Source organism: Diceros bicornis, chromosome 5 (assembly GCF_020826845.1).
Source record: "Diceros bicornis minor isolate mBicDic1 chromosome 5, mDicBic1.mat.cur, whole genome shotgun sequence".
Lineage (NCBI taxonomy): Eukaryota > Metazoa > Chordata > Mammalia > Perissodactyla > Rhinocerotidae > Diceros > Diceros bicornis.
The window spans coordinates 79904040-80048218 of NC_080744.1; the positions used below are offsets into that span (position 1 = coordinate 79904040).

At 40.9% G+C, this 144179-nt stretch overlaps 2 protein-coding genes and 1 long non-coding RNA gene across 7 annotated transcripts in view; all 3 read left to right on the forward strand.

Moving 5' to 3' along the window:
• The window catches only part of LOC131406386 (uncharacterized), a 3222-nt gene extending 1822 nt beyond the window's left edge, over positions 1–1400 (forward strand). Inside the window, exon 3 of the long non-coding RNA XR_009220126.1 lies at positions 952–1400. This is a non-coding gene — a long non-coding RNA (uncharacterized LOC131406386). The remainder of the gene's footprint in view (positions 1–951) is intronic.
• Positions 1401–20477: 19077 nt separating this feature from the next.
• Positions 20478–83389, forward strand: TARS3 (threonyl-tRNA synthetase 3). 2 transcript variants are annotated; one of them, XM_058542297.1, is made up of 19 exons: positions 20478–20810; positions 21843–21908; positions 22622–22818; positions 29330–29453; positions 33875–33996; positions 35658–35775; positions 38569–38633; positions 41020–41098; positions 41949–42095; positions 42995–43093; positions 53291–53457; positions 55492–55654; positions 65468–65605; positions 67621–67698; positions 67783–67883; positions 76156–76260; positions 79535–79607; positions 80357–80471; positions 82301–83389. In XM_058542297.1, the coding sequence occupies exons 1-19, from the start codon at positions 20493–20495 to the stop codon at positions 82447–82449; spliced, it is 2424 nt and encodes an 807-aa protein (XP_058398280.1). In that variant the 5' UTR covers positions 20478–20492; the 3' UTR covers positions 82450–83389. The 2 variants fall into 2 exon arrangements, with proteins under 2 accessions (XP_058398280.1, XP_058398281.1); XM_058542298.1 differs by having other exon boundaries at positions 79535–79559.
• Positions 83390–84484: 1095 nt separating this feature from the next.
• On the forward strand, positions 84485–96288 carry TM2D3 (TM2 domain containing 3). Of its 4 annotated transcripts, none has more exons than XM_058542300.1 (6): positions 84485–84580; positions 85021–85113; positions 86724–86881; positions 91543–91717; positions 93337–93412; positions 95941–96288. In XM_058542300.1, the coding sequence occupies exons 1-6, from the start codon at positions 84490–84492 to the stop codon at positions 96122–96124; spliced, it is 777 nt and encodes a 258-aa protein (XP_058398283.1). In that variant the 5' UTR covers positions 84485–84489; the 3' UTR covers positions 96125–96288. The 4 variants fall into 4 exon arrangements, with proteins under 4 accessions (XP_058398283.1, XP_058398284.1, XP_058398285.1 ...); XM_058542301.1 differs by having other exon boundaries at positions 95959–96288; XM_058542302.1 differs by lacking the exon at positions 85021–85113.
• Positions 96289–144179: the final 47891 nt, after the last annotated feature.

Genomic DNA, 144179 nt, shown 5'->3' on the forward strand with positions numbered 1-144179 from the left:
CATAGGTCATGGCTATGAAGAGGAGGGCCAACCTAGGGATGCAGGTGGGGTTGGCTATACCTTTTCCTTTGGAAATGGAACTACAGGAGTATCATTAGCCTAGTTTTAAACTCAGAAGGGCCTGAGGCTGGCAGCAGGGGGCAGGAGGGAGACAGATCTCTACTCCTAGACCACTCCAGAGCCAAGCAGAAAAATGCAGCGTGCAGGCTGCTGAGTCAACAGCCACTTAGCATGCGTTGAGTGCCAACTATATGCCAGGCAAACAGTAGTTTGGGGCACAAAAAGGGAAAAATGAATCAGAGGAGGCTGCTTTACACGTTTTTATGCATTTAATGCCCCCAACGACTTTATGAGCCAGGTACTATTCATTATCCTCATTTTCCACAAGAGAAACTCAGGTTTAGAAAGGTTAAACAGCTTGTCCGAGGCTACACAATACTTGATGTATTGTATCTTATTTTTGTGTATGAACTTGTCTCAGTCATGGTGTCCAGTTGTTTGGTCAAACACCAGTCTAGATGTTGCTGTGCTAGTATTTTTTGGATGTGATTAACATCTAAACCAGTAGACTTTGAGAAAAGCAGATTACCCTCCATTATGTGGGTGGGCCTCATCCAATCAGTTGAAGGCCTTAAGAGCAAAGATTGAAGTTCCCTGAAATAGAAAAAAACTCTCCTCAAGACTGCAACAGAGAAACCTGCCAGTTTCCAGCCTGCTGCCCTGTGGAATTTGGACTCAAGACTGCAACATCAACACTTACCTGAATTTCCATCCTAATGGGGCTTGTCCTATGGATTTTGGACTTGCCAGCCCCAACAGTTGCATGAGCCAATTCCTTAAAATAAATTTCTCTCTCTCTCCGTATATGTATATGTGTGTATGTATATGTGTGTGTATGTATATAGATATATATCATATAAATATATATCTATTTTTTTGTTTATTTGTTAGTGCCGTCAAGTGGATTCTGACTCCTAGCAACCCTGTGTACAGCAGAGTGGAACTCTGCCCAGTCTTTTTGTGCCATCCTCTCACCTTCCAGTGTTATGTCAGACAATGCTCTGCTGCTATTCAAAGGGTTTTCATGGCCAATTTTTTCAGAGGTGGGTGGCCAATTCCTTCTTCCTAGTCTGGAAGCTCCACTGAAACCTGTCCACCATTGGTGACCCTGCTGATATTTGAAATACTGGTGGCATAGCTTTCAGCACCACAGCAACACGCAGCAGCCACAGTATGACAACTGCCAAGTGGGTGGCGTGGTTCCCTGATCAGGAAACAAAGTTGGACTGAGGGGATGAGAGCGCCAAATCTTAACTGCTAGACCACCTATATCTCTATCTCTATCTCTACCTCTCTCTATCTCTATCTCTATCTCTGTCTATCTCTATCTCTATCTCTATCTATCTCTATCTCTATCTCTATCTCTATCTCTATCTCTATCTCTATCTCTATATCTCTATATCTATATCTATATCTATATCTATGTATCCCGTATCTGTATCTATCCGTCCCTTTCTCCTTACTGAAAACAAGAAGTAGAAGAGACAAGAAACAGAAATCATCTCTTTGACAAACCCCAGAGGCAACTATAGTCCAGGATCCTGTGCCAGGAAGGACTGTGATCAGTGGGGGCCAACCTCAGCCTGCTGGAGAGGGCTGGCAGGATGTCATGGTCTCCACCCCTGAACCACCGACCCAGCCTCAGCCAGAGAGAGCCTCCTGGCCCTGCCAGAGGAGCTGCCATCGCAGGGAACCCAGCCCTCCCAGGTCAGGCTCGGGGACCTCTGAGAGCTTTGCCCCGAGACTACATGGTTCTCCACGCAGCCATTAAAAGGACAGAAAGCAGGATGTGTACTGTCTAAGTGAATAGACTGTGAAAATGGGGCCCCAAATACATATTTACATTAATATGCCTGATGAATGGTAAAATCCATTAGATATGCTAATTAAACACAGTAAATGTTGGCTTGTGCACTTTTCTACAATACTTACTAATTATCATAACTTAGTTCTTTATAAGCAAAACATAAGTAAATCGAAGAAAACTAGTGGTTTGCACCATGCCTTTTGGAGGGGGGAAGTACATTGAACGGAGTAGGAAGCATTTCAATGGTTGCTTTGAGTGCTCGGTTTATTCAAATCCTTCCTATTAGAGAGTCTGTATCTGCAAGAAATGACCACGAAGGCTTACCGCAGTTCAAGTTTTATTCTAGCCCATAACACACGTAATTTGTGAGCCAAAAAAGCAGATGAAGGCCACTCATATTTGAGCAACTCCAGAATGTCCGATAAGGAGTTGAGTATTGAAGGGTATTTTGGGGGGGGGGCATTAGAACACATTTGAGGGCATCACCGCACAATTCTTGACCCCCTATTCAGATTTTAGGATTTTACTGCTGAAGCGCATAGTTATCTGGGATGCGCTGAATGAGCAGCATCAGCCTGTTTGGGGCTCCAACAAAGAACGAAAACTAAGGACAGTCTGGTGCACACTTCAATAGCATCAACAGCCTGCAATAAAATGGTGCTCTCCAAGTACCATTCCTTTCATACTGTGGAACAAGCCAAGGAGTCACACAGGGGCCTGGGCACGTCCTGGAAAACGTGGACATCAGGAAAATGATCTGTAAATGGCCAGAGGACACACTGGAACGAGAACTACATGAGGAGGAAGAAAATGAAAAGTAGAAAATAGGACTTTTTAAAGGTTGCAAAAACACTGAGAATGTTAACATACTTGTGAAATAATCGAAGGCTTTGTTCCTGATCCTCAGTCTCCAGGGCATCGCTAGCTTCAGGCGGAGTTCCAGTCCTTCCTTCTTCTTCTGCTGCAGGTGCATCTTGTAAGATCCTATGGGTTTGCTCTGTATTTTAATATAAACAGGTATCACCGTTCTGGCAAGAAGCTCACCATTTGTTGCAACTCTTCTCTAAAGTTGTATGTTGCTGGAGATTTGGCTATTCCAAATTGTGTATAAAAGGATGAAAATTATTCACTTCACATTTTTTCTAAAGAAACATCCATTAATTCATTGAAAAATGGGTCATTACAAGTCATGCAAAATAAATAATTGCTCGTTTTGGCTAGGAATAGAGTGGCAGTTTTTCAAAAGTGCATGTTGGTATTTTTCTTGTTATGGGGTTGGAGAGAAATATATGTATTTCTTTGCAATATAGAAAAATGGGTTTCATGGTAATAGGGGAAGAAGGAAAAGGAGGAACCGGAATCCCTTTCAAAAGTGACTTCTTTCTGAACTGCTGACCAATGATGTGCATGACCTTCCCGACCTTGGGTTTGGGTTTGAGTTTGGTCTCGCTTGGGTTTGGGAGCCAGAGTCACAGGGAGGTTCTGCCGGCTTTTAACACTCACCAGTAAAACTCATTTTCTTCCTCCCCAAGACCTGACCATGATTTCTGTCTTGTTTGGGCCAGCACCTTCCCCACACTCGATCAAAACCTCTGAGACTTTGTTCCCCATGAGCCTCTTCTCCCCACCTCCCACCAGGCACAAAAGACAATCTTCCCTAGCAAAGAGCTGATGGCACCCCAATTAAAACCTTCTGTGGGGCCCCTTCAGCATCCAAAGTCCACGCCACCAACCTCTTGGCCCACCCCCTGCCCCGCACTGCCCCTTGCCCTCATGTACACCTCCTGTCATGTCCCTCTCCTCCTCGAGCTCCTGGAGGGCAGTCCCCATCCTATCCATCCGTGTGTGCCCAGGGCTGGGTCCTGAACCTGTGAGGTGCAGACATATTGTGACCTGTGCAGTCACATCAAATTGCATCGTTGTGGAAAGACTCACCTCAAGAGACGGGCTGTGGGAGAGGATGGCTTTGGCTCCTCTCTCCCTGAGCTCTCTTTGTAGGCTCACACTGAAATTCTCCTTCCAGCTAGATCTTGCCTCCTCCCAATGGGTCAGGGGCAGGAACAAGAGAAATGCAGTGGCCACCGTAAGGAGTGGGCACTGCCATAGGGATGAGCCTCTTGCCCCGATGTCGTGGTTTTTCCCTTATAATTAGGGATGTTGGGCACTCTTTGCATCCTTGTTGGCACAAGTGACCTTCTGTAACAACCCGTGTTGTCCACAAACAACATTAAAATGTGGGCATAAAACTTGAGACACTATAGTGCTCCTGGGCTCTGTGATCTCACTAGCTGGTGATACTGAATGAAATGCAATGACTCTTGCCCCTACCTTTATACAGATTAGATCATTTGCCTTCCGCAGAGAGCTCCAAGTATAACTGTTCACCTAGAGCCTTTCTAGTTCTGTCGTTCTGGGATGTGTTTATTAGCATGTATTTCTAATGATGGCAGCCGGCCCTTTTTGTGTTGTCAGAACTGCAAAGCCTCCCCCACATTTACACGAGTTGATTCTCTGCCAACAGTGAGAGGAAATGGATTTCCTCCTGAAGGTGGTTGTCATTACAGTTTATCATAAAGCAGCCCCTTCTGGGGCGTCCAAAAAGGACGAGGCCCATGGAGCACAGGGGGGTCACCCCATGCTGGAGGAAAGCGAGCCTTTGCAAAGAACTCGCTTAGCAGCCCAGAATTCTACCTAGGGAATCACCTACAAAAGTTAGTTTAAAACTCTAAATTCTCACCATTGATATGACATTCGGGTAGCAAAAGAACTGGAACATTTTAGAATGTTATTTTTCAAAAATAATGTCTCCAGTTAAATTTTTATAATGTTATTGCTATATAGATTTTTTACAACTTTTAATTTTGAAGCAGTTTTAGGCTCACACAGAAGTTGTAAAAATAGTACAGAGAGTTCCCACGTACCCTTCAGTGATGACATTTTACATAACCCCAGTACAATCATCAAAACCAGGAAATTGATTTTGGCACAATACTAAATTACAGACGTTATTCAGATTGTACTAGTTTTTATATGCACTCATTTTTTTTTGTGGTTGTTGTATAGTTCTATAAAATTTTATCATTGGTATAGATTTGTGTAACCACCACCACAGTAAGATTATTTCTTTTTCAAATCAAATATTTCTAATTTTATTTTTACTTAAGAACATTTTAAAATATGCAGAAAAGTAAAGAAAATAATATAATAGATATCCATGTTTCCAACTCTAGATTTAACAAGTGTTAACATTTTGACACATACACTTGAGAATGTTTTAAAGAGTAAATATTGAAGATATAGCTAAAACCTCACCTGATCCCTTTCCCTCTCCCTCTTCCTTCTCAGCCAAGGTTATTTCTTTACAAGCAAAATTAAGCAGCAAATAAATACACAAACAAAACTCAGTCTGTAGAGTGTGAGCTTTTCTTACCTAAAAAGTTAAATGATTACTATAATAGATGTTCAGGCTATTTTTGACTTATCAGCATTTTAAATTACATTGTAAAAAATATTTATCAAAGTTTTTTTTATGTATAATAGATATTTAATAGCAATAAAAGACTTGAGAATAAAAAAATAAAGCAATGCCTTTGTCTTGTTTACTGTAGTACTCTATAAAATTGTATTGAATTAATAAATGAATGGATGAACAAACACTTCCATGATAAATTTATATTACATTACAGGCTATAAGAATATATTATATGACAGCCTAAAATAGTGTATAAATAAGAAATCATTTATAAATATTCATTTTTACCAACTTGACTTTTTCAATTGATGGACCATTTTACTGAACGTTATGGGGGCTGTGGTATGGGAGTTTACTGTAAGACTATAATTCACAACAGCTGTCCTAAAAACCAAGGATAATTTTTCCATTCAGTCAAATCTTAAAATATATGTGACCGTTGTAAAGTTGGGACCCCTATGGTTCAGCCTTGGAGAAGTGCTACAGGCAAATGAAGACCAACAAGAAAACACTGCTTCAAAATAGCTCAAATTCTTTTGTGCAGTTCTCAAAGACCTGAATGGTTATCCATGTACACAGGCCACAGCATCACAAATAAGAATCTCCTTTGGCCTCTGCCTTCCTCACTCCTACAACTGCCCTAGAACATCTGCTGCCATCACTTTCCCCAAACTCTCCTCCTCTCTCCAGCTCTACGCTGCTTTTCTCTCCCATGCTCACCTTCCCCTCCTCTACTCGTCACTCCTTTTTTATATTGACCGACCCAAACCCTCTCTTAGCAGGAGAGAATCTTTTCTCTGTAGAAGGAAGGAGGTAGGGAACTTGGGAGAAGCAATCATAGGAAAGCTAGGAAAGGAAAACAGCTAAAAAGACTTCTGTGCTAATTTTTAAAAATAATAGCTTTATTGACATATAACACATATATCATAAAATTCATCCTTTTAAAGTGTTACAGTTCAGGGGTTTTTTGTTTTGTTTTGTTTTTTTGGTGAGGAACATTCACCCTGAGCTAATATCTGTGCCAATCTTCCTCTATTTTGCATGTGGGTCACTGCCACAGCACAGCTGATGAGTGGTATAGGTCTGCACCCGGTATCTGAACCCATGAACCTGGGCTGCCAAAGTGGAGCGTGCTGAACTTAACCACTATGCCATAGGGCCAGCCCCAGTTCAGTGGTTTTTAGTATATTCACAGATGTGCTCAATCATCACCAGTATCTAATTTCAGAACATTTTTATCACTCCCAAAAGAAACGCTGTATCCACTGGCAGTCACTCTCTATTCTCCTTACTTCCACCCTCTGGCAACCACTAACCGACTTTGTGTCTCTATGGATTTATCTTCTGGACATTTCATCTGAATGGAATCATACAATACAAGGCATTTTGTGACTGGCTTCTCTCTTTTAGCATGAGGTTTTCAAGGTTCATCCATGTTGTAGCGTGTATCAGGTCTTCATTCGTTTTTATGGCAGAATAATATTCCATCGTATGGATATACCACATTTTCTTTATCCATTCATCAGTTGATGGATATGTGAGTTGTTTCTACTTTTTGGCTACTATAAGTAATGCTGTTGTGGGCATTCTTACATAGGTTTTTTTGTGTGCACACACATTTTCATTTCACTTGGTTGTACACCTAGGAGTGGAATTGCTGGGTCATATGGTAACTCTAACATTTTAAGGAACTATGATTGTTTTTGTGCCTTCACCTGTAGAATGAAAGCTCAGTCCAGCTTCCTTAACCTATTAATATTTTATGCCTTGCACTTGAAAGTTCTCAGTAAAACAAGAAAGGTGCAAATCTTTCTATTAAACCACTGAAATCATCGCCCGGGTTGTATCAGGGGTTATGTAAGGTTTTATTTGGCATCACAGATATTTACTTCTCTATCTTGAGATTTTAGAAAGAAGCATAAGATATTTTTATTAAAATAAAAATTAATGCTACATTGAAGCTTATTATTACGTAGTGTGGCTGGGGTGCCAGATATTTTGCTTAGACCATCATTAAGCTTACCGCTTTTCAGAGCAAACTATATTCTTACCTTGGTAATAAAGGAAAAAGCAGGTGAGCAGGTAAGGACAGAATTCCTCCAGATGAGAGCAGAAAGCACAGAAAGCCTTTGGACCTTTGGAGCAAAGCTTCAGAAAAAAGGACTCCACTCTCTTCCGATAGCAATCTCGAGAGAGGATCTCTTTGTACTCCTTCAAGGAGAACACGCCGTCGTACACCAAGTGTGGGAGCATCCAGCTCACGTTTAATTCCTTCAGTATCTTCTCTTTATAACGCAGCAGTATTTCCGAGAGCTGCTTGCTCCTCTTCTCCTTTTCTCTCTGTGTTGTCGACTCGCAGTGATAGAACCAAGACCTGGCCCCTCTCTCAACCATCTTGGCAGATGTAGAGCCAGTGAAATGCCTCCCTCCTGGGCCTTGCTGCTCTGCGGCCTCCGTGGGCAGTCTCCACACCACACAGGCATCTGGAGGCAGACTCATCCTGCTGTTTGGAGTTCTTATAGATCTGCAGGGAGAAGGGAGGCCTCGGATTAGACCAGCAGTGCTGACCGTCATGGCCTAAGAGGATTGTGCAGCGCTAATTAGCCCCTTGTAGCAGTTAACTTCGAAAGATTAACAAGGGATGCAGGCTGGCTAACTCCTGTTCAATTTAAATTCTTCTTCGCTATTTGCAAACCATACATCTGATAAGGGCTTAATCTCCAAAATATATAAAGAACTCATGCATCTCAACAACAAAAAAACTACCAACCCAATTAAAAAATGGGCAAAAGACCTGAACAGACATTTCTCCAAAGAAGATATACAGATGGCCAACAGACACATGAAAAGATGTTCAAAATCACTAACTATCAGGGAAATGCAAATCAAAACTACAATGAGATATCACCTCACGCCCGTCAGAATGGCTATAATTAACAAGACAGGAAACAACATGTGTTGGAGAGGATGTGGAGAAAAGGGAACTCTCATACACTGCTGGTGGGAGTGCAAACTGGTGCAGCCACTATGGAAAACAGTATGGAGATTCCTCAAAAAATCAAGGATAGAACTACCATATGATCCAGCTATTCCACTGTTGGGTATTTATCCAAAGAACTTGAAAACACCAATTTGCAAAGGTACATGCACCCCTGTGTTCATTGCAGCGTTATTCACAATAGCCAAGACTTGGAAGCAACCTAAGTGCCCGTCAAGGGATGAATGGATAAAGAAGATGTGGTATATATACACAATGGAATACTACTCAGCCATAAGAAACGATGAAATCCAGGCATTTGTGACAACATGGATGGACATTGAGGGTATAATGCAAAGTGAAATAAGTTAGAGGGAGAAGGTCAAATACTGTATGATTTCCTTCATTAAGTAGTAGATAATAACAACAATAAACAAACACATAGGGACAGAGATTGGATTGGTGGTTACCAGGGGGGAAGGGGGGAGGGAGGAGGGCGAAAGGGATAACTCGGCACATGTGTGTGGTGATGGGTTGTAATTAGTATTTGGGTGGTGAACATGATGTAGTCCATGCAGAAATAGAAGTACAATGATGTACACCTGAAATTTTTACAATGTTATAAACCAATGTTACTGCAATAAACAAAAATTAAAAAAAAATAAAATAAATTCTTCTTCACATCCCCAAAAGATCATTTCCCCAGGTGGTCCCCTACATTCCCTCAAATGATTATTTTCAACACTACAGACGTACATGCTCACCATCTGTACCGAATGGTCTCATCATGACGTTGGAAGCTGTATCAGGACCTGTGCTGCTCATCTCCCCCTGGACTTCTCACCACCGCAAATGTGGAGTTAGACACGGTCTTACAGCAAAGCCATGGACAGCAGAGGGGCGTAGCCAAAGCCAGCTGTTGCATGATGGCATTTTGGTTTTAAACTGTCTACTGAGTGCTGTTTCTTAGTAGCATAGTCCCTTTTCTTTTAGAAATTGGAACACTTCTATGTGATTGCTTGGTTAAATGATCCAATCCTGTAAATGACCCCTTTCCCTGGTGTTCACTTAATGAGGCCAGATTAGAAAAAGGGATTATTGTTGGCTCAGGGGAGGCCTCTGCCACAAGTGATGCCTCACTGCGGATTGTGGGATATAATACAATTGCTCCAAGCCAGGCTTCATGTGTCCACCTGCCCGGAACCTCCCAGGTCCTGGAGTCACCTCAGGACACTCCTGTCTGGGTCTGCAGGTGACCACTTCTTCTCTCGCCCATGTCCTGTCTGTCCCAGTCTTCTCCATCTGCCCACAAGTGAATTATGGCATCTGGGTCCTTCTCCCACTCACATCATCCATGTCTTCTCTCTAAGAGTCACCCTAAGTCATTTGCAGGTCACGAGGAATGATTTAAAGCAGCCCAAATGTTTCTTACTTTTTTCCACTTAGGAAACTGATGAAAAGATCTGTTATTGTAATGTTCTTGCCAGTTTGGTTTAGAAGCAATTGGATATTTTTCTACAACATCCAGGTGGAAGATTTATTTTTCAGAAACCAAAACTCCCTGTGGTGGTAACCGCAATACAAGACTTTTCCTGCTTTTGCTTCTGACCTCATGTGTGACCGTGAGAAAATCACTTTATGTCACCATACTCCATTGTGTTAACCATGCATTTCTGATGTTTTGACATCTTGGGGTCTTGCTGACCCTGGAGAGACTCACCCTCCCAGAGCTAGCTAATTCCTCGAGGTAGCAAACCACTCACCTGCAAGCGTGACTTTCATATGCAAGCCAACCAATCCAGAGACCACAGCCCAACCACCTCATTTATGGGGGTCTCACACTTGGGCCCACTATCCTTCTGCCCTAATCACCCCAGGGCCAGGTACAGACAACTAGGCACAGCGCCTAAGCCCCAGAGCCCACTCAAGTTATTCAAACTAGCCAAACCTAAGCCCGCTTACCCAGCCTCAGCTGTTCCTTCTTGTGGAACCACAGTAAAGGCTCTTGCCCACATTTCCCCCTCACTCCCTCTGCCTCCTGACTGACCCCGGTGCTTCCCTGTGTGGCCCCTAGTGGTGTGACCTGCCCCCTCCTCTTGAGAACTATGAGTAACAAACTACCTCTTCAACGGCAGTCGTGCCCTGACCTGATGGCCTCACCATACCTGAAAAGCAATAAACCCTACATTTTAAAACGTCCATTGAAAGTACAAACCTGGGGCTGGGCTGGGACAACATTGTGAAGCCCTTTGAGCCTCGTGAAGAACTGGGACAGGAAGTCACAGAATCCCCACTGCTTTCTTCAGTGCCAGCAATTAGGGTAAATGTACTGGACCTTCTGAGGGAAATAGTGCCATCTCGTGATATTTTGTAGTCTCTCTGGCCATATTTTTTTCTTTTTCTTTTTAAATAAGCTTTATTTTTTTAGAGCAGTTTTAGGTTCACAGCAAGGTTGAACAGAAAATACAGAGAGTTCCCATATACCCCCTGCCCCTACAAACTCACAGCCTCCCCTATTATCAACATTCCCCACCAGAGTAGTACATTTGTTACAATTATGAACCTAATTGACACATCTTTATCGTCCAGTCCATAGCTTACCTTAGGGTTCACTCTTGGTGTTGTGCATTCTATGGGTTTGGACAAATGTGTAAGGACATGTATCTCCCATGATGGTATCATACAGAGTGTTTTCACTGCCCTGAAAATCTCCTGTGCTCCACCTATTCATCAGGGCCCCTGCGACTCCAACAACTGGCACCCTCTGATCTTTTTACTGTCTCCAAATTTTTGTCTCAGGCCATTTTTACTCTAAGATTTTCTTTATTTGGATGCCCGCTTTGTGCTGGTGCATGATATAGAATCATGGTGAGTAAGGCAGATAGCCCCCCTACCCTGGAGATGAGGTGCGGGTAGGGATAGACGGTAGGGATAGAAAAAAGTCAGGTGGGCAAACAAATAAAATAATTACAATACAGCTGAAAAACATGCTGAGAGGAAATGGAGGGTAAGGCTACCTTAAATAGAGTGGCGAGGTGGTACATAAGCCCAAACTGCCAGGATGAAAAGAAATCAGATATTAAGAGTGGACGGAAGATGTCACCAAGCAGAGGCTCAGAAGGTGTGAAATCCCAGAGGCAGGAAGGAGTGGGATGTATTTGGGCATCTGAGGGCTCCACAAACCAGCACATGGTGTCGGAGGGTGTGTGGTCGTGGGATAATGTTGGAGAGGCCATCAGGAGCTCCATCTTGCTGGCCTGGTAGGTCCTGATAAGGAATTTGGATTTTGCTCTGCAGTAGAAAGCTCCTGAAGGCTTTACTGGGGCGGGGGAGCGATATAAACTGACAGATGTTTTGAGAACTGATATTAATTGTCAGAAGCCTCATGTTTGAGGCTGTTAACATTTTACCCTTTGCTTTATCATTTATTCTCTTTCTCTCTATAATTTTTTTCTGAACTATTTTGACATAAATTATGTACAAGATGACCTCCTACCCCTAGATACTTCATCTTGTTTTTACTAAGAATGGAGATATTCTCTTATACAGCTTTAGAACAATTATCAACTCCATGAAGTCACATTAACATAATATGATATTAGATATTTTTTCTAATATACCATTCCATTTCCAATTTTGTCTGGTTGATCTAATAGTGTCCTTTATGGCTTTTTTAAATTTGAAGTCAGATATTGGATTTAGTTGTCATGACTCTTGAGCCTCCTTTAATCTAGAATATTTCTACAGACTTTATAGTTTATGATATCAACATTTTTGAAGAAAACAATTCCTCCCTCTTCCATCTTTTAAAAAAATCGTATTCCTCATTTTATGCTTGCCTAATGTTTCCTTGTGATTAGATTGGGGTTATGCATTGGGGGTATGAATCTGCATGGGTGATATTCTGCCTTCTGCAGAATATTACGTCTGTAGGTACACAATGCCCACCTGTTCCTCAGAGGTGATGTTAATTTTGATTGCCCGATCAAGGTATTGCCTGATGTCTCGAAGGTACAAGTACTTTTTTTTCTCTCTTGCAGCTAATCAATAGTCTGTAGGGAGACACTTTATGACCATGTAAATATTCTGCTGCTTCTCAAAACTGGTCCCTAGATGGTTCTTGCCTGATCCAATCTTTACTGTGATGGTGGCAAACTGACAATTTTCTAGTTCCACCTTTACCTCTGCATTTACCATTTAGCCCTATTTTCTGTATGGATTCATGAATTCCTATATTTTTCAGTGGTTTGTCGTTCATTACTGTACTTAACTGTTTTTTGTGTTCAATTGGTCCCAGATTAGGCTAGTGGGAGCCCCTCCAAGCTGTTTCCCATGTCCTTGTGACATATTCCCATCATTTTAGGGCGGTGGTGAGCACTTGCTTACTTTCCAGCAAAACAAGGTGCTCCAGGCTTTTCTTGAACCTCCATGCCCCAGCCCTGGAATCAGCCCTTTCTTCCAGGAACCTTGGTTCCTTTAGTGAGGAACGGTATCAGAGCTCAAGACCTTGATGCTAGGGGTGCTCATTGCTACCGGGTATATTTGCTTTTTGACTCTTTCAGCATACAGAATAGGAAATATATGCATGGATATACACATGCACATACATGTGTATGTATACATACATGTGCACACAGACAAACATATTCACATATATTTTAATGAGTTCATACTGATCCCTCCAATTCCAATCTATTCCCATAGGGCTGTTTCCTGCCTTCCCCCACTCCCTATTCATCTCTCTCTTCTACAATGAGAACCCTAGTTCCCAATAACATCAACACATTTACTCATTGCTCCATCTTATTGTCTTGACATGATTGCAGCCATGTTTGGCCGTTCCATTAACCTACAGCCACCAGCACACAAAGAAATATAAAGCTGCTTTCTGTGTGGTGGGAACTGGCATTTTTCCTGGGAACTGGCCTTTCTCCCACGGAGATAGTTGCAATTTGTAACATCTCAAGGTCCTTTGGGCGTCGTAGCCTGGGACAGACTGGCCATCTGTGCTGGGCTGGGATGATAACCAGGGAAAACAATGCACGTACACAGCTCCTGGGCTGGGACAATAGCCAGGAGGCTCGGTGTATGTATGCCACTGATAACCATTTGTGCATGGGAACACTGAAAGCTTGCTCTGTAAACTCTGTAACTGTTTACTCTGGAAACTACCGATGCTATATAAACTGCTGGAGATTGAGGACTGGTGAGAGTTCCACCTGTGGAAGGGACGCTTTGCTCCGGATGTGTGATTCCCGCCCAGCCATATCAATTGAAAGGACTCTCCCGGCAGTGGCGTGTGTATGTTTTGAGTACCTGATCTGATGTGTTCTCTTTTTGGTCAATATGGTATTTCTCTTTCCACTTGTCATTGATTTGTGTCATTTCCCTTCAGTCGATGTGGATGTTTCCCTTTCCAATCCATCTGATGTTTTTCCCTCTTATTATATGATCTATTCAAGTCTGCTGTTATCTCAGCCACTGTGGATGTTTTCCCTTTCCAGTCGAGCTGATGTTTTTCCCTCTTAATATTTGACCTATTTGGATCTGTTTGTGGACTATCGCCTTTACTCTCCTCTATATAATAAAATATACCTTCAGTCCATTTGTTTGGAGTGGAAAGTTTCTTTTACGTCTCCGATCGAATCCCCTGAACCTCTCATAACACCTATAACACAAAAGGTTATAAAAGTTCAAAAGTTGTTTCAGAATTCCTTCGCCCATACCACTACAAGAAACAAACCTTAAGAGTTCAGTATTTGTTCAAAATTCTTCCCCCACCTTACTCTACCCTGGCCAAGACTGAGGATATGTAGTTATTCATTCTTTCTTTTTTAACCCTCTTCAGTTTGGTTATGGAATTCATTTAAATTATATCCAGTTTATTTGTTTCAAATTGCTTCCAATTTAAGCTTCCTCCTTCCCATTTCTATTGATTTAATTTTCGTTTTTGAATACGTACAATATTTTTATACCTTCAAAAGTCAAAACTATACAAAAAGATACACCCAGAGAAGCAGCATTTCCTCCCATCTCCCTCCTACTCCATCTCCCAACCCCTTAGATACCCAATTTCATAGTTTTCTAGTTTATCCTTCTTCTGTTTCTTTTTGTGATGATATGCAGATATATGCATGTTTTCTTATTTTCTCTTCTTTCTTACACAAAATGTAGCATACTATACATGCTCTTTTGAATTTTGTTGTTTTTTTTTTCATTTCATAATATCTACTGGGAATCGCTCCATGTCAGTTATTAGAGCTCCTCCTAATTCTTTTTTAACAACTGTATATTACTTCATTGTGTTTATGTGCCATAGTTTATTGAAACAATCTCCTATGCAGTATGCTACAATTACAAATATTTTTTGTGCATATGCATTTTGTATCCTTGGCAACGTATCCTCAGAATAAATTTCTAGAAGTGGCATTTCTGGGGTGAAGGATAGATGTACATGTAGTTTTATTAGAAATTGTCATAATCCCTTCCATGGTGGTTCTATGAGTCTGTACTCCTGCCAGCAATGTATGAGTGCCTGTGTCTCCATAGCCTCACCAGCAGTGAACTGTCAAACTTTTGAAGTTTTTTAATTTAATGGGTGAGAAATAGTATCCTAACATAGTTTGAATTTACATTTTTCTTATCAGTAGTAAAATTAAATATCTTTAATGTTTAAGGTCCATTTTTCTATTTCTTTTTGTAAGTTATGTCTTTAGCCCATTTTCTATGGGATTTTTGGTCTTTTTTTCCTACCAATTTTTAAAGTCTTCATAAATTTTGGAGATGAGTCTTTTATCTGTGATGTACATTGAGAATATTTTCTCCCAGTTTGTCATGTTTTTTGACTGACTTACAGTGATTTTTGTAAATTTTTAAGTAGTCAATTGTATCCATCCTTTTTCTTTGCGTTGTCTCTGGATCTTGAGGCACAGTTAGAAAGTCTTTGCCTACACCAAGCTTAAAGAGGAATTCACCTCTGTTTTCTTCCAGTACTTGTATAGTTCTAATTTTTACACTTAGATCTCTCATTCATTGCAAGTTTATTCTTGTGTATGATGTAAGGAATGGGTCCCACTTCATCTTTTTCCTAATGGTCATTGAGCTGTCCTTATATCACTCATTAAAATCCCTAAATCATTTTTTAAAAAGACTATAATTGCCCCAGTTACTTAAGATACTACCTTGATCATCTACTAGATTTTTATAGGAGGTTGGGTCTATTTTTGGACTATCTGTTCTATCCTGTAGATATGTCTGTCTGTTCATGCACCAGGTCCATATTCTTAATTATATAGCCTTTGTAGTATGTTTTAATATCTAGTAGGGCTAGTCTCTCCTTATGGCTCTTTCTTTTCAGCGTTTCCCTAACTATTATTATGTGTTTATTTTTCTATGTGAAATTTAGTATCAGCCTTTCTAGTTTCATAAAAAAGCTCATTGGAATTTTTATTGGGATCACATTAAATTTCTAAATACACTTAGGGAAGGCTGACGTCCAAAGGACGTTGAGATATCCTAACCAAGAACAAGGATGTTTTTCATTAGTTCAAGTCTACCTCTGTGACTTTTAGAAGCATTTTAAGGTTTTCTTTTTTTTTTTTTGGTGAGGAGATCAGCCCTGTGCTAACATCTGCCGATCCTCCTCTTTTTTTGCTGAGGAAGACTGGCCCTGGGCTAACATCTGTGCCCATCTTCCTCCACTTTATATGGGACGCCGCCACAGCATGGCCTGCCAAGCAGTGCGTCGGTGTGCGCCCGGAATCCGAACTGGCGAACCCCAGGCCACCGCAGTAGAGCACCCGCACTTAACTCCTTGCGCCACTGGGCCCGCCCCTAAGGTTTTCTTCACATAACTTTTGAATATTTCTTGCTGGCTTATTTCTAGTATTTTATCTTAATTGTTCTTACTGTAAATGGGCTTCTCATATTCATTATATCTACTAACTGGTTATTACTTATGCATTATTGATTTGTGCATATTAGTTTTATACACTGCTGTCTTGATGAATTCTTTTATTTTTTGTGTTAGTTTTATCATTGATAAAATTATTATGCTTAGTGAAAGAAGCCAAGCAAAAGGAGTACATATTGTATGATTCCATTTACAGGCATACCTCATTTTATTGTACTTCACAGATATTGCCTTTTTTACAAATTGTAGTTGGTGGCAACCCTGTGCTGAGTAAGTCTATTGGCGCCATTTTTCCAACAGCATATGCTCACTTTGTGTCTCTGTGTCACATTTTGGTAATTCCACAATATTTCAAACTTTTTCATTGTTGTTATATTTGTTACGGTGATCTGTGTTCAGTGATCTTTGACGCTACTATTCTAATTGTTTTGGGGCTCCATGAGCCATGCCCATATAAGACAGTGAACTGAATTCATAAATGTTGTGTGTGTTCAGACTGCTCCACTGACTGGCTGTTTCCCTAGCTTTCTCCCTCTCTTTGGGCCTCCGTGTTCCCTGAGAAACAACAATATTGAAATTAGGCCAATAATAACCCTACAATGGCCTCTAAGCGTTCAAGTGAAAGGAAGAGTCGCATGTCTCTCACTTTAAATCAAAAGCTAGAAATGATGAAGCTTAGTGAGGAAGGCATGTGGAAAGCTGAGACAGGCTGAAAGCTAGGCCTCTTGTGCCAAACAGTTAGCCAAGTCGTGAATGCAAAGAAAAAGTTCTTGAAGGAAATTAAAAGTGCTTCTTCAGTGAACACACAAATGATAAGAAAGTGAAACAGCCTTATTGCTGATGTAGAGAAAGTTTTAGTGGTCTGGGTAGAAGATCAAACCAGCCACAACATTCCCTTAAGCCAAAGCCTGATCCAGAGCAAGGCCCTCACTCTTCAGTTCTGTGAAGGCTGAGAGAGGCGAGGAAGCTGCAGAAGAAAAGCTTGAAGACAGCAGAGGTTGGTTCCCGAGGTTTAAGGAAAGAAGCCATCTCCATAACATAAAAGTGCAGAGTGAAGCAGCAAGTGCTGATGTAGAAGCTGCAGCAAGTTATCCAGAAGATCTAGCTAGGATAATTAATGAAGGTGGCTACACTAAAGAACAGATTTTCAGTGTAGATGAAACAGCCTTCTGTTGGAAGATGATGCCACCTAGGACTTTCATAGGTAGAGAAGAGAAGTCAATGCCTGGCTTCAAAGCTTCAAAGGGCAGACTGACTCTCTTGTTAGGGGCTAATGCAGCTGGTGACTTTAAGCTGAAGCCAATGCTCATCTATCATTCTGAAAATCCTAGGGCCCTTCAGAATTATGCTAAATCTACTCTGCCTGTGCACTGTAAATGGAACAACAAAGCCTGGATGACAGCACATCTGTTTACAATGTGGTTCACTGAATATTTTAAGCCCACTGTTGAGACCTACTGCTCAGAAAAAAAGATTCCTTTCAAAATATTATCGCTCATTGACAATGCACCTGGTCACCCAAGAGCTCTGATGGAGAAGCACAATGAGATTAATGTTGTTTTCATGCCTGTTTTCACCATATCTATTCTGCAGCCCATGGATCAAGGAGAACTTTCGACTTTCAAGTCTTATTACGTATTTAAGAAACATTTCTTAAGGCTATAGCTGCCTTAGATAGAGATTCCTCTGTTGGATCTGGGCAAAGTAAATCCAATATCTTCTGGAAAGGATTCACCATCTAGATGCCATTAAGAACATTTGTGATTCATGGGAAGAGGTCAAAATATCAACATTAACAGGAGTTTGGAATAAGTTGATTCCAAACCTCATGGATGACTTCGAGGGGTTCAAGACTTGCTATGTGGTGGAAATAGCAAGAGAACTAGAATTTCAAGTGGATCCTGAAGATGTGACTGGATTGCTGCCATCTCATGACAAAACTTTAACAGATGAGGAGTTGTTTCTTATGGATGAGCAAAGAAAGTGGTTTCTTTGAGATGGAATCTACTCCTAGTGAAGACGCTATGAAGATTGTTGAAATGACAACAAAGGATTTAGAATATTATATAAACTTAGTCGATAAAACAGCAGCAGGGTTTGAGAGAACTGACTCTAATTGTGAAAGAAGTTGTACTGTGGGTAAAATGGTATCAAACAGCATTGCATGTACGGAGAAATTGTTCGTGAAAGGAAGTCCATTGATGTGGTAAACTTCATTGTTGTCTTATTTTAAGAAATTGTCACAGCCACCCTGACCTTCAGCAACCACTACCCCAGTTGTGGTTGAGCAGCCATCAACATCAAGGCAACACCCTCCACGAGCAAAAAGATTATGACTCACTGAAGCCTCAGATGATGGTTAGCATATTTTAGCAATAATTTATTTTTTAATTAAGGTATGTACATTGTTTTTTAGACATAATGTTATTGCATACTTAATAGACTACAGTATAGTATAAACATAACTTATACGCACTGGGAAACCAAAAAATTTGTGTGATTCACTTTATTGCGATATGTGCTTTACTGTGGTGGTGTGGAATGGAACCTGCAATATCTTCGACGTATGCCTGTATGGAAAACTCTGGAAAATGCAAACAAACCTATAGTGACAGAAAGCAGATCACTGGTTGCCTGGGGATTGGGGGTGGGTGGCCAAGAGAGATAAATTACAAAGGAGCCCAAGGAAACTTCTAGGGGGCCTAAGTGGGGCCACAGCATTTGACAATACATAGGTCATGGCAGAACAGGAGGAGCAGAAACCAACTGGCAGCAGATTGAGAAGGCTGGGGCTGGCCCCGAGCTGTAGTGGTTGAGTTGGGCAAGCTCTGCTTTGGCAGCCTGAGGCTGAGGGTTGCAGGCCAGGTCCCAGGGGCGGACCTATACCTCTCGGCAGCCATGCTGCGGGGTGGTGACCCACAAAAAATAGAGGAGGGTTGGCACAGATGTTAGCTCAGGGTGAATCTTCCTCAACAACAACAGCAACAACAAAAAAGAATGTGGAGCCAGTGAGTCTCTATGACTCTGTCCAGAAGCTCATCAGGGAAGGGAATAACAAAAATACAGTGGTATCAATGTCATACTTTATGGAACCTCCTCCTGGGAGCTGTTTGTGATTCCAGTTAGCTTAAGCCAATTAGCTTGTCCCCCCTCAGCTCCTTCTGGCATGCTGATTCTGCTCCTCAAGTGGCCTTCATCCACCTCTCCACCTTTCTAAAGTCTGCTAACCTTTATTTTCCAGAGTAACTGCTCCATTTCTCAACTGCATCAGTCCAAATCAAGCTGTCCTATTTTGGAACTCTGATAGCATCTATTATTTGTACCTTGTCATATGACATGTTCAGTTAAATTTTACCAAAGTTGAAAGGCACCATAGCGTTAAGCGCCTGGACACTGGCATCAGATTATCTCTTTGAATTTCAGCTCTGTCCTGCAGTAACTATGTGACCTCTGTCAAGTCACTTAGCCTCTCTGAGCTTCAGTTTCTCCATCTATAAGCGGGTATAATAATAGCATTTCTTGCAATAAGTATTAAAGGAGTTAATATTTGTAAAGAGCTTAAACAGTGTGTGCTACATCCAAGCCCCAAGAATGTTAATTAAAATCGATTTGTGTTCCTACTACAGGAAGGTTGTGCTCCCGGTTATGAAGGCTACAGAGAAGGTTGTGGCATTTGTTCTACCCTCAAGGAGCTAGCAATCTCATGCCAATTAGATTTAAATTTTTGTAGAGATCTGTGCGCCCTGGCCCAGCGACCTCTGCACTTGGGCAGCCTTGGTATGAAGGCCAAAAAAGGTCGATTCGCAATGGCCACTTTTCGGAATCTGGTTGCAAGGTGAAGAAATGTTGACTGGCAGAAATCGCGACGGGAAACACAGGAGCCAATGTGGACGGGAGATGTCAGCCTGCTCAAGGTTTTGGACGATTTGCGTTTGAACCGACGAACGGCGACATGCTGGTAGCCTTGGAGGCACTGTGAGCCTTTTCAGGCCCCATGCCAATCTCCAAGCCTGGGCCACCCAGCGTCCCCGCACCCAGGCACCCCCCACCGCCTCCGTGCTCCCCACCTCGGCCCCGCCTCTCGCACTGCGCAGACAGCGGCCCCGCCCCACTTCTCCCGGGGGCCCCGCCACCATTAGTTTGCATAGCTGCGCCCCGCCCCGCCCCCTGCAGTGTGCCTGGCAGCTGCCTGGCCGTCCCCGCTGTCGCCGCCGCCGCTCCCACCCTGGTGCGCGGCGTCGGGGCCCCGAGCCAGGCGAGCGCCATGGCGGCCGAGGCCCTGGCGGCCGAGGCCGTGGCTTCGCGCCTGGAGCGGCAGGAGGAGGACATCCGCTGGCTGTGGGCGGAGGTCCAGCGCCTGAGGGACGAGCTGCTGAACGCGCCCGACCGGTGCCAGGCCGAGGGGCCGTGCCTCACGCGGGAGGTGGCGCAGCTCCGGGCCGAGAACCGCGACCTGCGCCACCGCCTGTACCGCCTGCGGCTGTGCCTGGCCGAGGAGCTGAGCCACCAGGCGAAGCTGGAGAGCGCGGCGCGGGCCGCGGCGGCGCGGGAGGAGGCCGGGCGCGCGGCTGCCGGCGCGCAGGTAACGGGGCGGCGGCCTCCCTGCGGGGGACGCGGGCGGCGCCTCGCGGAGCCCCGGGCTCGGTGAGCGGCCGTGCCCACGGAGCGGTTTTCCGCTCTGCAAGGCCGGGTGCGGCTGCGGGCGGTGCCCCGCGGGGTGTGCCCGCCCTGCCCCCCAGTGGCCTGCAGGGCGTGCGGCTCCCGGAGCCCTGCCCTGTGCTCTTGCTGGGGCCCGGGAGCCAGGGAGGAGCCTGCACACCCCGGGACCCTGCGTTTCCAGCGATCGCCAGATGGACCGGATGGTGGAAGTGCTCAGCGCTTCCAGTGAATTGCCTGCCACACAATTTCTTCAGTACCAGAAATAATATTTTCCTTTGTTTGAAAAAAATGCTGGAGTGTTTAGGACCCACTCTTCTTTCCTTGGGCGGGATGACCAACAGCTGTGTGTATGAACCCTTCCATTTCCGTTAATGAATCCCTGGTTCTGAGCCGTTTATGACAGGTGGTTTTTGTTTTTGTTTTGTTGGCTTCTTTTGATGGCCTGTCTTGAGATCTGTGTCTTTAACATTATTATTTAGTAGAGTTTTAATGTTTTGGTTCGTTTAATGACACACTGTCTTCCTGTCACATAATACAGTTTCTACGTTCTGAAGGCTTTCTCAGACTGGGGTGTTCTTCGTTCTTTACCCAGGGTAACTGTGGTGCCCTAGCAACAGTCATGAAATAGTGCGTTTAAAGTCTCTGGCAGCAGCTACACAACCATTTTCTAGTGACATTATTTGTTTAAAAGTTTAGGGGGAAAAAACTTTAAAGAGCAAAATATATTATGTGCTTAGCAAGAATGTGTGAAAATGCACAGACAGGAAGGACTGAACCCCAGAGAACGACTTGCCAGTTCAGGGTTGTAGGCGGTGGGCAGGAGAGCGCAGCTATGAGCCTCTAGACATGGGACACTTGCTGCCAGCTGGCATGCCCCCTCCTTCCTCAGGTTTCAGATGTGTTGCTCTTTCCTGTCTTTAGTATAAGTCGTTTATAATTTACCTTTATTTCTCAGCCTCCTTCTAGTCAAAGCCAAGAAAAGGACATTAAAAAGAAGAAGGAAATCGGGCCTGACAGTGAGGTAAGTCGTTGCTATGGAAATAATATAAAATATTACCTGGAATTTAAATATGCTTATTTCGTTAACTGCCCAGAGTTTGTAATTAAAACATAATTACTAATAGATTACGACCTAAGCCACAGTAGGACATTGAAAACTTTGTAAGCCTTTGATACAAGATGTCTTAACTTAGAGATGAGCTATAAAGTGCTCCTTAGTCTATTTAAGGTGAGAGAGCAGAGCTCTTTTGTGTTAAGGAAACTGGCTACTTTCCTTTTTTTGTAAATCATTAAAACAACCTGAGAGTATTTATCAGGCTTCAGCATTTGGTAGGAGGAAAGGAGGAATACTTGGCCTCAAAGGGATTAGTCTGATTGAGGAGTTCAGACAAACGCAAAGTGGTTTAGAAACCACTAGAGAACAAAGTTGGATGGTATGTAAGGGCTGAATTGTGTGACTCTGCGTACATGTGTGCTAAACACGTGGAGAAAGGAGAGGCCAGTGGCTGTGGTAGTTAGAAGAGGTGGGCTTTGAGCTGGACCCTGAGAGCTAGGAAGGAGTCAGATCACTGGAGAGGAGTTTTCCAGGGGTGAGAGTGAAAAGTCGAGTGATGGAGACTAGTGCTGGAAAGAACCCTGGGCATCCTGAGAAGGGGCTGAAACTAACTGAGGGCTGAGCAATTAGGAAAAAGTGGGCTGTGTATGTTAACCTTATGGTATTCTAATGATTTTCAGGTGAAAAATCAACCAAACTTCATAAAGGAAAGATTGAAGCTTTTTGAAATACTGAAGAAGGATCATCAGCTCTTACTTGCCATTTATGAAAAAAAGGGGAATACAAGCAAAGTGATCACAGTCCGAGTGGCTGATGGGAAAACAGTGGAAGGGGAAGCTTGGAAAACAACACCTTATCAAGTGGCTGCTGAAATTAGGTAAACCGTAGTTTGGAGAAAGTGTTCAGTATTAAGTATTGCGCCAGAGCTTAGTGAAATGTGTTCTTAGGGACTGCTGAAATATTTTTTTCTTACTCGGTTGAATAAATTACATGTAATTCGTTAATTGTTTCCGTCTGGCTTCTAAAGAGGCCATTTAATAAGTAATGGACTATCAGAACACAATGTCTTCCTCTTTAAAAGGTCCAAATGTTAAAGTTTTAATAAAAATATATAGTAGAGAAAAATGTATAGTCCTTGACAGGCCGCATTATATTGACTTAGTTCATTGTTAAGATATTTCCATGAGATTTTACAGGTCTTTTGCTGGACTTGATTCCAAGCCGTTGTTCCACCAGTAAGTAACCGTAGGTGGTTCTTTGAACCAACTCGGGCAGATCTCTAAAGCTTTCCAACCCTGTTTTCTTACATCTTCAGTGGAAATAATACTTTTCTCGTTTACTTTATGAGGTTGTAAAGATTAAATGAAATACTGTATATGAAAGGTACTCTGAAAATTAAAGTGTCTCTAGAAATGTACAAAAAGGTTATTAATTGTAGATTTAAGATGTATGTGTTAGAGCTATTATCAGCCCTGGAATAAGTACTTTGACCGCCCTAGAAATTAGATACATCAGTGAAGTTACGTTGTTTTGACTAATGTTAATTCCAACGTTAAATACTATTCTATGGAAGCTATAGCTCAAAACTGCCATGTAAATAAACTTTTAATATTTAAGAAGTGAACTTTTGCAACAATTGAAACTCTCAGATTGCCTTTGAAAACTATGGTTAAGTTCGTATTTCTTTTTCTTCCTATCATATCATGCACCCTAAGGCCTCTCCAACCCATTCCCATGTTCTTCATTGTACACTTAGCAATATGCGTTTGCACAGGGTATCAGTTTAAAAACTCTCCCCTCAATTTTAATGACAGAGGGGTTGCAGGAGTGTCTAAAAAGTAAAACTGTCCAAAACTGAAAGATGGGCAAAGCTGTATCAGGCAAACCTGATGAGAAGAAAGCAGTGGCCATAATATTACTGTCAGACAGCAGAATTCAGGGCTGAAATCATCCAGTGGGATACTGAGACTTACTGTAAAAATAGGTGAACAGTATAATCCACAGTGATTATTTGTCATGAGCCTTTATGAGTTAAATAACATAGCATCAAATTAGAAATAGAAAATTACAGAAACTCAGGAGTGGTAGACTTTAACATGGCTTTCTCAGGTTTTGACAGATCTCATAGGCAAAATTAAGATCGTTTGTGTCTGAGTAATGACACTCTAAGGTAGACTTTGTGGCTACTCACCCTCTCTGTGCTCTACAGGCAGAGACACTGCCTTCTCTCTTGGCACCTGTGGTCATGCTTTCGGCTCCCCAGAATCTTCATAAAATGCAGAAACATAGAGTTCACATTCTGTGAGTAAAATGAAATCAGTTTTGAAGTCAGTAAACAGATTAAATGACAACAAGAAAAAATAAAACTTGAAAATAAAAAACAACTCTTTAAAATCACTTGGGTGAAAGGAAATAAAAACAAGCACAGAATTCTTAGAAAATACTTCTAATGAGGAGAATACATTTCAAAATCTATGGCCTGCATCCAGAATGGTGATCAGAAACAGATTTGTAGTGTTGAAGGCTTTTATTATTGAATAAGAAAGAATAAAAAGAATAAGAATTCAACTCAGGCACTTAGAAAGAGAACAATTAAACAATTTAAAAAGTGTGTTAGAGAACAGTATTAACTGAAAAACTATTAGAATAAGAGTCCGGTGAGGTGGCGGGATATAAAATAAAGTTATAAAAAAATAATAGCTTTATTCAGTTATACTGCCTGTTCCCTTGGTTAACTGAGAGCAGATTGCATAGATGATTATTCCTGCTCTGGGGGAGTGTAGGCCTTTCTAAGCAAAACATCTAAGGTAGAAATCATTAAGGAAAAGATGGACAGATTCAAACTGCCCCCAAATTAAACACTTAGGAAAAATGGCCATGTGTACAAATGACATAAAAAGGGAAATGACAGATGTGAGAAAAAGTACCATGTGAAACAAATGATTGCTCTCTAAGTGTTTTTCAAATTAATAGGAAAAAGATGAAAACTTAACAGAGGAAAAGGTAATCTTAGAAATGCAAATGAAAATAATTACATATTATCTATTGATTTGTCAAGGATTTATGGATAATAGTTAATATTGATACAATTTTGAGGAAGTGGTACTGCTGGAGGCAGGATGAATCCATGCACTCTCTTTCAAGCTTTTAAAGCCTTAAAAGTGTGCGAACCATAACCCTTGGACCCAAGAATTCTATCCATAGCCATTTATCTTAAGAAAATACCCCAGTAGAAAAAATGGGCAAAGGACAGTTCATAGTAGTTCATGAAAGAGTAGTTCTCAGAATGTGGTCCCCAAACCAGCAGCATCAGCATCACCTGGGAACTTGTTAGAAAAGCAGATTCTTGGGCCCTGTCCCATACCTCCTGAATCAATTAGCAATCTATGTTTTTACGAAACGGTCTTCTGTGGCAGGCTAACATTTAAGAACAACTGAGTTAGGCTAAACTGCTGTAACAAAGAGACCCCAAGAGACAGTGGCTTAAATAAGGTAGATCTCACATTCTCTCACATAACAGTACAGAGATGACCAGTCCAGGCTGGTGGACATCTCTGGTCCATGCAGTCACTATGGACCCAGGCTCCTTCCGTCTTGTTGATCTGCCATTGCCTAGGTAGGGTTTGTCCATGTCTAGGGGTGGAAGCTGGGTCCCATCCATGGATCCTTGCCTGCCTGCAGGCAAGGGGAAGAACAGCTGAAGAACAAGGATGCTCTGAGGCCAAGACCCCACAGTGGCACACTTTACTTCCACTTGCATCTTGTTAGCTCACATTTAGTCACATGGCCACCCGTAGCTGTAAGGGAGAATGGAAATGTAGCTCCTGCTGGCCAGCCACGTGTCCAGCTAAAGTATTCTCACCATGGAAGAGAGAAGGAATGGTTTAGGTGACGTCTGCCACAGTGTGCCCCTCTGACATCCAGATAATCTGTGAGCACCCTTCTTTCATCATCCCACACGCTCACTCTCTCCCCAAGTGAGACAACTCCAGGTCCCATCAGCTGAAAGCCTGGGATTTCCAAGTGATGTGCAGAACACCCCCATCAGGCTGGCTCCTTGCACTCCAGCAACAAATAAACTAATAGACAAGGCTGCCGATGCCACACATATGTACAGTGGTGGAATAAACACAAGGCAATCACAATTAAAGTGTCTGTTTGGAAAAAAGAAGAAGGAGCGATATGGCAGACAGTGTATAGACGCCATCAGATCCTGCTGGCATGATTGTGAGGCTCACAGCCTGGCAGTGGGTTGTGCTTGGGTCAGCCCATCTGGCCAGCCTTTGTTCTCTGGGAGTAGCTCTCTTGTCCATAGTCCCTGGTGGGTCCTGATTTTGCTCTTTGAAAGGTTCACAGTTGTCCACCATCCTCATTTGCCACATCTGAAGTATGGGGCAGTTTGTCCTCTTGGAGGCTGTGCATCACCAGTTCCTGCTGATGCAGTCAGGGGCTGAGGGCTCCTTTAAGGATCAAACAGTCACAGGTATTTATAAGCTGGGTTCTAGTTTGTTTGGCAGTAGAATTCCCTTAAGCAGTTCTGGTCTGTTTGCTTCTCATCAGTTCCACGTGAAAGTAATCTCACAAAGAATTCTTCTAGACAGACTTCTCCTTTATTCCCTCGCTTTTACACTCGGCTTATTCCTCTCTGCCTCAGTTTAATGGCCTGAGATCATGTGAAACAACAGCTTGTGGGAGGCGGCAGCCTCACTCTAATCCTTGCAGCTGGACAGGTGCCTGTTGTCTGTCTTGATGCGTGGCCTTGGGGAAGGGCTGTCAGTGCCCGTCCTTCCTGCTGTTTTGGACAGAAGATTGTTTCTCCAATCTTGCACAGCCTCACATTTCTGGGCTCTGTGGGTTTTGGACTGCAGGCCACAGGCCAAGAGAGCCTCCCTTGGCAAAGCTCTGTCCCTTTCATCTCTGCTTGCAAACTGGACGAGTCTCACCTGAGCTTATCTCATTTTAGTGGTAGCTTGCTAAAAGCCACAGGTGTTACCCAGTGGATATCAGCGTTCTGCCTTTTTATAACTGCTTCCTCATGTGCTATAGGCATTGTAAGCACATTAGTTTGACTGCAAGTTTTATCAAATATTTTGTTCTGTCTTAACAAAGGTTATTGGCTTTCCACATCTTAGTACCCCTTTCCTTGTTATCCACTGCCTGTCTGCTAAGCCAGTGCCACATGTTTTGTTTTTGTTACTCACTTGCAGGCCCTTATTTCTGTGTTAGTTAAGATATAGACTAAGCTGCTGCAGCAAAGAGACCACAGAAAACTCAGTGGCTTCAATATGGTCAAAGTCTTTCTCTCATATGGCAGTCTGGAGGTGTGGGGTCCAGGTTGGCGGGGCAGCACTTCTCCATACAGTCATTTGGGGACCTAAATTCCTTCCATCTTGTTGCCAGGCCTTCTGGTACAGTGTTGCTCTTGTCTACATGGTCCAAAGGAACCGCACCTATGTGCTCCAGTCCATAGAAGGCAGGGAGATGGTGGTGAGGCGCCCTCTGTTGTCTTAAGGCTGAGATACAGAAGTGCTACATACCACTTCTGCTTGTATCTGTGCCTCCAAACTCAGTCACATGGCCACATCTATCTGCAGGGGAGGCTGGAAAACTTGCTGTAGAAGGAGAGAAAGGATTTGAGGAACCCTTAGCAGTCTATCAGAGCCAGTAAAAATGAAAATAAACTTCTACTTTGTTAATAACAATGTCTAACATTTATAAGTTCTTATTATAAGTACATTTTGTTTAATCCTTAGAATAAATGTATGAGGAAGGTCCAATAATCCCCAATTTACTGGTGAGAAAACTGAGGCTTGAGAAGCTGAGTAGATTGTCCGATGTTTAAACTCAAGTTGGCCTGACACCAGAGTGCGTGCTCTTAACCACAGTGCTGCACCGCTGCTCAAGTTACTCACAGAAAAGCAAATTAAAACATTACATTGTGAAGAGGACACAATTTAGTAGTACCTAACATTAGCACAGAGAAAAGGTCCTCTTAGACCTTTCCTGATAGGAGAATTTGGCAATATTTTCCAACAAAAGTCATTAAAAGTATATTTCCCTTGACTCAGCAGTTTTACTTCTAGAATTTTTCCTGAGAAAATAATTGGGTGCTAAGGTGTATGTTCAAGAATTTTCATTGCAGCCTTGTCATCACCAAAACAAAACAAAAAAAACACAAAACCCACAAAGGAATAATGAAAACGCCCAGCAATAGTGGGTTCATTGAGCAAGTCCTGATTGTACTGCAACTATTAAATAGGATGTTTTACAAGTCTGTCTACTGTTAGGGAAAATGTTGTGATTTATTGTTAAGTTTAAAAAGTAGGTTACCAAATAACATATACAGAATACTATTAAATTTTTTATATTGGTGTATATATTTATGAAAAAATGTGGAAGGACATACAGCGAAATGTTAACAGCAATTTCTGGGTGATAGGATTGTGGGTGATTTTTTTTTTCTTTGTGCTTTTCTGTACTTTCCAGGTTTCTTTTAACGTGTTGTTTTTGTCAATAATTATCGAACAACAATAAATGTTATTTAAAAAAAACACACACACGAAAAAAAAGGAAAAGAAAAGATCAACACCTCAATAGAAAATAGATAAAGAACGTGAACAGTTCATAAAAGTAAAAATGGCCAGTAAACATTTACTAAAATTAATAATCAAATAAATCAAATTAAAACAACAGTTCCCAACATCAAATTGACAAAGACTTAAAAAATCTTTCAGGGTGCCTGGAAGTGATACACTCAGACAATATTTATCAGAAATCTTTTAAAAGCATATGCCCTTTGACCTAGCAATTTCACTTTGAGGCTTATTCGCAGAAAACAGTCACAGGAGACACAAAACTGCATGTGCGTGGATGGCTGTGCAGTCCACCCTATGACGGCAAACCATACAAGTGACAGGAATGTTCAGGAGTGGAGGCCTTCTTTAATGAATATGATACTTCTAGACTGTTTTGGAAGTCTATCAGATGGCATGGCAGTGAAAAAGCAGGCTATAAAACTATATTGGCAATTGTACTTTTAACAAAAGGACATATGTCCATGTGTGAGTGGGAGTGGACGTAGAAAAAAGACTGGAAAGACATGTACCAAAATGTTGTGAGTCGTTATCTCTGGGTGGTGAGATGTGTCTGTGATTTTTATTTTATTCTTTCTGCTTTCTCTGCTTTCTAAGTTTTTCACAGTGAACGTATATTACTTTTGTACTTAAAATAAATGTTACAAAATAAAAAATATCTGTCTTATTAGTTTACATTTGTACTTTCTATCCACTTAAAAAAAAACAAACCTGGAAATTATTCTGATCTTTTGTTTTAACAAATCGTTGTAGCATGTGATAAGGTTAACTCCCCAGTGACTTTTGTCTCACTAGTCGAGAACTGGCTGAAAGCACAGTAATAGCCAAAGTAAATGGTGAATTATGGGATCTGGACCGTCCGTTGGAAGGGGACTCCACCTTGGAGCTGCTCATGTTTGATAATGAGGAGGCTCAAGCTGTAAGTATTTAAAAACCAACCAACCAAACTTTGGGTGTTTATGTTGTCAACTACGTTACGTACAGAGTCACACACTGAAGTCAAGAATGATGAGTTTTGCTGCCTTCTAAGATTTAAAGTGTGTGTATTAGTATTTAATAAATATTTAATAAGGTTTATGGAATGAATATATACAAATATATATCAGTTTTTTGAGTATCCCATATTTATCATTTCTCAAAATAATTGTTTCCTTAAGTTAGAGTGCTTTAATTATTAAATCAGTGTGTATTTCAAGTGAATTTTTAATAGACTCTTAAAAATAGACCTACTTTATAATTTAATATGTATAGAATTGGAAAAAATTGTCAAAACTCAAATATCTTTTAAATACTTAATAATGTAATATTCCATAAAATAGACATCATATTTTCACATAGGTCTCTGATATACATTGTCACCTTAACTTTGCAGTCTCCCTTTTAAGAGGTCCATTGCCTCAATAAAACCTAACCTATGATTAGCTTAGGTTACATTAATTGTGAAGCTTATGCGGAATGTCTTGATTTATTAATCCAAACTGTAAGACCCATATTATCATTACTTTTCTGTTTAAAATATGCAGAGTATAATCATTAAATAGTTAATACTATATTAATAAAATCACATTTAAAAGTGATTCAGAAAGCAATTAAAAAAAAAAAATAGCTTATATCTATTATTTAACTTTTCTCACTAGTCCTTAACAACTGTCACCTAACTTCATCCTGGATGTTATCCCCGGACTTGTAAAATTTTATTTATTCCCTCAGTCAGCTGACCAGCATCTAAGGTGATGGATGCATGTGCCAGGCCCTGTGGGGCTGCAGTGGACGAAGCATTGAGGCTGCCGCTCCAGAGAGTTCACATCTAGTGGGAGGAGATAGTAAACAAGAAACCAAACGACTAGATGCTTTCAGACAGTGTCAGTTTCTGGAGAAAGTGAAATAGGGGCTGGAACAGAGAGCCCCCGTGGCAGTTGGCATGGCAGTTAGTTTAATCCTATCCTAAAGGTCCAAATCCTGCCTGAAACCTGGGCGTCAGCAAGCCATGGGCTTTTGGATGCTGCCTGGCTCTTTGTTCACCTGCAGGCATCTTCCTGAGACTCTCTAACAGTAGCTGTTGAACTCGCAATCTGTCAGACATTAGGGTGGGGGTGGGGGAACTACCAAGTTTAATGTTCCCTGGAGGTGTCAGCATCTTTGGAGTTGTTTCCTCCTTGTGTTTGGTGACATCATGAAAAAGAAAACACTCATTATCTTTGGGAATCTTTCTAGACTGCCTAACCAGCACGCCCCTCTGCTTGTCGTGGTACTAACATGGTTCCCGGCATTGAGTTATAGGGCTTCCATAAATATTTGTGGTTGTTGATGAAAATGATAGTGGTAATCAACATTGACTGAATGCTCATTATGTGCCAGGCACTGGCCCAGCCCCTTGTGTGCATTATCTCCTTGATTCCGCAGTTACCCTATCACACAGCTACTGTTTTAATCCCCATTTTACAGATGAAGCAACCAGGGTTCAGAATGGTTAAGTAACTTTTCCAAGATCTTGTTGCTTCTTTTAGTGTAGTTTAGTAACAAAGATTATTTTTGGTCTTGGAGTTTATTTTCCTGTTACTATGAACATATTAACAAGATCTTGAACATAAACCAATTTATGAATAGTTAGTGGATAACTACAAAAAAGAAACCCTATAGAAAAGCAAATCTAGAAAACTCAGATCTACAAAATGATAAATTAATGATTTTGTAAAAGCATTTTTTGCTTTACGGAAAAATTCAAGTTTCCTTTATATAGCAAAATTTCACTTTTATTTTAAAAGGTGATTCTAATTATAAGAATATTTGGTGCATAATGTAACATACGCAAGAAGTACTCCTTACCCTCTAGATAAATTCATGTAGAAAATTGTTCATGTAAGGCTGATAAATATGCACACCAGAAACAAGGGGCATTTTATAAAATGATACGGCTTTCAAGTTTAAAATATATCTAATTGATATTTCCTTTTGTAAGCATAATGTCCAGTAAAAGGATATATTAAGATATGTATATTCTACTCTGAATCTTTGGTGAAATACCAGGAGCAGTCAGTGATGTGCAGCTGCCATCTCATTCTCAAGAAAACATAAGGTACATATTTGGAGGTGTAAACAAAAAAAAAGCAGATTATATGAGAACAGATGCTGCCAGTTCTGCGACGTGCTTGTAATCATGTTCGGTGGCCTCTCCCAGGGTATCAGGGCATTAGTTTGACATCACCTCTGATTTCAGTGGCCACTCTTCCCCCATCCTACGTATTTTCTCAGCAGAATTGACAGTTAACCACTCCCTTCTTTTTTTAAGATTCTCCATGTCGCCAATGCTTTCCTGGTTTTATTCTCACCTCTGGTTGTTTTTTCCCAGTCTTCTTTGTTGGCTTTTTCTTCTTCATCCACCTCCAAATGTTAACAGTTCCTCAGTCATAGCTGCCTTCTGTCTTTATACTCCTGTTCTAAGCTGTCACGCCCATCTATAAACTGTCAACTCTTCTGTCTGTAGCTAGGATGCCCCAGTCTTGTATACACTCCTGCCCATGTCATATCTCCACCTGGATAGTGTACAAGAATCTTTACTTGCCTTTGTCCGCAATAAAATTCTTGATTTTAACCCCAAAACTACTTTCTTCCCTGGCTGACCATCTCAGTGTACAACTTCACCACATACCTGTTGCTCAGCCCAAAATCTTGGAGGTTGTGTGTGAGGATTCCCGCTCCCTCAACTCCAATCTCTAATTTATTGGTCAGCCATTACTTTTGTAATGTATCTTGAATCTGTCCACTTCTCTCCGTCTCCATTGCCACTACCCAGGAGTCTATAATCATGCTATTATAGCACTACCCAAGAAACTGCCCACCTGCTACCCCTGAAATCCATTCTCATATTGCTACCAAACAGTGTTTTAAAATTTAATTGAATCATTTCTTTTCTGCCTTAAACCCTTTAATGCGTCCCATTGCGTTAGAATAACATGCAAAATCCTCCCAGGCCCTGCCTGGTCGCTGGCCCTTTCTTACCTCTCCAACCTTTCTCAAGCTACTCTTTGTTCCCTCTCTGTGTTAGCCACACAGGCCTTCCTGACTCCCTGAGAATGTAGAGCCTTCACTGCTGTTCTTTATTACAGTGCCCATTCGTCTCCTTTTAATTATTCTTCTCATCTTGTGATTATGTACTTACAGATTCATTTCTTGCCTGCCTTTCCCCTACTAGGCTGTAGACTGCATGAGGCCTGTGACTCTAACTCGTTCTTTGACTGTTGTATCCCCAGCACATAACACAGTGTTTGGCTCAACAAATATGGAGGTGTGGACAGTGCACCGAAGAGGAGACTTGGGCTGATGTTGACAGTTCGCCTGCCATCCCAGCACCATCCAGAGTAGAGGGGCTCTGCCCCAAGGACTGACCCTCTGGCTCTGTTTGCAGATCATGTCCCAGCCTAATGCCAGGGTCGGCATTGCACATAGTCAGCTCAAGCAGCTAATTCCCTCTGCCCTGATTTTTTAATTTATTGAACAGCTTTCTAATTGTGATTGTTTCCTATTTAATAAAGGGAAAGAAAGTGCTGCCAGAGGACTCGATTATCTTGTTCCTTTGGCACTTGTATTTATTTGGTGACTTTGGTTATTTTTAGTTTATCCATAAACCATTGATTCCCTGGGAATTCAAATTTTTCAAATATGGGAAATCCATATTTTCTAAACTTGTAGAGCTGATGACTGGCCTTTAGACTGTGGTAAATTAACTTGTGTGTATACTGCTTGGGGGTCTTAGGCAGCCAGCAGGCATTCCCTGGCAACACCTTCCCCCCCTCCCCCAGCCATCTTTCAAAAGTCCACAGTCATGTGCTGTTCAGCATGTGAAGCCGGCTGTATAAATGCAAAATCTTGTTAATATTAGTGATGTCATAAACAGCCTCTTTGGCCCTCCGCGTTTGGCTCAGGGCTGCCCCTGGAGAAAAAGGATGGAAATTAGTGTCTGTCACTCCCTACTTTCCTCCACTCTGGGCTGAACCAGGCTTCTGTGAGGCTGTTCTGCTCAGTGTCCCAGTGGGTGATTGAAGCTTTCAGGCGGTTAAAATGCACAGAAGGAAATGGTTTGGGAGCTGTGCTTTAGCTGCGACTCACTACACAGTTTTACGCTGGAACCAAGCAAATGGCTTTGGTGGAAATGCAGGGAGTGCTCAGATAATATGCTGTTCCAAGTGGGCATTGAAGATTTTCTTTTCAAATCAATGTTGCCCTATGTCTTGGTGTTTATCCCCTTAAAATTGATCCACCTGCTTACTCCTGTTATTTTACTAATAATTTTTCATGACATAATTTTGATAGCCAATGGCCTTTGTGTCCCATGCCCTGCAGGTGTACTGGCACTCCAGTGCTCACATTCTTGGGGAGGCCATGGAGCTTTACTATGGAGGCCACTTGTGCTACGGTCCACCCATTGAAAATGGATTTTATTATGACATGTTCATTGAAGACAGGTAACACCACTGGATATCCACTTCCGAATGCATGTGTTTATAGTCCATTGTTTTATAATGGTTACGTATTAATTTAGTGAATGTATATGTTACATAATGTGATTATAGATTGGCTAGCTATGTTTGAAAATTATTATTTTTTTATGAGTTTAGATTCCAGGTCACTTCTTAAATTGTTTTCTTTCTTTTCCCCAGAAGGAAGTGATATACTATTTATCTAATCTGGAACTTGCTAGGGGATAGTACTAATTAAGACCAGAATTGCAAGGTTAATCCCTGGAAAGCAGTTAGTTTAGTTCTGCTCCGTAGTAATCAAAGGTGCTATCCATCTTGGCCAGACATCTCACACAGATGAATTCCAGATGGGGCAGTTCACACAGACCTCACATTCAATAGGTGTCTGCTTGAAATCATTAGCAGCAGGCCAGCCCAGCCTACCTCCTTCCCTGTATTCCTCATACCTCTTACAGGTACCACCAGCGGCCAAAACTGAAACCTGAGGGTCCTTCCAATTCCCCTCTGCTCCTCATCGCCACCCCACCATCCAGTCACTCAATCCAGTTCTACTGATTTTGTCTACTAAATAGTTCTCCCATCTTCCTGCCCTCCTCTGCTCTTCCGCCTTATTTTAGACCCGTAACGTCTCCTGCCTGACATCTCCTGTACGACTATGGTACATTTGCCCTTGCCTGTCACCTCCACACTGCTTAAATGATCTCCCTCACTGAGCATCCACAATGCTGTAGTGCTGCTTACAGGCTAGTCCAGCTTCCTGTCCTGTTACCACCACCCAAGATCCATTCAACAAGATCTTTTGACTGCCTACTGTGTGCTCTGCTTGGTGCTGGTGATTCAGCAGTGAACAGATCAGTCTATCATCGTGGAACTAACAGTCTGGTTAGCTCAGACAGACGGTAAATGAATAGCATCTACTATCAGGTGGCGATGAGTGCTCTGAAGGAAAATAAACCAAGCGTGGGGAGGTGTGTGCCTTGACAGGCAGGTAGTCAGGAAAGGGTGAAGTAACATTGAAGCAGGGCCCAGAATGGAAGGAGGGAGCAAGCTCTGAGGCCACTGGGCGGGTATTTATGGACAGCTGGGGGAAGAACATTCCAGGCCTCTGTGGGACAGCCCTGGTGTGGGCATATGCCTTGTTTGTTTGAAGAGTGGCAGGAAGCCAATGTGGCTGAAGGGTAGCGAGCCGAAACCTGGGAACGGCTGAAAGAGGTCAGTCCATGCCTGCAGAGGCCCACTGCCCTTGTGAGCGCCCAACTCGGACCCCGCAGTTCACGCTCTCAGATCTTCCTCTCAACCTGGATTCCACAGTCAGTAAGGGCAGGGGCATGGCGAGCATCATACAACTTTTTTTGCACAAAAGTATAAATGTGTGAAGGATAAGGAAGACTGCAAGGAACAGGCCTCAAAGGAGCTTACAGTCTAACTGGGGAGTATTTCAGCAGGGTTTGTCACATGGCATGCCTCATTGCAGAGAAGAACTGAAGGCAGATCATTTCATCGGTTGATGTCTGTCTTCCTCTTTGAGACATAGAATTACCTGCCTTATATATGAGAGACAAAGGCTACAGGACAAAGGTCCACACAAAGGAACATGGATGATGTCTGAAAAACCTGTATTGATTCTTACTTGCTCTTCCTTTTAGAGCAGTGTCCAGCACAGAACTGTCAGCGCTGGAGAGCATATGCAAGACGATCATAAAAGAAAAGCAACCTTTTGAAAGGTTAGAAGTCAGCAAGGAAGTCCTCCTGGAAATGTTTCAGGTAAATTCAGGAAATTAGAATAAGGAAACTTTTTGCCAGGAATATTAAAAATAATTAACATAGACAACTTTTTTTTTTTTTTTTTTAACAAATAATTGGCTGTTGCTTGCCAAATTGTTCCAAATGGTTTGGCAACCTATTGTGGTGCTGTCATGAGTCACTCAATGTGCTATTTCCCTACCATCTCCTGAAAATTTTAATGCAGACATAGGTAGGTAAAGGACCAGGTGAATGGTTTTCATATGGGTGTTTATAAATCTGATTAATTCTGAGTATTAATATTCTGACTACTAACTTCAACAATATTTATAATACCATATACAGTTCTGGCTTTTCTCTTTCCTTTGGGGTTTTCTGTTAATTGTTTTTCTTTTTTTTGATTTTAGCCTAGGGTAACCTGTATAAAACTTCAACTTTATATTGTTTTAACCAATGTACTTAGATATATTCATAATTTTATTTTTAAAACCAGAAATTTCAGAGAAAGCACATACAGTCACGTGCCACATAATAATGTTTCAGTCAAGGACAGACCGCGTATGTGACAGTGGTCTCCTAAGATTAGTACCATGTAGCCTAGGTGTGTAGTAGGCTGTGCCATCTAGGTTTGTGTGAGTATACTCTCTGACGTTCACACAATGATGAAATCGCCTAATGATGCATTTCTTAGAAGGTGTCCCTGTTGTTACATGAGGCACGACTATAATTTGAAAGCACAATATTGTTAGTTTTATGGGCTTGAATTAAAAAATAGTTTTGGGTTTGGTAAAAGTTCCAGCTACTCTTTTTTTGTGGTAAAATATCCAAAATATAAAATATATCACTTTAATCATTTTTAGGTGTACAGTGGCATTAAGTATATTCACATTGTTGTGCAACCATCACCAGCATCCATCTCCAGAGCTTTTTCGTCTTCCCCAACAGGAACATTATACCCATTAAACATAAACTCCTCATTCTCCCTTCCCCTCTTTCTGTCTCTATGAGTTTGACTACTCTTAGAACCGCAGTGGAATCATACAATATGCGTCCCTTTGTGACTGCCTTATTTCACTCAGCATAATGTCCTCAAGGTTCATCTGTGTTGGAGCCTGTGTCAGAATTTCCTTCCTTTTTTCAGGCTGAATATTCCTTTTTATGTGTAGACCGCAGTTTGTTTATCCATTTGTCTGAAGGTGGACAGCTGAGTTGTGTCCACCTTTTGACCATTGTGAAACATATTGCTGTGAGCATGGGTGTACAGATAACTGTTCAAGTCCCTGCTTTCCGTTCTTTGGGGTGTATACCCAGAAGTGCAATTGCTCAATTATATGGAAATTCTGTGTGTTATTTTTTGAGCAACTGACATACTGTTTGTCACAGTGACTGCATCATTTTAGATTCCCACCAGCAGTGCACAAGGGTTCCAATTTCTTCACATCTTGCCAGCACTTGTTATTTTCATTTTTTTGCTAATAGCCATCCTAATGGGTGTGAGATGGTATCTCATTGTAGTTTTGATTTGCATTTCTCTAATGACTAGTGATGTTGAACATCTTTTCAAGTGCTTATTGGCCATTTCTATATCTTCTTTGGAGAAACGTCTATTCAAATCCTTTGCCCATTTTTGAATTGAGTTGTTTGTTTTTTGTTGTTCAATTGTAGGAATTCTTGATATATTCTGGATATTAATCTTGTATCAGATATATGATTTACAATTATTTTCTCCTATTCTGTGGGTTGAGAACTAAACTCAGTCAAACTTTTGTGAAGAAAAATAATTTTATTTTAACATATAGGTATGAAACAGTTAGATCATACAAATCTATTTTTTTCTCCCAACAACTACCTCCTTTAAGAAGTTATTTAATATAAAGTACCAGCACCATAGTAATAGTGATGAAAGCAGAAAAGAAAAATGTCTGCTAAGTTTTTTAATGTAATGATATCTTTTACTATAAACTTTGTTTTAGTTTTTACACAAATTAATAATGTAGCTATGTCCTCAGAATTTTATATTTTATTTCATGTAGTTAAAATTAGAATCTTCTAGGACAGGGCTGTCCAATAGAAATGTAATGCAATCCACAAATCTGAGCCACGTATGTAATCTTAAATTTTCTGGTGGCCACATTTTAAAAGTAAAGGAAACGTGAAATTAATTTTTTTTGTTGTTTTTTTTTGTGAGGAAGATCAGCACTGAGCTAACATCCATGCCAATCCTCCTCATTTGTTGCTGAGGAAGAGTGGCTCTGAGCTAACATCCATGCCCATCTTCCTCCACTTCATGTGGGACACTGCCACAGCATGGCCTGGCAAGCAGTGCGTGGGTGCGCACCTGGGATCCAAACCCCGGCCGCCAGCAGCGGAGCGCGTGCACTTAACCGCTAGGCCATGGGGCCAGCCCCGAAATTAATTTTTATAACATTTTATTTAACTCAATATATAAAAAAGTCACTTCAACATGTAACATAATTAATTATTAATTATTTTTAATTGAATACAAAAAATAGTGATTTTTAAAAAATTAATGAGCTATTTTATGTTCTTTTTTTCACATTATGACCCTGATCCAGTGTGTTTTGTATTTACAGCACATCTCATTTCAGATCAGTTGCCTTTCGAGTGCTCAGAGCCTCATGGGCTCGTGGCTCCCGTGCTGGACAGTACAACTCTAGGCTGTGAGCTCTTCTATCCCCAAGGTCTTAGCACCTAAAACATAGTAGATGCCCATTCAATGTTTGTTGGAAAAAGTAAATCTTTTTCCATTTAAACATTTTATGTAATAATATGTAAATATATTTTTCTTTGTAGTACAATAAATTTAAATGCCGCATCCTGAATGAGAAGGTTAACACACCAACCACCACAGTTTACAGGTAAAGTGTGCATGAATTTTAAACACTGCTCAGTGGTAAACCTGAAGGCATTGGCAGTGGAAGCAGTCTGTCTCTGGGTGGGGGGGGGGTCAATGTGTAAATTTGTATAGTTGATATACTGCTTTGGTTAGGGACTCCAAAATGTTATCACCAAAGCGAAATTATTATTTTCTCATTTGTATTCATCAGATTGTAGAAAAACCCAAATTTTGTTTTCTGCTACTGGCTGTAACAACATCTTACTCCATGCAGGTGAGACTGCTCGCCCAGTGCCTTACGTTTTTGGGGGGCTGTTAGGGAAAGGAATTTTGTTGACCCGCCCACATTCTTATAAAGGTGGCAGTGGGAGCCGTTGTGGGCCATCTCCTCCCACAGTGATTCTCTGCCTTGTGCTGTATTCTGAGTCCAAAGCAACAACCTTCATGCATTAGCAGGCTATTCATGGTGAAACAAATGTTGGAAGCAAAGGCAAAGTCAAGTGGTAAGAAGAGGCAAGGGAAATCAGTACCCCAGTGACTTAGTTCTGTTAGTTTAGCGTTAGGCTCCCGAGCCCCTTTATATTCATCCACTTTTTTAGCTGAATTACAAGTAATTTCTGTTCCCCATTTCTGTGTGTTCCGGCTACGTGGCTGCTGCTGTGACCTTCACAGTGCCATCTTAGAAGATCTGGTGTCTATATAGTCTGTACCATCACAAATATCCTCCACTTGGGCACTTATTTTCCACAGTCAAGTACTTGTGGTTTTCTGGTTTAATTGTACTATAAGTAAAATCATATCCCCTTTCTGTAAAGCTGTGCACAGTGTATTTCTTAAATTATAATACAAACTCGTTGCTATTTGACATCGAAGTGGGATACCATGTTTATTTTATTTTTGCCACTCTCTCATGACCTGATAAGATCTTATTATTTATAACCTACAATTCAAGTAAATGTTAGGATAGCCATTTTAAAAGTTTAAAAATAAATGAAGAAATAGAAAAGGTATGTTAAGGTTTGAAATTCTGGCTGCTAATACTTGACCTTTTTGGTTTTTCTTTTAACTTAGGTCAACATTGACGTTTCTTATTCTACCAATTTCAATGGCTGTATTTAATTTTTGGAAAATAAATGGCTTTTTTCTGTGGGATTATTTAAAGATTAGAGTACTGAGGCCTTTCATGCTAGTTAGACATTCCTTTCTTTCCTCTGAGTGTTGATTTACAATTTCCATCGTGGACAGAGCACAATATATTAAGCCTGGTCTTTCAAAGAAATGACATTTTCATGTTTAAAGCTTCATTCTACTTTGGTGAATCAGCCAGTCTCTTTATGTGTTCATTGTAATTTTTAACTTTTTAACCAGTGAACTTTAAAAGTATTTAAAATTGGTTGGAATAGTTAAGGAACAGTTTACTTTCTTTACTAAATTTACCTTAAATTGGTTGATGTTAAATAATCTTCCCTCTGACCTGTGTTATGAGTATTTTAGCTCTGTTAATGTCCCTGTACTTTAAGAAAAGGCTGCACCTATTAAGGTTTGAGGGTCCTTGTTCATTATATGTTTTGGGGTCCTTGTTCATTATAGGCGCAAATGAATCCCTGGCTAGAGCCCCACGTGTTTTAATAGCAGTGTCATCTCTGATCTAAACTTTTGCCTGAGATTTGCATTATAAGTCAGTGTGCTGTTTTAATAAACCAAGAGACAGTTAGGCATTTTGTCATGAAACCAGAAGGCCTAAAAACAAACAAACAAAAAAATCCTTGAGTTTATTTTTTTAATAGACTTTATTTTTTTAGAGCAGTTTTAGGTTCACAGCAAAATTTAGAGGAAGGTACAGAGAATTCCCATACACCCCACTGTCAACATGCCCATCCAGACTAGTACATTTGTTCTAGTAGATGAACCTACATTAACACATCATAATCACCCAGAGTTTACATTACGGTTCACTCTGGTGTTGTGCATTCTATGGGTTTGGTGAAGTTTATTTTTAATGTCAGGTATCAAGTTAATGCCTTTTGTAAAAATTTCGTATAATTTTGGTTTTGAAAATTATTGTAGAGTAGGGAAATGGCTTTTTGATTTTATGACAGTGGAAAATTTTTAAGAGCCTTGGGATGTGACCATGAAAAGTGGTGTCTCTGTATGCAGTTTCTTTCCGAAGATTCTGTAGCTTTTGAATTAGAGCAAAGGAGTGAAGACTGGGATCTGAAACTAGATGAATTGCCTCTCTCCTTCACCCTAAATTAAAAATTAATTTAAATTGCCCCCAAATTAAAAATTGCCCCAAAACATACAAATAAGTGGAATTCTTCACTTAAAACATATGAGAACATGGTTTATAATGAATAGTCCAGAAAGCTATAACTCTTTGTGGACATGTTTTAAATATTCCATTATAGGTGCGGTCCACTAATTGACCTTTGTAAAGGCCCCCATGTAAGACACACTGGAAAAATTAAAGCCATAAAAATTTTCAAGGTAAGAATTGATTTTTTTTTTAATATAGCAAACTTAAGATGAACTAGATAAGAAGGTATTTCAATCATATCTTTTATAATATAAATATCATGCTATTTTAAAACATTTCATTCTTATTTTATTTTTCTATGGGCTTCTAAGAATAATATGATGTTTTAGAATTTTGATAATTAAAACATATGTAGCATTTAATTATTTATCATTTAACCTTAGTGTAAATGTTATAATTCATTTCTTTTTCATATGATATTTTAAGATATTGTTCTGCATACTATTGTTGTCTTGAATCGCCCTAATGTGAACAAGAACATTTATCTGCATGTGAGAATAATGAACCTTAGGAAAAGCAAAAAACAAAAGGCGATACACTGGTATAGTAGAGAAAACATTGCTCTGGGAATCAAGAGGCAGGGGACTGACTTTTCAGTCCTGACCTGTGTGGGCCTTGTTTTCTCGCAGGTGGGGAGACGAGGGTTGATGACAGCACTGTTCTTAACCACTGGCTGTGGATCAGCAAGGCCCATCTTCACTTCCCTAGATCTCCTTCCTCTCCTGCTCCCTTCCTTGGTGATCACAATTGCTGTTTAACCTTCCCTCATTTCCACTCTTTCTTTCTCACTTTTTGTTCCTAGAATCCACCACAAACTCAACATAATTTACTTATTAATGGTATAATTTGGGCTGGAAAAATTTAGTTAGAATTAATTTAAGATTTTTTCTAGCGCTATAAAAAATCGTCTGTAAATAAGCTATGTTGATATTATAGTGGAAATTTGTGTACATATTTCAGAGCAGTTTTATTTATAACTAAATGTTTGATATGTTGACCAAAATCTTGTTTGATGTTTAGAATTCCTCAACATATTGGGAGGGCAATCCTGAAATGGAAACATTGCAGAGGATCTATGGAATATCCTTTCCTGACAACAAGATGATGAAAACCTGGGAAAAGTTCCAAGAGGAAGCCAAGAACCGAGATCACAGGAAAATCGGGAAGGTATGCCGCACATCCTAAGCACTGCTGAGATGAGAACATTCCTTTCTTGGCTTATGATTACATCTCATAAAACTAAATTGTTTTAAAAATAATATTTCTTCTTCTTCTCTTCTCCTATCTTCAATTTTGCTGGCACTTGTAGTTTGCTGTTGGGTTCTTTCATGCTAATAACCCATATGTCTTCTAACCTCTTTCCTTCCTGTATCTTTTATTAGATTTTAAAAATTGCACCCTTCTCTTATTTTTATCATGGTATAAAAAGAACTTTTTAAGAACTTGTGCATACTTGATAATATACTTTTCATTTGGGAAGCAGAGCAGAAAGAAAGAATGAGACTTGAAAGCAGGTAGACCTGGGTTTTAATCTCAATCCTGCCACTTATGAGCTGTGTTATATGATGGGCATTCACTTATGGAACCACGTGTCCTTGTCTCTTGCTGGGTAGCCTTGCAGGGCTGATGCAAGAATAGACTCTGGATGATGGTGGCCGGCATGGGCGGGCTCTCACTGTGTCATAGCCATGATGATGATCATCATCACTTAATGCCCACATTTAGCAGTGAACTTTTCTGATGGTTTTGCCATGTTGTCTCCCCATGAGATCAATATTCCAAGGTGCCAAGTAAGAAATTAGCAGTAAATAAAAGGTAAAAAATAAAAGCTAAGTTCAAAGCTAGGCAACCGTAAATATGAATTGTAATTTTGTATGTGCTATTACGTATAGTTAAATGTAAGTGTTGAGGGACTTTGGAATGTCAATTATTAGAAGATGGAAATGATAACTGAATATATGTTTTATCCCTAGCATATGATAATATGTGTACCTATGAAAATATGTTTACAGTAAATATTAAGCAACAACAGTGAAATTTGAAATGCAATTATTGTTTTAATCTAGGAACAAGAGCTTTTCTTTTTCCATGATCTGAGTCCTGGAAGCTGTTTTTTTCTTCCCAGAGGAGCCTTCATTTATAATACACTTATGGATTTCATACGAGTAAGTTAATTTTAAAAACATTTTATTCTTTTTTTTTTTTTTTTTTTGAGGAACATCAGCCCTGAGCTAACATCCATGCCCATCCTCCTCTTTTTGCTGAGGAAGACCTGCTCTGAGCTAACATCTATTGCCAATCCTCCTCCTTTTTTTCCCTTTTTCTCCTCAAAGCCCCACTAGATAGTTGTATGTCATAGTTGCACATCCTTCTAGTTGCTGTATGTGGGACGCCGCCTCAGCGTGGCTGGAGAAGCGGTGCATCGGTGCGCGCCTGGGATCCAAACCCGGGCCGCCAGTAGCGGAGCGCGCACACATAACCACTAAGCCACGGGGCTGGCCCCAAAAATATTTTATTCTTATTCAATTCCATTTTACATTTAAAAATTTTTTCACAGTAAAATGGCCCAGCGTTTTCATTAGCTTTATCTCCCACTAGAGCATTTACTCTCTGCCAGGATTGAAGACTGATCACTCAATCCGGTCAGAGACTGAGCTGAGTTAGGGTTGGGCTTCCACTTTGATAAGACACAGTCTACCTGGGATTCATCCCTGTGTCTAGGGCATGGCCCTCTGAGTTTCCAGTTGACAGTCTCGTGGGTCTTCATCTCTTCAGCCCCAAAAGACTGGAGGAGAGTCAATTCTTCCCTTTGAATGTATTCTACTACTGAGTAAAAACTATTCCAAGTCTCATCTGATTATTACATGGGCTCAGAATCTAGTAATATGTCATCTGAATCAGGTCTAGGTGCAGATGAGGCTCCTCAAGTGCAATCCCTTAGGTACAGATCATCAAGTACAGTTCTTCTGTGAACTAAAGAGACAAGTTATCTGTGGGCCACCCCACTCTTCCCTCCCCCCACATTATAAAATGATGAAGAGGAATAGGATGCAAGAGGTACCCCCATTTGAAAAGGGGGTGGGCGTGAGTGGGAGGCACTAGTAGTCATTGATCTATAGAAATCTTGATACCTACCAGTTCTCCCTGCTCCAGGGTCAAAAAATGCACATTGATTAGGCCTCAGTTTTGTTCTCTCTGGGCTCTGGTTCTAGGTCATCCTTCCTTTTCCTTAAGAAATGGTCCATGTGAACCTCTGAGTAGCTTTCTCGGTGTTCTCAACCTGATTCCTTCTGTTGAAGGTTGGGGGTCCAAAGACCTCATTTCATTTTGTGCTGTCTCTCTCTCTTTCAGTCTAAGCTAGTACAATTCCTTTAACTACTTTGTGGGGTCTTTTACTTACATTTATAATCAACACTTAGATAAAAGCCACACTTAACATCTCTTTCTGAGACAGATCCTTCCCTACCTAGGGCTGCCTGTGAGGCTGCTCTGAGATAATACTTAAAAATATAGAAGCCTTAATGTTTCACTGAGAGAGTCTACAAAGCACACTCTAGACTCTTAGAAGCCCTGCTAGGTACTCAGATCCTTCTGAGGTCTTCACAAAGAGCAGACAGCCACAACCTTAAGATCTTGACCCTAGGGCCATGCTCTACCGGTTGTAACCTGGATTTTATTTTTGTCCTGAAGTCATTCTTATCTTGTGAGCCTTTTGCTGGGAGAATCTGAGGATGAGAAAGTTTTGTTTTTGAACCCAGTAGGTCCTGGCACTTATATATTTCCTCTAAATTTGGCTCAAAAATTTAATAGTACTCTCTTTAGTTTATGTCTCTTTTCTTGTATTTTAGCATAGGCAGCTAGAAGTCAGTTGTCCCTTTCTGCATTCTGCCTGGACATCTTTCCAGCTAAATCCATGAATTCCTTGGGTACTCTCTCTGTTTCCATGTTACTTCGGGTGACGTGTTACCAAATCTCTGGTACCACATAACAAGGGTTCTTTTTTCTTCAACCTCCAATAATGTTTTCCTCACTGTCCTCCAAGTCTTCACAGGCAGTCTCTTTGAGGCCCTTATAGCTTCTGCCCACCACCTGGCCGCAAAGCCAAAGCTACACGTTTTAGGTTATCATTATAGCAGCACCCACGTCCAGTTGCAAATTCTGTTCTGGTTGTCTATTGCAGCATAACCAAGCGTTCCAAACTTAGTAGCTTAAAACTGCCATTTTTTCATTATTATCTTTCGTGGTTCCAAGTGTTAGGCTCATCAGGGTGATTCTTGCATTGGGTCCATTATACAACTGCATTCAGGTGGAGGCTGATGCCGGAGTTGTTGATTGAAGTATCAGTTACACTAATTAACATGCACAAATCTGAAATATATAGCTCAATGAATTTTCACGTATGTGTATATCTACACAACTACCACTCAAATCAAGACATAGAACACTTCCATCCTCTCATAATGTCCTCCTGGGTCTCTTGCCAATCAGTACCCACCTCCCCTCCTCGAACCTGAGATTTCTGTTAGCATAGATTAATTGTGCCTGGTCTTAAACTTCGTATAAATGGAATCATATAGTATCTGCTATTGTGTTTCTGGCTTCTTTTGTTCAATATAACGTCTGAGATTCATACAAGTTGTCTGTATAGTAGTTTCTTTTCCTATTGGTTTGAGGTATTCCATTTTATGTATATGGTACAATCTGTTCATATATTCTCCTGTAGGTGTACATTTAGGTTGTTTCCCGTTTGGAGTTCTTGCATATGAAGCTGCTGTGAATGTTCTTGTATATGTCTTTTGGTGCACACAAGTACTCACTTCTCTTGGGTATACACCTAGGAGTGGAATTGCTAGGTCATAGAGTAGTAATGACTAACTTTTTAAGAAAATGCTGAACAGTTTTTAAGTGGTCAACCATTTAATATTCCTTCTAAAAATGTACGAGCATTCCAGTTGCTCTACATCCTCATCAGCACTTGGTATTATCAGTCTGTCATTCTGGTAGGTATAATGGTATTATTTTATGTTTCCCTGATGAATAGTGATGTTGAGAATCTTTTCATATGCTTATTGGCCACTTGCATGTTCTCTTTTGTGAAGTTCCTGTGTATAATTTGCACATTTTAAAATCAGGTTGTTTGTCTTTTTATTATTGATTCATAGAAGTATTTTCTATATTCTGAATCTGAGTCTTTTTAAAATATATGTATTGTGAGTATATTCTTTCAGTCTCTGGCTTATTGGCTCACTTTCTTAATAATATCTTTTGACCAATAGTTCTTACATTTAATGAAGTACGGTTTATTATTTTTTCTCTTCTGGTTAGCGCTTTTCACGTCCTGTTTAAGAAATCTTCGCCCACTTCAGAGTCATGAAACTGTTCTTTGTTCTGTTCTAGAAGCTTGATTGTGTTCACTTGCATACTTAAGTCTATGGTTTACCTTGAATTCATTTTTAGGTTCTGCAGAAGGGGTCAAGGTTCATTTTTATTCAAATGTTATCCAATAGCTTCAGTACCATTTATTATTGTAGTAGAATCTTTGTCCTAAACCAAATAATCGAATATATATGAATATATATATTTTTTTTTTCTGGGCATTTATTCTGTTGTTTTGGTCCCTTTGTTGTCTGTCTTTGCATCAATACCACACTGCTTTGACTACTGTAACTTACTGTAACTATACTTTGTCTTAATATCAGTAGTTAAGTTCTTTAATTTTATTATTCTTCTTCAGGATTATTTTAGCTATTCTAGATTATTTGTATTTCTGTATAAATTTTACAACAAGATTGTCAATTTCCTGAAAAAAAAACACTGCTGATATTTTGGTTGGAATTACATTCAATCTATAGATTAACACCTTAACAATTGATACGTTAATAATATTGAGTTTTCCCATCCATGAACTTGGAGATTTTATCAATTCATTTAGATCTTTATTTTCCCTCAGCAATATTTTGTAGTTTATATTTTAGAGGTCTTACACATCTTTCATCAGGTTTATCCCTAGATATTTGATTTTTTTAATGTAAATGCCAGGAAAACACATAAAAAGATGCTCAACATTTTCAGTTATCAAAGACTAAAGCTGCAGTGAGGTACAATTACACACCCACAAGAATGTCCCCCCACCTCGCTATAAAAAAAACACTGAAAATATCAGAGGTTGGTAAGAATACAGAGCAATTGTAACTTTTGTTGCTGGTGGGAATGCAAAATGGCATAGTTAGTTTGTAAAATGGTCTGGCAGTTTCTTAAAAATTAAACATATACTTACCATGTGACCCATCAGTTCCACTTGTAATTATTTACAATAGAAATAAAAACATATGTCCATACAGAGACATGTATTTGAATGTTCATAGGAGCTTTATTTATAATAGCACAAAACTAGAAACAACCCAAATGCTCATCAACTTGTGAAAGGATAAACATCATGTGGTATGTCCACGCAATGGAATACTACTTAGCAATAAAAAGGAGTGAAGTACTGATACAACAAGAAGGATGAATCTCAAAAGCATTATGCTAAGCCAAAGAAGTCAGTCAGAGACTACAAATAGTATGATTCTCTTATGTGAAATTTTAGACATGGGAGAACTATAGTGATAGAAAGATGATCAGGTGTCCTGGGGGTGGGGAGGGGATTGACTACAAAAAGTCAGGAGGGAACTTTTTGGCGTGATAGGAATATTCTATGTCTTGATTGTGGTAGAGGTTACATGACTGTATACATCTGTCAAAAGTTATTGAATTGTACACTTAAAATCGGTGAATTTTATTGCATACAGATTATACCTCAAATAAGCTATTTTTTGTGGTAAAATATATATAACATAAAATTTACCATTTTAGCCATACAATTTAGTTGCATTAAGTACGTTCATATTGTTGTGCTATCATCACCACCATCCATCTCCAGCATGCCTTTCATCTTGCAGAACTGAAACTCTCCAGAACCTTTTCAGTGTCCCAAAATGAATCTCTGTACCCAATAAACATTAAGTCCCCATTCCTGCCTCCTCCAGCCTCTGGTAACTGCCATTCTCCTTTGTCTCTATGAATTTGACTATTCTAGGTATCTCATATAAGTGGAATCACACAGTATTTGACCTTTGTAATAAAGCTAATTTTTTAAAAGTCTACTTGGATATCAACATAGACAAAACAGCTTTCTTATGTTAGGGTTTGCCTGATATATCTCTTTCTGCCTTTTTGTTTCCTGCCTATCTCTATTTCTATATTGAAAGTGTGTTTCTTGAAAAAAAGAATATTGTTGGGTCTTATTTTTTTGTTCAGTCTGACTACCTGTGTCTTTTTTTCTGTGCCTCACAGTCCTGCTCCTCAGAAGATCCAGTCAGTTCTGTTAATCACCAGCCAGTAGAGGGTGTACATGTGGGGCAGATTCTCAGTCATGCCAGGCCACCCCAAGGGCCATTGGCCCGTCCAGTGTCAACAGCCTTTGGCTTGATGCCAGGTCCTAATCCAGTCAGTTGTGGCTGGAGTGGAAGGGATGTGTGGTACTGAGCACAGTGGCCTCTGGAGAAGCCGTCTACTGTATAGGACCATTTTTCTCAGAAACAGAACTGCTGCCTTTCTGTGGAAGGTCATACAGGCAGGCATGTTGTCCCCACTGAGAGGGAAATTCCACAGTTTCTGAGTTTTTGACTCTGGAGTGAGATGACCTCCACTTATATTTAAGTTAAGGTGAGTGAACTTTTGGATGTACATTTGTTGCCGACTATATGAAAAACTAATAGTGAATAAGTATAGACATCTTTTGGTTACTCTCCTTGAAATTCTTTTCCCCTGTGTTCTGGAATATGTCTGTAAACTGGTTCTTGCTCTGTTTTTCTTTCCCCCTTGAAAAATTTTTTATTCTAAAATTTCATACAGCGAAATTCACACTTTTTCAACAAATGTGCAGAACTGTGTTATCACCACGACAATTAAGATATAGAACAATTTCATTATCCCAAAAACTTCCCTCATGCTACCCCCCTTTAGAGTCAAACCCTCTCCCCCTTAATCCTAGGTAACCACTGATTTGTTCTCCATTCCTAAAATTTTGGCATATTTGGTGAATAGAATCATAAGTGTATATAGCCTTTGAGACTAGTTTATTTTCCTCGGCATAACACCCTTGATATCCGTGTAAGTGGAATGTATCAATGGTTCGCTCTTTTTATTGCTGAGCAGTGTCCCATTATATGGACATAACACAGATTGTTCATCCATTTCCCCAGCTGAGGGACATTTGAGTTGTTTCCAGTTTTAGGAAATTACAAATAAAGCTGCTATAAACATTTATGTACAAGTTTTTGTATGAATATAGCTTTTCATTTTACTTGGCTAAATACATAGGAGTGTGATTTCAGGGTCATATGGTAAATTTATGTTTATCTGTAAAAGCAATTGCCAAACTGTTTTCCAAAGGGACTGTTATTTTGCATTCCCACCAGCAACGTATGAGCATTCCTTTTGTAAAACTTTCTTCGGTCACACCTTTTGAGTTCCCTGGAATCTGCCTGATCCATTCATACACGTCTGGAACTATGGAGTGGAGAAGGCAGTGACTCCTCTTGTTTTTATACTAATAACCCACTTGGAGAATTTTTGCTTCCTGTTCCCACAACCTTGGATTCAGTGGATTTCCAAACCAAACTTGTCTTTGCAGACATGTGAGATATTGAAGCATTTAGCTCCTGTGCAGAGAGAGTCCTGACGGGTGCACTCAAAGGGTTTAACTGAAGAGAGTCTAGTGAAGGAAATATTTACAGAGGTGTGGGTCCAGCTGAGGTAACTAACAAGGGATGGTAGAGCACCCAGGGATTACCAACAGCAGGATTCCCTTACCCCCCCACCCCCCAAGGCCTGAAGAGGTGAGAAGAATAGTGTTACCAAACCTAGAGCCAGCTTGAAGCCATGAAAGAGCGGCCACTCAACAGAAGCTATAACTGGAGATCACAGCCAGTGATCCTCCCAAGGCAAGGAAGGAGTGGGGAAGGGAGGAATAAATACCCTGACATCTCTCTCTTCTCACCCTCTGAATCCTTTTGGAACCTCCTATTGGTCAAACCCAAACAGAAGTCAGAAAGCAAGTAAGCCTGGTGAGGGAGTCCATGGAAGTCAGCCTTTGGGGACACAGAGCAGGTCATAGAAGGGAGGAAAATGGATCAGTATGGGGTGGGACAGAGGTGGCAAATGGAGAATAACTAGCATGGCCCATCCCTTTTGCTACTCAGCGTCCATTTTTGTCCTTTGTTTGGATGAAGACATTTGTTTCCTTATACGAAGTCCCATCAGCCAATGTATCATCATGTGTTGATGTCAGTTCACTTTCACCTAAACTCTAAATTGTGACGTTAGCCACCATCAGTGCTCTTCATGAAAGTATGCAGTGAAAAGAAGTAATTAAATGTAATGCTTCCCGCCTCAGCCTCTGTAGATGGAAACAAGGCCTAAGTTGATAAATCAGAGGTTCCTTCTTTCACCACCCATTTCATTTTCCCCTTGTCCTGCCAGCACCTCAGATGGACAGAATGTTTTACCTGGTGGGTATATTGGTTTCATAGGATGCCTAACAAGGCACCGTCACTGAGTGGTTTAAAACAACAGAAATGGATTGCCTCACAGTTCTGGAGGCCAGATGTGAAATTAAGGTGTTGGCAGAGCTATGCTCCCTCTGAAACCTATGGGAGAATCTTTCCTTGCTCCTTCCTAGCTGGTGGTGGTTTGTCAGTCATTGCTGGTGTTCCTTGGCTTGTTGATGCATCACTCCGGCCTCTGTCTTCACATAGTGTTCTCCCTGTGTGTCTTCAATTCGTCTTCCCTCTACATGTGTCTGTCTCATCCAGATTTCCCCTTTTCGTAAGGACACCAGTCATATTGGATTAGGGCTCACCCTAATTACTTCATCTTAACTAGATTATCTGGAAAGACCCTATTTCCAAATAAGGCCGTATTCTGAGGTCTTAGGGGTTAGGACGTCAACATATCTTTTTAGGGGGACACAATTCAACCCATAATGGTGGATGACCCAAATCTTCTTCCCACAAGATCCAAGTTCTTAGTGATCCTGTCTTTATTGGGTTGCTAGGATTCCCCAATGATCATCATTGTTGCATGTGGAAATACCTAAGGCTCCTCACTGACTCCAGACATAGTTCTCCTTACTCTACTGTATAACAGCAACACAATCTCCCCCAATTCTTTCCTTGGGCACCAAGGCACATTACTGAGAGATTCCAAAGCTTTAGGGATAAAGGAAAAACCCTAAAAGTTTCCAGAGAGGAAAAGCCATACACATAGTAACAGAAGACAGGAACAATGCCTTAAAAATGTGAAGCCTAGAAATCTATATCCAGCTAAAGTAGTCTTGCTTCTGGGATTCTCCCATTTAGTTTTAGCTTTCCCAGGTCTGCTGAGGCAATTGAGCATCTACTTTCCAGGTTCTCAAGTATGTAGCCTTCATTTCCTTTCCTTTTCTCTTTGACCTTGTAGATTTATGCTGTTATAAAAATTTTGTTATTTTAGTGTGGTTTGGGAAAGGAGCTGTTTAAGTGGAATTGCTAGAGTTTTTATAATGAAAAATTACTTAAAAGCGTTTCTCTGATGTTCAGGTGCTATTTAGGTGTTTTTAGGTGACTAGGTCACCAGACGCAGGTAGAGATTCACTACTTTCAGTAGCCTGAAACTATTATTTCAGGGATGAAATATGATTTTTAATCTTCAGAATAAGCTTTCAGGATTTCTTCAGGAGATCAGACTGAGCTGTGGACTGTTCAATCACCATGACTTTACTCTTCCCAGAACCTGATTTTCTTTACTCTTTAGAGAAAGAAATTGATGAGATGTCATCAGACATATTTTTCCCCAACTTTTTCTTTTGAAAAGTTCAAATCTACAGAAAAGTTAAAATGCAGTATAGTGAACATCCATGTATCCTCCATCTAGATTCATCAACTGAGATTTTGCCAGTTTGCTTTCTCTCTGTCTTTCATGTGTGTAGGTATAAGAGACACAAAATAGTATATATATATTACATATGTATATTATAATATATAAAGATAAGGCAGTATACATATTATATATATGTACATATTTTATATATAAATGTAGTAGTAGTTTTTTGCTAAACCACACAAGCTAAGTTGTAGACATAATGACATTTCCCCTCACAGGGCACAGTTTAAAATCATTTCCAAACACCTCAACAAAAATATAAATTCCTAACACAATTGTATCCAGAGTGGATTAAAAATCCATTGATCACTATCTCCTGAGCTAAGCTTTAAAAGTAGTCTCTAGTAAGAACAAATAAACAAACAAACTCACAAAAGTCCTTTAATTTCTGGGACTTTGTTTAATCAAGATATATGAAGCCATCTGACTTAGCCACTGAATAATTACCACCATTTGTAATGACCTATAATTTTGTTAGAATTTTCCAATTTAGTAAAAACAAAGGATAGGTAAAGCAGCTTAGTAGATGGCTGAGACCCAGGCTATCCACAGTTGGACTGAAAAGATGCTCTGCTGAACAGGAACAAATGGTATCCCTGTTGGTGATACAAAACTATTGTTGTTAGTAATTTTAAAATATTATATTTTATATATTTTTAATTGTAAAAAAATTTTTTTTATTTAGCTAAAATATGGTAGTCTAGATTTGTGCCAGATGTCCATTAAGTGATTAACAAATATTGAAAATCTAAGGAACAGCCAACAAAGATCACCAAATTAATCTCTTGAAGGAGAAATGACAACAACAAAGTTTAAATAAAATAAGAACTTTGCTTGAAATCAAGACTCTTTTTTCCTGTTCCCAGTGATTGAACCAGGGAAGCTGTTAATAGGTAGGGAGGGAGAGAAGCCAGCTCATGACTTAATGGATATCAACCACTAGGTGTTGTAAATTAAAATTCCCAACTTTATTTCTATTTAAAACTAAATAGATCAAAACTGTAAATTAACATGCAACATGGCCTTCAGGCTTATTGAGTTATAAAATTACTCTACCTTTTAAGCAATAGAAAAAACCTGCTGTTTATCTAGAATGTAGAAGGATTTTAGAGTTTGTAGTTATAGAAAGTTTAATATATAGTATTTCAATAACTAATTTTCAAAGAATTAAAACATTATATACTGTATACTATTGTATAGTATAAAATAAATGTATCTAGTGTGAAAATTTTACTGAGCATACATTAATCATTCTTTTATGATCCAGAACTAGCACATTAACCACAAATTAATATGACATAATCTCGAGTTAGAAAAATGTTTGTTCACAGTGTTGCTTTGCATGGAATTGTGATCTGTCATAGCATATTTTTACTTTAAATGCATTTATCTTGAAGGAGGAATACCACCAACGTAACTTCACGGAAGTGCTCTCTCCCAATATGTACAACAGTAAACTCTGGGAAGCCTCGGGCCATTGGCAGCATTACAGTGAGAACATGTTTACCTTTGATATTGAAAAGGACGCTTTTGCCCTTAAACCCATGAATTGCCCAGGGCACTGGTGAGTATTAAAAGTGAAACAGATCTTTGCATAAGAGCTCATAGCATACTTCATGACAATTAGCTTTTAATATTATTTTGCTTTTTGGATTTAAGTGATTCCTTTAATCTGAGGAGTGGTGGTTATTAATCATCTCTACCAAGCTATTTCATTCTAGAGAATGAGTGTACTTTTGAAAATATGTTTGGTATTTGGCAGGTGTGGTATGTTTGCTGGAAACCATTTAGAATTTTGTACTTCTCAGAGGATAATATTATGATATCAACTTTATAAATTATTATAATATTTGTCTTCCTAATAGTAATACACTTCAGATATATATATTTGCAGAACATTTAGTTCTTATATACTATTTGGGTTGATTATGACAAGACCAGTGAAATCATAATGAAAGGGTTACCAGATTTCATTGATTCCAAGATACCTCTTCCCCCCATACATCAACATCCCTGAAATTGGGATGCATCTTATAATTGGTGGCAGGCTAGCACTATGTCATAATTTAATTTATGGGTTATTTTCTTTCTTAGCGGTACATAAATAATGGCACATCTTAGAATCAGTGCTGTCTTAGATTCTGTGAAAGAATGTAATGATCATAAAGTTGCATGGTATGCAAATTTAGCCTTGTAAGATAAGCAGATTTTACAACTAGAAGTGAACAGACACAGTTCTGCACAAAAAATATCCCAGCTATTGTAGTTTTGTATCATCAACATACGTAATTTCAAGTAAATTGACCTTAGAAGGTAATTACTAAAACAAACCTCTGAACATTGAAGAAAGCTCTTTGCCCTTTTTGGTAAAGACTGAAAGAAGTTTGCGCCGGCCAGGTGGCTTAGCGGTTAAGTGCGCGCGCTCCGCTGCTGGCGGCCCGGGTTCGGATCCCGGGCGCGCACCGACGCACTGCTTCTCTGGCCATCCTGAGGCCGCGTCCCACATACAGCACCTAGAAGGATGTGCAACTATGACATACAACTATCTACTGGGGCTTTGGGGAAGAAAAAAAAAAAAAAAAAAAGGAGGAGGATTGGCAACAGATGTTAGCTCAGAGCCGATCTTCCTCAGCAAAAAAGAGGAGGATTAGCATGGATGTTAGCTCAGGGCTGATCTCCCTCACAAAAAAAAAAAAAAGACTAAAAGAAGTTCAACTTCATGATGACAGCATGTAAAATATATATATTTACTTTTAATTTTATGAAAACTGATATGTAAATATTCTATCACCTCTCTTTTTAAACAGAAGGTGGAGGCTAACCTAGTGCTTTGCATTCTCTAAAACACTTGTGTTAACTTCTTAACTCAGTTTCCCATTAGGTATCTTTTGAGGCTCTAGCCTGTGATTTCGACTATAATGATAAGAAAGGCTGAATGAAAGTAGAGAATGTAATTTTGTATTTTCATGCCTCAGAATAAGGAAGCAGGACCACAGTGGCTGAGTGGTGATGGGTTATGGGAGCCAGGAGTGCTTTCTGCAGAAGAGAGATCTTTCATTCAACAGAGAACATTAGTTGAGTGCTTATAGTGCTTGGTGCTAGAAATACAGAGGTGATTATGACACAGTCCATTTCCTCAGGGAGGTCGTGAGCAGAGTGGGGCAAGAACAGATTATGTAGGTAGTCAGTTATAAAACAAGTAAGACCAGTGTCAAAATAGAGGCATGTTCCAGGTATTCTTGGATTTAAGGAAAGACTGACTAGTCCTGCCTAGGGAAGTGTCCAGGAGAGCTTCACTTAAGAGGTAGCCTTTCAAATGAATTATAAATGGTAAGTGGAAATTCACTTGGTGAATGAGAATGGGGAACAGCATTTCTGGAAGAGATAATAAACAGGATTATTTCTCAGATCACTGCAGTGATGTAAATTCAAGGTTCAATGATTGATAGGTGAAGAAATTTTTTTTAAACTGGTGATCTAAGAACCAGAATAAGGTGTTTACAAATCTTGGGACTTGGTTGAAGTTTACTAATATTTATATAATTGCTTAATCTTTTTTACGCTAAGTAAAAGTTGTGTGTTACTGCATCTTTTCTAGTCTAATGTTTGCCCATCGTCCGCGATCTTGGAGGGAAATGCCTATTAGATTTGCTGATTTTGGAGTTCTTCATAGAAATGAACTGTCAGGAACTTTAAGTGGCTTGACTCGAGTTAGACGCTTCCAGCAGGATGATGCTCACATCTTCTGCACAGTGGAGCAGGTAAATGATACAGGGTGAAGCATGGTCGGCACAAATTCAGTGTGTTGCCTTGGGTACATCTCTTAGTCTTTCAGAGTTACTGTGAAATAAGATGTTTGGTCTAGTCTCTGGGGTCTCACTCAACTCTAACATTTTGTGATTCTCTAATTTGGGTCATAGGTCAGTAATCTCTTCACATGAAATTTATTATTTTTTCTTTTAAGCTTCCTCCAATTTTATTAATTTAAATATGTTAAGTGGAATATTTTAAGAGATTTGGTAGAATTTTGGATGTTTTTGTTTTTCAGTATTCCTAGAAGTTAGAGTTTACTTTTTCAAGTTTTCATGTTAATTCAAATTAAATTGTCATGCAAAGGGCCACTATCAAACTATTTGACCTAGTAGACATTTATACAACACTCCAACCAATAACAGCAGAGTACACATTCTTTGAAAGTGCACACAGAACATTTACCAAGATAGACCAAATTCTGGGCCATAAAATGAGTCTCAATAAATTTAAAGAGATTCAATTCATACAAACTATGTTCTCTGGCCATGATGGAATTAAAGTAGAAATCAATAACAAAGAGCTATCTGGAAAATCCCCAAATTTTTGGAAAGTTAAATAACACACTTCTAAATAGCCCATGTGTCAAAGAAGAAATCAAAAGGGAAATTAGAAAATATTATATACCAAATGAAAAGGAAACACAACACATCAAAATTTCTGGGACGCCATTAAAATGGCACATAGTAGGACATTTATAGCACTAAATGCCTACATTGGAAAAGAAGAATGGTTTCAAATCAATAACCTGAACTTCCACTTAATACACTAGAAAAAGAAGAGCAAATTACATCACAAGTAAGCAGAAGAAAGGAAAATAATAACAGAGCAGAAATCAATGAAATAGAAAAAAGAAAATCAACACAAAATATTGGTAAAAACCAAAGGCTGGTTCTCTGAGAATATTGATAAAAGTCATAAACCTTTAGTCAGACTGATCAGAGAAAAAAGAGAAGATATGAATTAAAAATATTTGGAATGAGAGAAGTGACATTACTACAGATTCTGTACATATTAAAAGGATAATAAGGTAACATTGTAAACAACTTATGCCAGTAAATCTGACAACTTAGATGAAATGGACAAATTCATTGAAAGACACAAACTACCAAACTTTGTTTAAGAAGGAACAGATAACCTGAGTTGCCCTATGTCTATTAAAGAAATTGAATTGGTAGTTAACAACCTTCCCACAAAGAAACTCCAGGCCCAGATAGAATCACTGGCAAATTCTACCAAACATTTAAAAAAGCAGTGATACCAATTCTGCACATTCCTGCTAAGTATTAACAAGGACCCCCACCCTCACCCCTAGCCCATAGTGTCAGTGGAGACCATGTGGGAAGCTGGATTTCCACTCTCACCTGGCAGTCACAAGGTGCCTCTCCCACTCCCTGGTTGAGTAGTGTCAGAGGAGGTCTAGTGGAGAGACAAGACTTTTACCACCACCCCACAGTAATGAGGCCATGCACCCTAAGTGGTCAGTAAAGGCTGTGTGAGGAACAGTAACAAGATACTCCTACCTCTTCCAGCCAAGGCATTATCAGAAGAATCCTAGTGGGGAGCCAGAACTCTCACTGACACCCAGAAGTGATGAGGAATGCTTGCCTCCCTCAGGGGTCCCCAGTGGGAAACCTAGGCATCAACTCCCACCTTGTAGTAACCAGGCAGTATTTTCCCCTCTCTATTGGAGCAGAGTCAGTGGAAGATAGTTAAAATGGAAGGTTTAAATAAAATCCAAAGTCTTATAGCATAATACCCAATATGCCCAGATTTCAGAAATCAAAAATCACTTATCCTGCCAAGAACTGGGAAAATCTCAACTTGAATGAAAAAGGACAATCTAGGAACACTAATGTGGAGATGACAGGGATATTAGAATTATTTGACTAAGATTTTAAAGGAGGCATCATAAAAATGTGGTTTTTTTGATTACAAACACACTTGAAACAAATGAAAAAATAACCTCAGCAAAGAAATAGAAATCTCAGGAAAGAAATAGAAGATATAAGAAGAACCAAATGGAAATTTAAAAACTGAAAAATATAATAACTGAAATAAAATACTCAGTGGATGGATTCATGAGCAGAATTCATGTCTCAGAATGAGACAGAGAAAAGAATCAGTGAACTTGAAGGCAATGATAGAAATGACCCAATCTGAAAAACAGAGAGAAAAGAGACTGAAAGAAGAAAGAACTGAAAGAAAGAATCTCAGAGACCACTGGGAGTATAAAAAAATATCTAATATTCATGTCACCAGGGTTCTGGAAGAGGAGGAAAATAAGGGTGGAGGTGAAAAAGTACTCAAAGACTTAACAGCTGAAAACTTGCCAAATTGGGCAAAAGACATAAACCTGCAGATTCAAGAAGCTGAGAAAACTCCAAACAGGATAAACCCAAAGAAATCCACACCAAGGCATATCATAGCCGAACTTCTGAAAACTAAAGACAAAAAAATTTGAAAGCGAACAGAGAGAAATGCTGCATTACCTTTAAGAAAAAAAATTTTTGAATGACAGCAGATTTTTCATCAAAAACTATGGAGGCCAGAAGGAAGTGGCACAACATTTTTCAAATGCTGAAAGAACTGCCGACCCAGAATTTAATATCCAGAAAAAATATCCTTCAGGAATGAAGGAGGAATCAAGACCTTAGACCTACCTTAAAAGAATGGCTATAGGAATGCCTTTAAACAGAAAGGAAATGATAAAAGAAGGAGTCTTAAAACATTAGGAAGGAAGAAAGAACAATTGTAAAAGTAAAACATGGGTAAATATAATACATTTTCCTTTTCCTTTTGAGTTTTCTGAATTATATTTAGTGGTGGAATCAATTATATCACTGTCTGATGTGGTTCTAAACATATATAGAGGAAATATTTAAGAAAATTATACTATAAATGGGGGAGAGTAAAGGGAGGTAGTTTCATACACTTCACTTGTACAGGTAAAATGATGACATCAGTGAACTGTGATAAGTTACGTAATACCTAGAGAAACCACTAAAAAAAAGCTATACACAGAGATATAGTAAAAAAAAAAAAAAAAAAGATAAAAAGGAATTCTAAAAAATGTCAAATTAACCCATAGAAAAGCAGGGAAAAAAACCAGAGATATGAATAACAAGAGAGTACAAGAAGGAAACAATACAACAAAAAAGGCAAACTTAAGTCCTAACATATTATAGTAAATGTAAATGGTCTAAATAAACCAGTTAAAACATAGCGATTGGCAGAGTGATTAAAACATATGTCCCAACTATGTGCTGTCTACAAGAAACATACTTCAGATATAGCATTATAGGCAGGTTGAAAGTAAAGGGATGGAAAAAGATATGTTATGCAAACATTAATCAAAAGAAAGCAAGAGCAGCTATATTAATATCAGATAAAGTAGACTGCAGAGAAAATTACCAAAGACAGAGAGGGACATTATTACATAATGATAAAAGGGTTAATCCACCATGAAGACATAGCAATGCTAAATGTGTAAAAACCATACAACAGAGCTGAAAAATATTTGAGGCTAGAACTGAAAGGAGAAATAGACAAATCCACAATTATAGAACTGAAAGGAGAAATAGACAGAATCAACAGAATCTCATTGTTATTTATAAAACACTCCACCCAACAATAGCATAATACACATTCTGTTCAAGTGCCCACCAAACGTATATACCAAGATGGACTATATCCTGGGCTATAAGACAAACCTTAACCAAATTTTAAAAAATTGAAGTCATACAAAGTGTTTTCTCTGATCACAGTGGAATTAAAGTAGAAATAAATAAAATAAAGATAACAGCAAAGTATCCAAACACTTGGAAACTGAAAACACACTTCTAAATAATCTATGGATTCAAGAGGAAATCTCAAGAGAAATGGAAAAAAATACATTGACCAGAGTGAAAATGAAAATACAAAATATCAAAATTTATGCTGCAGAGCAAAAGCAGTACTAAAAGGTAAAATATATAGCACTAAATGTAAATATTATAAAAGAGGAAAAGTCTCAAAACAATAATCTAGGCTCCCACCTCAAGATCTAGAAAACAGAAGGGCAAAATAAACCCTAAACAATAAAAAGGAAGGAAACAATAAAGATTAGAGCAGAGCCATCCCTGATGGCCTAATGGTTAAAGTTTGGCAGTTCTCATGCTCCAGGTTTGTTTACTGGTCATGGAACCACACCACCCATCTGTCAGTTGCCATGCTGTGGTGGTAGCTCACATAGAAGAACTAGAAGGACTTACAACTAGGATATACAACCATGCACTGAGGCTTTGGGGAGAAGAAAAAGAAAAGAAAATCAAAAAAGAAAAAGAATAATAAAGATTAGAGCAGAAATCAATGAAATTGAAAACAAAAACAATAGGAAAAATTGAGACAAAAAACTGGTTCTTTGAAAAGATTAACAAAATTTACAAACATCTGTCAAGACTGACAAAGAAAAATATTGAGAAGACACAAATTACCAATACCAGGATTCAGTAGGGGATATCACTACAGATCCTGAAAACATCAAAATCATAATAAGGGAATATGATAAACAACTCTACACACGTTAATTTAACAACTTAGACGAAATGGACTAATTCCTTGAAAAGCACAGACTACCATAAAGAGCCCAATAGGAAATAGATCATTCGAAGAGCCCTGTCACTATAAAGGAAATTGAATTGTAGTTTAAAAACTCCCCAAAAAGAAATCTCCAGGTTCAGATGGTTTCACTGGAGAATTCTATCAAACATTTAAAGAATTAACACCAATTCTATATAGTCTATTCTGAAAACAGAAGAGGAGGGAACACTTCCTAGTTCATTTTATGAAGCTAGGATTACCTGGTACCAAAACTAGACAAAGGCAGTACAAAAAAACAAAACTACAGACCAATATGCCACAGGAATACAGACACAAAAATCCTTAACAGAATATTAGCAAATAGAATTCAACAATATATAAAAAGAATTATACATCATTAGCAATTGGAGTTTAGCCTTTAGGAATGTAAGGCTAATTCAATATTCAAAAATCTGTCAGTGCAATCCACCGTATTAACGGGCTAAAGAAGAAAAATCACATGATGATATCAGTCGATGCAAGAAAAATAATTTGACAAAATTCAACACTCATTCATGATAAAAACACTCAGAATACTAGGTATAGAGGTGAACTTCCTCAACTTGAAAAAGAGTGTCTACAAAAGATCCACAGCTAACATTGTACTTAATGGTGAACTACTGAATGCTTTCCCCCTAAATCAGGAACAAGGCAAGGGTGTCTGCTCCCATCCCTCTTATTCAACATAGTACTGGAAGTTCTAACCAGTGCAATAAGGCAAGAAAAGGAAATAAAAGGCATACAGATTGGAAAAGAGGGATTAAACTATTGCTATTTAAAATGACATGATTGTCTACAAAGAAAATCCCAAGAAATAAACCTCCTAGAACTAATAAGCGAGTTTGGCAAGGTCTCAGGACACAAGGTCTGTGTGCAAAAATTGGCTGTATTTCCCTATACTAGCAATAAACATGTGAATGCTCAAATTAAAAATACAATGTCATTTGTAATCACTCAAAAAAAGAAAGAAACATTTAGGGGGAAATCTAACAAAATACGCCAAAGCCTTGTATGCTAAAAGCTTCAAAATGCTGATGAAAGAAATCAAAGTAGATCTAAATAAATAGAGAGACATACTGTGTTCACAGATTGGAATACTCTATGTAGTAAAGATGTCAGTTCTCCCCAAATTGATATAGAGGTTTAATGCAATTCCTATCAAAATCCCAGCAAAATTTTTTTGGTAGATGTACACAAGATTATTCCAAAATTTACGTGGGAAGGCAAAGACTCTAGAATAGTTTGGTGAAAAAGAAGAATCAAGTGGGAGAAGTAAGTCTACTTGATTTCAAGACTTACAGTAATCAAGACTGTGTGATATTGGCAGAGGACTAAACACATAGATCAGTGGAACAGAAGGGAGAATCCAGAAATAGGCTCACACAATATAGCAAAGTTATTTTTGACGAAGGTGCAAAACCAATTCAGTGGAGGAAAGATAACTTTTCAATAAATGGTGCTGGAGCAATGGGAAATCCACAGGCAAAAAAAAAAAAAGGATTTCAACCTACACTTCACACCTATATAAAAATTAACTAAAAATGGATGATGGATATGGTGGTTAATTTTATGTGTCAATTTGAGTAGACCACGGAGTGCCCGGATAATTGGTTAAACATTATTCTGGGTGTGTCTATAAGGGTGTTTCTATGAGATTAATTTATAATTGATAATTTTATAATTTCTGTGAGATTAACATTTGAATCCATAAACTGAATAAAGCAGATTGCCCTCCCTAATGTGGATGGGCTTCATCCAACCCATTGAAGGCCTGAATAGAACAAAAAGGCTGAGTAAGGGAGAATTCTCTCTCTCTGCCTGTCTTTGAGCTGGAACATCAGTCTTCTCGTGCCTATGGACTTGGGCTGAAACTTACGTCATCAGCTCTCCTGGTTCTCCTGCTTGCTGATGGCAGATCTTAGGATTTAGCCTCCATCAACACGTCAGCCAACTCCTTATAATAAATCTCTTTACACACACATGTATACAGGTTCTGTTTCTCTGGAGAACTGAGACTAATACAGTGGACTTAAATATAAAATGTAAAACTTTAAAAAACAACATGCAAGACAATGTTTAGGGTCTAAGGCTAGACAAAGAGTTCTTAGACTTGACATCAAAAGCACAATCCTAAAAGGAAAAATTGATAAATTGGACTTTATCAAACTTAAAACTTTTTCTCTTTGAAAGACTCTATTAAAACGATGAAAGACAAGCTACAGACTGGAAGAAAATATTTGCAAACTATATATCTGACAAAGAACTAGTATCTAGAACATATAAAGAATTCTCAAAACTCAATAATAATAAAAAGTATAGTTAGAAAATAGACAAAAGACATAGGCAGACATTTTCCAAAGGTGGTATATAGATGGCAAATAAGCATATAAAAAGATTTAATATCATTATCTATTAGAGAAGTACAAATTAAAATTACAATGAGATATCACTGCATACCTAGCAGAATGGCTAAAATAAAAAATAGTGACAACACCAAATGCTGGCAAGTATGTGGAGAAACTGTTATCACTCATCATTGCTGTTGGGAATGTAAAATGGTACAGCCACACTGGAAAACAATTTGGCAGTTTATTAAACTATACATGCAACTGCTATATGACCCAGCAGTTGCACTCCTGGACATTTATCCCAGAGATATGAAAAATTATGTTCACATAAAAATATATACATGAATGTTCATAGCAGCTTTATGACTAATAGCCAAAACCTGCAAACAACCCAGGTGTCCTTCCAAGGGTGAATTGTTAAACTGTGGTACATCTGTATCATGCAATACCACTCAGTAATAAAAAGGAGCAAACTATTGATACTGAAAACAACTTGGTTGAATCTTCAGAGAATTACCCTGCATGAAAAAAGTCAACTCCAAAAGTTTACATATTATATTGATTCCATTTCATTCCATTCTTGAAATGACAAAAACATAGAAATGGAGAACAGATTAGTGGTTTCCAGGAAGGGTGAGGATGAGAGGGAAGTGGGTGTGGCTATAAAATGGCCACATGAGATATCCTTGTGGTGATGGAATTATCCTGTCTCTTGGTCGGTATCCTGGTTGTGATAATGTACTGTGGTTTTGTACGATGGTACCATTGGGGGAAACCGAGTAGACGGTACGAGGAATCACCATATTATGTGAATCTCAAAATAAAAAGTTTAACTTTAAAAAATGGCAAAAATATTTGAACATTGAAGATATACAGATGGCAAATAAGCACATGAATAAGGTGTTCAAGATCATCAGTCATTAAGGAAATGAAAATTAAAACCATAATGAACTACCATTCTACACCTGATAGAATGGTTAAAATTAAAAAGTCTGACTGTAACAGATGTTGAGAATGTGGAGGAACTGGAAACCTCATACACTGGTTGCAGGAATGTAAAATGGTACAATCACTTTGAAAAACAGTTTGGCAGTTTCTTAGAAAGTTAGACACACACCTACCACCCGGCCATCTTACTCTTTTTTTTTCCCAAGAGAAAAAGAAAGCACATGTCCATACAAAGACTTGTACACAAATGTTCATAGCAGCTTTATTTGAAATAGTCAAAATATAGAAACAACTGTAATGACCAATAATAGGCGAATGTATAAAGGAACTGTAGTATATCCATACAATGGCAAACTACTCAGCAGTAAGAAGGAGTGATCTGTTGATACATACAACAGCATGGATGTATCTCGAAATAATTATACTGAGTGAAAAAAGCCAGACAGAGAAAGAGAATGTGCTGCATGATTCCACTGATAAAAATTCTAAAAAATTCGAACTAATCCATGGTGACAGACCACAGGTCCTTGCTTGTCTGCTCTCTCTCCTAAAAGTCTCTCTTTTTGCTGGCCCCAACCGGTTTGCATTTAAATGTGGTGTCCTTTTCCTCTCTCAGAGGTGCCCTCTCTCAGCCTCCCGGCCCCCAGCTCTGCTCTTCTCTCTGCACTCTCTCTGGCTTCAGTTACTCTTTGGGCTCAGCCCCCAATCTCAGTTGCATCTCAGCCCTCCCTCTTGAGCTCCAGACCTCAGTCCTATAGGGTCTGGGGGACATGGCTGCTTGGCCATCACAAGCACCCTCACATTTGCCAAGTCCAAAACCGACTCCTTTTCTGCCCCCCACACCACTTCCTCCTCCATTGGGGATGCACCAACGTCCTCTCTGCTGCACAGGCCAGGACCCCAGGTGTCCTTACTTTTCACTCCTCATGTCTAGTTTGTCACAAGCCCTATTCATCACTTTCCCTAAATATATTATTCATTCCTGAATTCCCAGCATCTAGCACAGTGCTTGGTACATAGACAATTACTCTCCCTTAATGAATGAAAGGATAGTATCTTGCAGATGCCTCAAATTCCCTGCATTCCAGCTGCTGCTCACTGGTTCAAGCCACCGTCATCTCACTCCTGAATGACCCCATCAGCTTCCTAATGGGCCTCTCTTCTAGTCTTGCCAAACCATTTCCCACACTTCAAAAGAACAAATTGGATGGTTAGCCCCCTGCTAAAAAATCTTCATTGGTTTTCCATTGCCCTGAGGCTAAAAAGTGCAGACGTTACCCTGGCTTTGAAAGCACTTAATTTTCTCTGGCCTCTGCCTGCCTCTAGCCTGATCACTTACCACCCTCCCCTCTGTGCCCCTCTTCCCTGTAATATGCAGCTCGGTCCCACGGCAGCTCCCTGTGGCTCCCTGCCTTAGCCTGCCCCTCTGTCCTCTGGGCCTTCACCCTTGGTATTTCCTCTGCTCGGAGAGCTCCTGCCCTACCTCTCTGTGGAGAACACTTACTTATCCTCTGGCTGCAGCTTGGCTATTACTTCCTCTGGACAGCTGCCCTCCCCCTTCTGTGCGGCACTGCTCACGGTGAGGTACCCTTGCCTGCTTCTTGGTCCACGCCCTGCACTGTACGGGAGCCTATGGCAGCCTGCACATGCCTGGCATGTGGTGCGCATTCTGTGAATACTCCAGTAAGGAATGGATGAACAACCAAAACAGTGTCATTGACTGTACTCTATAGTAAAAACATGCTTTATTTATATCTAACATGAAGAATTTTTTTTTATTTTAAAAAATGCCATAAATGGGTTTAATTTAGTGTTCTGTTTAAAATATTTCATTTGCTCTAATTTCAGATTGAAGAAGAAATAAAGGGGTGTCTGCAGTTTTTGCAATCCGTTTACTCAACATTTGGCTTCTCCTTTCAATTAAATTTGTCAACAAGACCTGAAAACTTCCTAGGAGAGATTGAGCTCTGGGATGAAGCTGAGAAGGTAGGGGGAAACCAAGTGCTTGCCCTTCATTTCTGGGAATATGGAAAACCCCTGAGGGACTGCAGTTATCTTGCATGAGGATGCAATGCTTTGCAGTAGAAATTTTAAATTGGAGGTTCTGGGATGAATAGGCTAATTGCAGAATGTAGTTATCCAGTTTTCTGTGAAACAATGATAATAATAATACCTTGCACTGTTTCACACTTTAAATTTATTATCAGATTTTCGTTTATACTCTTTCAGTGCTGGTCGCCAATAACCAGTTGCATGGGTTTTTAAAGAAGTCCTCTGGCTCCTTCTTCAGCACCTCTGGTCTGGCCTCTACCACAGGCACCGACGTGAAGCCATCAGCTCCTTGGAGCTGGATTAAGCTCACTCCAAATCTCTCCTGCGCCCCACTTTTCCAGAGTTGCCATGAGTCATTAAGATCCCTAAGAACACTACAACCCCACACTCACACAATTCCAAGCAAATCAGTGTGTCCAGAGCCCAGCACATACCACAGTGTAGACCTCCAGTGCTATTGGGAGCCAGAGACTTGGTTTACCTGGGGAAGGAGGGCAGACAGACAGCAGGGGAGAAAAGGAGATCTTGATTTCTCCTTCAGAGTGGCCGGCAGCCCACACCCGTGTCCAGGGACATGTCCTGTGAAGTGCAGCGGCTCAAGCTCCCCTCAGACGTGCTTTCTCCTGTACCTCACATAAACCAAAAGCTTTATTAGCCTTGGCCTCTCCTTTTGGGCCTTCGTATCCCTGTGTCCTCAGAGGCCCAGTGAGGCACAGTGACCCCTTGCTTTATGCTCTTCCTCAAAACCTGGCCTTTGTTTGGCTTTTTAATTCCCTGGGAGCCCCCCCAGATTCTTTCCATCACTTAGTTACCTGCTGTATCAGAGTCTCATTTCTCTGTGAACATATACCAGTGTCTCTTCTCCTTTCAGAAACAGAGGAAGGGGGAGGGTGGCCTCCCAGCTTGTGAAGTGCTCTGTGGTGGTGGCCTTCTCTGGTCCTAAGTAGAAGGGAAGCTGCTTCAGTAGGATTAGGCCCAGGAGGGAGCCCCCTGAGGTCTCAGCCAAGACCAGCTCCTGACCCACTCTGACTGTGACCCTGGAAAAGCCTGCCAAAACCCCAGGAGTCAGCTTTCTTGATATCTCTGGCTTTGGCCCCAGAAGACCACTGCTGCTTTGACTTCCCCGTCAGGCACTTCACTCCCAAATGTCAGTCCCTGTCGTGGGCACCAATATATTGGGATGACGACAGGAGTTTGGGTGATGTTTTGCCAGTATTCTGGGCAGGGACTTAGGAGTGCCCATTGCTTCCCAAAGAAGCTGTGTTCACAGGAAATAGCCAGAAGACTCAAAGAACCCTTTTATTAATACTTATATGTATACCCCATCACCTTCCCTGCTGAGCCTCTTCACTACTAGCTAACTGGAAAGAATTTATGTGGCTTAGTCTGAAGACCAAAGAGGGCCTCCTCTTCCCACACCCCTGTAAATCATCAGGGACACCCCCACCCTCCAGATACATGTACAGAGGTAGAGGAAAAGCAAGAGAGAAGTGGCAAGGCCTGCCCCCTGATCTTCTTACCCAGCTAAACACAGAGTGGATGAGGGAGCAAGATCAAAGCTTCCACGCCTTTTAATGTGTGGAGGCCCCACCTATAGGGAAGTGTGTAGGGCAGAGGGGGCTTGCATTGGCAGGAGTGCCAAAAGCATCCCTCTCTAATGCTTACCTGGAATTCACTGGAACAATTTAGTCAATTATCTTTTTTTCCCCCGATTAAAATGTGTGTGTTTCCTGAGAACAAGTAACATCTTAATCATCTTTAAGATGTAACATCTTAACATCCTTGCTCAGTATATTGAATGTAAAAGATACTCAATAAATATATGTTGAACTAAAATAGAATGTAATTAAGATTTATAATAACTTACTTTTTTCAACTATATGACAAAAAAGATAAGATGTACAATAAGTAGAAATTTTAAATGTTCTCTTCTTTAAAAAAAAAAATAGCAACTGCAGAATAGCTTGATGGAATTTGGAAAACCATGGAAAATGAACCCAGGAGATGGAGCATTTTATGGCCCTAAAGTAAGTAGACCAAATCCTTCAAAAAGAATAAAATTTAAAAGAAAAATAAAAACTCTCTCTAAGCAAACATCATTTAATTTACAGATTGATATAAAAATCAAGGATGCTATTGGCAGATATCATCAATGTGCTACAATTCAGCTGGACTTCCAATTACCTATTAGATTTAATCTTACCTATGTTAGGTGAGTGATTGAATGTGACAAATGATGTAGTACTAATATCCTAATGATTTGTTGTTTGAGCATTAGCAATACAAAAACAAACATCAGTGTATGTCTAGTATATGGGCAATGTACTCGGCATATGTTTGTTTACCTGCTTATAATCTAGTTGGAGAGCAACTTGAATTTTCTCAGGACATGGTCTAGTGGGGGAAGGAAGGTAAGTAAGCGTAAGATTAGAGATATGAATAAAGTACCATGAAAACATGATCCAAACTGCCCACTCTCCCAGAGGCGGAGGGGGATGACTTCATAAAGAGCTGATGTTGGGTCTGTGTCTTGAGGATGAGGTATTGGCCAGGAAAGCACAGGAAAAAAGGCAATTTCATCACTGCAAACCAACAACTTCTTTTGAAAAAATAATTTTCTTATCACACAGTAAAGTTGACTTTGTGTGTATGTGTGTATACAGTTTCCATCTCTGTAGTTCTGCCTTCCCCAGAATGTCATATACATGGAATCATACTGTATATAACCTTTTGAGAGTGGCTCATCATATCAAGGGTGTGCATGGTATCAATATGACTTATCACCGGTGATCTTAACCTCAATCACTTGGTTAAAATAATGTTTGCTGGGTTTCCCCACTGTAGAGTTACTGTTTTTCCCTTTCCAGAGTCTATTGTTTGGAATCAAGTCATTAAGTCAGTCTACATTCAAGCTTACACTTAAGCTCCACCTCCTGGAGTGGGGAGTATCTACACTTACTATTTGGAATTCTTCTGTAAGGAAGATTTTCTTCTTCTTCATTTCTTTATTTATCCCATCATTTATTTATATCAGTATAGACTTATGAATATTTATTTTACACTTTGAGTTATAATAAAATAGTACATTTAAAAGTTTTCTTGCTCAAGCCTTTGCCAGTGGGCGCTCTTTCATGTTGGCTGCTGTGCCCTTTGACATACTCCATCCTTTTCTCTTTTTCCTTTTTTTTTGCAAGCACTTCTTTGCTCACTGGCACTATAAGGTGCTGTAGGCTCATTTTGTATTTTCCCTGACCTGGCTTGTAAATCAGTCATTTTTCCAGTGAAAAATGGAAATTTTAGAACTCAAAAATACAATAAATATAATACTGGAGAATGATATTTAGAAATGAAGAGCTATGTTTAGATTTAGGCCTACCATTTTGTTATTTGTTTGTTCCCTGTCTTTTGCATCCTTCTATTTCCCTTTTCCTACTTTATTTTGTATTATTTGAATATATTTTAGTATTACATTTAAATTTAGCTATTGAGTTTTTGACTATATCCCTTTGTATAGTTTTTTAGTGGTTGCTCTAGGAATTACAATATAGGTACTTTCTTTTTTACAGTCTACTTAGAATTAATATTGTATGACTTTAAATGAAATGTAGAAACCTTACTCCCGTGCAAGATCCCTTCACCATCCCCCTTTCAAGTTATAGTTGTTGTACATATTACATTTTACATATAATGAAACCTTCATCGAGCAATAGCATAACTTTTGCTTTCCACCATTGTACATGTTTTAAGGAACTTAGGAGGAGAATATTATATTTACCCCGATATTTACAATTTCTATTGCTCTTCCTTCATTCCTGATGTTCCAGGTTTCTCTTTGGTGTCATTTCTCTTACATCTGAAGTGTTTTCGTTAACAATTCCTGTAAAGCAGGTCTGCTCGTGATGAATTGTCTTAGTTTTCCTTCATCTGAGAATGTCTTCATTTTCACCTTCATTCCTAAAGGATATTTTCTTTGACTATAGAACTCTGGGTTGATAGTTACTTACTTTCAGAACTTTGAAAATATTGTTTCACGTCTTTCTGGCCTCATTGTTTCTGATGAGAAATCTGCAGTAATTTGAGTTATTTTGCCCCTAAATGTTATATTTCATTTTTCTCTTGCTGCTTTCAATATGGTTTTCTTTGTCTTAATTTTCAGCAGTTTGATTATGATGTGTCTGAGTGTGGATTTGAGTTTATCTTGTTTGGAGTTTGCTAAACTTCTTTTTTAAATTTTTTAATTAATTATTATTATTATTTTTTTTGAGGAAGATCAGCCCTGAGCTAACATCCATGCTAATCCTCCTCTTTTTGCTGAGGAGGACTGGCTCTGAGCTAACATCTATTGCCAATCCTCCTCCTTTCCCCCCCTCCCCAAAGCCCCAGTAGATAGTTGTATGTCATAGTTGCACATCCTTCTAGTTGCTGTATGTGGGATGCGACCTCAGCGTGGCCGGAGAAGTGGTGCGTCGGTGCGCGCCCGGGATCCGAACCCGGGCCGCCAGTAGCGGAGCACACGCACTTAACCACTAAGCCACGGGGCTGGCCCCTAAACTTCTTGAATCTGTAAGTTTATATCTTTTGCCAAAATTAAATAGTTTTCAGTCATTTTTTTTTTCATAGTTCATAGTTTTTCTGTACAATTTCCCATCTCCTTTTGGGACCCAGATGACATGAACATTAGGTCTTTTGTTATTGTTCCACAGTTTTCTGAGGTTCTTTTTATATTTTTTTGACTTTTTCTTCCATATATATTTCAGATTGGGTACTTTCTATTCATATGTTTTTAAGTTCACTGACTCTTTTTCTAGTTCACTGACTCTTTTCCATCATCTCCTTTGTTATTGTGTTCATCCAGTGAATTTTTTATTTCCATGTTATATTTTTTAGTTCTACAATTTCTTTTCTTTGTATCTTTTATTTCTTTGCTAAGACTTTTATCTTTCCAGTCATTTCAAGTGTGTTCACCTTTACTTGTTGGAGCATGGTTATAATAGATGCTTTATAGTCTTTGATAATTCCATCATCTGTGTCCTCTTCCTTTTGGAATCTCTTGTTTGTCTTTTCTCTCATAAGTTGAGATTTTCCTGGTGATTAATATGCTGAGTAGTTTTGGATTGCATCCCAAATATTTTTAATATCATGTTTTGAGATGCTTGGTCTTGTTTAAATCCTAAGGAGATTGTTGATTCTTTTTTAGTAGTCAGTCTGCCTGGTTAGATTCAGGCTGTAATTTCCAACTCACCTTCTGTGCCACCCAGTGGCCAAGTTCCATAGTTCAGTTCTCAAGCCTTTTGTATGCTGTTTAAGGTCAGATCTATGCATATGCAATTCAGAAGTGAGGCCAGGTGAGTTTATACACTACTTTATGGGATAGTTCTTTTGTGCTCTCTACTCTCTCTGATTTCCCTGATACTTTTTGGTTCCCTGAATTCTCTTTCTGCAGTCCTGTGGCCAGAAAGCTGGGGCTTTAGCTTCCCCACTCTGCCATGCTCTTTCCATGACTACATCTGTGTCAGAGACAAAGCATCAGGAGGCCAGAGAGAGAGAGAGAAAAAGCAGCAGAGATTCACCCCATATACTTGGGATCGTAGCCCTTCTGGTCAGACAGAAGGATTCCCTTCCTCAAAGATTTAGATACCTGATTAGTCTTTTTGCCACTGTGGGAATGCCTAGGGGCTGAAGAGAAGAGAACAGGGAAAAAACCAACCAGGATTTCCTCCACCCCCACTCTTTCTGAAACTTAGGAGTTATTTTTCTGGCTCTTGGCCAGAAAGTAAGGATTTCTCTTGAAGCTTTTCCTGTCTGCATCTGGTGTGTATTTCTCGATGGAGCTGCCTTTGAGTCCAGGCCACACAATACTGGAAGACAAAATTACAGACAACTAACTGCTGGTTTGGTGGTACTTCAAATTCTGGTCTTCTTTGGCAATCCACCTGTCACGATTCACTTTTCAGAGTCTTCAGATAGCTGCTGCTTGCATTCTCTCCAGGGTCTGTGATTGCATTTAGCGAGAGAGTGAGGGTGGAGAATTCTTACTTCCTTTTGCCTGGAACCAACTTCTTTTTAAAGACCATTCCCCTGATCTGAATTACACAAAATCACAACATTCCTTTAAACTCTCCTCTACTCACCGTGTCCAATTTTAGATGTAGTGTTGATTAGATAATGTGTTGAGTTCTCTTTCACTCAACATTGTTAATAAACGCAAAAAAGGAAAAATTATTGGCATGTTTTAAATCCAATAATTTTTAATAGAATATTTTCCTAATAAGATTCTTATAATAAATGAACAACCACCATTTTCCCAGAGTGTATGATTTTATGGATTGATTTCAATTTATGTCCAAGCAACAAAAATATTATTTTATTTTAGATTGTCCATCTTCTGTTTTGATTACTAGTTACAGAACTACACCAAGAGTTAGGCCTGGGAGAAGTTAAAGAGCTGAAGGAATAATTGAAGTATTACATACAGAGAATTACACCAAGACATGAGAATAATAAAAATGCTCAGAGAACGAAGGAGGAAAGCACAGACCTTTCAAAAATAAATTTGGGCCTTTGGGGAAAGATGGTGTCTTAAGTTCATATTTTCAAGACCATCTTTCCCCAAAACCTACTAAAGTGAACAAAAAGAATGAGAGGTGGGGGACTTTATGCTGAAATAACCCAACTTGTTCAACAAAATTTGAACACTACATCCAAGGAGGGTGTGGAGGAGAAGCAGATCAGCCAAGCCATCAATCCATCCATCCTAGGTTTTGTGTGGAATGTGGAGAGAAGGGGAGCAAAAGTAGCAGCAGTGGTCCGTAGACCAGGTAAGAGATGATGACTAAACAAGGTGGTACTAACAGAGAGGAAGAAAGTGGAGATATTTGGGGTGTGTTTTCGAGGTAGAACTGATGTGATCTGTTCATGGCTTAGGTATGAGGGGAGCATCAAGGTCATTACCATGATCAAGTACCGTTTTTTCCTAAGAAGGCAGGAGTGGTTTAGCATTAAGAAATATGTTATTGTCATTCATTACATTCAACAATGCTGAAAGGCACTGAATAAAATTTAACATTCATCCCTGTGAAGTGAGATGAACAGAAAGGAATTTCCTTATTATGATAGAGAATATTTATGAGAAAACAACAATGACATCTCAACTTAGTTGAGTTGGGAAGAAGGTGAATATGCTTGCTGTTTGTACTGTTACTTAAAATTGTTTTGGGAGTACAAATATTTGAAATAAAGTGATAAAATTATCGTTATTTGTAGATGTTAAGCTGTCTAGAAATGCAACAGAATCAAATGGAGAAAAATCAAAACTAACCTAGAGTTAAGTAAAGTTGCTAGCATAAGGGAAAAATGGAAAAAATCAATTTGCTTTCATACATATTAGCACTAATCTGCTAGGAAATGCAATGGAAAAGGCATTTTAGAAGCAACAATGATAAAATGCAAAATATCTAGGAATAAATGTAATAACAAATATATAATATTTATATGAAGTATACAATACACCATAAAATTTTATCACAGGCCATAAAAAAAGAATTGTTTAAATGAAGATTCATGCCACATTCTTGGAATGGGAAGAATCAATATTATGAAGATTTAATTCTCTTCAAATTTATCTATAAAACTAATGTAATTCCAACTAAATCACCTGGGATTATTTGGGGGGAATTTGATGTTAATTCTAATGTTTATGTGAAAGTATAGATGTGTAAGCATAGTTTAGGTCACTATTTGCCCTTCTTAAGGCTAGACCTGATTTAAATTCTTTTAAAATAAATGGTGGGACAGAAATTTCTGGTACTCAGGGGCCTGTGAAAGGATCACCCTGCTTCTCTTTCATTCCCTACACAGAAACAACATATGTAACAGTCAGGAATATACCATGCTGGTTTCAGTTTGTGGAATGAATTATTTGTTCATATATCTGAGCAGGACTGCACTCAGCCACCTCCCCCCACCCCAAAGCTTTCTGTGGGATCTAGACAGAGGCTTGGCCCGCAGCCAGTCTGTAATGGCTTTAGAAATAACTGACAATGACAATATCCAGTTATAACTCATTTGAAGTGAGTTTAATGAATGGGTCTCTCTCTTTTTGTTTGTTTGCTTTGTGTGTGTGTTTTAGTAGTAGCTAGCTGGTACAATTTTTAGATAAAACTTTCTCAGAAGAACTTTGTCAGCATTGCATATTACATTTATTGCAATAACGTGAAATTTATCTGTCTGAGAGAAGTGCACAGATCTTGGCGTGACTTACTTCATTACAATTAATAGTCATAATTTGCTTTTTCCAACTGTTTCTGAAAGAAAGGAGGGAATCATTAAATGTAAGGTGCATTTCGTGAAGATTTCAGGTCTGTAAAGGGAATTTGACCAGTGGACTTCTGGAACAGATATCAGGAACATTTTGAAAAGTGAGGTTTACAGTGGGGTTGTGGATAGTGTCAGGAATGGGATGCATTTGGATCAAACAGGATTGGCTGTGAGTTGACATTTGGTGAAGCTGGGAGAGGGATATCGGCAAGTTCATTATACTATTCTCTCTATTTTTGTTTATGTTTTCAATGTTCTCTAATAAAGTGTTTTAAAAATAAAAGAACAAAGATTAGCAAACAGAACAGTTTGTTCTGAGAAACAGTCTTGTTTTGAGAAAACAAGACAGTCACAAAACAAAACAAATAAAGTTTGTGGGAGAGATGTCCAAAAATACTCCTCTAAATCTATAGTCAAAATACTGTGAGAAGAACCCAGAGCTCTCTGCTTTGGCCCGCCTCAGCTTTAGAGATTGCTAGTGATCTTAGAAGCAGATGATACTGATGGCCACTTCCCTCACCGTACTACTGTGGGATGACCTGACCTGGTCCACACCAGTGCCCTGCCAGGTGTGTTGACTGTGGTGAGCCTGCGTTCTCCTGGACTCACGCTGACTCACCGGGAAGGGGCTCCTGTAAACTCTCAGGAAGAGAGTCCAGGACTCCATTCAGTGCCTCTTCTCTGGGGAGTCTCCCCCCAACAGTGGAGGTCCTACCCCAACGTCACACAGCTGGGCGTGCGTGTACTTGTTGCTCGGTTTTCTTAGAAAATAAATGGTAGTAAAACCCCAAAGAAAAACAAGGATGAGAGGGTAGGGGGATGTGATTGGGGAGGAGTCCATTTTAAAGTTCTGGTAATATTATATTTTTTAGCACAATTTTAAAAAAATATTCTTTAAAGTAGACATAAATGTTTTAAACAGTCTTCACCACAAATGATATATATCACAATAAATTTTTTAAATTAGAAAAAAAATAGTGGTATTTATAAAGGAAGCAATGAAGCCCTGATATAGACTTATGAGAGAATATAATACATGAGAAGTGAGACATTTCAAATCTGTGGGGTGGGGGTGGGTTCAATATATGACATTGGGACAATTGGCTATCCATTTGGAGGGAAAATGTGAAATTCCATATTTCATTCTATATATCAAAGTTAATTATAGCTGGATAAACTATTTTTTAAAAATCCAGCAAGGTAGTAGGAGAAAATGTAGGTGAATCTTTTTATTATGTTGGGGAGAGAAAGTTCTTTATTTATATAACATTAATGTTAAAATTCATAAAGAAAAAGATAGGCAGGCTTTCACTTCTCCAAAATTAAAATCTTATGATAGAAAAGATAGTACCGAAACAGGCAAAGGACAAGTAAATAAATAAACTTGGAAAAAAGTATTTTCAATTTTCCATATTAGAAAAGGAGTTAATTTCCTTAACATGTCTTCATATGTTTGTTTACAATATATATACAAAATATACATTTACACATGCATGTTTACAAGTTAATTACACCCCCCCCAAATTTCCACTAGTGAATGGACAAAGGGCACAAGTAGGCAATTGAAGAAAAAGAAATATAATCATTAAACATGTAAAATGACATTCAACTTCACTAATTACAGCAGTGAAAATTTTTTTTTATTTCATTTTCTATCTTTATAACTCACAAAACAATTCATCTCATGATTCCTTTTTAGTGTTTATGAGAAAATGAGAATTTAGATACAGAAACCTGTTTTTTTTTTTCAATATCTTTGACACCATTGAATAATGTACTGGTGAAGTAAGCCATAGTTCAAAATAAAGTTAATTTTAAAAAATTATGATTTGCAAGATTGCCTGTCAATATTAGTAAACTGATCTAAGCCAATAGTTTAGAATAAGGATAATCAGTAGACTTGTAATAGAGATAGTGGTCTAATATCACCTTGGTTTTTCCTAGATAATGTATTGTATTTCATTTCCCTTTGATTTGTAAAAGATATCTTAATTTGAAAGAAAAAACCTTTATTTCTAATAAATGGGACATTATATGCTTAAAGATGATTTGTGAGGAATCCATTGTTTTACCTAGTTTAGGAAAATAACTTTTAAATATAAGGTAAGAAGATAAAATTATTACTGAATCTTAAGAAGATACTTACATGTATAATTTTCATTTTTTAGTAAGGATGGGGATGATAAGAAGAACCCTGTGATCATTCATCGAGCCATTTTGGGATCAGTGGAAAGAATGATAGCCATTCTTTCAGAAAACTATGGGGGAAAATGGTAAGTGATATGGAAAAGAAAAACTATATGTCTATTATTCTTAAAAATCATGTCTAACAAGATAAAATTAGTATGAAAAAATTGGTGGCTCCTGCCTTATAATTAGCAAGTATCCAAACAGCAGGTAAAAAATTCTTGTTGCATTTGCCTGATCAGAAAACAAAGGCAAAGTGGCATAAAACTGTATCATTTACCTTTTGGGGAACTCAGTAGAATTAAAGAGTTATCTTTTTACCTACTTCAAGCCCTTCAAAAATCTAGTTGCTGTCTGGCAAATATATGGCCCACACTCCCAGGGTACTGCGTCTTGGAAACCTCCTGGGGGCCTTATGACCATTGACTAATGAAGAAAATGTGTAAATTTGGTTCACCAATGGCTCTGACCAACACGCTGGCACAAACCCAAAGATGACAGCTACAGTAGCACAGCCCCATTTAGGGATGAAGTGGGGAAGGGAAATGCCCTCGAGTGCAGGATTTTGAGCGGTATGTCTTTTTAGTCCTCTTCGCCTGAAAGAAAAATGGCCAGAGGTATGGAGTTACATTGATGCATGGGCTCTGGTTATTGCTTTGGCCTCAGGGTCAGAGACTTAGAAGTAATTAGATTGGAAAATAGATGACAAGTAGATTTCGGGGAGAGGAACGTGGATGATCGCTCAGAATGGGCCACGAAGGTGGTATTGCTCACCCAGAGGCCCTCACTGTGTGGAGTGTTTCAGTGTTCAAATACAAGAGGACCCATCCTGTTATATCGTCAGCTTCCTTCTTGCCCTAGTGATTGCTCAGTTGTTCATGAACAAAGTGGCCACTAGGGGGCATGCATGGCTCAACAACATGGACCTCACCAAGTTCCATCTGGCTACACCTCTTCTGAGGACTCGGTTTGTCATCAGTAGTGATCACTCCTGATCCCTCATTCTTTCCTGCCACCCCTCTGCCTGCAGCACCATATAGATCCTTTCTGAGCCTTATTCGCTGTCAGAAGTACAACAATGCTTCTGACCATGGAAGTAATCTTACAGCAAAAGAAATAAGGCACTGAGCCGACATTATGGGATTTGCTAGTTATTACCGTGCCCTGAGAAGTGCAGTCAAGGCACCAGCTGGCCTATGGCACATCTTGTGATGGTGCATCCTACAGCATGTGGAAATGCTGCCAACCAGCAACCACTTGTGAAGTTTTTGCCCCCCTTCCCATTTTGAAGAAATTGACTGAGCATCTGCTCATGCAGTTTAGTTCTGTCTTCAGGACCTACTGGCCCCACTGCAAAGTCCCTGCAGCTCCCACGGTTGACACTGGGCACTGGATGCTACTGCTAGAGTCACTGTGACAGGTTCCCCCTGAAGCTCCGTGTCTCTGCATCACCCTTGCCAGAACTGAATCCACGTAGTGCCTCCTTCTGTGTGCCACTCCATCCCAAATCAACGTACCATGCTTGTTCATGGTTGATCACATGCATGGACACTAATATTCGTGTCTAGGGAGGCTAGCAAAGCAAATTTCTGAGCAGGAAACACAAGGTAGGAAATTTCCCAAACAGAGGTTCTTCAAAAGGTCCTAGGTAGCTAGAGTCTGTGCATATTCCTGAGATTTTATTTGTGATTTTAGAAAAATATCCTTAGGTGTCATAAGGTGGCTAAGCTATTAAAGTTACAGATAAGCCAAAAGTATAGATATGAATATGTATGCTACCTAAGTATGAATTAACATGTTTATATTTCTTTCTAGTTGATTCTGTTTCGAATAGTCTAACATAGGTAAGAGATGGTAGTGTCTTATACTAGAGCAGTAGTGGTGAAAGTGGTAAAAAAAAAAAAAAAAAGCCAACCTAAAAAACTAGTGGAATCAGGAGATTGAGGGGGAGATAGGAGATGGTGTCAGTGCACTAAATGTGCCACCCTGCATTGCAGAGACTCAGTGCATGCTCTCTGCAGTTCATAAATCAAGAGTTCAGGCACCTACTAGAGTTGTGGTGGAAATCTCTCCAAGAACTAAAAATAGAAATGTTTAAAATGTGGCTCCCCTGGGGGAGTAGGACTGGGGATGGAGTGAAGACAGAGCTCCAAAGGAAACATTTACTTTTCATCTTATACACTGTATTTCTGTTTGTCATATGTATTATAACTTTTATCATATGTATTATTTTGCTTTTGTAATTTAAGAATAAATATATAAATACATACATTCATAAAGTGCCATCTGGTAATAGTATCTATTGCATTTCCTTCCACCTTCAAAGTAAATACTCATGATGAGGGAAAGGCAAACACTTCCCATATCACACATTGCTTATACTCACCTTTACATCTTTTTTTTTTTTTTTTTAAGAAAAAAGCATTTTAGTTTGAGATAATTGTAGAGTCACATGTAGTTGTAAGAATAATACAGAGAGGTCAGCACACCCTTTACCCAGTTTTCCCCAGTGGTAACAACTTGCAAAACTATATACAATGTCATGACTGGAACACTGACTTTATATAGTCTACAAGTCTTATTCAGATCTCACCAGTTTACATGCACTCATTTGTGTGGGTGTGAATTTAGTTCTATATCACATGTCTAGATGCATGTACCCACAACCAGTCAGGAGACAAGACAGTTCCGTTACTTATAAGGATTCCTTATGCTACCATTTTATTGCCACACACCCCTCCCCGACCCTGTCACCAACCTCTGGCAGCCACTAATCTGTTCTCTGTCTCTATGATTTCGTCATTTCAAGACTGTTACATCAATGGAATCATACAGTATGCAGCCATTTGAGATTGTCTTTATTCACCCAGTGGAATTCCCTTGAGATCCATCCAAGGTGTTTCAAGCATCGTAATTGGTGGCTTTTTATTGCTGATAGTGTTCTGTGGTGTGGATGCACCAGTCTGACCACTCATTCACCTGCTGAAGGACATTTTGGAGTATTTCCACTTTGGGGCTATTATAAATAAAGCTGCTATGAACATTAGCATGCTCATTTACATAAGTTTTCATTTCTCTGGGATAAATGCCCAGGAGTGCAATTCCTGGGCTGTATGGTAAGTGCTGTTTAGCCCTGCCATCTGTCTGCCAACCCGTTCTTCCCTCCCTTTCCTATCAAAATTCCCAATTTCCCCTTTTGTCTGTTCTGCTGCCTTTTAACTCTTAATATAGTTTGGTTTACTTCCACACCACTCTGCTGAATGTGCTCTCTTGTGAAGTCTTACTTTAAAAAAAAAAATCTTTGGTTTGATCATGTAATAAATGGTCATTTTGAAAATACATATTTTTTATATTTTTCAGGCCTTTCTGGCTGTCTCCTCGTCAGGTAATGGTCATCCCTGTGGGGCCAACTTGTGAAAAATATGCACTTCAGGTAAAATCAGAGACATTTAAAGTACATAATCATTTTGGCATGTAGTCTGTGAAGGTCATTAACTTGAAATATTATTCATGCCTTAAAACATTGCATAACTAACACATTAATTTACCAACCCATATTTTCAGTAATTGGGAGTAACACCTGAATCATGTCTGTGTAGCTGTATCATAACTACTTTATTTCTTAATGTTTTTGAGAAATTGGTATTTTAAAACATCACATATTTAAGTTATTCTTTTCTACATGGCTCTATTAGGGAAGAATACTTATATTATCTATTGCTGCATAACAAATTACCCCAAAACTTAGCAGCTTAAAACAACAAACATTTATTATCTCACAGTTTCTGCAAGTTAGAGTCTGGGATGGGCTTGGCTGGGTGATTCTGGCTCAGGGCGCCTCAGGAGGCCGCAGCCCTCGGGGGCTCCCTCACGTCGTTCTTGGATGCCTCAATTCCTCACCATGCAGGCTTCCCAGAGGCTGCCTTAATGTCCTTCCAGCATGGCACTGGTTTCCCCCAGTGGGAGTGATGTGAAAGAGATGAAAGCTGAAGTCTTTTAACCTAATCTCAGAAGTGACATGCCATCACTTCTGCCCTTCTCTCTGGTCACAAAGAGCAACCTGGCACGACGTGGAGGGAATGGCACAAGGGTGTGCATACCAGGAGGTAGGGACCCTGTGGTCGTCTTGGAAGCTGGCTACTGTATATAATGTAATAATAAAAGTGTTTCATTTTCCTATAGGTATCCAATGAATTTTTTGAAGAAGGATTCATGGCTGACGTTGATTTAGATCATAGTTGTACACTAAATAAGAAAATACGAAATGCGCAGCTGGCTCAGTATAATTTTATTTTGGGTAACTTAAATTTTTATATATTTTCCCAAATGCTTGTTTTTTGTTCTGTTTTTCATTAAATTCCAAAAAGCAAAATAAAGAATGTGGGGGCCTGCCCCATGACCGAGTGGTTAAAGTTCTGCTTGCTCCACTTCGGCAGCCTGGGTTTGCAGGTTCAGATCCCTGGCGTGGACCTTCGTCACTCACCAGCCATGCTGTGGCGGCATCCCACATACAAAATAGAGGAAGACTGGCACAGATGTTAGCTCAGGGCGAATCTTCCTCAAGCAACAAAAGAGGAAGATTGGCAATAGATGTCAGTGCAGGGTGAATCTTCCTCTGCAAAATAAATAAATAAATAAAATAAAGAATATGGTATAACTACTTGATTATGCCAATTTGACTGTTTAATACTTATACACAAAGAAGAGTATGTAGTGTTCCTAGGAAGGCTTTTCCTAGGTACTCTTTGTTATTTGCTGGAAGAACAGTTATAAAGTTTCACATGAATCCTGTGGTACAGTATTACTAGCAAGAATTAATATCTCAAACTAACAATGGAAAATAATGTGAAAATGATCTCAGTAGAATTATACTACTTATGTTTCAGCCCTGTGACAGGCCTGAAATATTCTCCTTTGCTTTTCTGGCTTATTAGAAATCTTTAGGATTAAACTAATGAGTGGAAAAGTTTTCAAATTTAAGATGATCAAAAGAAAAGAATTAAGCAAAAAAATAAAGTGTTTTTGAGGCACATGAGTACTGGATGCAGAATCTAAAATTTTGACTTTAAAAATTATTCAGGGCCGGCCCCATGGCTTAGCATGCACTCCGCCGCTGGCGGCCCGGGTTCGCATCCCGGGCGCACACCGACGCACCGCTTCTCCGGCCATGCTGAGGCCGCGTCCCACATACAGGAACTAGAAGGATGTGCAACTATGACATACAACTATCTACTGGGGCTTTGGGGGGAAAAATAAATAAATAAACAAAATTGTTAAAAAATAATTATTCAAAATAAAGAGAAACTGATATTGATATACCTGCAGGCATGATACTGTTATCTCTTGTAAGTTGCAAGATTCTGTAGAAGGCAAAATAACTAGGCATAGAGTTGTCCTATCAGCAGTTTGTCATCAAAAGTGTTGACTCTGTAGTAGGTATTGTGTGTTTCAATCAGGCTTCTTGTGGTGGCAGAAATTTCAAATTAGCTTAGGCAAAGACGGAACTTGTTGGAAGGGTGTTGGAGTATCTCGTGACATGGAAGGTAGAATTAAACAGCCAAACCATTAGAAGAATAACTGGAACGGGGAGCTCAACCCTTACCAGGACTATTTCTCCCCATTCCTGGTCCCTGTTTTGCTCTGGTTCTTTATTCTTCTCTTGAATATCTACATTATCCCCCTTACTTGTGGACCAATTTTTTTCTTGATGGATGGCAAGAAACATGGCTGCAGATTCCTGCATTGTCTCATGGTATGGGTCACTAGAGAGAACAACTTTTTACTTACGTTCCAGAATATTCTGGTTGGCTCATTGGGCATGGGTCTGGTGGCCAGTCCATGATTCACCAAGTATGCCAGGTGGAGTCAAGGGGTCTGTAAGAGCTCCCTGCTCCCATTTGTAACCCAAGACCACAATAGGTGTTCTCTCAAGTGGACAGTAGAGAGATGGGATTAGAAGTCATTCCTTCCCTCCAGAAACTTATCAGAGGATGACCTAATGGTCGTTAGATTAATATTCAGTGATTAATACTGAAGAAAAACTCAGTAAGACCTGTGTCATGTGACTGTTGACTTAATATTTAGTAAATCATTGATGTAAAATTTATTTCCCTTTCTTTTCCACAGTGGTTGGAGAAAAGGAAAAGACAAATAATGCTGTGAATGTTCGAACGAGGGACAACAAAATTCATGGAGAGATTTCAGTAACTTCTGCCATTGATAAATTGAAGAATCTCAAGAAATCACGTACACTAAATGCTGAGGAAGACTTTTGAAGTTCTTTCTTTGTACTCACTTCTGTGTAACCTTGTTTTGACCCCTGAAAATGCATTTTTCTTAATTAACGTTAGTACTTCTTTTAAGAACTTTGGACCCACTGACAGTCCACTGATGGGAGCAGTGAGAAAGGAGACAGTGAATGAGTAGCTGATATGTACAAAGCTTAATTCACTAATATGTCTGAGGACAAGCTTGGGAAATTTTTAATTTCCCAAATGTTTTAAGAGACTTAAATGGGAAAATGTTATTCATTGAAAGAGGGAAATACTAGGAAATGAGGATTATTAGATGTTATTATCTAAGACGTGTTATTTTCAAAAGATAGGTTTCAAATACAAGTCTGCAAAGCTTTTTTGAATATGGGAGAAAATCTTATTTTCTAATAACGTTATGTCTCAGGTATTTTCATGGTTGTTTTACTAAAGTTCACACTGAAACTTTACCTCCAAGATTGGAATCATTACTTAATTTGTTTTAAGTAACCAACAACCACAAAAGCAGCAGCTAGTGCTAAATACTGGATTACTGACAAAGGACTCTGAACTCAAAGAAATTCAGTGTTGTGGAAGCTACTATTGTTTGCACTGTAGGTTAGGAATTGCTGTTTTAATGCTTCTAATTGACAATTGAGCCTTGTTCATCTTCATAAAAAATAAATTCCCAAGTAAAATGCATCACATAGTGTTTACAGTGTTTCAGCTGTGGGCTTATACCACTATAATCTGCTCCCCTAGAGTTAAATTACTTTTTTGATGGGATGACATTCCACTGATTTATAGACTCAAGTGGATTTCTTATTTTAACTGAGAGGAATACTTTACTGCTCAGAACCAAATTAAAATGGCTTTATGCCAATAGAGAATTTAGCTACCAATCAAGAAGTATTTTTTGAGTGTTTATTTGGCTAGGTGCTGTGGAATTAAAAATAAATTTAAAACATGCTGTCTCTTCTCAACACACTTATCATTTAGCTTCCTGAGCAGTTGGTAAACAAAACAGTATTATATATCAGACCTGTATAGTGCTGTAAGGTGCACATTATGTAATCTAATTTTTCAAGCTAACATTTATTGAGGCCAGGAACAATTTGATATACTTTTTTGATTCACCAAACTGCTAGTGAGGAAGTGAGGAGTCAGAAGACACCCCTCCTACTCCCCAAATGATGTTGTGGAAGGTGGGTGGGAAGAGGGAAGGACGACAACAGGACAAAGTATGCTGTGGGAGAAACAGGTGCAGTTGGTGGCCTGGGGTGCAGCTCCCCTCCCAAGGCTGGCCTTCTCCAGGGAGGAGCCCATGCTTTGGACCCTCCTCTGGCATCCAGGGCACCTGTCCCAGTGCTTGGGGCCCTGAAGACCTGCTGGCTATACTTAATGTCTGGCCTCTCCCAGTCTTGGAGGAACTTTCTGGAAGTAACGCGTGTCTTTAAAGGAGTTGGCTAGTGGTGAACCCACGGCAGGCCGCGGAGAGATGCTAGCTGCAGTGACCGGGCCAGCCCTGGGATTGCCAGGAGTGGGTCCCTCGAGGCCACGTGGCACACCCCGGAGTCACTTCCCGTACAGTTTGGGCCACAGTTTCTTCACCTGTAAACAAGTACTGTTTTGGTGTAAAATTAAATGTAATGTCATCAAAACCTTCCCAGAGTACCTAGCACATAGTAGCAAGTTTTATCTCTAAACATACATATCCAGCCACATATAAATGGTGGCCAACTTCCCCAAAATGCCCGCCTCTACTTTCAGTCACTTGAGGTGTGCATTTCGGTCCCAGGTGACCTTTCCCGGTCTCCAGCCGTGGAAGAAGGAACTGGGCAACCTCACAACGTTCCAGCGGCCCACTGCCCTCGCCACCGCCACCCGAGCTGCCAGGAGCTTCCGGCTGGGCGCAGCAGACCCCACGCAGAGCAGGCCGCGCGCCTGCGCCCTGGGCTCCCCGGGGACGCGACCGGACCCGCGGCCCCGTCGGCGCGCGCGCCGGTGCCCCACCCCTTGGTTTAGCCCCGCCCCACGTCCCGGAATTGTGCGCGCGCCGGCAAGATGGCGGCTGTGGTGGTGTCCCTGCTGGGCGTCCGCCGCCTCTGCCGTGTGCTGCTCTTCCTCTCACAGTTCTACATTTTGTCGGGTGGTGGTGAGTTAAAGGCCGGCGTCCACTCCGGGTCGGGCTGAGTGGCAGGGGGCCCCCCGGGAGCTGCGGGAAGCTTCCGGGCTGGGCCTGCGGGCAGAGGGCGGCGGGTCGCTGCAGCCCGAGTCTGGCGCGTCCTGGCCGCAAGTCCGGGGCCGCCCTTCCGCTCAGGTACCCCGGAGCCACCGAGCTGGGCTGAGGAGCCCTCGAGCAGGGGACCGAGGGCTCGGGATCTCGGCTGGGGAAGGGGAGCTGGATCCCAGTATCAGGCTTTGTTCCCTAGTCGCCCGTAGATCTTAATTGGTGTAGACCCTGTTGCCGTTTCATTCTTTAGTTTTCTGGGCAGTCAAGCTGTGAGGTTTTCATGAGCAATTATTGGACCTTGCGTGTTAACCACACAAACCAGGCTTTTCATATCCCAGGATAACATGTTTCTCTAATTGTAGGATCCTTAAATTTAGACCTTTCGCAGCCGCTGGCTCAGTCAATAAAGGATCCGGGCCCAACACGTACTTTCACAGTAGTTCCCAGGGCAGCAGGTACTAGACTTTTTCTATTCTAGTAAATGTGTATCTTTATATCTAGTGGTTTCCACCATTCTTTTTTTTTTTTTTTGGATAAAATAATTTTCCATTTTTTGAATATTTATCGTATTTTAGGTTATGTGAAGTAAAGGCAGCTACACAGACATTTCTGTAGACAGTCTTGGTATTTCACTACCTTTTGACATTCCTGCCTCATCTCTTTCCAGTCCCACACTCCTCATTTCCATCTTCTTATTTCTATTATTTTTCCACTTCATCCATTAAGGTAACCTTCAACCAATGCTTATTTCCCTTCAGAAAATTTCTTTTCCTTTTTGAACCCTGTTCCTGCTGTTGGACGTTAGAGGCTCCTCCCAGGGCTGTCTGTGAAATGGAAGGATCACAGAGGGACTGAGAGAGACTTGGAGTCTCCATCTGGTTGTGCTACTGGGAGCTTGAGCAAATCATTCACCACCTTGGGCTTCAGTTTCCTTATCTTTAAGGTGGTGAGGTTAGCCTGGCCCCCTAAAGTCAGTTTGGCTTTGTGGTTTTAGGGGTCCAGCCTCCAGCCACATTAGTAATAGGAAGAAAAGATAAAAATGGTATTTTGTAGAATTGCCTATTTCATACAGTGACTTTTAGTAGGACCAGTTTTAAATGAATATTAGTGTGTTTTGCTAAATGGAACCCTTGTCTCTCTTGTTTCATCCCTTTAGAGTTCCATTATTTCAGTGAATTGAAACTGGCAGAGGTATTTACTGGTTCTTATTTGGATGTAAAAGACTGCTAGAAGATAGCAGCATACTTGAATTTAAAACATAGGTTATTTTATAGAGAAAGCACAAGAAATTTTTACTCTTCTGGATGTTTTTTGAAAGCTTCTCTTCCTCCCTAAGAATACTTGAAATTTTGATCCTCTCTTAATTGATAAAAATATATTGTACTTCTGGTAAGCTTGGCTGGAAAAAAAAATTGCAACCCACTGAACAAGTTATTAATACAGAGAGCTGTTTTGAACTTTGGTGGTATAAAACTGTAAATGTTATTAGCAAATTATATTCATAAGTTATGGCTTATTGAAGTACCAGTGTGGAATAAAGACAGAGAACATTTTCTGGAGCTGGTACCAGTTGTACTGATTGAATCAGTTAAAAGGTCAGTGGCTTCATTTCCAAACTAGTGAATTCAAGTGAAAAGAACATTGGACTGGAAACAGAGATTTGGGTTGTGGTTCCAGTTTTGCCTCTCCCTCTGTGATCTTCAACAAACTCTACCATCTCTAAGCCTTAGTGTTTCATCTTGTTACATGGTAGATTTTTTGAGGCCCTAACTTATACCTAGCATTATATATACATTATATGTACATAAGCACCTTTGATTTTCATGGTCATTTTGGGGACAGTAATTAAGTCCTTTTTACTTAGCTGTTGCACCAGGTCACACACCTGGCTGGTGGTAGAACCCTGCTTTAATTGTGGGTATCTCTGACTCCAACTCTGTGCTTTTTCCTTTCTAGCACAGGATCTCATTGCTGATGATCATGTCCCTTTACCTTAGAAAATCGTTTTCCTCTGTGGTTCTGATCAGTATTATAAAGGAATAAGCTTCTCTCTCACTTCTCACAGAAAGTACCGATATCCCACCTTATGTGATGAAGTGTCCAAGCAATGGTTTGTGTAGCAGACTTCCTGCAGACTGTGTAGAATGCAAGACAAATTTCTCCTGTGTCTATGGGAAGCCTGTCACTTTTGACTGCACAGTCAAACCTTCTGTTACCTGTGTTGTAAGTACTGCAACTTACTTATTCTCCTCAATAAACTCATTGTAAACCTCGAGTTAAAAGTAGAGTTTAGACTAGACTGTGGGGGAAATTCTGGAAGAAAGTGTTCTGCATTTTATAATTAATATTTTAGGAACAGAGTCAACTTTATCAGAAGACTGAAACTTCCATTTCCAACTAAGGTTTGATTGCAAGGCTTCAGATGGCAATTTTTTGACGTAAGAATAAATTGGAGCAATTATCAGACTTCTTACAGAAAGTCGGAAATAGATAAAGCTCAAGTGCACCAAATATTGCCCATTAGAAATGGCCCCTTGCAATCATCACATTTACATCCTCTCTGTGATATTTTGACAGGCAGGATGGAGCCTGGAAAGGCTTTCAGAGTTGGTGTTCCTTGGAGTGCTCTAGGGCTACCTGTTTCACAGCTACTTGACTGGGGCTCCTGTTAGAATCCTGGAGGCAGACCCAGACCTGCGAATGTGAATGGGTCAGGGAGACTCAGGTATCTGCATTTTTTAACAAGTGGGCCAGGTAAATTATTGCACATTCCGTTGTTTGGGACTACTGTCCTAGCCTCTGGGCGAGCTAAAGAGTAGAAGTGAATAGTGAAGCAGTATTTTACTCTTGGCCCTGCCATAACTAGCTGTGTGATTGATTAATCTCTCTCTTGTTAAATGAGGGATGAGCCCAGAATAGCTTTTCCTAAAGTGTTTCTATGAGACCTAGTTCTGGGAAATGGTTGAGGAAGGAAAAACAGATTCCATACTGTATCATCTTTCGCAAATTTCCTTTGACACAGCATTTATGGCCTTTCTGTCACTTACTTGATCAAGGTACCTTTCCCCCTCTGTTCTTTGGAACTTGGTCTGGGAAGGGCTAGATTGGAAAGTTCCTTCCACCCCCAGGCTCTTTCTGTAATTCTCCCGAAGTCTGGTACCAGGAGAGGGAATGAGGGAGGCTTCACTCCAAAGGGGAAATAAGACTTTATGCCATCTCAGTGTCTGAATGTAGTTTTTGTAAACTTAAGTCTTTGCCATTTTCATTTGTTAGCATTACCCTTTAAAACACACTGGAAAATTGAAAGTCTTCATAACTGCGCTTGGATTATCAGTCTTTGTTGCTGTTATCGTCAATAGAATTTTCTCTCTAATTACCTAATGGCTAAACCTATTTGAAGGCTTTTTAAATTTTATATCTCATGGGTCTGGTACATGGTAGGTACTTAGTGAAAAGTGGGAAGACTCAGCCATTGAAGGGGAGCTTTCCCAGGATTAGCCTCCTTTGTTGTTTGCCTCAGCTTCTTTGACATTTATCTCCCAAAACTGGTTACAGAGTGAGACCTAGTTCTCAATCTGTTCCTTCTTTAGGTGTTCTGAAAATGATTTCATTTAGTGGAAAATGGCAGAGGATAAGAAAAATAACAAAGGTAGAGAAATTACAAAGCTTAGGGAAGTTTCTGAACTCATTGGCCATGGTCCCTGGTACAGTCCTCACCCCCTGGCTGAGATGTGCCCTGACTGGATTCTTGCTCTCCTCCTACTCCAGGTGCTTTCCTCTCACCTGCTTCCTGTACTAGCCAGTAATAAGAATCCTGTAAGATAGTGGGTGCCCAGTCCTCAGGTGTGGAATTTGAAGTCTGCCGCAAGAAGAGTCTAGTGGTCTGTTCCTTCTTAAAAATGGAGAACAGTAAAATATGTGAATTGGCTGTCAGGAGACCTGGGTCCTAGGACTGCTATTGCCAGGAGATGCTGGACAAGCCACATGTTCTCTCCTTATTTGTTTGATGACAATCTGTAGGGTCCCTTCTTGGTAAATAAGTTGCGATTTCAAGAAGAAATAATCTATGATCATCACTTGCACACATGCAAATACTCATTGTCTTTTGCTTGCGTGTGCATGCACTTGGGCTCTGTCTCTCGCTTCCCCCACTTATCTTGAACTTAAAATTAATGGAAAAAGCCTCTTCCAGTCCTTCTCCATGTGTACTGACCAGGGACTCACAGGCTAAGGGAATCTCACCTGGATGACACTGTTCAAAGAAATTATTTTGTAATGGCCCTGTTAAGTAAATAAATAGAATTAAATGTAAAAATCTTGCAACTTCTTCCATATCACCTTGCTCCTGTTCCAGTTATAATGGTAACTGTCAAGCCGGTTGATGTCAGCTGGAAATGTGCTTGACAGAATGTTGCCTCATATTACTTGGAGAAGGTATCAGTCTGCTAGTGTATCTGAAGCAGGTAGAATTCCCTCAGATGGATTCTGTGTTCTTAGTAATGACAGCTGTTTCACAGAGGGACAGGTAACATCTTTTTACTATAGGTGAGCTTTTGAAAGGGTATGTACTTCTCTGTGGTCAGGAGTTGGATTCAGTAAATGCTGGAGTGCCTGGGTAGCTGTCTGGAAAAAGATTAGGGGGAATCCCTGTCTTGTCCAAAATAAATTCCAGATAGATCAAAGATTTAATGTGAAAAAAAAAAACCATGAAGTCTCAGAAAAAGCATGAGATAGTTTTGTTATAATCCCAAAGTGGGGAATTTTTTTCCAAGTATGAGATAAAATTTAGGAGGCCTAAAAGAAAGAATTGATACATTTGACTTCTGGAAATTAGAAATTTCTGCATGACCTAAAAAACATAAAAGCAAAAGATAGATGACAAACCAGGAAAAGGTACTTCTAACACACATGACAAATAATGCACTAATATCAATAATACATAAAAATTTCCTAAAAGCCAATGAGAAAAAGGTGACAGTCCTGTAGAAAAATGGTATTAGGACATGAGCAGATGGTTGATAGGAAAGGAAATACAAATGGACTTTGAACACTTGAAAAAAATGTTTAATTTTTCTGATAATTAAAGAAATACAAATTAATGCGTTTTTTTAACCTGTCAGATTGGCAACAACAATCAAAAGGTTTGATAACGCTCTGAGTTCGTGAAGCTGTTAGGGACAAACACTTTTATATCTTGTTTTTGAGTGGGCAAATTGATAAACCTCTTATAGGCAATTTGTCATATTTGTGAAACTTACAGATACACATGACCTTTGACCCAGCAGTTCCATATCTAGGAATTTATCCTACAGATATTATTGCACGTGGATGCAAATCAGTATGCCTAAGGACGTTGTAGCTGCATTGTTCCCCTAGACAAAAGATTCAAAACAAACTAAATGTCCAAGAGAGAACTGTTTAATTTATTCTTTGCTGTGTAATGAAATAAATACATTGCAGCTATTTAAAAGGACTAGGCAGCTTTAGAGATATTTACTGATATCTGCAGAATTAAGGGAAAAGTAAATATCAGTGGGAAAGTCAAATTTAAAGAAAAGCCATATAAATGTGCCCATGCATAGACTGAACTCCCTAGGCTAGTAGGTGGGCAGTGCTTCGTGCTGGGGAGGACAGCGGCTGCTGAGGGCTGAGCCGACTTGCTCTTCGCTCTCCTGTCATGTCTGGGAATTTGTACCACATACACGTATTACCTAGTTTTAAAAAGCAATTGATAAGAAACGTATGTTATAAATGCATCGCTGGAAATATGCAGATGTTTAAAACAATATTGCCTAAATCAAGTGATGTCTTACCCAGTTTTGAACTATCAATAAAAGCTATCCATAAAAGTGATTTTGCATTGATCAAAAAAATTAATAAATATGATACTTCCAGAGGTGGTGGTTGTGTGACCATTTAAAAATGATTTTGAAAAATATGTATTATGGTATAGTGTCACGTGCTTTCATACAAAGTACTTTCAGTAAAATTCCACTTACATAAATCTATATTACAGGAAGAAAAAAATGAAAGAAAATTAAAAGTGGTTCTCTCTGTAGAGGTTACAGGTTTTTTTCTGTAATTTCCAAATGTGCAACATACACAGAACATGTGCTATTTTATAAGCAGAAAACAAAATAATGACTTTTTAAATTGAAATGAAAAAATCTCAGGTCTCAAGAGCTAAGGATGGACAGTGAACACTTGCTGAGTCTTTCTGCACGTGTTTCTTCTAAGTTGAGAGTGGTTTTCTGAGGCGGCCTCTTGGTTGATCATGTCAAGTGCTGCTCATGCAGGTGGGAGCAGCAGTAACAGCCCTGGGGGACTGGACCATGGCCGGGATGTTAGGAAAGGTTTGAGACTCAGTCGTCAGGCAGTGTGTTGTGTGCACTTCAGGGAACCTCAGGGTGGGGTTGGGGAACTTGGATTCTCCTCAGCTTGCAGCTCAATGATGTTGAACAGATGCACTCATCTGTTCTTCTAGCTCTCTCTGACTCTGGCTTTATAAAATAAACCTTCCTGTTTTCTGTATTACAGCAGTACACATCTCATTATTAAAAATTTAGCCAAGCAAAAGTGATGAAATAATCTTTGCACCCTGAAATAACCTTTGTTATTTTGACGTGAATTTAGCTAGATATTTTTTTTCTTAGGTATATATTTTTGGGTGTATATCTTTATGATTATAGAACTATATACATTTGTTTTGCATACGTATTGTTTTGGTACCTATTTTTCTGCCACTTCTTGCTAGGTCATAAATTTAAATATTTTAGAAATTTTGTGCCATATAGTATGTAGTTTTATTGATATATTACAATTGACATATTAATGTAATTATTAGCATATTATGATTGATGAGTTCTGTATCCTTTGATACATAGGATCAAGACTTCAAATCCCAAAAGAACTTCGTCATCAACATGACGTGCAGATTTTGCTGGCAGCTTCCAGAAACCGACTATGAGTGTTCCAATTCCACCAGCTGCATGACAGTGTCCTGTCCTCGACAGCGTTACACTGCCAACTGCACAGTACGGGACCACATTCATTGCTTGGGTAAGTTGGAGTTTAAGGAAATTTGTAAGCAAAATATTTTTCTCTAAGCTTGCTTATGGAACTTTAACCAGAAATTTGAGAATTAAATTTAAATTATTTACTCAGAAACATTTGTCAGCACTTTTTAGTTACGCCAAGTCTCATTAGAAAACTCAATGAACTAAAAAAAAAAAATCCAGAAAATTTGCAATTCTCCTGTCTTTTAAAATGTTTTCCTGATAAAACAAGAAAAAAATGTGTAAGGTATAAAGCATAATGGATAGTAATTGAGTTGCACCCAAACGAACAACTAAAGCAGTCTGATGCCATCTCGACGACCGGAGTGCTTCTCCTGCACCCCGCTGCCCTACCTCCTCTTCAGAGGTAACCGCCCTTTTGAATTTTCTTATCATCCCACTTCCTTTTCTTTAAATTATTTACCGTTCTATCACATGTATGTGATAAAATATAGTATGATGTTTTATTAAATAGTGTGTGTTTTAGGATTGTATAAAATAATAGCAGGCTATTTATGGTCTTCTGGGACTTTCTTTTTTCCTGTCAACATTATGGCTCTAAGATTCATCCATGTGTCTTCTCTTATTGTTTTTCACTTTTGTATAATAATCCATTGTAAGATTGTATCATGGTTTATCCCTTCTCCTATGTGTTTGGATTATTTCCAGTTTTTTACTCATACAGATTATGCTGCTATTAACATTTTTGTACATATTTCCTGGTTGCACATGTGCACGAGTTTGTGTGGCATATACTCTCCAGCATGTATTTTTATGTAGCGTGATAAATGGTTTTACCAATTTACACTCCCACCCGTGGTACATAACTGTTCTTGATGATCCATATCCTCTCCAATACTTGTTATCCCTAAGTTTTATGTTTTTCTTAAAGATTTCTGGGAATTCTTTTATAATTGGATAGTAACCTTTGGTGTCCCTAAAATCCTCTCCCAGGTTTTTAACTTTTTTTTTCCCCCCACTTTCTTTTGGTATCTTTTGATGAACAGAAGTTTAAAATTTTAATTAGTTGAAGTTATTAGTCTTTCATAGTTAGCTCTTTTTTGTTGTAAGAAAGCTTTTCTTACTCCAGGTTCATACAGATAATTTCCTATGGTTTCTTTTAAAAGTTGTAAGTTTGGCCTTTCACATTTAGGTCTATAATCCACCTGGAATTGGTTGTGGTATGAGGTGAATTCAGGTTCACTTTTTTTCCCACATGGATAGCCAGTTGTCTCAGGACTCTTCTGGGTCGATCTGTGTGTGCCCTGTGTCCCACAAGTAGTGTTGATAATGTGTGTGTGGTCTGGCCTCTCTCTCTTCCCATCGCTTGATTTGTCCATCTCAGTCCCACGCTGTCTTCTGCATTCTTCACTTTACCTAAGTCTTGATACCTGGTGGGGCATTTCACATTCAAGCTGTAACCCCTACTTAATTCATTTAAATATTAAATCTGTGCTTGTAGATAGTAAGGACTTTCTTTTTACCATTCATTGTAGTAAATATTTATTATTGTGAAGAGAGTTGACTTTTTAGATTTTCAATTACAAGTTACAATTAAGTCTCTGTGTAAGATATTTTTGTCCCCATGTTTCTATGTACATAAAGTTTTTTCCTTTTTTTAAGGTAACCGTACTTTCCCAAAAATGCTGTACTGCAATTGGACTGGAGGTTATAAGTGGTCTACTGCTCTGGCTCTGAGGTAAGCTTTGTTATGATCAAGTTAAAGATGCCATTTGGATTTCATTGGGATTAATGGAATCTTCCAGACACTAAGCTCAGCCAAGCTTCTCCTTCACTCAGATCCTACCACATGTGTTAGATAGACCCTAGGAAACATAGAGCTGTAGGGAGTTACTTAGGTGATCAAACCAGTACCTTCATGGAATTTAATGCCAGGATGTTAGCTTTTCTCCCAAGGTGCCTTCACAATCTAGAAATGACTTAGTTGAGTCATTATTATAGATCATTAGAACCAGTCGGGGTTTTCCATCTTGAGTGTACCATGAGTCAGTAAAATGCTGTATGCTATTTAAGATAGGTGGGTTTACGGTATATATTTTTAATTTTTAGTAACTTGCTTCTTTATTATAAAAACTAATTCATGCTTTATTATAAAAACTAATACAGTATTCTTTACATACTGAAAACTGGAAAAAATGAAAATGGCAAAAACATTAAAAATCACCTATAATCCCACCATCCAGAGATAATTATAGGCTTATAATTTTTACTTAAAAGTGTGCTTATGTTTGTTAAACTTTATGACAGTTTGAACAAAAATTATATCAGTTCTTCCCACCAGAGGGACACTGGTTAAATGATTCACTAATTAAAAAGTTGTGCCATCTACAGTTGAAGGTTTAGAGTTTGAGCCTGAGACCCTGTGGCCTGCTGTGTGACATGGGGCAGGGTTTCTCAAACTTGTCACTGTTGACATTTGGGCCAAATAATTCTTTGTTGTGGGGGCGTCCTGTGCATAGTAGGATGTTTAGCAGCATCTGTGGACTCTACTTTCTAGATGTTAGTAGCACTTCCTACCTCTCCTCTGAAATTGTGACAATCAAAAATGTCTGCAGATACTGCCAAATTGCCCCTTGTTGAGAACCCCTGCAGTCGAGTTTGGGCTGGGGAGAGAGAAGGCTCCTGCCTGGCAGGAGGACACAACTGGAAAGCAAAAGTGGAGTCCAAGCTAGAAAATAGATACAACAAAAATGAGATTTGATAACGGCCATAGTCATTGTCAGCAGAGGTTCAAATTAAAACTAACAACTGGGGGCCGGCCTGGTGGCGCAAGCGGTTAAGTGCACGCACTCTGCTGTGGCGGCCTGGGGTTCGCCGGTTTGGATCCTGGGTGCGCACCGACACACTGCTTGTCAAGCCATGCTGTGGCGGCATCCCATATAAAGTGGAGGAAGGTGGGCATGGATATTAGCCCAGGGCCAGTCTTCCTCAGCAAGAAGAGGGGGATTGGCAAATGTTAGCCCAGGGCAGATCTTCCTCACAAAAAAAAAAACAACACACAAAAAAACTAACAATTGGCTTTTTTTTTTAATACACTTTTTGTTTTGGAATAATATTAGATTTACAGAAAAGTTGCAAAGATAGAAAGTGCCCATACACCTCTCACCCAGTTTCCCCCACATTGTTAACATCTTAAATTACCCTGGTACATTTAACAAGTGACTTTTAAAAAGTAAGAATGGTTTTCTTCTCAAGGCTCAACATAGTTTCTTGCAGAATATTCACTGCTAGTGTGATAATGTGCAGGGTTTGCTTCACAATCCTCTGGAGTGGGGAGGGGAATAGTATAGGTGAACCAGGGTTGGCCACATGTTGATAATTGTTGGAGCTGGGTCGTGGGTACTGTTCTCTTTACTTTTTACTTTTATGTGTTTTGAAATTTTCCATAATAAAAACTTTAAAAGAAATACAATGAGAAGCTGTCCAAATATTGTTAGATCTTAGAATTTGAAGGAACATTAAAAGTCATTTATTCCTAACACTAAATTTTTGGAGATGAGTGACTGACAAAGTTAGAGGACTTGATCCAGGTTGGCCAGATGGTGTTGGCTGTCCTACGACGCCAACTCCTGACTGCATGTTTGTGCAGTTTCTGTTAGACTGGGTCTGCGCTTTGTTTTCCTGGATGTGCCATTTTCAAGATGAAAAAGCAATGTGATCAATTACTTTTCTTTAAAAGAGGAATCTTAGATTTCAGTGCAGCTAAAAATTGTACGTTTACTTTTGACATTTAAACAATCTTCTTGGTCCGCCCCCATGGCTTGGCAGTTAAGTGCACGCGCTCCACTACTGGTGGCCCGGGTTCGGATCCTGGGCGCGCACTGATGCACCACTTCTCCGGCCATGCTGAGGCCGCGTCCCACATACAGCAACTAGAAGGATGTGCAGCTATGATGTGCAACTATCTACTGGGGCTTTGGGGAAAAAAAAAAAAAAGGAGGCGGATTGGCAATAGATGTTAGCTCAGAGCCAGTCTTCCTCAGCAAAAAGAGGAGGATTAGCATGGATGTTAGCTCAGGGCTGATCTTTCTCAAAAAAAAAAACAGTCTTCTTCCCCATGATTATTTGGTGTTGTAAACTTGTGAAATAGTCATTTGTATTCTGATTAAGAGTTAACGATAATTTGAGGCCCTTGCACAAATGTGACTTAGCGTGGTTGTTGAGACACACCTGGCTGCCATTGGGGGGATGTCTGATGGATTCCAGTCCTGTTTGCTGTTGCAGCATCACCCTCGGTGGGTTTGGAGCAGATCGTTTCTACCTGGGCCAGTGGCGAGAAGGCCTCGGCAAGCTCTTCAGCTTCGGTGGCCTGGGAATATGGACGCTGATAGACGTCTTGCTGATTGGCGTTGGCTATGTTGGACCAGCAGACGGCTCTTTGTATATTTAGCTGCAATTACGTGCTTCAGAGAGGAGCAGTGCTTAGAAAAAGCCCTTTTGCCTGTAGGAATTGATGTGCTGTGAGTGATGTATTCGTATGTTTTTTTTAATGTACAGCATCTGTACTTTGCCTGCCTTGATGAAGGTAAAATAAAAAACACTGAATCATGCTTATCTGGAATTTGTTTTTATTTGCCTGAAATATATTTTTTTCTGTGAAAAAATTTAAACTTACTTAAACTAGAAGAACGACCTCTGCAATGACTGAAAATCTATTTAATTCCTATGACGTTAGTTTTATATTGCAAAGTCAAAGTGTATCACTCATATCTCTGGCCTGAATGTAATTTGCTGTGAAAGGCTTTTCAACTATGATTGCAGAAAGTGGGAAGTGTTTTTATTCTTTAGCTAAATAAAGTTATCTACCTTCAGTCATCTGTAAGTTTTGCAGTGTAATAGCTATGTAGTCTGGTCTCTCTATATGACTGCTTGAGGTGAACTGCACAGCTTTTGTGTCTAGTTGCTGTGGTTTGAATTTTGTTAGTAATATAAAAGGTTGCAAGAGTACTGGAAAATTAATAGTTACTTTAAACATGTAGATTTTTTTCTGTATGTTTTTTACATTAAAATAAAATCTTGAATAATCATAGCAACTTACTTTATTGTTAAGAAGTAAAATGTTTATTTTCAGGGCATTACTCCATTTTAATAGATAGATTCATAATTGGCTGGTTTATTGACACAGTGGAAGTGTTTAAAAAGTGTGTTTCAGTGTGATAAATGTTTTTGAGTCTTTGTAGATCTATTGTTGACTCTTTATTGGAAAGAAAAACAATTATTAATCCAAAATGGATTTTTCTCAGGTTTCTTTTGAAACATTTACAAATTCTTAGCATTTTTCTCTTCAAATTGGGTATCTGAGTATTACTTTTTAAACATTTGTGTTAATAGCTAGAAGACTTAACCAGCCTATAAGATCTAAAAGCTGTAAAATATTTTTTGAGAATATCTCCATAATCTCATGGGATAGACTCATATTTTCTTCACCAGATTATTAATTACAGTTTACCTAAAAGGGGAACTGAACCACTGTGGTATGATAACTTGCCGTTTAAGAATGGGCTTCTGTAGCTCAGAATCTTCTGCTTAGGTGTGTGTTGGTATATTGAGTTCCAGCTCTGGTCACTAGGTGGTGTATCCCCATTACATTTGCTCTCGCATTATATTTCCAGAAACAGCCCATCGTAACTTGTTTTTTCCTAGGAACACGAGCTTGGGCACAGAGCAGGGCATCACTTCCAGATGGGAAGCCCAATTTGCATGGCCTTTCTTTTCTAGGGTAAACACACTTTCTCATCCATCACAGGTACATGAGACTCTTGGCTGAGCAGGTATTTCTTTAGAAGAAGACCTGTTCCTACAAGGAAGCAGCCCTTTTGCTAACAGTAATAAAGATTTCCCCTGGGGCCGGCCCCGTGGCTTAGCCGTTAAGTGCGCGTGCTCCGCTACTGGCGGCCCAGGTTCGGATCCCGGGTGCGCACCGATGCACCGCTTCTCCGGCCATGCTGAGGCCGCGTCCCACATAGAGCAACTAGAAGGATGTGCAGCTATGACATACAGCTATCTACTGGGGCTGTGGGGGGGAGGAGGAGGAGGATTGGCAATAGATGTTAGCTCAGAGCCAGTCTTCCTCAGCAAAAAGAGGAGGATGAGAGTGGATATTAGCTCAGGGCTGATCTTCCTCAAAAAAAAAAAAAAAATTGCCCCTGAATCTCCTCCATGTTTAGCATAGAAGAGAGTCTCCAACATTTTCCTGTTGAGCTACTATGTGAGGAGAAGCCAGGGGGAAGTGATGGGAATTACTGGTTGTACATAGTGTTCATGGGGGAAATAAGTAGCAGCTGCCTTGACAGTTGACCATCTTTATGGTTCTGGGGCCTGAGTTAAATAATGAAGCTCCAGTGTTTGAAAGGTGAAAGCTGAAAGATTCCATATCCATGAAAGGAGACGAATGAACTTGTTCCCCAATCCTAAAAAAGTTTTACAAGAGGATAGCTTTGGGAACCTAAAGGATGTAAGCAAATCAGGGAGGCTTCCTATCAAGGATTTGATGGAGCAGCTGATGGCCTCTGAGATACAGAATTAGCAGGAGAATGAAGAGATTCCCAAATGCAGTTTAAACTTACGAATGATGAACTCATACATGGACCCCTAACAGAAACTGTGTAATGAAAGTTCATGCTCAAAGGGCACCAGAGAGGGTGGGTGTGATCTCTAGCAAATTCCATGGGCCTCTGCTGGCAGCAAAATGTCATATTTGGGTCTGACCTTCAGGCTCTATCTCTGTGTTCTGTGAGCTGTGACTAGGGGCTGTTAAGTAGGGAACCTCTTCACAGGCTGGGAACCATATCAGTCACCAACCTCTATTGATGGTTCTCTGGAAATTCAGAATTTATCACTGCAGCATGCCATATGTCATTACTTCATCTTAAGAATCTCTACCTTGCTTTGTCAGTGCTCTCGCACTTGCCCCAGTAATTCTTTCGGGGCAGATGCTGTGTTATTTCGTTCTGTCTGCCCCATTGCCCCTAGCACATTATCTGGCACACAGTGGCTCTCATGTATTTGCCAAGTGAGTCAATGTAATGGATGTCTTGGAGGTATTGAAGTGCTCAAGTGGATTTCTGGGGACTCAACAGTTGAGGTGGCTGCAGGGAGGTAATAGACAGAAATTGGCTTCAAGTATATATTAGCCATAGCATCATGTTAATCTGATTTCTGCAAATTGCTGAGGAACAACTGTTTATGGTGCTTATAAAAAGAGATTTTTAAAAGATCTTATGCTTCAAGATTTAAAAATGTAAAAATGTCTTCTCTGTGCCACACAACTTTGTTTCCCTATACTTTTTAAATGCATTCTGCCAGAATTGCATTTATTTTTGGCACATCATCAGCTAAGGAATTTGCAAATGATTTTAATTCATCCCATAAGCAATGAGTGGAAACGAGCTGTACCTGATGCCGCTTTTCAAATACAACATCAGGAGAGCTTCAAAATGAAGGCAGATTCCTCACTCCCGCCCTTCAGCTTCCCCTCTGCCCATGCCATATCTGATGAAAGCACTTTTGATAGACTACGAAGTGTCATAGGAATGTTAGAGGGTAAGTTAATTTTATAACCTAGATGAATTTGCTGTAAATTCTTAGATATGAAGTATTGAAATTATCTTTTATAAACACAGTTTTATGCAAAGTAAGGAAGCTGATTGAGACACTTGGATATAATTTACTAAGAGGCTCCGTGAGGTCAGGACTCTGGTTCTGTGCTGTAGAGATCACTCCCTGGCACACAGTAGGTGAACAGTGACTATTTGTTCAATGAATGAATAATGGGGAATCTCCAGGAGTAAAATAAACATCTAAAAGTCTCGCTAGGAAGTTTTGGATAAAGTGTGCGAGTGCAGCTGGATCACGGCAGTTCTCGTTACAGATCTTTAATGACGTGAGCACAGTATGGTAAAAATTGTCACTACCTTCCCTCAAAAACCACACAAAAAAACCCCAGCAGCAAACAAGGAAAAAGACACAACCAAATGTCAAAAACATCCAAAAATAGTAAGAGAAGAAAAAAATTATTGTTCAGGTGTGCAAGGCTACTCCTGCAAATGGTCCTGGAAAAGCAGCAAAATCCCGGAACTCGCACTTGCAGGAGACACAGACTGACGGGGAGGAGGGGATATCCTTCTAGCCCTTGTTGCTGCTGGGGGAGGTGGAAAGGGCTGCTGGGAGGACACCCATGAGAGAGGGCTAGTGAACATCCAGCCCCCATGCTCAGATGGATATGGGGGTTCCACACTGTCCAGAGAAAGGATCCAAAGCCCACAGTGACCCCCATGGTCATGAAATCCACTTCCTAACCAGGGGAAGGAAACGTTAGTTTGGACATTTAGAAAATCTTAGTAAAGAGACCAGATATCCTAGCAAAGATAGTCTCAGCTGAGCTCTACCCTGCCTCACTCCTGGCTATCAAGCTACAGAACATTGAATAGAACACAAAATGTGACTTTCAAACTGCTCAGAGAGAAAACATAAATATAGGGGAATCTATTCACATGGCATCAGGAAGTTGCTCACATTACACAAGAACAAGATAAGAAGAAATGGCACACCACCTCACACCCACTGGAATGACTATAATAAAGAAGACAGACAATAACAAGCATTGGTGAGGAGATGGGGAAATTGGAACCCACATACATTGCTAGTGGGAATGTAAAATGATTACAGCCACTTTGGAAAAAAGTTTGAAAGTTCTTAAATTTTTTTTATTGAGGTAAAATTGGTATATAACATTATATTAGTTTCAGGTGTACAACATAATAATTCGATATTTGTATACACTGCAGATGATCACCACAATAAGTCTAGTTACCATCTGTCACCATACAATTGACCTTTTCAGCCATTTCACCCCTGCCCCCCAAGCCTTTCTTCTCTGATAAGTACAGATCTGTTCTCTGTATCTATGAGTTTTGTTTTTTAGATTCCACATATAAGTGAAATCATATGGTATTTATCTTTCTCTGACTTATGTCACTAAGCATAATACCCTCAAGGTCCATTCATGTTGTCACAAATGGCAAGATTCCCTTCTTTTTTATGGCTGAGTAGTATTCCATTGTACATATGTACCACATGTTATTCATTCATCCATGGTGAACACTTAGGTTGTTTCCATATCTTGGCTATTGTAAATAATGCTGCAGTGAACATGGGGGTACATACATCTTTTTGAGTTAGTGTTTTCGTTTTCTTTGGATAAATACCCAGAAGTGGACTTGCTGGATCATATGGTAGTTCTATTTTTAATTTTTTGAGGAGCCTCCATACTGTTTTCCATAGTGACTGCACCAATTTACATTCCCGCCAGCAGTGTATGAGGGTTCCCTTTTCTCCACATCCTCTCCAACACTTATTTCTTGTCTTTTTGATAATAACAATTCTAACAGATGTGAGGTGATATCTCGTTGTGGTTTTGATATGCATTTCCCTGATAATTAGTGATATTGAACATCTTTTGCTGTGCCTTTTGGCCATCTGTATATCTTCTTTGGAAAAATGTCTATTCAGATCCTCAGCCCCTTTGTTAATCAGACTGTTTGTTTTTTTGCTATTGAGTTGTATGAATTCTATAATTATATATTTTGGGTATTAACACCTTATCGGATATATGATTTGCAAATATTTTCTTCCATTCAGTAGGTTGCCTTTTCCTTTTTGTTAATGGTTTTCTTTGTTGTGCAGAAGCTTTTTATTGTGATGTAGACCCACTTATTTATTTTTGCTTTTGGAGTCATATCCAAAAATTCAACACCAAGACCAATGTCAAGGAGCTTACTGCCTATGTTTTCTTCTAGGAGTTTTATGGTTTCCGGTCTTACATTCAAGTCTTTAATCTATTTTGAGTTGATTTTTGTGTATGGTGTAAGATAGTGGTCTAGTTTTATTCTTTGCATGTGGTTGTCCAGTTTTCCCAACACCATTTATTGAAGAGACTGTCCTTTCTCTGTTGTATAATCCTGGCTCCTTTGTTGTAAATTAATTGACCATATATGTGTGGGTTTAATTCTGGGCTGTCTCTCCTGTTCCATTGATCTTTGTGTCTGTTTTTATGCCAATGCCATACTGTTTTGATTACTATAGCTTTGTATTATAGTTTGAAATCAGGGAGTGTGATACCTCCAGCCGGCTTTGTTCTTTCTCAAGATTGCTTTGGCTGTTCGGAGTCTTTTGTGGTTCCATACAAATTTTAGAATTATTTGTTCTAGTTCTGTGAAAAATGCCATTGGACTTTTGCTAGGGATTGCACTGAATCTGTATATTGCTTTGGGTAGTATGGACATTTTAACAATAGTAATTCTTCCAATCCATGAGCACATAATATCTTTTATTTGTGGCTTCTTCAATTTCTTTCATCAGTGTCTTATAGTTTTCAGTGTACAGGTGTTTCACGTCTTTGGTTCAATTTATTCCTAGGTATTTTATTGTTTTCGATGCAGTTGCAAGTAAGATTGTTTTCTTAATTTCTCTTTCTGATAGTTTGTTATTAGTGTATGGAAACACGACAGATTTCTGTATATTGATTTTGTATCCTGCAACTTTACTGGATTCATTTATTAGTTCTAACAGTTTTTTTTGGTGTAGTCTTTAGGGTTTTCTATGTATAGTATCATGTTATCTGCAAATAGTGACAGTTTTACTTCTTCCTTTCCAATTTGGATGCCTTTTATTTCTTTTTTTTGCCGAATTGCTGTGGCTAAGACTTCCAATACTAGGTTGAACAAAAGTGGTGGGAGTGGACATCCTTGTTTTGTTCCTGATCTTAGAGGAAAAGCATTCAGCTTTTCACTCTTGAGTATGTTAGCTCTGGGTTTGTCATATATGGCCTCTACTATGTTGAGATACATTCCCTCTATACCCACTTTGTTGTGAGTTTTTATCATAAGTGGATGTTGAATTTTGTCAAATACTTTTTTTTGCATCTATTGAGATGATCATATGAGTTTTATCCTTATTTTGTTAATGTGGTGTATTATGTTGATTGATTTGCAGATGTTGAACCATCCTTGCATCCTTGGAATAAATCCCACTTGACTATGGTGTATGATCCTTTTAATGTATTGTTGAATTTGGTTTGCTAATATTTTGTTGAGGATTTTCCATCTATGTTCATCAGGGATATTGGCTTGTAATTTTCTTTTTTTGTTCTATCTTTGTCTGGTTTTGGTATCAAGGTAATGCTGGCCTTGTAAAATGAATTTGGAAGCATTCCCTCCTCTTCAATTTTTTGGAAGAGTTTGAGAAGGATAGGTATTAAATCTTCTTTGAACATGTAATAGAATTCACTAGTGAAGCTGCCTGGTCCTGGACTTTTGTTTGTTGGGAGTTCTTTTTTTATTACTGATTCAATCTCCTTACTAGTAATTGGTCTATTCTGATTTTCTATTTCTTCATGATTCAGTCTTGAAAGATTGTATGTTTCTAGGAATTTATCCATTTTTTCTAGGTTGTCCAATTTGTTGGTGTATAATTGTTCATAGTAGTCTCTTATGATCTTTTGTATTCCTGTGGTATCAGTTGTAACTTCTCTTTCATTTCTGATTTTATTTATTCGAGCCCTCTCTGTTTTGTTTTGTTTTTTTTTTGGTGAGTTTAGCAAAAGGTTTGTCAATTTTGTTTATCTTTCTAAAGAACCAGCACTTAGTTTCATTGATCTTTTCTAGTGTTTTTTTAGTCTCTATTTCATTTATTACTGCTCTGATCTTTATTATTTCCTTCCTTCTACTAATTTTCAGTTTCATTTGTTATTCTTTTTCTAGTTCCTTTAGGTGTAAAGTTAGATTGTTTACTTGAGATTTTTCTTGTTTCTTTGTGTGTGTGTGTGTGTGTGTGTGTGTGTGTGTGTTTTTGGTGAGGAAGATTAGCCCTGAGCTAACATCCGATGCCAATCCTCCTCTTTTTGCTGAGGAACATTGGCCCTGGGCTAACACCCGTGCCCCTCTTCCTCCGCTTTATACGGGACGCCGCCACAGCATGGCTTGACAAGAGGTGCGTTGGTGCACACCTGGGACCCAAACCTGCAAACCCTGGGCTGCCGAAGCAGAGCAAGTGCATTTAACCACTACGCCGCTGGGCTGGCCCCTCTTGTTTCTTGAGGTGGGCCTATATTGCTGTGAACTTCCCTCTTAGAACTGCTTTTGCTGCATCCAGTAGATTTTGGAATGTAGTATTTCCATTTTCATTTGTCTCAAGGTAGTTTTTGATTTCTTTGTTGACCCATTGGTTGTTCAGTAGCATGTTTTTTAATCTCCACATATTTGTGATTTTTCCAGTGTTCTTGTAATTGATTTCTAGTTTCATACCACTGTGGTCAGAAAAGATGCTTGATATGATTTCAGTCTTCTTAAATTTTTTTTTTGTGAGGAAGATCAGCCCTGAGCTAACATCCACGCCAATCTTCCTCTTTTTGCTGAGGAAGACTGGCCCTGGGCTAACATCTGTGCCCATCTTCCTCCACTTTATATGGGACGCCACCACAACGTGGCCTGACAAGCAGTGCATCAGTGCACACCCAGGATCTGAACCTGGGCCGCCAGCAGCGGAATGCACGCACTTAACCACTAGGCCACTGGGCTGGCCCCTCAGTCTTCTTAAATTTATTGAGACTTGTTTTGTGGCCTAACATGTGATCTATCCTGGAGAATGTTCCATGGACACTTAAGAAGAATGTGTATTCTGCTGTTTTGGGATGGAATGTTCTGTGTATACCTATTAAGTCCATCTGGTCTAATGTGTCATTTAAGGCTGATGTTTCCTTATCGATTTTCTGTCTGGATGACCTATTCATTGATGTAAGTGGGGTATTAAAGTCCCCTACCATTATTATATTGCTGTCCATATCTCCCTTTAGGTCTGTTAATGTTTGCTTTATATATTTAGGTGCTCCTATGTTGGGTACATAAATATTTACAAATATTATATTCTCTTTGTGGATTGATCCCTTTATCATTAGGTAATGTCCTCCTTTGTCTTTTATTACAGTCTTTGTTTTAAACTCTCTTTTGCTGATGTAAGTATAGCTACATCAGCTTTCTTTTCATTTCTGTTTGCATGGAATATCTTTTTCTGTCCCTTCACTTTCAGTCTGTGTGTGTCCTTATATCTGAAATGGGTTTGTTGTAGGCAACATATAGATAAGTCTTGTTTTCTTATCCATTCAACCACTCTTTATCTTTTGATTGGAGAATTTAGTCCATTTACATTTAAAGTAATTACTGATAGGTACATACTTATTGCCATTTTGTTAATTGTTTTCTGGTTGTTATTGTAGTTTTTCTCTCTTTTCTTTTTCTCTTGCTCTCTTCCCTTGTGTTTTGATGACTGTCTTTAGTGTTATATTTAGATTCCTTTCTCATTATCTTTTGTGTATCTCCTATAGTTTTGTGCTTTGTGGTTACTATGAGGTTCACATATAAAAGCATATATATGTAATAGTCTATTTTAAGTTGATAGAAACTTGGGTTTGAATGCATTCCAAAACTTCTACATTTTTACTCCCTCCCACTTTTTATGTTTTTGATGTCAGATTTTACATCTTTTTATTTTGCGTATCCCTTAAAATCTTCAACCCTGCTCACCTCCAGACCAGGTGATCTGGAGTTGTCCCCTGGGCAACAGTTGCAAAACTCAGTTTTGTGTATAAGCTCCTTTCTGAGAAGTAGCAAGAGCTATGGCAAGGCCAAGGGAGGATGCAAGGGTAGTGTTTCTCTGCCTACATTCCCTGAGAGCACCTCTGTAGCTTCTAGACGTGTGACAATCTGAAGCCTATCCCTCAGGTTGAGAGTCCAGGACAAGTAAATGGGCCTTTTGTACAGGCAGACTGGGTGTTTCAGTCTGCTGTCTGTGCAGTGCTCTGGTTGTGGTAGCCTTCCAAGAACTATCTTTCCAATTGTTACAGTCCAATGGGGCCTAGGAACGCAAGCCTCTCTGGCCACCAAGGCCAGACGATATGGCCCTTTTATCCCTTGTTGTGGGGGAGATGTTAAGCTAGTTATCAGGTTTTTTTTTTAGTGGTAATTGGTCCATATGTAGCTGTAGATTTTGTGTGTCTGTGGGAGAGGATGAGTTCAAGATCTTCCTACACTGCCAGCTTGGACTGCCCCCCTAAAAATTTTAAACATAGAGGTATCATGTGATTCAGGAATTCTTCTCTTAGATGTATGCTCAAGAAAAATGAAAATGTGTGTACACACAAAAACTTGTTCATAGCATTATTCATAATAGTCAAAAAGTGGGAACGATCCAAATGTCTGTCAACTGATGGATAATACATAAACAAAAAGTGGCATATCCATACAATGGAATATTATTTGATCATGAAAAGAAATGAAGTACTGATATATACTAGACATGAAGTACTGATATATACTACAACATGGATAAACCTCAAAAAACACTGAGTTAAGTGAAAAAAGCAAGTTATACTTTAAGCTTGTGAACTTTATGATATATAAATTACATCTCAATAAAGCTGTTTTTAAAAAAGAAATGACACGGCAACTGTATATACATACTATAGCAGAGGGAATGAGAGACCACAAAAGAAAGGAAAAAGGAAGGAACACAGTTTTCAAAAGAAAGATGAAGAGCCCATCCTGAAGAAAGCATAACCCAAGAAACAGAAGAAAAGTCCCTGCAAATTGTTTGTGCTATAAAACACTTAAGTGTATTTCTTCCTTCAGCAAATAAATACTGAGCCCCTAATATGTGGCATGCACCTCTCTAAGTACTGGAGACATAACAGTAAACGAGTTTCTCCTTTCATGGAGCTTACATTCTTGTGTACAAAAATATAAACACGAAGATATTGATTCCATTGGACCCCTTCCATCATGGAGGGGACATTGATTTATCTTCACTGGTATTCAGGATATGGATTTGCCTTCTCTAGCTTTATTCACTGCTTCACACAAGATTGCTTGTGATCAAAGAACTCATTTCATGGCAAAAGAAATGTGGCACCAAGTGTGAGTTCATGCTGAGAAAGAGAAAAATGGCCCTGCTAATAGCCAGGCTGTGATTTTAACCTCTATGTAGAAATTTCTCAAACACGAGCAATACTCCCCCGGCTTTTTTTCTAGTTTCTTAAGGTGGAAGTTTGGGTCATTGATTCGAGACATTTCTCATTTTCTAATATAAGGAGTTAATGCTATGAATTTCCCCCTAAGCTTTGAGTACATCTCACAAAATCTGTTGTGTATAATTAAAAATATTTTATAATGTTTCTTTTGACTTCCTCTTTGACCCAAGTGTTATTTTTAAATGTACTGGTTAATTTCCAAATAAATGGGAATTTTCAAGATATATTTTTGTAATTTCTAGTTGAATTTCATTGCGATCAGAGGATAAAATTTGTGGTATTTTAATTCTTTTAAATTTGTTGCTTTGCTTTATGGCTCGAAATATGGTCTATTGGGGCTGGCCTGGTGATATAGTGGTTAAGTTGGCATGCTTCGCTTCGGCGGCCTGGGGTTCACAGGTTCGGATCCTGGGCACGGACCTATACACCACTTATCAAGCCGTGCTGTGGCAGCCTCCCATATAAAGTAGAGGAAGGCGGGCACAGATGTTAGCCCAGGGCCAGTTTTCCTCAGCAAAAAGAGAAGGATTGGCAACGGATGTTAGCTCAGGGCTAATCTTCCTCACCACACACACAAGAAATATGGTCTATCATGATGAATGTTATATGTGCACTTATAAAGAATGTGTCTTCTACTGTTTCAGGTAACGTGTTTTATAAATGTCAGTTAGGTCAAGTTGGTTGATAGTATTTTTCAGGATTTCTATATACTTGCCAATATTCTATCCACTTATTTTATCAATTACTGACAGAGGAGTGTTGTAGTCCCCAACTGTAATGGTATATTTGTGTATTTCTCTTTTCAGTTCTATCATTTTTTGCTTATGTATTTTGAAACTCTGTTTTTAGGCATTCTGTTGTTAGACTTGTGATGACTTCTTGTTTTTTCAGTTGTGGTAAAATATTCGTAGGAGAAAATTTACCATTTTAGCCATTTTAAGTGTACAGCTCAGTGGCCTTAAGTGCATTCACATTGTTGTGCAGCTCTCACCACAATCCATCTCCAGAACTTCTTCATATTCCCAAACTGAAACTGCACCCATTAAACAACTCCCCTCAGCCCCTGGCCATCACCATTCTATTTTCTGTCTCTAAATTTGACTACTCTAGCTGCCTCATATGAGTGGAATCATACAATATTTGTCCTTCTGTATCACTCATCATACTCAACATAATGTCTTTAAGGTTCATCTGCATTGTAGCATGTGTCAGTCTTTCCTTCCTTTTAAGACTGAATAATATTCCATTGAATGTATAGATCACACTTTATTTATCCATTCATCTGTTGATGGAAATATTGGTTGTTTCCACCTTTTGACTTTTGTGAATAATGCCACTGTGAACATTGGTATACAAATATCTGTTTGAGTACCTGCTTTCAATTATTTTGGGTATATACCCAGAAGTGGGATTGCTGGATCATATGGTAATTCTATGTTTAATTTTTGGAGGAACCTGTCATACCTTCTTGATGAATTGACCCCTTTATTATCATGTAATGTCTCTCTTTATCCCTGGTAATATTCCTTGTTCAGAAGTCTACTTTGTCTGATATTAGTATAATCACCCCCACTTTTACTTTGCTAGTGTTTGCTTGGTATATATTTTTCCATCCTTTTACTTTTGTAACCTATCTATATCTTTATATTTAAACTGAATTTCTTCCAGACGGCATATACTGGGTCTTGGTTTTTCATATAATCTGACAATCTTCCTTTCAATTGGGGATTTTAGACCATTTACATTTAATGTCACTAGTGATCTGGTTGGATTTAAATCTACCACCTTGTTAGTTGTTTTCTATTTGTTCCATCTGTTCCTTTTCCTCTTTCTCATCTTTTCTTGCCTACTTTTAGATTAGATGAATTTTTAAAAAATGATTTTCAGACATTTTTCTTCAAATGTTTTTTTTCTGAGACTCCAATGATACAAATTTTAGATTTTTTGTTATTGTCCCACAGGTTCCTGATGCACTCTTCTTCTCCTTCTCTTTCTTCTCTCTGTTGTTCAGATTGGAAATTTCTATTGATCTCTCTTTGAGTTCACTGATTCTTTCCTCTGTCATCTACAATCTACTTAATACTGAGCCTGTCCAGTGAGTTTTTAATGTTAATTATTGTCCTTTAATTATATAGTTTCCCTTTGGTTCTTTTTTATATCTTCTATTTTATTTGCTTAGATTTTTTATTTGTTTTAAGAAAGTGTTCATAATTGCTTGCTGAAGCATTTTTATGATTGCTGCTTCAAAATCCTTGTCAGATAATTCCAACATCTGAGTCATCTCAGTGTTGGCACCTTTTGATTATCTTTACTCATTCAAAGTGTGATTGCCCTAGTTCTTGGTGTGATGAGTGATTTTCTATTGTATCCTGCACATTTTGGGTATTGCATTGTGAGACCTGTTTGATCTTTTTCTCTTCTTTTAAAATCCTTCTTCTGTTAGGGTGTAATGTGCAGGTCCAGGTTGGGGTGCATGTTCAGTTCCCTGTTGGGTTTTGTTAACACCACCCTGACAAATGTGGAGCACTGACTCACATTGCCTTGTTGCAGATGGATGTAACCTAATCACAGGAGTCCTTGAAGCAGCCAGCTACTATGATATGCACTGCCTATGGGGGCCCACATAGCAGGGAACTGTGGGTGGCCTGTAGGAGCTGAGGGCCTCAATCCTACAACTGCAAGGAATTGAATTCTTCCAACAACCATCTGAACTTGGAAGAAGACCCCAAGACCCAGAAAGGAACACAGGTCCACTGACGCTTGAATTGCAGCCTGGCGAGACCCTGAAACAGAGAGCTGAGTTAAGCCATCCCAGCCTCAGATCCATGTGTGCTGTTTTAAGCTTTCCAAATTTATATAGGAATAGAAAACTGATACACTCTTTCTGTTGCTCTTCCTCATTCTTTAATGTTCCAAGTTTCCTTCTGCCATTTTCTTTCTGTCTGAAGAAATTCCTTTAGGATTTTTTTTTTTTTTTTTTGTAGAGCAGGGCTGCTGACAACCAATTTTCTTAGATTTCCTTCATCTGAGAATACCTTTATTTCACCTTCATCTCTGAAAGATAGTTTTGCTGAGTATATAATTCTGAATGACAGCTTTTTTCTTTCAGCACTTGAAAAATGTTATGCCACTTCCTTCTGGCCTTCATGATTTCTAATGAGAAATATGCCGAATAGTTTACTGCTATAGGTAATACATTATTTTTTTTTCTGGCTGCTTTCAAGATTTTTTCTTTGTTTTTAGAAGTTTGATTATGATAGATCTAGGCATGGATTTCTTTGAGTTTATCCTCTTTGGGATTTGCTTGACTTCTTGAATCTGTAAGTTTATGTCTTTTGCCAAATTCAGTAAGTTTTCAGTCATTATTTCTTTAAATATTTTTTCAGCACCACACTCTTTGTGCTCTCCTGCTAGGTCTCTGTTCACATTAATGTTAGATTTTTGTTGTTGTTGTTATCGTCCCACATGTTTCTGAGATTCTGTTCCTTTTAAAAATCTATTCTCTCTCTGTTCAGATTGGATAACTTTTATTTTTTTATCTTCAGTCTCATTGATTCTGTCTAATGTCATCTCCATCTGCTATTTAACCCATTCAGTGAGTTTTTTCATTTCATTTATCCTGTTTTTCAATTCTCAATTTTTTTTCCTGAGGAAGATTCACCCTAAGCTAACATCTGTTGCCAATATTCCTCTTTTTGCTTGAGAAAGATTTTCCCTGAGCTGACATCTGTGCCAGTCGTCCTCCTCTGTTTTGTATGTGGGTCACTGCCGTGGCATGGCTGCCGATGAGTGGTGTAGGTCCGCACTCAGGAACCAAATCCGGGCCACCAAAGGGGAGAGCGCTGAACTTAACCACTAGGCCGCGGGGCTGGCCCTTCAGTTCTCAATTTTTTATTGGGTTCTTCTTAAGTCTTCTTTTTCTTTGCTTAAAGTTTCTATTTTTTCTCTTTTTTCCAGAGTGTTAATATTTACTTTTTGGAATGTTTTTATGATAGCTCCTTTAAAATCTTTGTCAGATGATTATAGCATCTGTATCATCTTGGTGTTGATATCTGCTGATTTTCTTTTCTCATTCAAGTTGAGATTCTCCTGATCTTAGTATGATGAGTAATTGTGGAGTGTGCCTAGGACATTTTGAGTGTCATATTATGAAATTCTGGTTTCTATTTAAATCTTCTTTCAGCAGTCAGTCAAACTGTTTAGGTTCAGAGTGCATGTTCTAGAACTTTTTTGTGGGCTGTGATTCAAATGCTACTTTAGTTTGCAGTGCTATTCTGGTCTGCCCAGAGGCAGGTCTTATGTGCTCCCCAGAGGCCAATCTGACATAAGAGCAGTATTTGACACTGTAGTTCAGTTCTCCAATCTTTCGATGTGTTGATTCTGGTCGGTCATGCATGGGCTGCTTGGGGGTCTGCCCAGGACTTCACACAGGGGTCTGCCCAGGACTTCAGATTTAAAGTCTCCTGTCTCCAGTTCTTCTCTCTCTGTAATCCTCATCCCCACTCCCTGATTGGGAAGGGAGGGAGTGCTGCCTCTTTGTTGCTGTTTGCTAAATGCGTGGTGGGGATGGTCATGGTCTCTGCAGCTAACGCATCAGTGGGTGGGGGGAGGAGCACCACCTCTTTGCTGACATTTACTTAGTGCAGGGCAAGAATGGTAGACAGGGATCCCTCCATAGTCTCTGCAGTACTAGATATGGAGGAGGAAGTGTGCCACCTCTGCTCATGTTAGTGCAGGATCAGAATGATTGATAGGGTTCACCTCAACGTCTGCCCAAAGTCCCAGTGTGAAGGAGGGGGATCTCCTTCTTCTTAGTGCAGGGCAAGGATGGTCAACAGGTCTCTGCCTACAGTCCCCATGGCTATACTCCTGGTTGGGAGGAGGAAGGGTGCCTTCTCATCAGTGTAGGGCAGGGAAGGTTGACAGGGCTCTGCTTGCGGACTTTGCAGCTGCAGTGTTAGGTGGTGGGGGAGGGTTGGGGTAGCTTTTTCTTGAGGTATTCTTCTGGAGTAGAGTGGGTTCCATCCTGCAGTGCTGCCCTTTATCAAGGCTTTTGGCCAGAGAGAACAAGCTTTTCTTGGAACTTTCTTTTTGGTCTGTGCTTATTGGCATTTCTGGGTTGTGGGCCTCTCTAGTGCTCAGTCAAGGATATACAGCAGGCCAAAAAAAGGGAAAAAAATCACAACTCACCACCTGGTTGTTCCTCAAGTTCTAAGTTCCCTGGCCAATCCACCTTCTCTTCTCCACCTCTCAGAGTCTTCTGATGGTTGCTTTATGTATTTTGCACAGAGTTTTGGTTGCAAACAGTGGGAGGAATAAGATGCAATGTGGTTGCTCCATTTTGTCTGCAACCAGAAGCTGTGAATTATCTTTTATTGTGATTAAAAATTAAAAAGTCTTTTATATTTACCTCCATTTTTGCTGTTTCTGATGCTCTTCATTTCTCTGTGTAGATCCAAGTTTACATCTGCTACCCTACTCCATGTAATAAAGAGTAAGATTCCATTTTTGATGTTGGATAATTTACAGCTTTCAAGCCCCGCTCCTCCTTCTTCCCTTTTTGCCCCACATCTGGGGCAAAAGCCAATAAGAGATAAGAAAAACTGCACACTCCTTCTGGTGGTGCAAATAGGAAGTTCAAACCACACAAACCCTAGCCTGAGTGCCTGAACCCTTTCCTCAGCACCCCCCTCCCTCCACTAGCCACAATAAAAGTCAAAGTCACTGACCCTCCTTTACTCTTGCCATTTGGGCTGGCTTGCGCCCTCCCTTCTCTCCCCAGAAAATCCCGTGAGTAATAAATCCTTCCATATCTTCTTGGTGCGTGTGGTGTTAGCAGTCTCAACATCTCAACTATTCCAATGGGAAGGGGTCCATCTCACCCTCCTTGGGGTGACCATCAAACACTCCTGTTGGATGAGCTTTCTCTAACATTCCTTGTAATGCAGGTCTGCTGTCAATGAATTTCTCAACTTTTGTTTGTTTGAAAATGTCTTTATTATACCTTAATTTTGGAAGATATTTTCACTGAGTGTAGAATTCTGAGTTGACAGGTTTTTTTTTCCTTTCAGCACTTTAAAGATGCCACCCCATTGTCTTTTGGCTTGTATAGTTTCTGATCAGAAGTGTTCTGAAATTCGTATCTTTGCTCCTCTGTGTATAATGTTCCCTCTTTTTTCTGGCTGTCTTCAAGCTTTTCTCTTCATCTTCAGCTTGGGCAGTTTGAGTAGGATGTGTATAGGTGTGTGTGTAGATTTTTCTGGTGATGTGTCGGTGTTTTTTTCTTTTTCTTTTTGGTATTTATTCTGCTTGGAGTGCTCTGAATTTTTGGATCTGTAGTTGAATGTCTACTATTATTTTTGGAAAATACTTGACTATTATCTCCTTCAAATATTTCTTCTCTTCATATTAGTTTCCAATTCTCTCTCTTCTCCTGTGACTCCAGTTACATGTGTGTTAGACCACCTAATGATGTCTTACAGCTCTCAAATGCTCTGATTTACTTTCACCGCTTTTTTCTCTTTGTGTTTCAGTTCACATCATTTCTTTTGACCTTTCTTCAAGTTTGTTGATTTTCCAAGCTATATTCATTCTGCTTTTGTGCCTGTCACAAGAATTCTTCATCTATGATATATATTTTATTTCTAGCATTTCTATTTTACTCCTCCTTATAGTTTCATCTCGCTGGTGACATTCCCCATCTGTTCATGCTTATTGCCCTCTTTTCCTCTGGCCTATAATTAACATATTAATTATAGTTATTTTAAAATCCCTATGTGATAGTTCCAACTTCTGGGTCATTGAATCTATTTCTGTTGGTTGCTTTATCTCTAGGTTGTTTTCTCTTACTTTTTTTTTTTTTTTACAATTGTATTTTTTTGATTGAATGCCAGGCATTGTATGTAGAAGAACACTATAGACTGAGGTAAATTATATTTACACCTGCAAATTAGCGTGCCTCTTCTGTCTGGATTTTAGTATGCGAGGCTGGGTCAATTGAGTTAGGAGTCCAACTGGATTTGGGTTTTGTTGTTGCTGTTGCTAACCTCAGTGCAGCTAAGGCTTCCAGTTCCTCTAAATATAGGATGCTTTTACCTTGTGCTTACAGTGGGGACTGGGTGCCAGATGGTTTTTCTCAGCGTTCCTGATACTCCTTCACCTTTAACTGTTCCTGCTAAAGGAGGGGCTCTTTCTATACTCTTGCCTCTCCTTCAGGCATAGAGTGCCATTACTTGTTCCTCAACACTAGGCTGATGGTGGTGGGGGGGTTCCTCTGTTGTCCTGGTCCAGCTGTCACCGCCAAATAGGGGTCCTCTACTCACCACAGAGACAAGCCAACAGTCTAGAGGCAAGGTGGTAGGAGAGAAAGGGTCTTTTATTGTTACAGCTTGCTAGCAAGGGGAAATATGGCGGACTAGTGTCCATAAAGAACCATCTTAAAACTACAAACTTTTGAGGCAGTTATATAGGGCAAACGAGCTGAAAAGGCGCGTGATTGGGGGCGGTTCGGAATGTGACCATCTGGTGTTGTAGTCCTTGAGGCACTGGATCATCCCTTTTTCTTGTCACTGGCAATGGATACCAGCATAGGGCCTCCTTTCTGAAGGTCATTACGTTCCTGGGAAAACTTAAAGAACAAAAAGTTACTGTCTTATCACAATAGGGAGGTCTATGTATAAGCTAGGCTGAGAAAGTAGCAGAGCATGCATATTGCTCACAAGCAGGTGTGGACTTATGCAGGCTATGTGTAAACTAAAGCATTGCAGACTCAACAAAGGGGTGTCTTGTGCATCAGGGTTATTTATAGCTCCAACATGGTTCCCTTCTACACGATGGCTTCCCTTATGCTAACTTATGCTAACCTGTGACTACCTATCTATCATAGATATTTAAGCAGCGCTAACACAGCCACATTCCTTGATAGATCCTAACCCTCAGCATGGGCTTTCTCAGCAGTCCTGCCGCTCCTTCCCATGACAACTCAGTTCTGCCTTGTGTCGGTGGTTGGTTTTGGACAGGAATTTCATGCCCCTCCCCACCACTGGTAGCAGACCTCTGCTTGATATTGGTATCAGATCCTGGGCCCATCCTGGTTTCTTGCCTTTCCCCCAGAAGTAGGAAGTTTCTGCTTCTACCCCTCTCACAGTAGCAGTGGATCTTTCTCTGTGTCCTTGGGGCAAGAGGCTTCCTACCCATCTCCAGAGGCAGATGAGTTTTGCTTCTACTCTTTCTTCAGAAGCAATGCATTTTCCCCCATACCTTGTGGGTAGGAGGATTTGGTTCCCCTCCCTCAGTGTCTTAGGCTTTTGCTTCATAGGAGGGATGGATCCGGGGAAGTGGTGGGGCTTTGTGCCTGTCCTTCAACAGCAGCTGGTCTGTATACCCACATGCCTGTGCCACCGAGGGACACTCTCCCTGGTCTCCTGCCTTGCTCCTAATATTTTTCTTGGGAGCACTCAAAGATCTTGCGAGTGAGTGCAAACTCCTCCAAGTCTGGATTCCTCATCCCACTTACGTCCTGGCCCACACTGGACCTGTAATGATTTGCTAAAATGTTAGATGATGTCTTTATACCTCCTGGTGGCCACATGTTTCTCCCGTGTTCCACCAAGAGAGCACATCTCTCCTCAGAGATTCTGCTCCCTCTTTGGAATTCAGCTTATTTGGTTGCCTTGCAACCTCACATCTCTGATAGACTCAAGAAAAATGACAGTTTTTGTAGACTGTCCAGATTTTTCTCATTGTTCTTTGCAGCTTTCTACATCCTACGTGGAAGCAGAAATTAGATGTTTTAAATCAAAATTACTAACTCACTTTCATTTGTCTGCAGACAATCTATCAAAAACATTGCATGAATTTTTTGTTCCAATTATATACCTCTGTATTTATAAAATGACTTTAAAAGAATTTCCCAGCCATATTTAAAAGCTAAAAGCTGTGAATTATCTGCTTTTCTTCTTATGTTGTAACCTGGTAACCAAGGTCATTAATGAATATCACAGTGAAACTTTTTCCCTTTGAAAAAATTTAAAAGTCAACACATAATCAGAAGGTTAATTTTTTTCTTTTTCTTTTGGAAGTTCTTGAATTATCTTCTTTTAAACTTACATAAGCTCTCTCTAACCAATTAAGACAGTATCTCCCATGGATTTTAAGAGACTTATAATCTGATTTATTTTTCTTTTGTGTTAGGTCTGTTTGTCTAGGCTTGTTAGTTCTGCAGTATGGACATAATGACAGAACATTTTTGTGGTTACTTGATGTTTCAACTTCTATGGTTGTGTAACAAATCACCTCAAAGCTTGGTGGCATACAACAATCACTTATTTTCACATGTGCTATGGATCAGAAATTTGGACAAAGCACAGCAGAATGGTTTGTCTCTGTTCCATGATGCCTGGGGCCACACTTGGAACACAGATGGGGGCCAGAATCACCTGGAGGCTCAAACTACACATGTCTGGTGGTTCCTCTTCACATGGGCCCCTCCATATGGGCTTTCTGCATGGGTTTGGCTGGGCTTCCTTACAGTGTGGTGATTGGCTACATGGAAGCTCGATTGCCTGTCCTAACCTAACTCCAGAAGTCATGCAGCATCACTTCTACCACATTCTGCTAATTGAATCATTACAGAGGCCCACTCAAGTTCAAGGGGCCTGGACATAAACTCCAGCTCTTATTAGAAGAGTAGGAGATTCAAGAAAAACCTATGAAACTAGAAATATTGCAGTGGACATTTTTAGAAAGTATGATCGATTACAATCAATCTCCAGGCTTTTAAGAGATGGAGAAAAAGGGAAAAGAGGGGAAAAAGAAGATAAGAGGGAGCTGGCTACAGTCTTCCTTGGAGTCCCTTAAGAATACCTCAGAACTTTCTAGTTCCTGTTTCCTTATGGCTAGGATGGGACAATTAATTTCCAGTTATTCTTTTGTTTGCAATATTAAGTGTCCCTGTTAGAAGATTTTCTGCTTTGTTTGTGTTTTTAAGGATTTATTAGCCCTGTATCTCTTTTAAGCTCATGCCAATTAGCTTTTCTCATCCAAGGCTTTGCGTCTCCTGGCTCTGCCACAGATGGACTGGTTGGAGGATGACGGAAAAGCCTGGAGTGTACACACTGAGCACAAATCTGAATTTATCACTGAACTTTTTCCTTTCAGACTGGGATTTGGGAAATATTCTAGGTAGAAAATTTTAGAACTTGAATTGAATTTAGAGGTCTTCTCACGTCAAGTAAAAAATATGAACCGTTGGATAGTCAGGATTCTTTTTTCTGTTTGTTTTCAGATGCCTATCAAAATAATCATCCTAAGTCAAAAGTTGCCAAAGTAGCCACCGTCACTTTGAAATGTCCTTAGGGAAATAACACCATTTACATGAGTTAGACTTGTAATGTGGAGATGTGGAGTAAGTGGGTGTTTAGCCAACGAGGGGTTCAGATTTGGACTGAAATGATCCCCAAGAGCTGGAGTGGTCGGTAGAATGACGTGTCTGCAATCTCCTGTCTCCAGAATCTCACCCAGAGCCAGCTGTCATCAACTGGGAGCCGAGGACCCTCCTATTTTCTGTCTGTTTGTCCATGTCTTGAGTGTTGTCCATCTGTGAGCTGTTGTCCATCTGTGAGCAGACAGATGGACATCTATAGAGGAGAGCAGACGTAGCCCTTGGCGCTGGCTTGAGGAGGGACTCATTGGACCTACATCGGCCCTTTCCCTGTAGACTTCCTCTGACAGACAACCAACACTCAATTCACTGAAGGGCTTAGTGAAATACTTGGAGCTCAAACTCACATTACCTTGTCATCACAGGCAGGTGGCCTCAAAAAGAGAGATGGTGACTCAAGGGGTCTCAGATGTGCATGCGATCATCAAGTCAGGGACCTGGTCTGCAGGACTGAGGGTCTCAGCTGAATCATGGTGAAACCTTCACTTGTTGAAGCCCACCAACCTAAGACCACCAGGAACACATCAATTGCCAAATAAATGGCAATTTAGCTTGCTGCAGCAAGGGAGAAACCTCACTATTGAAGTGTCTGAACCCTCAGTGGTTCTGACTTTACTGGGTTGCTGTAATTTTCCCTGAACTACACAGACTTTTCAGTCATGGATGTACTAAGAGATGCCTGCAGAGAACCCGCATTTCTCTGCAGCGGAGGACAGCCACAGCCTCTGCGTCTTTGGGCCCCCCCCGGCGTCAGCCGTGCTGCTCCCTTGGAGGTACAGCGTAGCCCTTTTCTGAGCAACTAGCTGTGGCCACATCACCTCTTCTCTTTTGTCCCCCAGCCCTAGGCATCAATGCTGCTTCCTGCAGTTATGGTGTCACCATTACCTGGGCATCCGTGTTGTCTCTTTTCCCTCTTTCCACCTTCCAACTCCCTGTGTCAATCTCCTTTTGTTTCATACACCTCGGGTGGTTTCCGGGTGTTTTGTGTTTCGGCCTGGACCCCGACAAACAACTCCTTCAGAAGGAGTGTGTGTCCTTTCTGCCTGCTCCGTCTTTCCTCCTTCCTTCTGACAGGGATGCCATGACCTTCATGAGCCAGCCACATGCTGAGGAAGGCAGAACAGGAAGATGGAAGCACCCAGAGGACACAGCGGAGCTCCCAGCCCGGCTCTGCCCTCGTTTCCATGAGAGAGAAACAAAATGCTCTCTTGTTGACGCTGGTTTGCTCCTAGCAGCCACATGCCGCTCCTAGCTGACCTGCCCCTGCAGGATCTGCCACAGCGTGTGGTGGAAGAGGGGACGGCTGGTGTCTGGGCTACAGATGAAAAGAAATTCTTCAGATGATTTTTAATGTAATAATCATGAAAACATTTTGTAAGTAAGTAATGAAACCAGACATTTAAAAGTCTTTGCTAGTCTGTGATATTCAGGTTGCAGGGAAGGTCCAGTGGGCCAGCTGTCACTCTATCCCTCTCTCCTGAACGAAAATGCAAGTGATGTGACAGACATGGTGGGACGATAGGTTCATGAGGAGACAGACAGCAAAGTGGTGAAAAGCTTAGGCTCTATAGCTCTCAAATACATCAGTGTGATCTTTAACTGCCCAAGGCCTCAGTTTATTCACCTGTAAAATGGGGGTATTATTAATTGCTACCTCCTTGGGTTGATGTGGACACTAAATGAGACAATTTATGTAAAACAACCAGCGAAATATTTATAATCCACTCTAATTTACAAAAAAAATTTAACTTTTGTTTAATTAAAAAAATTGCAAACTTTTGTGTTTTTACTGTTATCGGTAGCAGTGACTTGTCACTGTTCTCACAGCTTGCAGTGTCCGCTAGGATGACAGTCACTGTGAGCCAGGGTTCGGGCCTCAGCTTTGCAGCTCCTGGGCTTCAGTTTAATTGAGGGGAACCAGGGCCCAGAGGATCAAGTCAATTAGCCACTTCCTGGAGACTTACAGAAGCAGAGCAGTGCACAGTGCTGGTGTTTCCCACCTGCTGCAGGCACTCCTCCCCTGGCAGGCCGCAGGTGGTGGGAAGAGGCTGCCCGGTGGGCAAGGGGTCCAAGCACAGGCGATGAGTGGTTGTCACCTCAAATCCTACATGGAACACGGTGGAGTAAAAGCCAACCAGTAACTCTAAGAGGCTGGAGGGTCTTGAGGGCTGTGGTATGTAAACTCTGCCAGAGCTTGAAGATCAGCCCCACGACACAGACCTGCGCTATCCAGGGTGCACTGGGCCCTGACTCCCAACACCCTGGGGCTGCAAGATGTGTGTGTGTCCCTGCTTCCCTGAGCCCCGGCTCCAGCCCTCTCTCCCCCTTCTGCAGACTCTAACTAGGCAGATTACAATGCAATCGATTATGTGTCAGCTCAACCAGAGCATTTCAATTAATTATGATGATGTTAACTTTGGTCATTTTGCTATAATCGATCCCCATGGGCCTTCGTAAATCACACCAGCCACACTGTAGATGCGAGGCCAAAAGACACAGTGACCTGGAGCCATTTTCTGTAGGGGCCAAATGGTCACACTTACTGCTGACGTTATCCCCCTCACAGCCCGTAAAATGACTGCTCTTCCACAGGGCAGACCCCGAGTTACCAAAGGCAAAGTAAATTGTGTTTGGAATACTTTGGTTAAGGATACAAATGTTTCTGATAAAATGCTAATTTGTAATTTTGAGTGATTACAGGTGTAACTGAAGTTATCTGGAAAAATTAGGTTTCCTTGTTTCCTGCCAAGGCTGAATTAATGAGATGTCACTGTGGGGAACTCACTCTTTACCAAGATCTCCTTTATGATGTATAATCTGAGGCTGACGGACCCACAGCGCCCAGAGCTGTTCATCCTGCAATTAACACATTTGTCTGTTTCTACAAATCATTCATCTTCTCTAATACAGGATGAGGGGAGATTGCCCATCACACACACACACACGCGCACACACACACACACACACAACACACATGCACATGTGATTGCTCACATACTCACACATCGCGCCTCCCCTGGGCTGTAAGTGGGATTTTATTTTATCAACCTAGTAGTGACCAGATACTCATGTTGTGCACATGCTGTACATGTTGTTTTCTCAAGACCCTGTTTGCTGTTTGGACGTGACAACGGCAAAAGTTTATAAAGGGCGGGGAAGGTGAAGAGACGTGTGGGGGTAGAAAGCCTTTAAATGAGAGCAGATTCCTGATGGGAATGAGATTCTGTTGTTCTTCCCCAGTGGTCTAGACATGACTTTTAGCTGTAGCTCTTGTGTCACACATGTGACATTTGATCCAATACTCTGCTAGTACCAGGACATCTTCTAGGGCTGCTTTGCATTACTTTAAAATGTCAAATGATTAAATTTGGCACATGTCTGTTTAAAACCTGGCTTCTCGATGCCACGCCTGCCTTGTGTTGCTGCTTTGAGGTCAGAGCCTAACCATGGTGAGCAGCCAAAATGGATGAGAAGAGAGGGCTTCTGGTGAGTTGTGTGTTCTGTAAGTACATTAACTTACAAATTATTGATCTCTAGTTATAACCTGTATTTTGCGCCTGAGTCCCCTTTACAAACTTTTGATGGGTGGTGCCAGCCAGGATTCGAAGCTGGAAAAAAGGAATCTACTTGCTCAGAGAGCGGCAGAGCCCCTGAGTCCTCATTCTGTGCCCTCCTGCCTGCTGAGGGGCAGGCCGAGGGCTTACTCTGTGGGTGGCATCGTCATGTCCTCTCCACATCAAGGAGACTTTATGTCCATGAAACTCCCCCCAACTCTGCCGGTTAGAATCTGCACATTCAACTCTGAGCAGAGCCTGCACATGGCAGACCCCTCTTCCGTGTTCCTGCCTCCGAAGGCTGGGACCATGCCCCTTCCCAAGCCCCGGGGCACGTCCACTGCCTTCACTGTGCTGCCCTGTGTCAGCGTGGAGGCCTGTCTGCTTGGCTGCCTCCTCGGGACCTCTCTGTTTGCCGCGGCTCTGCCCCCAAGGTAGCATCAGGGACTGCGTGGCTTGTACCCTGATGTATTCTACTGACATCACACGGCCCTGGGAGGGTCTGAGCTGGGTGGGGGGAAGCCAGACGCAGGGCTTGCAAAGGCTGAGTTACCCAGGCAGGGTCTTGGCATGGTGGGGGCAGGAGCGCAGGTGAGGGGGCTGGGCGGGAAGGAAAGGTTTTCAGGAAGTTGGAAGCTCAGGAGGACCCAAGCAGAAGAAATACCACGTCTAAGGTGTAAGATTTAGAGGGCGCATGATTGCTGAGAGTGTGCTAGCCAAAGACCAGAGAGCCCCTTCCCTTCCCAGACTTGATGAGACGGTACTTGGGTCTCGCAAGACGGGGGCATACGATGATCATTGGCTACAAGTATGCCTTGATGGTGTGTAGGAAAGGGGTGGGGGACTGGGCTGACGTGCCCCAAACAAAGGATCCACTGGGGAAGACGCATCCCTCAGTCGATGCAGAAATAACCTCATTTCCTCGTCGTCTGGCTCTTCTTTTGAGTTTTCTGAGCGATGACTTACTGGAGAGGAAGCAGGGCCGCTGAGACCTGACCATGCTGGTCTTGGGAGGCATTCACTACCCTGGGGGCACCGAGGCCAGGATGAGAGTTGTAAATCCCAGCGAGCCACGCCCTGCGGAGCGTGGGATTCGGGGCACAAGGTTGCATATCGGCCTCCTAGTGTCCCTTGAAGTCATTCATTCCTTCTGCTCCTCCACCACTGCCGACTGCTACCGTCCTGGCCTAGCCTGCACTTGTCCCCACTAGCGTTTCCTCCCGAGGGGTCTCTTACCTGTCCACGCAGGGCATCCTGCCGCCCGAATCCCTCCGTGGCCTCTCGTGGCTCTCAGGATAAAGTTCAATATTCCCGATGGAGCCTGCGCTATGCTGCCTTGGTCCCTCCCTCTCAGGAGATTCCGCCACTCCAGCCTACCCCCACCCACATTCATGGGCTCTGCTCCCTTGCAGGGCGTCCCCCAAGCTGTTCCCCCCGTCTGGAACGTTCTCACTGGTCAGCTGTGCTCTAACTGCAAGTCACTGTATCTGGGCCCCTTGCCTGAGCCCCCAGCTGTGCCTACCCGCCGGGCCACCCTGCATGAGGTTGTGTGTTATTGGTGTGGTGGCCCGACTACTGCTGGCTCCCACCCGCCTGTGAGCCCACCCGGGCGGAGACCATGTCCGCCCTGTTCACCAGCTGACTCACAGTGGCTCCGCTGCGCTCTGCTCACAGTAGCTGCTCAATAGATGGTGGATTGCTGAAGCCCAGGGAGGCCCGCCCAGCCAGCTGTGGCCTCTCCTCAGCTGGCGCAGGGGTGGACACACGGCAGCGTCACCTGCTTTCCAGGGTGGACGATGCCCTCCGCGTGGTCACAGTCAAGATGGTCTGGGTGCATCTTTGAGCAATGAGAACAGAACAGAGGGAAGGGCAGAAATGGCGGCTCTGGACCCCTTAGGTCCCCTGCGGCCGATGCAGAATTTCCCAAGCCTGGGCGCCTGATATCCCACTGTAGCTCCGCGGGGTGACATCTTCTTGGAGAACTCGACTCAGCCTGCAGGTGGGGAGCCCCAGGACTGTGGGATCAGAGAAGATCCTGGATGGTGTCCTGGACCACATGTGAATCTTGCTCCCAGGTCTCCGTTGGGGACTGGCACAGGCTCAACCGAAGCCGTAGCCCTTGGCGCATGTCCCCCATGTTTCCTACTCTGAGCCAGGTGGGGCACGGCCCCAGCACTGTGCTGCTTTTAGTCTTTGTTAGTTCACTGCCATTGTGTTGCCACATTCAAATGAAAACCTCCTGGGGGCCCCATGTTTTCTGATTTTCAAAGACACCCCATGTGTCAGAGCCAGTTGTGAGTCTTGAGAGTTGAAAATTCCCTCCCAGAGGAATTGGGGGTGTTTAAGAAGTAGCCCCTTAGTCAGCGGTCATCAGCCATAGAGCACTCCACTCTGGAGCTACAGTGGGGCCTGGGTGCCTGGACCCCAGGGAGTCCATGGTCACTTTCATCAGTAGGGAGTCAGCTCTGAGCCACCTCGAAAGAGCCCCAGCCCCCTCTCCTCCTCTGGATCCCACTCCACACCCAAACTCACACCTGTCACTGCACCTGGCTCTGGTTCTCATAGGTGTCCATGTGACATTTCCTTGTCACCGCGCTGCTCTGCACTGCTCTGGTCGATGGTACAAGCAATCGGGTCCAGACACTGATCCTGATCTGGCTGCTGTCTCGTGGCCTGGTCCACCTCCCCTTGTTCCCAGGATCTTAGCCTAATGGGGGAAGGGAGTAGCGCGGGTGTGGGGCTGGCTGTGAATTCCAGGTTTGCTGATCGCTACCCGGGGCTGTTGGGCAAACAGATGCTCTCCCATGGGCCCTGGGAGCCCTCTTCTCTCAAACGTACCTCAGAGGGTGAGAAATAAGCAAGGTGCCGTATGCCGAGGCAGTGGTGGCATCACTTGGCACCTGGGGAGTCATGAACTTTAGTTATTATATTGTGACATGTGGCAAAGGTTGTGTCCTGTGAGCAGCTGGCACAGGAATTCCCTTGGGGGAGCAGGGGCCGAGGGGTGACAGACTGAGGAAGCCAGCTGGGCCAAGCCTGTTGCAGGTATAGGAGGGGACCCACCGTGCAGGGGTCCATGTAGAAATGGGGGTGAGTTGGGGCTGCAGGCTTGTGGGGGTGGAGAGAGGACCAGTGTCAGTGCCTGGAGGAGGGGCTTTGGGGGCCACTGGAGTGTGCAACGCACAGGGGTTGACTGCCACGGGAGCTGCTTGCTGATGCTATGCAGGGGCAGTTATAGTAGGGTGGGGAGGCTCTGAGAAGAAGACGAGGAACAATGGAATCACCGGTCACTTTCCTATTTACTGTGCCTAAGTGCTTCTTTTAATAACCTCTTCTGAATTTGAGTGGTCCTCTCGCACAGTCCATCATTCATTCATTCCACAAACATTGATGAACACTCTTTGCCAGACCACAGAACAGGACCGAGCATAGAGCCATGGAGGGCAGACAGGCCAGTGAGGATGGAGGCTGTCAGCAGAGGGACATGGCTCTGGCTATGTGGGGATGGTGAGGACAGAGAGGGTGGCTGCACTGGCCCTTGCCTGGAGGCACAAAGTGTTTGGCTGGGCCCTGCTCCCACCTGCCTGCCTTAGGCTCCATGCTTCCCAGGCCTGATGCTTGCTTAGGGCACCCCTGGAGCCAGACCATTTATTAGCGCTCGCTGGGCCAAGTGGATGCTCACACAGGCTTGTGATCCAGCACCACGGTCTCCACGCTCCAGCTCATGCCCTTCGGGACATCTGGGTGTGAGCCCAGGCACCAGCCCACCTGGGGTTTCCAGAGGCCTGGACCTGCACCTCTTCCCTGCAGGGCCCCTGCTTCCTAGGCTCCCGGCTTTCCCAGGGAAAACGTGACAGCCAGCTCTTGCCCCACACTTAACCTTCCAGCTGCAGCCTTCTCACATAAAATGTGGCCGATAACATGACAAACGTGTGAGAAATACCCATGGTGCTGTCCCAAATAGGTTGTTGTTATTACAATGAAGAAGGAAACTCAGCTGATGAGAGCCAAAAAGCTGCCCACGCTCTGTCTGTGCAGGTGGGGCAGGGGCTGGAGAACTGGCCTCAGTTCTCAGCCTACAATATCCGAGGAGCAGCTCAGCCAGGGCACTGCACCCTCTGCACCCAGAAAGCGAAGCCCCTGCAACGTGGGGCAGAGACTTTGCTAAGGCCCACCAACCAACACAGCGTTCCCCGGGACGGCCTTTGCCTTGGCTTCCAAAGGTGTGTCTGGTGCCACCAGCCTGAGGCTCCTGTTTAGGGGGCTCAGTATTTTACTCAAATATGAATTTTTTGCCAGATTTAAATATTGGAAGATCTAAGATAAAACCTGAATTTTCAGTGTTGTATTCCTCATCTCTGCATCCCTATTCCTCCATCCCTTATCATTCTGTCTCTCCTCCCTGAACCTCCCATCCCTCATGCCTGCATGACATCTTTGCATTCATCATCCCCACACCCCTACATCCCCAGGCCCTGTATTCCAAAATGGTTACATCACTGCATCCCTGTGTTTCTCATCTCTACATCCTTTATCCCTGCATTCTTCATCTCTCTGTTCCTCACCCGTGCATCCCTACACAACACGTGTATTCTTCATCACTGCATCCCTCCTCCATCCTTACCTCAAACCTGCATCCTTTATCCCTTAGCCATGCATCTCTGCATCTCTGCATTCTGTGTCCCAGCATTGTTCATGCCGCCATCTCTAATCCCTGTGTCCCACATAACCCCCTCCATCCCTAAACCCCTCATTCGTGCATCCCTTTATTCCTGCATTTCTCATCCCTGAGTCTTTCATCCCTGGATCCCTCCACTCCTGCATCCCTCAACCTCACATCCCTCATCTCTTCATCCCTACCTTGCCCCTCTTCCTTTTCCTCTTCTTCCTTCTCTTCCTTTTCTGGCTTCTCTTCCTCCTCCACTCATTAGGCTGCTCCCAGCCCCTCAATAGAGGGTACTGGCGTTGTTATCCCCTCTGGCAGATACTCAAAGTGGTCTCTTTTTTTGTGGTGTGCTTTTAGGGGTTCTCCGAGGACCTCTGTCCTGCGTTCTATGGACTGGGTACAGCTCACATAGCCTCCTGCTGGCATCCCCCACCCCTGCAGGTCATTTCTTGAGAGGGTCTGGTCAAGATGACCTGAACTCAGACACCTGCTACAGTGTCTTTTGTCCTGCTAAGGTGGACACTGAGGCCCTCTGCCAGCCGGCCTCCTTCTTCCAGACTGGGCAAAGTCCAGTCCATGTGCCCCGACTCCAGGGCCCCTCTGCACCCTCCCCAAGGCCCTCTCTTAACGCTCTTCTCCCCGTTGGTGCTGGGACCCTCAGAGCCTCTACACTGGGCTTGAAGTAGGGCAGGAGCGGGCAGCCCCCTCCTCCACTCCCCACTTTGGGAGTAGGAGTGACATCACAGAGCTCCCATCAAACTGTCCCCGAAGCTCTCTAACAAGAAATCCTCCTGTCCCAGCCTCCCTGATCAAACAGCCTTCTAGAAGGGCTAAAAGTGCTTGAGGGACCTCTTGGGAAATCTGCCTGGACGGGGTAGCTCCTATTAGGGTCTGGTGCTCACAGGGCATCTGCCCTGGGGTGTGGCCCAGCACCTCAGGATGCAGGGCGCTCAGCTCTCATCACTCCCAGTGTGGTGGCCTCAGCGGGGACCACACCACGTCCTGCTATAAGCACTTCCCTGAGCCTTGCTTCTGAAACGTGACGGGTCTCAGCAACTACTTGCTAGCACTTCACCAGTGTGCTCTGCTCTTTTGAATGGCTGTGCAGGTCTCCACTGCACGGTTCATGACTTATTTAACCAGCCTCTCGTCAATGGTATGTACCTTGCCGTCACAGCTCTCTGGGATGAGAATGCTGTGTCTCTGCCTTTGTGCTCAGGTGTGAAGAGACCTGTAGGAGAGGGTCCTGAGAGAAGTTCTTTATTTTACTGGCAGCTCACAAGTTACCTGCTGTCCACACTGATGTCACCAGCCTGGGTTTGTGAGTTCGCGCCCTCTGCCCGGCTCCCTGGGCTCCGATAGAATCCCATGGAACACAGTGACCCTCACTAATTTGGTCCTAATCAGGCTGGACAGACCAGTCTGTATTTGAAGAGCCAGAACCAGCCTGGTTGGGGAGAAATGCAAAGATGATAAACCGCAGCAGTTGCTGGGCCCAACCTAGCTGAGTCAAAATCGCAGATGGAGTCCTGCTCCCGGGAAGGGTAGTGAGTGTATCGGGTTGCCTTGGAGGAGCGCTGCCTCTGCTCTGCCTGCTCTTCCAGCAATGTTTGTGCGGACATGGTCTCCTGACTCCAGATCCTAAATAATTGCCAAGAGCATGGAAGGAAAGTCAGTGTCCTGGGAGCTTGGAGAATGATGCTGTCACTGGGGGCTGGAGCCCTGCTAGGCGGCTCCCCTGAGATGGAGCAGGCACAAAGCCCAGATGTGTGGGACCCGGGTGCCACGTTGCTGGGAGCAGAGCATTTGTGGACATCCGAGTCCCCGAGCCATGCCGGGGCCCTTCCTGCACCGATATTTCTGGGCGTCTGTGGGCATTTCCATGAGCACCCAGGCGTAAGCCTTCCTCTCCCGACACTGCTGCAGGAGCATCTTTCCCTGAGCACTGCTGTGGCCCTCTGTGGCCTAGCGGGAGGAGGATGATGTGGAATTCAAAGGCCACTCTGGCTGCACTAATCGGAGAATGAGAGTGGGTACCATCCAGGGCACTGGTGCCAATGTTGAGAAGAAGGGGCATCCATGCAATATTTAGGAGTGAAAACTGAGAAAACTTGGTGAGGGATTGGCATGGGGTGAGAGAGGGCCATATCCAGGCTCCTGGCTGGGTAGTGGGAGGAGGACGGCGTGAGGTGACTTGGCAGGTCTGAGGCAGGTGTCAAGCAGTGGCTGGGTCCCTGGGTCTGGAGCCCAGGAGCACTTGGGCTTGATGTACAAGCCAAGGGTCCTCTGTGTCTCGTAGTGACTAAAGCCACAGGTGTAGCCCATGTTGCCAAGGGAGAAACAGTAAGGCAAGAAGAGAGGGCGGCCACGTCACCTGCTCTGCCACCAGGGCTGTGAGAACCGGTGACATTCACCCTCCTGGCCTGGCACCCGCAGCTCTCCATGACATGCACTCACCTCTCTGGGCTCTCTGTCTCCAGGGTAGAATCTTCTCTCTAGAAGGAGGCGATGGATTAGATGACTGGTCAGGTTGAGCCTTGTGCATTTACAATAGCTGCTATATATATATGCATCTATATATGTACATGCGTATCTATATGTATCTATATATATATATACATACATGTATATAGATACATATATACAGTATATCTATGTATTAGTGTATATATTTATCTGTCATTTCATTTCTCCCCCTCTCTCTCCAGAATAACCTTCTACTGAATTAAACTTTAGTTTTATCCTCCTTTCATCGACCTCTCACTAGTGAGACCAGGAGGAGTATGTGGATGCCAGGGTGCTAGACATGCCTGTGGGTTCCATTTCTTAGTGACGCTCTGTAGAAGCAAAGGGAGATGCAGGTCCAGGTACCTGGAGGGAGGACCGTGGACCAGGCTCCTTGGATGTGGAGCCATGCAATCTAAGCCCATCCTGCCCTTGGCTGGAAGCTTTCTTGGACTAGGTCAGACTTCGGAAGCTATTTTAGGGAAGAAAGGGTGACCTGATGGAGAGGTGTCTGGTTGAGGTGTGGGAGAAGAGGGAGGAGGAAGGGCCTACAGCTGGAAGTGAGCAAATGAGGGAGGGAGAACAGGAGAGGAGGGCAGGGCGAGGGCCTGCTGGGGGAGGCTAATGAGGGTGTTAGAGTCATCAGGTCAAAGAAAAGAGAGTCTCTTTTAACAGAGTCCTTTCTGGGCGCTGGTTTTGAGTTGCCAGAGTAAAATCTCTCCAAGAATGCAACGTGGAGCTTTGCCAAGGCCTCACCAGTGAGACCTCGGGTGCTGGTCCTGAGCAGGAGAGCAGGAAGGCTGGCGTGCAGAGGGGTGACAGCAGGAGGGAAGGGCTGAAGCTGTTGGCCGGGTGCACTGCAGGCTGGAGCCTGGGCCTGAAGGAAAACTGCTTGCCATACATCCTTCTGGGTCTGCCCTTTGGCTCTTTGGGGTGCTTAGCATCACCCCAACACAGGCATGTCGTGCAATCGCTGTTCTGGGACTTCCACTTACCATCTTCTTTTTGGTGAGGACGATTGGCCCTGAGCTAACATCCACCGCCAATTTTCCTCTTTTTGCTTGAGGAAGACTGTCGCTGAGCTAACAGCTGTGCCAGTCTTTCTCCATTTTGTATGTGGAATGCTGTCACAGCATGGCTTGGTGAGTGGTGTGTATGTCCATGCCCAGGATCCGAACTTGTGAACCCCAGGCCACTGAAGCGGAGTGCATGAACTTAACCACTACACCACCGGGCCGGCACCTCCACTTAGCATCTTGATTATGGGGAATCGTTGGTCCTCTCTGCACACTGCACCATGAAGATGTTCCTCATGCAGACCCCCACCCCAAATTGTCACCCACTGTAGTGAAGTGCTCCAAAGCAGAGTGTAGCTTTGTTCCCTCGTTAGCATGGGCTCCAGGTGGCCGGCCCAGGACCTTGACCCAGCCAGCCCAGCTCATCCATGAAAAGGGTGGCTCTCTCCAACCCTGCCCTTGGTGGAGAGCCCTTGGGGCTCCCTGTCAGTGCCCGGCATTGCCCTAGAAGGCGGCAGGGTGAAGACTTTTTATCTCTAGGAAGGGACTGTCTTCTTTGGGTTTTATTATAGACTTTGGCCCCTGGGAAAGTGGAAAAAGAAGATCATATGTCTTGCCTGTGTTTTGTTTCCTCCGGGTGAAGGCTGAGCCGTGCAATGGCGGGTCCTGTGACCAGAGGCCTCGGCCAGTTCCCAGGGATAAGCTTTCACAGCAGAACTGTGGCACCAGCGGATGCTGCTGCGGCTCTCAGAACCTGCACGTTGCCACACGCTGTCCTGCCATCGAGGTGGACCTGAAGCAACAGTTCATCCTGGAGCCAGAAGAAAGCCCAATTGTCCTCAGTCCCACCCTCATTGTAAAGGTGCGCATCAGGCCTGGCGAGGTGGGCGATTGGCCCAAGTCCCTCATCCAGCCAGTGGTGAGGTCAGGACTAGACCTCTGGCTCTCAGACCCACATGCCCAAGATCACTCCCTCAGTGTCCCCTTCAATGAGTGAGTGAGAGCAAAACAGCAGCCACCATGACAATGACAATCTTCGATGCACGGAGAGTGGTAGGTCTGACTACGCTGGAAAGGGGTCCAGCTGCTGCCTTCACATTCAGGGCATGAGATGAGGGGTGGTCAAGGTCAAGGCTGCAGACAGGAGTGAAGGAGAAGCTGTGAGTGACACTCACAGCAGAGAAACTCCTGCCTGTGCCTCCTCCTGTCCCACTGCAGGCCACAGGCCATACCCAAGACCTGTCTTGATCCCAGTGGGTGCCAGCCCCAGCCCCAAGAGTGCTCAGCACCCCTTGCTTGTTTCTGGGGTCCTTGATCCCAGAGCTGTGCTGGAGCCGGCGTGTGTCACTCAACGAGAGCCTACTATGAAATGTTCTGGAATTTTGTGAGCCAGTAGTGAAACAGAAATTATTAACAATTAATTATATGAACTTACAATTAAATGTTATATTAAAAAAATCACTTCCTAATTATTTTACTACATTTTGCTGTTATCTCTGCTTGAGGGATATTTACACCTATTATAACTATGAAGTAGAAACATTATACGATGGTGGCTACTGGGCGTCTCTTCCCAACTCCGCAGTCTGTGATGTCACGTTGGCAGCTTGAAATGGGCTGTGGTGGGAATATTTACACCATGGAAATCAGAAAACACTATAAATCAGGGCTTGGATTTATAGCAGTCTGGGTCCAATCAGGAGACAGAAATCACACAGTAGGTTAAACAGGGGAAGTTTAATTTAAAATTATTAACTGTAACAAAACAGCAATTGTCAGGTATAAGGAAACTCTGTGTGGTACCCTAGGGCTGAGGGAGCTACTCCAGTAAGGACAAAGCTGTTAGGGGCACAGACATTGTTGGAGAAGGTATGGTTCAGCCAAGGATGGCAGAGACATTCTCTAGTTTAGGCAGGCCAGAGCTGGTCTGGAGTTGCTGGGCAAACGACAGGTCACCCATGGGAGTGCAGTGGGGTTCTGAGCATCTCCAGATGCTCAGGGTGCTCGGGTCATGTGGGGGGTGGGGAGGTCACAGAAGGAGCAGCCAATCTGGCTGGGCCCCCAGGCCTTAGGCAGGCTGGTGGTGGGGGCACGGCTGGTTTCTGAGCTGAGAAGGTTATAGACAGTCATCACCAAGCAAGGTCCCAGAGGGACAGCATTCTGGGCCTGATGCTCCGACAGACTCCACAGGATGTCCTCACATCTACATGGCGACCCTTCCCTCCAGCCATCTTGGAAATTGCAGGAAGCCCCTTCCTCCTGCAGTGCCCCTCCAGCGCCCTCTACGGAGAAAGCTTAACATTGCACTCACTTTAAAGGAGAAATGCTTACAGAGTTTCTCTTTCTTTGTCCTAGAGTGTGTACTGCAGGATGCTTTAGGAGCTGAGACATAATACAGTGATAACTGACTGTATTAGTTTCCTAGAGCTGCTGTAACAAATTACCACAAACTTGGTGACTTAAAGCAATGCGCATTTGTTCTGTGACAGTCCTGGAAGTCAGAAGTCTGAAATCAGTCTCTCTGGGCCCAAATGAAGGTAGGTGTCAGCAGGGCCACTTTCCCTCTGGAGGTTCTAGGGGAGAATCCATTTCCTTGCCTTTTTTGAATTCTAGAGCTACATTCCGTGGCTCATGGCCCGTTCCCCATCTTCAAAGCCAGTAGCTTGGCATCTTCACATCTCTCTCTGCTTTGTCTTCATGTTGCCTTCTCCTCTGTGTAACATCACCCTCTGCCTCCTCTTCTAAGGACACTTATGATCGCATATAGGGCCCACTGAGATAATCCAGGATAATGGCCCCATCTCAAGATCCTTAACTTAATTGTATCTGCAAAGTCTCTTGTGCCATATAAGGTAACATTCATAGGCTTCACGGATAGGACCTGGATATCTTTGGGGGCCATTATTTAGCCTCCCACGCTGACACACCATTATATTGTGACTAGCACCAAAAAAATGAGGAAATGTTCCTCCAGGATTTGAAAACTATTATCTGATTCAGCAAAGAAGTTGCTCACAACAGTTATGAACAAGTGAAGCTCTGACATTCACCTTTGTTGTCTCCCTTTTGTCTTACTCGTTAACATAAATGAAAATATCAACCACCTCGCATGTTTGGGGCACACTCAGTCATCAGATGCAACTATAGTTTGGTTAGAGATACAAGAGTTTGGGAAAACTCAACAAAGGCATTCTGTGAGAATCAATTGGCTATATGGAATTTATAATAAAGCATATTATATGTTTTACTATTATTTGTAAATTGTGTGCTACACATTTTTTATATATCAGTAAAATTTATAATAAACATGTATGTATCTCTTTCTATATATATCTGTATATATATATATACATGTATTCAAATATACATATACTTGACATATATACATATACAAATATTCCCAAGAGCCTGTTGCTAAGTATTTACCAGCCCACCTCTGGTTAGTGCTTATTTCCAACAGGAAAGGGAAGGAGGGGAGCCTGAGGCCCCTGCAATGGGGGAGTCATGTCTTTTGCACCCCAGGTTGTAGTTTGTAGCCCCCTGTTCTGTAATGAGTCTGTCACCCATGGTCAGCTCCACCCCCCCCCCGGTCCACAGAGGGTTAAATGGATCTAGGACAACCACCCCCGAGTGTGACTGTTTCAGTGGAAGATTAGGCTTTCTGCATTTCTTTCGAATGTTACCCATCGGCAGGGCGGGGAAGGGGGGCTCTCTACATCTCTGTGACTGACTCCTGTGCCACATTACCACCCTCCACCCCAGGTTCCCACCCAACACAGCTCTCAGCTTCTTGCCTGACTTCCTGGACCTCGAGTCTGGTCTGCCTTTCCTGTCTTGGGGTCAAGATAACACAGAGAGTGTCTATTAAATGAATAGTCGACAAGATCAAGAAGACTTGGAGATAGGTGGGCCTTGGGTTGCCAGCTCTAATTGAGTCCTTCTGCTCTAAAAAACACCTAGACTCATCTCGATTTAGAGCTCAGGCAAAAGGCCTTTAGGACAATGGCAAAGCTTAGGTCACAGAAGAGGATGTATTATTTATCTATTGCTATGTAACAAATTACCCCAAAACTTAAAAAAACAAACATTTATTATCTCACAATTTCTCTGGGTCAGAAATCTGGGCATGGCTTTATTTGCTGCTGCTAACTTGGGTCTCTCACAAGGTTGTAATCAAGGTGTCATCCATGACTGTGGTCTCATCTGAAGGCCTGACTGGGGAGGATACACTTCTGTGATATTGTTGTATAATAAGAAATATATACTTGGATCTTTGTCCATGGTTCCTGGTACACAGTTCCCAAAACTCTTGTAATTTCCTAAGTAATTAGAGCAATAGGGGCATCTTTTGTTAGAATATTTTGTTCTTGTCCTTGGTTCCTGAAACATTTTCAGAGCAATAAAAGTGAAATGACTGTCTTTTGTTTTCATAACAAACTCTTTTGAACCACATCTGAGTTTATGTTAATGAGGTGATTTTTGGAAAGCCCCTAGATTCGAGAATTGGAACTTTCAGCCGCATCCCCTGACATCTGGGAAGGGGAGAAGGAGTGGAGGTTAAATTAATCACCAATGACCAATGATTTAATCAATCATGAGTATGTAATGACGCCTTCATGAAAACCCCAAAGGACAGTGTTCAGAGAGCTTCCAGGTTGATGAACACATCCACATACAAGGAGACTGGCCTCCCTGACTCCCTGGGAACAGAAGCTCCTGAACTCAGGACCCATCTGGACCTTGCCCTATGAGTGTCTTGATTTGGCTGTTCATCTGTTACTTTTATTACATCCTTTGTAATAAACCCATAAATGTAAGTGTTTCCCTGAGTTCTGTGAGCCATTCTAGCAAATTATTGAACCCAAAGAGGAAGTCATGGGGACTTCGATTGGTCAGAAGTACAGACGACAACCTGGACTTGCAATTGGTGTGTGAAATGGGGGTGGTCTTGTGGGACTGAGCCCTCAACCTATGTGGGGTCTAATGCTATCTCCAGATAGATAGTGTCAGAATTAATTGTAGGACACCCAGCTAGTTTCCACCAGAGAGCTGGAGAATTGCTTGGTGTGGAGACCCCACAGATTAGGTGACCAGAAGTATAAGAAATGAAGTATTCAGAGCAGAGTGGTGAGCAGGAAAGGAAGACAGAGGAGTTTGTTTTCTTTACAACTTACAAGTTCACCCCCATGGTAGACAGAAGGACTCACTTAGTAGAGAGAGAAGATGGTCAACTTCAGCCAGGGCACTGAGAGGTCTGGGAGTTGGGGAGGAATGACTAGGACTCAAGGAATGGCTGAGAGTCTGGGGAGAGAACCAAAGAGTATCGGTCCTGGGAGTCCATAGGGAAAGCTTTCAAGTAGGCGGGACCAATGGGTCCCATGTGCCAATATGTCACGTGAGACAAGGATGAGAGTTGAGTTTGGGAGTGGCCACGGGGGTCTCTCATGACTTTACCAGAGCCATTTCCATGGAGGGTGTAGGGGAGGGAAGCGACCAGCATGGGCTCAGTACACACCGCTGGAGAGACTGGAAGCACAATGCTCATCAGCATTGTGCGGTTTTGCTGGCAAGAGTAGCAGAGAAGTGGTAGCTGGAGGCGCCTGGGTGCAGAAAGATTTTTCCTCTCTGTGAAATAGCATCATGTGCATGTCTGATGGGAAGGATCCTGTGGAGGGGAAATGAACAATGCAGGAGAGGGAGCATAGAGTTGCTCAGCATGTTCCTTGAGTTGAGTGGAAGGGAAGTATCTGGTCATGAGCAGATGGCTGGCTTTCAATGGGATGGTGGGATGGATGGGTGGGCAGGCTGGGTGGTGTACGGAGGTGGGTGGATGGGGCTTACGGGAGCACTTTTCTGACTGTGTCTGCTTTTTCCCTGAAATGGAAACCAAGTCATAATAGTAGCCACTTACTGGTGAGGTGAAGGGGATGAGGTGAAATGGCTCGAAGGCAGGGATGCTGAGGGTCCAGCACAGAGAAAGGACTCAGTAAATAATTGTCATCTTTCTTACCTCAATGTTACAGTGACTACATTTTCCAGACCAAATGCCCCAACTTGTCGTCTGGCATGTGGACATCAGGGGCTGAGATGCAAGACTGATTGAAAAATCAGAATGGCTCAGAAACATCTAGTCTTATAGTTTCCAAACAGTAGACAAGATGGGTATCTAGCATCTATCATATATGTTATGCAATAGATGCCATTTTCCTTAGAGTCTTTCCCAAGCAGATGAAATCATATCACAGAGCAAAACATTTTAAATATCCAGTTGAGTCAGCAGTATCTTTCTACCTGCCTCTGTCCACGGACGTTCTCTCCTTGTCGTCTTTATATTTGAAACAACTGCTATTGTTGCCTACCCCCAGGACATCTTCTTTCCCTGGATTACAGAAACAATGTTCCTAACAAATGTTCTACATTTCATCTGCTGGAGGATTATATTTTGAAATATTAATTATCCTCTCATTTTTTGATCCTGTAGACACGTGCAAATTTAGAAACTGAAAGAACACCTTAATTTATATTCTGTCACTTTGTGGGTGAGGGAAGAAGAGGCTGTTTGGTATATATTATATTTTTAGGTTTTTAAACTCCCCTTCTTTTTTCGCTCATGTGATGAGATGTAGCATTTACCAGCAACTGAGAATTCCTGAGGCAGCAGCAACAACAGCAACAGATACCCTGAGCTGGAGATTGTCTGTCACGGTGCACTGGACGTCAGCCCTCGGCTCTGCTCTCTCCGAATAAGCCAGTTAAAGGATCGTCAAAGTCAGCGGTCCAGCCTTCTCAGAAAACTCAGGCTGAGAATTGTTAGAGGTGCCTGTGGCTGGAGCCCTTAATGCTCTCCTTTAGTGTGTCTGGACACGAGTCTCTTTCTCCCACACTCGCGGGAGTCCTGGAAGTTGGGACCCTGCCTTATTTACCTGTCTATATGTGGAACCCTGTGGATTCTTGTCATACAGTAGGTGTGGACATTGGTCACTGGGGATGCCCATAATCTTTTCAATGCCCTCCAGACATTTTCACAGCCCCCCCCCAATTTGAATCCTGCCTTCCAAACTGACTTCCTTTCCCAGCCTGGTTTGGTGTCTGCCCAGGAGACACCACCTGAATGTGACTGAGAAGAGGCCCGTGAAGCATCAGGAAAACAAGCATCTGCATGGAGCATGCCAGGGGTAGCTGAGGTGGCTGTCCCAGGGTCAGTGGCAGGATCACCTAGAGTGGCGAAGGCAGGCTGGCATTGAGTTCAGCAAGCCTGGCTCTGTGGTTCTGGAAACAGCCAGAGCTGAGTTCTTCAGTCTTCCTGACGGTGCTGTGAGACTTCTCACACCCATCAATCAATCTCCTCTCACCTAAAGCAAATCAAGTTGTTCTGTGGGTGTTCACGGGACAGAATGGCTTCCACAGGTCAGATCTAGTTTGTGGGGCTCAAAGTTTATCTAACTGGGAGCTCTTTTTAAGAAGAAGAACATAAAATTATGCAAACAAAACTAATTACAAAGGTGAATAATTATTTAGCGAGAAAAAAATCACAAGAAATTATAAATTTTAAACTTAAAACATCACAACGTTCTGAAAAATAACATAGTTTAAAAAATTAATTTTCTCCCCTAACATACCTCTGGGATACTTCTTTCCTATATTTTTTTATGATAATTTTGTAATGGCATTTTCTATAGAGAGAATCAAAAGATAAATGAAGCTTTCCTTTGCCACTGTTGATTAAAATTTGATTTTCTTATTGATAGTTTAGAAAAGTTATTTTCAGCTTCACAACTTGTCATTAATGAAATGTCATGTAAAGTTTTGGATTATTTCCAATTTGGGGAAATCTTTATCAAGCTCCCATCATATGTGAGCTATGAGATTACAAGGCATTTCAAGTTTTCTTGTGCAATGGCCAATTTGAAATATTCTTTCAATAGATGACATTTTTCACCCAGTTAGTCATCAATATTTCCTTGTCACTTGCCAGTTGAGTCAACACAGTGGGCAGTGAACAAATTTTTGGAAGCCGTTCCTATACCAGATGACTTGTAATAATTTAACTCTATACTGAAGTGACTATGAATCACATAACTATATCCTACTAAACCCAAATGAAATGTATTCCCTAGCTCACTTCCTCTTCAGATCTGTAGCCACCCCAAAATCACCCAATAAGAGGAGACATATAATAGAGGGGAAATCAGAGTGGAAATAGAGAGTCCTCAGGACCAATTACAGTTAAAATCCCTTATTCTTGCAAATTTTATAAAATGTACACCATGTGAGCATTGCCAGTTCCCTCCTAGGGACCCAGAAAGACCCATGCAAATGAGGGGATCCAGATATGCAGGGTGACTGGCATCACTCTAATTCTGCCTCAGCCTCCAATAATAAATAATAATAATAATAATAATAACAACAACAACAACAACAATGTAATGCAATTTGGTCTCAGATCTGTGTAAGGGCCAAGCCACAAAAAGCTAATTAGTATCCTGAAATCCTCAATTGTCTTAACATTTTCATGGGCTTTACACCATTGTGCTGCATCCCAACTCCACAATAGAATTAGGAGAGTTTCTGTCCTGCAAATTCTCCTCAGAAGCAAGGCAATATAACTTGGTCTTGGAGATTTGCAAATTATTTAAAAGGTAGCCTGTTTGTACTGTGATCAATCCACTTAGGGTCCTGATCCTCAGTAAATTAAGGAAAATTTGTATTTAAAAATGTAGATTGTCCAGGAAGATGGCATAGACATACTTCCCCTATTCCTCTCACTAAGTACAATTAAAACACTGGACATTATACATTAAAGCAATATAAGAAGCCTCTGAAAGGTTGAAAGAAGAAGGCAGACTGGCTAGGGACCTCAAGACCCAAGGAATAGTATGGTGATGAGTTCCCTGGGTTCTCTTTTTGCCTCATGTATCCCAGACTTGGAGCTGAAGAAGCAGGGAACCTAGAAACACCAATGAGTGCAAACAAAAAAAGTCACAACAAAAGCCTGTTATCTCTAGCCAAAGGACCAGGAAGGGAGTAGCCTAGTAAGACAGAAAACTTTTAGTCAGTAACTGCCCTACTCCAGGCAAACACCCCAGAAAAACTATGGCACCACTCCTACCCATGCCAAGTAGGTGAGCCTAGACTCCCACCCTTGCCAGATTGTATAACAAGGCACTTCAGCTTTTCTGGCGGAATGGTGTCGGAGAAGGCTGAGTATGAGCTGAGACGTTAATCCACGCCAAGCAGTTATCAGGCACTACACCTCCCGAAGTACAGTGTCGGTAGAGGCCACTTGGGGAACAGTAGTGAAGCATTCCTGCCTACCCCAGCAAGGCCTAGTAGGGAGCCAGAATTCCCACCCCAGGCCAGCAGTAACAAGGAATCCTTCCCCTCCTTGGTGTCAATGGAGGCCAAGCGGGGAACCTGGACTTCAATCCCCACTTGGCAGTCACAAGGCAGTGCCTTCTGTTCACCTGCCAAAGTGGTGTCGGAGAAGCCAGCTAAAACAGACGGTTTAAATAACATCCAGAGTCTCTTAACATAATACCTAAATGTCCTGGTTTCAATTGAAAATCACTTGTTATACCAAGAAACTGGAAAATGTCAACTTGAACGAAAAAGACAGTCAATGCATGCTAACAGTGAGAAGATAGAGACGTTAGAATTATCTAATAATGATTTTAAAGCAGCCGTGATAAAAATGCTTCAATGAGAAATTATGAATATATTTGAAACAAATGAAAAATAGAAAGTCTCAGCAAAGAAATTAAAAATCTCAGGAAAAAAATAAGACATATAAAGAAGATAAGTGGAACTTTTAGAACTGAAAACTATGGCGATGGACATAAAAAGCTCAGTGGATGGGCTCAACAGCAGAAGAAACAACTAGTGAACTTGAAGAGAGAACAACAAAAGTTACCCAGTCTAAACTACAGAGACAAAATAGATGGGAAAAAAAATGAGCAGAGTCTCAGAGACCTGTGGGACTATAACAAAAGATCTAACATTTGTGTCATTGGAGTCCCAGAAAGAGAGGGAAAAAGGGCAGGACTTATGGAAATAATGGCTGAAAACACCCTGATTTTGGCAAAAGACATGAACCTATAGATTCAAGAAGCTGAATGCTTCCCAGATAGGATGAATCTAATGAAATCCATCCCAAGACACATCATAATCAAATGTCTGAAAACGAAAGAGGAAGAAAAAATCTTGAAAACAACAAGAGAGAAACAACACCTCATCTACAAAAAAAAAAAAATCAATTCAAATAGCAGCAAATATCTCTTTATTGGGTTTTGTTTTGTTTTTTTGCTAGGAAGATCAGCCCTGAGCTAACATCCATGCCAATCCTCCTCTTTTTGCTAAGGAAGACTGGCCCTGAGCTAACATCTGTGCCCATCTTCCTCCACTTTATGTGGGACGCCGCCACAGCATGGCTTGACAAATGGTGCATTGGTGCGTGCCTGGGATCCAAACCAGGGCCGCCAGCAGCAGAGTGCGCACACTTAACCGCTACGCCATGGGGCCAGCCCCAGAAAATATCTCTTTAGAGACCATAGAGGCCAAAAGGAAGTGGCACAACATTTTCCAGGTGCTGAAAGAAAAGAACTGTCAATCCAGAATTCTAGATCCAGAGAGAATATCCTTCAGGAAGGAAGGGGGAAATGAAGCCATTCTCAGATGAAGGAAAACTAAGAGAATTTGTTGGCAGTAGGCCTACCCTAAAAGAATGGCTAAAGGAAGATCTATATTAGGAAGAAAATAATAAAAGAAGGAATCTTGAAACATCAGTAAAGAGGAGAGAACAACAAAATGACTAAAGATAAGGTTAAATATAATACATTTTGCTTCACCTCTTGAGTTTTCTAAGTTATTTTTGAGAGTTGAAATAAAAATTATAACACTTATGAAGTTCTAAATGTATGTAGAAACAATGTTTAAGACAATTATACTATAAGCAGTAGAGGGAAAAGGATGTAAAGGAAGGTGAGACTTCTATGTGTCATTCAAACTGGTAAAATGTTGACACCAGTAGACTGATAAGTTATGTATATATAATTTATAACCATTAAAAAAGCTGCACAAAGGGATTTACTTGAAAACACTATAGATAAATCAAAATGGAACTATAAAAAATGTTCAAGTAACCTACAGGAAAGCAGGACAAAGAAAACACAGAAACTAAAAACAGAGATAATAGAAAACAAAATATAATGACTGGATTAAACCCTAACATATCAACAATCACATTAAATGTAAATGATACACACATTGATTAAAAGACAGAAATTTGCAAAGTGTATTAGAAAACATAACCCAACTATAGGCTAAAAGAAATTCACTTCAAATATAATTATATAGGCATAGTTAAAGGTTAGAAAAAGATATGACATGCAACACTAATAAAAAGAAAGCCTGAGTACCTATACTAATATCAAATAAAGTAGACTTCAGAGAAAAGAAAATTACTAAAGACAGATGGGGAAATTATATAATGATAAAAGGGCCAATCCACCAAGAAGACATAGCAAATTAAATGTGCATGCACCAAACAACAGAGCTGTAAAAATATGTGAAGCAAAAACTGATAGAACTGAAAGGAGGAATAGACAAATTCATAATTATACTTGGAGATTTCAACACCTCTCTCTTAACAATTGATAGGACAACTAGAGAGGAAATTAGCAAGGATATGGAAGAACTCAACAACACCATCCACTAACAGGATCTCATCAACATTTATAGAACACTCCAACCAGCAACAGCACAGTATACACTCTTTTCTAGTGACCACAGAATGTATACCAATGTAGATCATATCCTGGTCTATTAAAATAAAAACTCAACAAATTTAAAAGAATTGAAATCATACAGAGTGTTTTCTCCATCCACCATGGAATTAAACTAGAAATCAATAACAGAAAGAAAACAGGAAAATCTCCACACACTTGGAAATGGAACAACATACTTCTAAATAATCCTTGGATCACCGAGGAAGTTACCAGGGAAATTTAAAAAAAATATGTTGAACTGAATGAAAATGAAAATACAACATATCATAATTTGTGGGATGCAGCTAAATAAGTGCTAAAACGCGAATATATAGCACTGAATACTTACCTTAGAAAAGAGGAAAAGTCTCAAATTTATAATCTAAGCTCCTACTTCAGAATCTAGAAAAAGAAGAGCGAAATAAAGCCAAAGCATGTAAAAGGAAGAAATTAATAAAGATAAGTGCAGAAATCAATGAAATTGAAAACAGAAAAAGAGTAAAGTCAATTTAACAAAAAGTTAGTTCTTTGAAAAGATCAATAAAATGCATCTTTTCAAAGAATCAATAAAAAAGTCAATAAAATTGATCCAAAAAATCAATAAAGTGGACAAACCTTTAGCAAGATTGAAATAGAAAAAAAGAGAGAAGACACAAATCTACCAATATGAGGAATGAAATAGTGGATATCACTACAGACTCTGTAGATATCAAAAGGAAAATTAAAAAATACTGCAAACAACAAGGTGCATAACTTTGATGACTAAGATGAAAAAGACACCTTAAAATGTACCAACTACCATAATTTACCCAATATTAATTATGTAATTTGAATAGCCCTATAACTCTTAAGGATGTTACATTTTAAAAAATTAATAGACTTTTATCTTTAGGGCAGTTTTAGATTTACAGAAAAATTGGGCAGAAGGTACAGAGAGTTTCCATGTACTCATCTCTGCCCCCACAGTTTCCCCCACTATCAACATCCTACGCCAGAGTGGTACATTGCTTACAATTGATGAACCTATATTGACAACATCCTTATCATCCAAAATCCATAGTTTACATTAGGGTTCACTCTTGGTGTTGTACATTCTATGGGGTTGGACAAATGTATAATGTCACATATCTACCACTATAGTATAATACAGAATTGTTTCACTGCCCTAAAAATCCTCTGTGTTCCCCCTATTCATCCCACACTCGCCCCTAACCCCTGGCAACCACTGATCTTTTTACTGTCTCCACAGTTTTGCCTTTTCCAAAATGTCATACAGTTGGAATAGTATAGTATGTAGCTTTTTCAGTTTTACTTGGTAATATGAATTTAAGATTCCTCCATGTCTTTTCATGTTTTGATAGCTCATTTCTTTTTAGTGTTGAATAATATTCCATTACAGTAATACCCCCTTATCCATGGGAGAAACGTTCCAAGACCTCCACTGGATGCCTGAAACCACGGATAGTACCGAACCCTATAGATATTATGTTCTTTTCACTTAAAGGAAGCACTTTACAGCTTCTCTTTGGCATGTATGAATTGCCAGCATCACTACTCTTGTGCTTAGGGGCCATTATAAAGTAAAATAAAAGTTACTTGAACATAAGCACTGCAATCCCACAACAGGTGACCTGATATCTGAGACAGCTGTTAACTGACTAATGGATGGGTACCGAGTATGGATATGCTGGACAAAGGGATGATTCACATCCTGTGCAGGATGGAGTGGGATGGCACAAGATTTCATCACACTACTCAGAACGACACTGCAATTTAGAACTTATGAATTGTTTATTTCTGGAATTTTCCATTTAATATTTTCAGATGGCAGTTGACTGCAGGTATCTGAAACCGTGGAAAGCCAAATCATAGATAAGGCAGGACTACTGTATATGGATGTACCACAATTTATGTGTCCATTGACATACTGAAGGATATCTTGGTTGTTTCCAAGTTTTGGCAATTATGAATGAAGGTGCTATAGACATCTGTGTGCAGGTTTTCATGTGAATGTAAGTCCTCAATTCATTTGGGTAAATACCAAGAAGTGCAATTCCTGGATCGAATGGTAAAACTATGTTTAGCCTTGTAAGAAATTGCCAAACTCTCTTCCAAAGTGGCTGTACCATTTTGCATTCACATCAGCAATGAATGAGAGTTCCCATTTCTCCACATCCCCACCAGCATTAGGCATTGTCAGTGTTTTGGATTTTGGACATTCTAATAGGTGTACAGTGGTACCTCATTGTTGTTTTAATTTGAAATTAATTAATGACGTGATGTTGAGCATCTTTTCATATGCTTATTTACCAAAAGTATATCTTCTTTGGTGAGGTGCCTGCTCAGACTTTTTGCCCACTTTTTAATTGAGTTGTGTGTTTTTTATTGTTGAGTTTGAAGAGTTCTTTGCATATTTTGGATACAATTCCCTTAACAGTTATACATTTTGCAAATATTTTCTCCCAGTCTGTGGCTTATCTTTTCATTCTCTTAACAGTGTCATTCACAGAGAAGCTTTTTTATTTTAATGAAATCCATCTTATCAGTATTTTCATTCACGGATTGTGCTTTTGGTGTTGTATCTAAAAAGTCATTGCCAAATCCAAGGTCACTTAGATTTTCTCTTATGTTATTACCTAGAAGTTTTATACTTTGTGTCTTACATTTAGGTCTGTGATCCATTTTGAGTAATTTTTTGTGAACGAAGTAAGGTCTATGTCTAGATTCATTTTTTCGCACGTGTCCAGTTTTCCTAGCACCATTTGTTGAAAAGACTTTCCTTTCTCCATTAAATTGCCTTTGCTCCCCTTTGTCAAAGAGCAGATGATATATTTCAGTGTATCTATTTCTGAGGTCTCTAGTCTGTTCCATTGATCTATTTGTCTATTCTTTCACCAATAGCATACTGCCTTGACCACTGTATCTTCATAGTAAATCTTGAAATTGGATAGTGTCAGTCCTCTGACTTTGTTCTTTTTCTTCAATATTGTATTGGCTCCTCTGGTCTTTTGCTTTCTATATAAACTTTAGAATCAGTTTGTCTATATCCACAAAATACCTTGCTAGGGTTTTGATTGGTATTGCGTTGAATCTATACATCAACTCTAGTTGGGAAGAACTAACATCTTAACAACATGAAGTCTTCCTATACACGAACATGGAGTACCTCTCCATTTATTTAGTCTTCTTTGATTTCTTTCATCAAAGCTTTATAGTTTTTCTCATATGTATCTTGTCTATATTTGCTAGATTTATGCCTAAGCGTTTCATTTTTTGGTGCTAATATAAATGACCATTGTGTTTTTAATTCAAATTCCAATTGTTCACTACTAGCATATAGGAAAGCAATTGAGTTTTTTGTATATTAACATTGTATCTTGCAACCTTGCTCTAATCGCTTATTAGTTCCAGAAATTTTTGTT

What these genes read in the sequence shown, in the direction of transcription:
- TARS3 (XM_058542297.1), top strand. Translation starts at nt 20,493, where the DNA reads ATGGCGGCCGAGGCCCTGGCGGCCGAGGCCGTGGCTTCGCGCCTGGAG. An exon ending in GAAAACTATGGGGGAAAATG is followed by an intron (nt 76,261 to 79,534) that starts GTAAGTGATATG and finishes TATATTTTTCAG; the next exon opens with GCCTTTCTGGCTGTCTCCTC. An exon ending in GTGAAAAATATGCACTTCAG is followed by an intron (nt 79,608 to 80,356) that starts GTAAAATCAGAG and finishes ATTTTCCTATAG; the next exon opens with GTATCCAATGAATTTTTTGA.
- TM2D3 (XM_058542300.1), top strand. Translation starts at nt 84,490, where the DNA reads ATGGCGGCTGTGGTGGTGTCCCTGCTGGGCGTCCGCCGCCTCTGCCGT. An exon ending in AGTAGTTCCCAGGGCAGCAG is followed by an intron (nt 85,114 to 86,723) that starts GTACTAGACTTT and finishes CACTTCTCACAG; the next exon opens with AAAGTACCGATATCCCACCT. An exon ending in GGACCACATTCATTGCTTGG is followed by an intron (nt 91,718 to 93,336) that starts GTAAGTTGGAGT and finishes CCTTTTTTTAAG; the next exon opens with GTAACCGTACTTTCCCAAAA.